The sequence below is a fragment of the Erpetoichthys calabaricus genome, chromosome 3 (assembly GCF_900747795.2).
Source record: "Erpetoichthys calabaricus chromosome 3, fErpCal1.3, whole genome shotgun sequence".
Taxonomy (NCBI): Eukaryota; Metazoa; Chordata; class Cladistia; order Polypteriformes; family Polypteridae; genus Erpetoichthys; species Erpetoichthys calabaricus.
In genome coordinates this window covers 214,342,652-214,485,299 of record NC_041396.2, presented here as the reverse complement: position 1 = coordinate 214,485,299, position 142,648 = coordinate 214,342,652, and the positions used below count along the sequence as shown (strand labels likewise).

At 39.4% G+C, this 142,648-nt stretch overlaps 1 protein-coding gene across 1 annotated transcript; it reads left to right on the top strand.

Moving 5' to 3' along the window:
* Positions 1-40,021: 40,021 nt before the first annotated feature.
* Positions 40,022-124,922, top strand: LOC114647550 (E3 ubiquitin-protein ligase TRIM9). Its single transcript, XM_028796173.2, has 10 exons — positions 40,022-40,871; positions 67,189-67,284; positions 69,447-69,569; positions 84,865-84,975; positions 87,744-87,897; positions 92,666-92,817; positions 105,588-105,726; positions 115,306-115,609; positions 123,345-123,507; positions 124,370-124,922. The coding sequence occupies exons 1-10, from the start codon at positions 40,086-40,088 to the stop codon at positions 124,409-124,411; spliced, it is 2,070 nt and encodes a 689-aa protein (XP_028652006.1). The 5' UTR covers positions 40,022-40,085; the 3' UTR covers positions 124,412-124,922.
* The last annotated feature ends 17,726 nt before the right edge of the window (positions 124,923-142,648 follow it).

Below are 142,648 nucleotides of genomic sequence, written 5' to 3'. Positions count from 1 at the left end.
TACACCGGATGCCCTTCCTGACGTAACCCTCCACATTTATCTGGGCTATATATGCAGGAATATTTCATTGGATTCTCCTGGTAGGCCTTTTTTTTCTTCAAAGGCACCAGTCACAAAAGTTGTATTCACTTGCACAGCAAATTCAAAACCCGAAATCATATATATTAAAGATGGATGCAGCAACATGTAGAAGGAACAATTTGGCAATGGTAATCCCCATGCTGAAAAATAAAAAAAGATTAGAGGCACAACTATACATATATAACATCTCACCTTTAACCTGTTCTATTTTTTTCCATTTTTTAGTGCTGGAATAATTGTTACCCATTTTTCCATAATCAAGATAGTTTGGTGCTTACGTACTTTGCTGAAATTAAAAAAATAAAAACAGTGTAGCATCTGATGATGTTTATGAGTACAACTATATTAATGTTGCAAGTTAGGAGAGTGTAGTGATGTGGGGCCTATGTATAATTTCTGCATCCACAATCCTATAGTTGTAGTAATACCGCAAAGTACAGTGGAAGTGTTACATGTCGAACCAACATGCAAATAGGTCATCCCTCTCTGGCACCATGAAATAAAAAATGTATTCAAACACACGGATTAATTTTAGTTAATAAAACACAAATCATCTTACCTGTTGTACTCTCTACTGACATTTCCAATGTCAGATGCCTTAATGGAAAATGCATTTGTTGTCCTACGCACTGACTGATTATTTGTGAGTGTTATATTGATATGGGGAATTTGCATGTTCTCCCCATGTCTCCGTGGGTTTCCTCCCACAGTCCAAAGACATGCCGGTTAGGTGCATTGGCGATTCTAAATTGTCCCTAGTGTGTGTGCTTGGTGTGTGTGTGTGTGTGCGCGCGCGTCCTGCAGTGGGCTGGCGCCATGCCCGGGGTTTGTTTCCTGCCTTGTGCCCTGTGCTTGCTGGGATTTGCTCCAGCAGACCCCCGTGACCCTGTATTAGGATATAGCGGGTTGGATAATGGATTGATGAATATTGGTATGAATATCATACCACCACCCCCATAAAGTATCCCTGAACTTTTTACAACAAGCAAAGTTGCTTTATTCTCATTTTTATATTTTCAGTGTAATTCAAAAGAAAGAATTATATCGAAAAAACACTCAGTACTTCATCTTATAACGTGGACATCCTCTACATGTTTCGGTTTGTGCGCGCCGATGATTTCCGCACGTGTTCAGTCTCTCCCTGTGCAGCAAGCGAGAGAGAGCTAGAGAGACAGACACACACGCGGGCGCGAGAGACACACACACACACATATGAGAGAAAGAGAGATGCACATACGCGCGACAGAGAGGGCTGGCCGTATAATGCTGAGAAGGCAGTTAAAGAATGCACCAGGCTTGTTTTTAAAGAAACCGATTCGAGCATTGTTTTAACCTCATTGTATTTAATGAAGACTTTTTTCTATTGGATTTTAACCTCCACTTCTGTTTACAGTGATCGGTTCATAGTGTGCATTGTTACAATGTTACTTTTCTTGGTTGTTTATTAAATTACGGATTTTTCAAATGTTCACTTTTTCCCTGTGCTTAAAACTCATTAAAAAAGTGTTTTTAGCGAGCAGTTCGTAGCGCTATAGCGCAGACTCTTGCAATGTTTTTTTTCTCTGTTGTTCAAGGTTTTCTCCGTGTTATTCAATGTTTTCACATTTAGTTTACTATTACGCTGTGCATTCTATGGTATAATTATATTTGTGCTTAAAAATCTTTAAAAAAAAATATATTTACATACAGTTCGTACAGTCTGGAACGGATTAATTGTATTTACATACTGTCCTATGGGGGACATTACTTCGGGTCACAACCAAATTGGGTTACGACCAGTGTTTTGGAATGAATTATGGTCGTGACCCGAGGTTCCACTGTATGTTACTATAATTCTATTTGTATTATTTTCCCATTGTACTTCCACATAGTTGCAGGAAACTTAAAGTCTCAAGAAGAAAACCTTCTAAAGTTGTCATTTCTTCCTCAACCAGAACTCAGTTAAGGATTCAAGCAATGTAAAGCAGCAAAGGTGTCTGCTGTTTCGCCATCATTTAACTGAGGTAATTTATACCAATACAGTGATCCCTCGCTATATTGCGCTTCGCCTTTCGCGGCTTCACTCCATCGCGGATTTTATATGTAAGCATATTTAAATATATATCGCGGATTTTTCGCTGCTTCGCGGGTTTCTGCGGACAATGGGTCTTTTAATTTCTGGTACATGCTTCCTCAGTTGGTTTGCCCAGTTGATTTCATACAAGGGAAGCTATTGGCAGATGGCTGAGAAGCTACCCAACTTACTTTCTCTCTCTCTCTCTTGCGCTGACGTAGGGGGGTGTGAGCAGGGGGGCTGTGTGCAGCTGCTTCCTGAAGGACATGCTGCACGGTGCTTCGCATACTTAAAAGCTCAAAGGGCACGTATTGATTTTTGACTTTGTTTTTCTGTGGCTCTCTCTCTCTCTCTCTTCCTGCTCCTGATAGAGGGGGTGTGAGCTGCCGCCTTCAACAGCTTTGTACCGGCGGTGCTTCGCATACTTAAAAGCCAAAAAGCCCTATTGATTTTTTTTTTGACTGCTTGCTTTGCACTCCTTTGAAAAGGAAGATATGTTTGCATTCTTTTAATTGTGAGACAGAACTGTCATCTCTGTCTTGTCATGGAGCACAGTTTAAACTTTTGAAAAAGAGACAAATGTTTGTTTGCAGTGTTTGAATAACGTTCCTGTCTCTCTACAACCTCCTGTGTTTCTGCGCAAATCTGTGACCCAAGCATGACATTCTAAAAATAACCATATAAACATATGGTTTCTACTTCGCGGATTTTCCTATTTCGCGGGTGGCTCTGGAACACAACCCCCGCGATGGAGGAGGGATTACTGTAACTCAATAGGGAAGAGGTCTAAAACTGCTGTACAGTCCTCTTCTGATGTATTTAAAGTACCACATGTTCAAAATGACTACTCCAACATTTTAGAAATAATTTACAAATACTGTAGTTTTAGGAAGCAAATTGTGAAAATTGTTTGTAAAAACTGGATATAGTCAATAGACTCTGATTTATAGTTAATATTGTTGCAACTCATCCATATACAGTATTTCCAAGTTTAAGGTTAACACTTTGAAGTGTCTTGTTTGCTGTTTGAATTCTACACATATTATGGTGTAGGTAGGGTGACCATATTTTGATTTCCAAAAAAGAGGACGATCGGCACGGCCTCCAGACGAATTCAGACAAGCTTCTTGGTGGTTGATGAACATTATTTATTATACTTCAATGGTGCAGAATTAACCTCTGTAATAAAATAAAATGAAATCTGTAAAAACTTATAACAAAATAATAGCTCTCTTAGACTCTTCAAATAAATAATTAAATATTGTTCTAAATATGAACTATTCTGTTCCAGCTTCAACAATATATCTCATAAATGTAATAAAATAAATAACAGAAGAGTCTCACAAAGACAAAAAAACTTAAACAAAAAGAATCTAGACTTTTCATCTTTAGTTTTCTTCTTCATCCTGCTTCTCTTCTTCATCCTCCTTGTCAGCCCATCCATATTTTGCTGTAGAGCTGATCTTTCCTAGCAGTTTTCGATAGCTTAACAAATAAGCATGAAAGTCTTTGCAAGACATGTCTTTGAAGTTGTACTGAACTAGTAGAATCCCCTTTAGTGACTCTACGGAGAGCTGGTTCCTCTCCTTGGTCCACTGGCTTTGCATTAGTGAAAAAACCCTCTCAACATTTGCATTGTGAGAGGGAAGTGCAAAGACAAACTGTGCAATTGTCAGTAGCTCTGAGTAACATGCAATGCTTTTAGCCTTTTCAAAATATTTGGTCCACTTCTGGTGTACCTGCAGGCCACTGAACTCCTCATCATGGTTGCACGTTTCTGTGAATTTCCTCAGATTGGTGACCTGGTCAAAACACTTAACATCATCAACTGCCACCCCCTTCTCTCCAAGGTAATTGATGTATGCCTCCACATCATTCCAGTTTGGTGGCTCACTCAGATCCATCCACATGAAGGTTGAGAACTCTTCCATGGGAGTCATCCACTTCTCCAGATACTCCAGACATGCACTGTACATGCCATGCACATCTGCACAGAACTGGTCACAGCCTTTGTCAAGTCCATCTTTGCGCTTCTGTGCCAGTAGTCCCTTAACTTTAAGGGACATGAAGTTGTTGCTCTTGCGTTGAAGAAGAATGGTATGTATATTGTTTAATATCTTCTTCACTTCCATAATGGACATGTTCTCCTGTTCCATTTCTTGAATGTGGGTGTGGAACACAGACATGAGTGTGTGCATGTGCCAAAGGTAGATTTCAGCAAAATCATTTTCAGAAAAACTCTTGAGTGCTATGGGTGGCTTTTGCTGAGACAGAAAATATGCCTTTAAAGCTGGAAACATCTGTAACATCCTCTCAATGCTTGGGAACAATGACAGCCACCTTGTCTTGCTGTGAGAGAGAATCCTTCTGTAATCAATCTCAACAAAATCACAATACTCCTTCAGGCTCTCAGTGCGCACAGTGTAAATGTGAAAGTACTGGTAGATTTTGAATATGATATTCTCAATGTCAATTTCTATTGTGCCTGCCCCATGGTGTGCACAATTATTCAATATGTGTGCTGGGCAACCCACACCGATCAGAGTCTTGTTTTGCAGCAAACTCTTCAAATTTGCAAACACATTCTTTCCAGCTTCATCACGTCGGATTCCTCCAAAATTTGTGTTGCAATTGTCTCCAGTAAATGCAATGCATTTTTCCTACAGATTGTTTTTTGCCAGGGTTTCTGTGAGATATTTTGCAATGGTTTCTGCTGTCTCATTGGGTGTGTCTTTAACTTCGATCAATTTTGTTTGCACGCCACCCTTCTTCCAGTCAAAATACTGGATTATGACTGGGAATATTTTCACTGCTCCGTGGTTACTCCCGTCTGTGGAAACACCACAGTACTGGATTTCTTTGAGTGCTTCATGAGTGATTTCAACAGAGTGGGGGGCTATAGCACCATTGACGATGGCTTCGGTCTTGGTGCGAGCACTACTAAACTTTTTTGCAATGTCAGAGTCAGGAAATGCCTTTTTAAGCAAAGTACTGGTGCAATCCATGGACCTGTAACGGTTGTGATGTTTCACTGTATGAAAAGCCATTGCACCTTCTGCTGCATTTACATCATCCTCTGTTTTTCCTGGTCTGACAAAAAACTCTGTCAACTTTGCAGATGAACTAGTCTCACCTCACACAGCTTTTTTATGTTTCTCGGTGTCCATGAGGGCTTTCAGATCCCCAGCACCTTTATTGGATACCGAGACATATGTACCGGCTTTGCACACGGTGCACTCCGCCTCCCACTTGTCCCGACCGGGACGGTATGTGGGAAATTTTCTTTGCAGTTCATCGGTGAAGCTGCACTTACGCTTCGGCATTTTCCCTGCTATACTGCTCCGCTCTCTGCTCTGCTCCCTGTCTGTGTCTGTGTGTTTGCGCGCGCGGCGCAGACCTGCCCATAAGGCAGCCTCCCGGTAATTACGTCACGCAAAAAAGTAGTACCCTAGTATTGTGTACAAAACGCCAGTCAATTTACGTACACGCGTAATGGTCCTATGAAAAACCGGACATTTTCGTGAATTTATAAAACCCGCCAGGACGCCCCGGACAGGACGTAAAAAGTGGACATGTCCGGGCAAAAGAGGACGCTTGGTCACCCTAGGTAGGTCTTTCTTTACATTGTGATTTTTAATAGTTACCCTTGGAAGGGAAAACATAAAAAAAGGCCAACTAGATCACTTGAAAGACATGAATGCCCCCAGCTGTTTGCCTTCAAGTTATTCCCAACTCCAGAGATAACTATCATAGAGGCTGTTCGAGTTTTTTAAATAAAAAAGATGATAATGAACAAGAAGTTTTTAACCAGTTCTACATTTCAGACTAATCAAGAATTACAAAAAAAAATCACATAAGCAATTGTGATATTTACATTGTCAAAACGCAAGACATTGATTTGTATCAATCACTAACAGCATTCATTCAATTATTTCCATGTTTCCAATTAATACTTTTGAGTCTTTGTCTGCTGTTTGAATTGTACATATTATGGTGTAGATTGTAAAAGAACTGATAGAAATATAGAATGTTTTAACAATTCTGTGCTTTATGCCATAAAATATTAGACCAACATAATTAGAAGAAAAACAGAATGTTTTAACACTTATTTGCTTTATGACATAAAATATTAGACTATATAAGTAGACCAGCTGCAAAAATGAACAATTGTTTAATCTTAAATTTTGTTACAAAGGCTTGATTTAATAAATAGTCATAAAACTAAAAAATATATAAGGAAATATATATGTGAAATATATAAGGATAATGTTTAAGGTATTTTTATTATAGGAGTGTAGCATGGAAGTTAGCACTGCTGAATCACAGCTACAGGCACCAGGCTCAGTTTGTCTGCATTGATGGTGCACATTCTTGTAGCCTATTTCAGGCCCAAAAACACACCTCAGAACAGGGGGCAAAGGATGAAATACGTGGATATTAGAGGAAAAACAGCACTTAGGTTAATTTTAAATGCTGATGTAATTTCTGTACACAAATTGTTCTAGGAGTGGTAAAGCAAGACGCCCTTTAAATGTAAGCCGAGACAGACTGCTCAACAAACCAGAGCTGAAGGCCAAACAGCAATTAGGTTGACTTCAAAAGCTGATTTCATTTATTGAAACAAGCAGCTGCTAAGGCACAGGAATGCAGCATATCATCAGAACAAGAGTCTCTTTGACAATAGGGACATGGGAAAAATTCTTTGTGTGACTGAGTCATGGCTGGTCAGCTGGCTGTCCTGGTTGTTCTGTTCAGATGAAATGGTTCAAAGGCTGGATAGCTCAACTGGTCCCAGCAGAACAACACTTAGATGTTAACTTTTGTGAAGATGGCACTAAACGCTGTGTCACAATGCTGCCCTTATTCAAGTATGTTTACAATAATAGTCCAATAAACAAAGTTATTCCAGGCCCTCCGTCTTCCGTCACTCTGTCTCTTCTGGCAATTTCTTAGTTTCATGAAAGATTTTATGTTTGACCTTCAGCTCTGCTCTATTCGGTAGTTTGTGTGTGGTTTTACATTTGAAAAGGCAATTATCGCATGGCGCATGTAGTGACTGATTTTCCAAGTACAAGCTAAAACATTTTTATATGTCTGTATACATGCAAACTAAATTTATGTATAAATACAGTAAAGCAAGGGAATCACATACGGTAAATCTGTATAACCATTTAAATCATAATTCACAATCACTTTTTCTTACTAATTATATTTGCCACATGCTTTGCTCCTCATGCGTTGGTTTGCTCCAAGTACCCAAAGGCATTCTTTGGTAAATGTAAGTTAACAAAGAGAGTGTAAGTTTTGCTGTATACATCAGATGGTCCCAGGATTAATAGGCTCAGGCTCTGTAAGATTAAGGTTTACATCACTACCAAGGTCTTAAAATAAATGCACAGCCAATGAGACCCCTTTTATTTTCTCAATAAATGGTAAATGTTTTTATCAACCTGTAAAAAGGTTTGTTTCTCATTAAAAATCTTAATAGTGGCACATTATTATGTATTAGAGCAATCTCTGTTCTTCACATTGTTTTTTTACAATTTCTGATACTCAGGAAATGGTATGTTTGTCAATCAGTTAGCTTTCACATTTTATATTGTGGAATTCAACACTGCTGTAATGTTTTCTTCTTATTTTAATGAATCAAACTTTTCTCTGCTATTTCTGTTATAAATTCAGGTCAGCTCAGGTTGGGGAGCATATACTGGTACAGCATGTTGCCGCAACCACCATACAATGAAACAGCTCAGGAACCCCCATGGCAACCCCCCATGCAGACACACGGTCCAGTCCCACCCTCCAAAACCATCTATCTACTACAGCCATGTGTTGCATGGGCAGCCCCTTAGCCTAATCCAGCCAGGTAATATGCCTCATTCCGTACTCCATGAGCAACCGCTTGTTCGACACAAAGTCAAACCAGCACTAATCAAGAAACACAGTACCGTAGGAGTCCACTCTTCATGTCTGGTCAATGGATAGCATTCATGTCTCACAACCATATAGCCAAACAGGAAGTACCAGGACTCTAAAGACTTGGACCTTCGATCCTTTTGAAAAGATATGGAGAACACCACACACCCCTATCCAGCGACCTCATGACCCCCCATGCTCTCCCAAGCCATCTACTGACTTCATAGAGTCACCAGAGATATGAATGTCGCTGCTGAGGTAAGTAAACCTCTCGACGAGGTCAACATTCCCTGTGCAAACAAACACTACTGATGGCTGTGCCTAAGAGGTCAGTAAAGGCCTTGATCATAGTTTTTGTTCAGGACACTCGCAAACCCAGAAGACTCCTCGCTCAGTCTCTCAAGAGCCCCAAATCAGAGCCTCCATTGACTCCATGAAAATCACAGCATCATCAGCAAAGTCAAGATCAGTGAATCTTTCTTCACCAACAGATGCCCCACAGCCAGTCCATGCAAGCATTGAACAGAATAGGAGCAAGAACACACCCCTGACAAACCCCAGAATCAACTGGAAAAAACGCAGAGGTTCTGCTTCCACTTTGCACAGCGCTCCGTGAATCAGTGTATAGGCTGGCCATGACATCCAGCAGCTTCAGGGGAATCCCATGAAGACTCAGGATGTTCCACAGGGCAGCTTGATCAGCTGAGTCGAATGCTTTATGAAAATGAACAAAGGCTGCAAAGAAACTCTGCCGATATTCATGTTTGTGCTTGATGAGAACCCTAAGTGCCAGAATACGGTCGATGGTAGACTTCTTAGGCATGAAACCTGACTGTTCCAGTTGCTGATAAGTAAGCAAGTGACCATGGATCTGTGACGGTGCTCACAAGGGTCGAAGGTGAGCAACGAGTGAGGTGTGTGAGGCTGAACAGGTTGCCCTGCATACGCCAAAGGAAGGGCGGCAGGGTATGGAGCTCCGATATAAAGGTTGACTGCACCTGTCGGCGGACGTCTCCTCCTTCTACAAGGTCCAAACAGGATAAGGGGAGGAGACACCAAGTTTAAAGGGAAGCATTCGGGCTCACTGTTTTATGCACTGTCTCAGGTTTTTAACCTCATTGTTTTTAATGGATTTCAATTTGTTGTGTGTTTGCCCTCATCTGCTGGCTCATCCGGTCATGACTATCGACGGTGTCGAGTTCAAGAGACTCCCAGAATGGAGTGGGAGCAAGGAGCCGACCCACACCGTCACAGGATCCTATTGATGATGACCCTAGCAAGGACCTTAACAGGCACTGATAGCAGTGTTATTCCCCTGTAGTTGCTGCAATCCAGGCGAACAACCATCCCTTTCCAAATAGGGACAACAAGTCCCATTTTCCAGTTAGTTGGAATGATGCCTGTCTCCCAAATTGAAGCAAAGATTGCTTACAATGACAGGAGGACAGCCTTATCACAGCCTGGAGAAGTTCAACCTGGGATACCACAGATCCCTGCCACCTTCCCTACCCTTAGCTGGTTCACCACCTATGCAATCTTAGATTGGATATTTAACAGCTATTTGGAGGATCAGACTCAGGAACCGTGGACCCAGAGATTTCCTAACATTTTAGATGGAGGATCAGCTTTAAACAGCTACTCAGAGTAGCCAGCCCAGCAGGTCACAACTGCAGCATCATCCTTAAGGACCATGACTCTCCGAGCAACAGATTCAGATGTGCGTAATGTTTCGAGTCCTCTGTAAGCTGGATCACTAGACCGTAAATAGTTTATCACCAGTTCACAGATTCCTCTAGCAAATGCCTCCTTATCTGACCCAATCCCCCCGCCCCCCCCCTTGCAGAAGTGCACTCACAGACATCTTTCTCAGTTCCCAGTACAGACCGGAGTTGCCATCAAGCCATGTGTTGCGATTCCTCTCGATAATAATCAGGTTGCATTGTGGGATGAAATACCTCTTTCTGGGAACACCAGCAACACCAACATAGCCCACAGCACATCACAAAAAAATTGAAAAAAAATTACATATATATATACATTGAAGAAGATGGCGCCGACTGGAGTGGCTAATCTATGTTTTATCTTCGTTTTTTTGTATTAGTTTATCCCAACGACCACTGTCCTATGATCGTGATTCTTTACTTAACATATTTTCTTGCTTGCTTTCCTCTCAGTTTTCATCTCCTGTTGGGATATTATGTGATCCTCCACCTTTGTTTTATTCATCTGCTGACTTCTTCACCTGGATGCCGGTGTTTACCCCTATCAGTGAGCTGAATGCCTCTCGGAGACGCAAACGCACCCGCCGCCGACGTGGAAGAACAGCCGATATTGCTGTTAAACAATGCCAATTCAAGTCCCAGAGCTTGGTTTCCTGATGCCTGCGAGTTGCCTGTGACCCATCTTCTCCTGCACAGGAATCCATCCCTGGTTCATGGGCGCTGGACACCGGATTTAATTTCTCCATTTCAAGGCAGCATCACTTTTCCTCGGTGTGCTCTTGGGGAGTAAACACTGCTAATCTTCGCACACTCACCCGTGCTCATCCCACAGCGAGCTTTTCTACTTCTATCAAGGCTGCTCTCTTGAACATGAGATCAGTGTCTAATAAAACATTTATTCTGCAAGACTTTATTATCTCAGATAAACTGGATTTCTTTTTCATCACTGAGACCTGGATTGTAAATGGTGACTCTTCATGTTTTACTGACTAGGTACCATCAGGTTATTCATTTTAAGACTTTCCTCAGCTGACTCATCGTGATGGGGGCATTGCCGCTGTTTTTAAAAGTATGTTCTTGTGTCGGAGCCTTACAAAGGGTCCGTTTAGTAGCTTCGAACTGCAACTTTTTGAAATGTGCAGCTCCCCTTCTTTGTTGTTTGCTGTGGTTTATAGACCTCCTGTAATTAATGATATCTTCATTTCTGAATTCTCTGATCTCCTGGCTGATATCACCCTCTCCCATGACAAAGTACTTATTGTTGGTGATTTTAACATTCACCTTTGTTGTCAATTGAAACCTTTGGTTAATGACTTTTTATCACTGTTTGATTTTATTCAGCATATTAATATGCCAACTCACTCTCTTGGTCACACCCTTGATCTCATTCTTACACATGATATTTCAGTTAATAATATTGAGATACTGTATACGATGTGTCTTTTACTGATCACTTTTCTATAATGATGGATTTGAATATTACTGTAGATGTCCCTACTACTAATTGTGCTTCACGCTGCTCTCGCTTTTTAAATTCTTCTATTATATCCGATTTTAAAACCATATTCTCTAATCTTGATGTGCATGTCCAATATGATGGTATCGATGGTTCTGTCTTAGAATTTAGTTCTTCTTGTAAAACGGCATTAGACTCAATTGCTCCGCTCAAGACACGCTGTAATAAGGGAAGACCTGCTCCCTGGCTAAATGAAACTACAAGATTGCTGCGCCGCACCTGTCGAACTGCAGAACGGCGTTGGAAAAAAGATGGTCTGCTTGTTTCTAAACAGATTTTTAGGACTTCATCCATCCATCCATCCTCTTCCGCTTATCCGAGGTCGGGTCGCGGGGGCAGCAGCTTGAGCAGAGATGCCCAGACTTTCCTCTCCCCGGCCACTTCTTCTAGGTCTTCCAGGACAATCCCAAGGCGTTCCCAGGCCAGCCGAGAGACATAGTCCCTCCAGCGTGTCCTGGGTCTTCCACGGGGCCTCCTCCCGGTTAGACGTGCCTGGAACACCTCACCAGGGAGGCGTCCAGGAGGCATCCTGATCAGATGCCCGAGCCACCTCATCTGATTCCTCTCGATGCGGAGGAGCAGCGGCTCTACTCTGAGCCCTTCCTGGATGACTGAGCTTCTCACCATATCTTTAAGGGAAAGCCCAAACACCCTGTGGAGGAAACTCATTTCGGCCGCTTGTATTCGCGATCTCGTTCTTTCGGTCACTACCCATAGCTCATGACCATAGGTGAGGGTAGGAACATAGATCGACTGGTAAATTTTTCACCACGACAGACCGATGCAGAGCCCGCATTACTGCGGATGCCGCACCGATCTGCCTGTCGATCTCACGCTCCATTCTTCCCTCACTCATGAACAAGACCCCGAGATACTTGAACTCCTCCACTTGGGGCAGGATCTCGCTACCAACCCTGAGAGGGCACTCCACCCTTTTCCGGCTGAGGACCATGGTCTCGGATTTGGAGGTGCCGATTCCCATCCCAGACGCTTCACACTCGGCTGCGAACCGATCCAGAGAGAGCTGAAGATCACGGCCTGATGAAGCAAACAGGACAACATCATCTGCAAAAAGCAGTGACCCAATCCTGAGTCCACCAAACCGGACCCCCTGAACGCCCTGGCTGCGACTAGAAATTCTGTCCATAACAGTTATGAACAGAATCGATGACAAAGGGCAGCCCTGGCAGAGTCCAACTCTCACTGGAAATGGGTTCGACTTACTGCCGGCAATGCGGACCAAGCTCTGGCAACGATCGTACAGGGACCGAACAGCCCTTATCAGGGGGTCTGGTACCCCATACTCTCGGAGTACCCCCCACAGGATTCCCTGAGGGACACGGTCGAATGCCTTTTCCAAGTCCACAAAACACATGTAGACTGGTTGGGCAAACTCCCATGCACCCTCCAGGACCCTGCTAAGGGTGTAGAGCTGGTCCACTGTTCCGCAACCTTTTTTAGGACTTCTCTATTCAAATTCCAGGTTGCAGTTAAGAAATCTAAACATGATTTCTTCGCTGATTCAGTATCCCGTCATTCTAAGAATCCTAGGGTCTTATTTAATTCAATTAATGTGGCCATTCACCCTCATTCTGTGATGGAATTAAATAATACTGTTCTTTCATGTGAGCAGTTTCTTTCATTCTTTGTCAGTAAAATTGATAAAATTTGCTGTGGTATTGTTCCAACTGATTATGAACTTCCTACTGTTAATCATGGTATTGTATTTGAATCTTTTGATCCTGTCTCACTTTCATAGCTAAAAAAACAATTGACACCCTTAAACCAGCCCCTAGTCCTCTGGATATTGTACCACCATGCCTCTTAATGGAAGCCTTTGATGTTTTGGGCCCATCTTTACTAGCCATTATCAATTATTGTTTTAGTGTGGGGGTTGTGCCCTTATTTTTTAAACATGCTGCGGTGCGTCTCTGTCTAAAAAAGGCAGAATTAGATCCTGGAGTTTTAGCCAATTTTCGCCCGATTTCCCAATTGCCATTTCTGGCTAAAATATTAGAAATAATTATTTATAATCAATTGGTTGATCACCTTAACTCCAATAATTTATTTGAGATCTACCAATCTGGCTTTAGGCGTTATCATGGTGTTGAGACGGTCCTCCTTAAAGTATTCAATGACATCTCTGTTATTACTGACTCAGGTGGAGCTGCGGTCATTGTCCTCCTGGACCTGACTGCTGCCTTTGACACTATTGACCACGAGATATTGCTGTTGCGGCTTGAACATCTTGTTGGGTTTAAAGGGGCTGCTCTTAACTGGTTCAGGTCATATCTAACTGGTAGACACTTTTCAGTGACTTTAAATTCCTCTTTTTCGTCTACTGTTCCTCTTATATGTGGTGTTCCTCAGGGATTCATTTTTGGTCCTGTCTTATTCTCTATATACCTTCACCCTATTGGAGCTATTTTTAGGAAATTTAACATTTCTTTTCACTGCTATGCTGATAATACTCAGGTTTATATTCCCATCTGCAACTCTGCAATGAATCAACTTCAACTCTTTTTGAACTAAGATCCTAGATGGCTAATAATTTTCTTGATCTGAATCAAAATAAAACGGAGGTGCTTATAGTGGGTCCATCAGCTAAAGCCCAAATTGGTCTTGGACTTCTCAGCTCTTTCTCTATCTTTTGCAAACCTCAAGTCCGCAATCTTGGTGTTATCTTTGACAGTAACCTCTCTTTTGAGAAACAAGTTAATTCTGTAGTCAAGAGTTGCTTTTTCCAGCTTTGTCTATTAGGTAAAATCAAGCCTTTTTTATCTTCTAGGGACCTTGAGATAGCTACTCATGCGTTTATTTTTCTCGCCTCGATTACTGCAACTCGCTGTATTCTGGGATTAATAAATCCCTGATACACAGGTTACAGTTGGTCCAGAATGCTGCCGCTTGCTTTCTGGTTGGGGCAAGAAAGTATGACTCTGTTTCTCCAATGTTAGCTTCTTTACACTGACTGCCTGTCAGTTTTCAAATTGATTTTAAAATCTTGTTGCTAGTTTTTAAATCTTTACATGGGCTTGCTCCTGCCTATTTATCCGAATTATGTGTTTTACACCAGCCATCCAGAGTACTTAGATCTTCTGGTCAGTTGTCTCTTGTTGTCCCTCGTACCAAGTGTAAAACTAAGGGGGACAGGGCTTTTACAGCTGCTGCTCCTCGCCTGTGGAACTCTTTACCTCATTACATAAAGGAGTCGTCTACAATTGAACTGTTCAAAGCAAGATTAAAGACCCATTTCTATTCACTTGCATTCCGTGACCTTCAGTAATACTGATGGTTTTCTCATTGTGATTATGTAACATTACTTCTATTTATTATTTATTTTATTTATGTTCATTTATTTTATTTCTATGTTATTCTTGTTAATTGTATGTTTTTCTTTAATTCTATTATTGTAAAGCACTTTGGCCACAGCATTCCGAAGTGGTTTTAAATGTGCTATATAAATAAAGTTGACATTGACATATATACTGTATATATATATTGTAAAAGGCGCTATATAGCGCCCGACCCAGCACAGACTCAGGCAGAGGCACGTACTTAAATAAAAGACTTTTTTATTTCTCTTCAGCCGTGGGGCACGCCTTCCCTGTGTCCCACAGGCCCAACACAGTCCCAAAAGCACTCCAATATATAGTACAACAAACCACACTTCTTCTCTCCCACCACTCCACCACAAGCTTCGTCCTCCTTCCTCCCAACTCTGGCTCTCTCGAGTGGTGGTGGCTGGCCTTTGTTATACCCCACCCGGAGGCGTACCAGGTGCTTGATTACCTGGTCCTAATTGACCCTCCGGGTGGGGCTGACGAGTCGACCAGCTGGGCTGGAAAGTCCATGCAGCTCCCCCTGGCGGCCATCCAAGCCCCCAACCAGGCTGTGGAGGACTCCATCTCCCATGGAGCCTTGCGCCAGGTTGGGGAATCATCGTCCACCAGGGAGGCTGCCACCAAGCGTCCCGGGGGAGGTACTGAGCTGTCCATGGTGGCTCCCCCGGAATAGATGCAGCAGAGGCGTCCCTGCCGGGCATGGGACCCGGCTGTCCTTCACTATATATATATATATATATATATATATATATATATATATATATATATATATATACTGTATATATACATGTATATATATATATATATATATATATATATATATATATATATATATATATATATATATATATATATATATATATCCTGTTTGTATTGACCTTTATAATGTTTACTTTTTGTTTTTAGGACCATGCCAGCTTTGGTATTTTTAGGAAGTTTGCAGGGGCTTCCTCCTAGTATTTGCTTACTCCCACAATGATACTGCAGGTGCAACTTTTAGCCAAAATGTGAGGTGAGTAACAAACTAAACATTCTTGTTAAGTATATATTTTTTTAGAAACTCACTTCTTTTAAAGCAGGAAGATAACACTGTAGGGTGCTAAAAGTACTTTTGCACAGAACAAAAAGTCCTTCTTTTGTAGAGAATTAATGACTGGTATCTGAGTGCGTGGGAAGGTTAAAAATAAAGCTTGCATTTAGAAGAACAATTGAGCAGTTGTCTATTCAGTTTCTGAGACATGGTTAACCAGTTTCACTCTGGGCTGTTTGCAGTTAAAAGTCTACCAGTGGAAGTGTGTCACATAATTGGCACATATTTAAGTACATTTAAGGAAGAGAGCATGACATTGTCCCCTGCTGTGGAAGAAAATTATTTTTTTCATCATTATGCTGTAATTCCTATATTTTGTTTTATTTCCACTGAAGTATATTCACCATTAAATTGCTACAAACTCTGTTTAATGGGCTTTAAGAGTTTCTATTGTAATTCAAATAATTTTTACTGTACACTTTAAAATATGGAAAATATCAAAATGCTGTAAAGAAAATTTGGTAGAATATCTATAAGACAGAAGAAAGATGTTTGGATGTTCTGTAACCACATATTGACATAATTCAAAATTTATTGATGTACAGTATATATATAAACGAGGCCCATCAATTGATTCTATATCATATTTGTCTGACTTAAGTGTTGCATGTCTAACCTGGCAGTACTGGGTAAGACCATTCTTGGTTCAGCACCCAACCATTGCAGCACCTTCTTATGTACACACCCACCCATACAGGGCCAATTTACGATAGCCCGTTAAGATAACCTTAACATTTTAGATGTAGAAAGAAAACCCACAATAACACAGACCAGGCCTGGGATTTAGGAACATTATAAAGCATTGTGACTCCTTCTTGCCCAAAAATTGAGAATGGTTCATGAAGTTTGTTAAGCCTGTTTAGTCTCGAGCAGACGAGACTCCCTAGGGTCCTAATCCAGGTCTTCAAACTTCTGAAAGGATTTGATAAAGTAGATATAACACTATTCTTTCAACTTAAGGGTGAATCCCATACTTGATGACACGAGTGGAAATTAAGTGGAAGTGCATTTAGGCCTGAAACCAGGAAGCACTTCTGAATTTGGAAGAAACTATCAAGACATGTATTTGGAAGCTGAAATCTTGACAACCTTTAAGTAGTATCTGGAAAAGATATTGGGTAGCTATTAGTTAAACAAGCAAGCTTGTTGGACTGAATGGTCTCCTGTCATTTATCAAATTTCTTACGTTTTTATGTTCTAAAGAGTAAAATCTTTTTTTCATTAGGAAAAAAACAAGAGCTATGTAAAATGTATGCGGAACAGTAAGGGTGAGTTAAAATAGACAGACAGTGAAATCACCTCTGTGGGAAAACTTCATAAAGCAGAAACAACTTGCTGATGTATATATTTCCCTGTGTGCACCCATCTCAACTTGCTGATGGAGGGTTGCTGACCCAGATTTGTGCATGCAAGCAGCCAGTGACAGCGACATTCTACCCTTGAGAACAGTCTTCTGGTGTTTCATTAACTTGTATTGGGGATCTGTTTGCCATAAGTAGCGGCTATTAGAGGCGAAAAAGAGGAAAATATACAAAATATACAAGATGATGTAACCACTGTCAAAATAAAATTAAAACAGTAAACTAATTTATAATTGAACTCTCATGGAACATTCCTCTGTTTTAAGATCGACGATTTTGTAAATTTACCAATGATTTTTATTGGGAGATTTTGAAATTTTTAAATTGTGTACAATGGGATCTGTTCAAGATATCTCAACAGAAAGGAAACTGTTTCGACAAATTTCCTTGAAGAGTAAATGTGGCACACTTCAACAAAATTGGTCTGGGAGGGCCGAGTTCTTTCATGCATCCAGACGGGTAGGCAGGAAGCAATGGGTTATTTGCTTAGCAATAGGTGTGTCATGCATTATATTCAAACGCTCCTAAAAGGGTGACTTGGCTGATCCATGTAACTACAGTGAACCCTCGTTTATCACGGTTAATCCGTTCCAGACTCTACCACGATAAATGAATTTTCGTGAAGTAGGATTCTTTATTTATAAATCGAATATTTTCGTAGTTAGAGTATAGAAAACCTGTTTACAACCTTCTAAATACGTTTTTTAACATTATTAGAGCCCTCTAGGCATGAAATAACACCCTTTAGTCACCATTATACTCATATTACCCAATATATTAGACAAAATAATAGAAAATAAGACATATTAGACGTTACAAATATCATATTATTATTATTATTATTATTGTACTGCACATTTAATTACACACACACACAGTTCTTACACACAACCACTAACCTATGAAGGCACAAGCTCAGTAGGAGAGTCTTCAGGTTGTAAGCTGGAGCACTGTTCGCACCCTCAGCGGACACAGACGCCCCGGGGAAAACCCCTGAAACAGCTGACAGTCTACCTTCACATTGCTCCTTACCCTTCTTACTTGCGCTATAATGTGCGATAAACCTCTCACGCGGTACTCCACTTACTTAAAAGTATTGTGCAGCACCTCTCAGCTTTGGAATTGGTTGTTTTGTTTCTCTCTCTCTTTCAGACATTCTCTGATCCTGGCGGAACTGTCATCTCTGACTTGTCATGGAGCATGTTTAAACTTTTGAAAAGGGACAAATGTTTGTTTGCAGTGCTTTGAATAAAGTTCTTTTTTTTCTACAACCTCCTGTGTCTCTGTGCAAATCTGTGACCCAAGCATGACAAAGTGGTGCAATATCTTCAGCAGGTGCGTCGTTGTTTTCTTCCACTGAAGGAGTACTAGGAGTAGGCAGTGGGTGTCTGGGTGCGCGGCTGAAGAGCATCTTGATAGGCAGTTGCTGGCACTGTCTTTTCATATGCGTGAGGAGGCTTTTGTAGGGTATTGCCATCTTTGATCATATCCAAGAGTTTCACCTTCTCCTGGATGGTAAGCATCTTCCCCCGGCGCTTAGTTTCATTGTCAGAAGGCTTAGAAAAAGCAGTACGTTTAGGAGCCATAGTGGGGCTTAGATAAAAGTTCTCAGAAAGCACATGCATAGTGACGTAAGCGTGTATGAGAAAAAAATCGCGATAGAGTGAAGCCGCAATAGTCGAAGCGTGATATAGCGAGAGATCACTGTATAAGTGAGCAAACTTTATATGCACCATGGGTAGAATAATTAAAGAAATTATTAAGGAAAAGTTCACACAACATATGGAAAGAACATGTGTATTAGTGAGCAGTCATCATAGGTTCAGATGGGTGAGGTCATGTTTCATAATCTGCTGGAATGTCATGATCATGTAACAAAGGCATATAGTCTGAGAGGTGCATATGATACAAGTGTCAAAGGTTATTGTCATGTGTACAGAGTACAGTGAATTTTTTAAAAGTACATGCTAATTAGAAAACTTTCAAAAAGAAAAGTTCCAGGTATCAAACTAAATGAAGTGAGAATTCAAGACACAGTGTATAGGAGTGTACTAAATTAGCTTAAACACAAGTGAGAAACGGATTATGGTGCAAGAAAACTTATCAGAATTGGGTGATGTTTAAAGTGGTGTGCCTCAGGTATCAGTGCTTGGGACACTGCTTTTTTAATATATAAAAATGATTTAGGTAAGAATATAAATAACAAACTGGTTAAATTTGCATATACCACACAAGGTGGAATGGCAAATAACCTAATATCGGCAGAATCATTACAGAGGGACTTGAAAAGAATACAGGCTTGGGCACATTTGTGGCAGATTACATTTAATGTAAGTAAATGTATGGTATTATATGTAGGAAGTAATTTTTTTGTTTGAATACCTGAAATTTGAAAGTACACCTCATGAGAAGTACTATACCTAGGAGTTGTAGTGGACTCTTTCGTTTCTATGTGCAGTCTGTATACAGAAGCAATTAAGAAGGATAATAAGGATGTTCGGTTACATGACGTGTACAAGTCAAGGGAAGTTGTGCTTAGTGAAGCCTCATCTGGAGTACCGTCAGCAGTTTTGCTTTCCATACTTCAAAAAAGTCATAGCAGTGCCAGGGAAAGTCAAAGGAAAAGCAACTAGGCCAAGTTGAGAACTGTAGGGAAAAGAGTTATGATGAAAGCTTGCAAGAGTTGAACCTTTTCAAGTAAATAAACATTGAGAAGTGACACAACTGAAGCTTTTAAATTTATGAAATGAATTAGTATACAGTAATCCCTCACTTATCGCGGGAGATAGGTTCCAAGGCTGACAGCGATAACTGAATTTCCGCGAAGTAGGTACACCATATTTATTTAATTATTTAACGTGTATTTGGACGTTTTTAAACCCTCCCTGTATTGTTTACAACCCACCCTTTACTCTATTAATAACAGGGACAACTGCTAAGCAATATGAAATCGGTAGATAAGTTTACACTTACTGTATAGCGAAGTACACGTAGCTATATATGACGTGATGATGGTGATGAATATGCTGCACAGTAAAAATGATGACGATGAAGGTGATGATGACTTTTACTGCTCAGCCAATGACTGTATTTAACGTCTCTTCAGACGGCGGTGCCATTTCCTGGGGCACCTCCTCCACGGTTTCCGAAGGTGTATCCGTAGTAGTAGTAGTAGTAGTAGTAGTAGTAGTAGGAACTGGCTCTTTTTTGCGAGGCTGCAAAAACATTGTGATCGGCAGTTGCTGCCGCTGCTTCTTTTTCCGGTCGAAGAGCAGCTTGTAGGCGGTCATGACGTCGTCGACCTTGTTGCAAAGATTCCTAAAGCAGATTCCATCCAGACTACTGCCTTATCACGTCCACTTGCAACTCGTTTTGCGCCCTGGTTAAAGGACACTGCGGCCGTAGCTCTTATATGCTTTTCCTCCTTTTTAAATAAAAAGAATCGTGGACTCATTGATGCTGTAATGGTGTCCTGCAGCGGTGTAGCTGTTCCCTTCCTTCAACATATCCAAAACTTTTACCTTTTCTGCAATCATTTGCATCTTCTGTTGGCGCTTGGACACGGCCCCTGAAGCAGGAGCACGTTAATGCTGAATGAGTGAGATGAGACTTCTTGGTTAATGCAGCACTCCGTCGCTGAGCCAATCAGCAGCACACAGGAACTTAACTTTGGTCAGCGGCTGTTGTATGTAAAGTGCTTTATAAATAAAGTTGACTTGACTTGACTTGACTTAACTGCGTGCTCTGATTGGGTAGCTTCTCAGCCATCCGCCAATAGCATCTCTTGTATGAAATCAACTGGGCAAACCAACTGAGGAAGCATGTACCAGAAGTAAAAAGACCCATTGTTCGCAGAAACCCGCAAAGCAGCGAAAAATCCGCGTTATATATTTAGATATGCTTACATATAAAATCCGCAAAGTAGTGAATCCGCGAAAAGTGAACCGCGAAGTAGCGAGGGATTACTGTAATGGATCCTGGTTGTTCTTCAACAACAGTGAGACACAGGTGGAAACTGCCTAAATATACATTTCACACATATTTCAGAATTTTTTTTTCACACAGTGAAACATAAAATAAAACCATGAAATAAATTACCAGGTAGTGTGGTAGATAGCAGGATTTCAGGGATCTTCAAAACTCGACTTGAGGTTAATGTGGGCAATCTAGATGAATGGATGAGCTTATTGGGCCAAATGGCCTTTTCTTGACAAATTTATTCTAATGTTCTGTGTTACCAGTGCTTGAGAGGGTCTCATTAGGAATAAATAACTTGTATATACTGTAGATTGTTGAGTAGCAAATGATCACTCTTCTTTTACTCCTTAACTTTTTAATCTAAGTGATCTTTCTTTTTATTGTCAATCTTCCCACTAGGTTGGGTTTACATTTGCTGTTGTCATCAACTTATTACCAATCAGGACCACATTAATTTAATTCTAAACCTAAAAATAATTGAATAACTACAAACAAGGTTTTACACGTTATCATTTAAAGATGCGAGAATTTATTTTACATTTTGTAGTTAATTTGTTATTAAATTAAATTTCTTTCTTGTCATGATCAAATGAAGGAAAGATATGGAAAAAGATGATGTGCTGCATGTGCCAACCCCTAACGGGAGCAGCCGAAAAAAGTAGAAGAAGAGCATTGAGGTATCAGATCTCCTGAGCGTCATTCCACTGAATAGAATTGATTAGGTTTGAGTGTGTAGCAACAACTTGTGCTGTCACCGTTCTGAAGTATGTATGAGCCTGACAAAGTGACTCATATACCCAGTGATATGTCTCATCCATCCATCCATCAATTATCAAAGCAAAATATTCAAGTTTAGGGTTTTAAGGTTCAGGGCTTGCGTCATGCAGGATTAGGTGCACTGCGGGAAACTGCAGGAAGGTGTTTTGGCAGTCTGTCGTAGAGTGCTCAATTTACAGGCACCAATTTAGCATTACATGCACATCTTATGGAATGAGAGAGGAAAATGGGGTATTTTATAAAACCTAACCACATACTCAGCTAATATGCAAACGTCACACAGATAATGACAGAGTTGAGGTTCAAGCATAGGATGCTGAAGCTTTGAGGCAGAAGCACTAACAACTATGCCACCATGGCATCGACAATAAAATATTCTTCTTCTTCTTCTTTCAGCTGCTCCCATTAGAGGTTGCCACAGTGGATCATCTTTTTCCATATCTTTCTGTCTTCTGCATCTTGCTCTGTTACACCCATCACCTGCATGTTCCCTCTCACCACATCCATAAATCTTCTCTTAATCAAAAACAGCAAATATAAATGAAACAAAAAAATGAAGCAAATACCAGTTACAAAGCTTGTCTAATATTGTTAACCACAAACACCATAAACAGGAGATTTACAGATCCAACATTGATAGACCATAATATAAAACAATGTCATTACAAATGCAGTGAACAGGGTTGAACTGTTGAAATGTATAGACATCTATTAAAAGACGAGGAGGGTGGTCTTTAGCTTGGGTCTAATCTGTATATCATGAGTAGACCTACAAAGAAAGTTTTAGAGACTTGGAGCCACTAAGCTGAACAAGCCTTTGCCTAGATTAGCGTAATTGGATTTGGAGTAGTGAGATCAGCTTATTTAGTTTAAACAATGTGTGTGCATGTTTTAGACTGTTGTGGTAAACAGCTTCCTGTATCCATAGGAGGGCGTTTAAGACGATGCAAGGATAGACAAACAAACTGAGGGGGTGATGTGGTTAAGCACATACAGTGCTCTTGGCTTAGAGGGCATCACACCAGAAGAAAGAGTAGGAGATACCCAAAAAACTCTCTGCTGTCATTTCTAGAAAACTATGCTTAATTGTACAATACAGGTACTGGTTGTACATCACCAAGACACATTCACAACCCATTCATCCATCCATTTTCCAACCCGCTGAATCCGAACACAGGGTCGCGGGGGTCTGCTGGAGCCAAACCCAGCCAACACAGGGCACAAGGCAGGGAACCAATCCTGGGCAGGGTGCCAACCCACCGCAGGACACACACAAACACACCCACAAACCAAGCACACACTAGGGCCAATTTAGAATCACCAATCCACCTAACCACAACCCACATGCTAGTTTTCATTTTAAACGGCAACTGTTGACTTGAGTGTATGTCTTTATTTATTGTTTATCTTGCTGGGATTAAAGACTGGAGGTGAAAGGCGAGTTGGGGAATTAACTTTACTGCTAGTGAGGCAATATGACCAGAGTTTCTGACCGATAATAAAGAGTGTCTGCTCAGATATGAGTATTGATTTTATCATATTTGTACGTGACAAAAAAGGTCAGGCCTCCCTTTCTAGTATTGTAGCCAAAGTTTTCCCATGGTGGTAGAGCAATATGATTTCTCTGTAATTGGGGCAGATCTCTTTGGCCCTCTTTTAGTCTTGTGGTATTGTCTTCACTTTCCATGTCTTATTGAGGATGCATGTTATCCAAAACAGACTACAAGAAAGTCCACCCTCCTCAGGAGGAACAGGTACCATGCTGGATGCCAAAAGAGCTTAAATAAGGTGTTGAGTGCATAGATAGTAAAGAAGGGCTACATCTTTTGAATTTTAAAAAGGAAATACCAGCACAAGGATAGTGAAAGAAGCAGAGAGAGACATGCAAATCATAAAGAGGTTCCTGGTAATAGTTGAAGGTAAGGGGATGGCATTATTTAATACAGGATGATTCATTGAGAAAATCTGTGGTAACCACCAGTGGCTGTCAATGAGCCCCAAACCTCAGACACAATAATGCTCAACACGATACTGGAATAAAATAAAGGATAATTATTCACCCAAGACACCTTTTAACAATCACCCGTGCAAAAATCAATGAGCAAACCACAATACAAAACTAATTCTTCCTCTTTCGGTCCTGTAATTGAGTGTTGCTTGCTGCATCCCAAATCTGACTCCCCGATGTGAAGTGGTGGGCTACTTTTCAAGCTGGACCTGGAAATACTTCTGGTGCCACAATGTGTTTTCTTGGAAACACTTCCAGGTTACTCTATCTACTTGTGTATAAGTCAAGTCTTGAAACCCAAAAAATCAATCATAAAATCAGATCCCGACTTATACACCCATTCAAAAATGCAACACTTAATTTTATTTGTTTTTTACATCTTCTTGCCTCCTCCAATCTCACTCCAGTTTCTTAGACACATTGAAATTTGTTGCAGCAGCGCAGTTAGCAATTTCTTTCGCCACTTCAATGACTTTTAATTTAAAACCAGCTTCATATTTTCTTCTGATTGAACGCTTCATCGTAGATAAGGGATGCTCTTACGATAAAGGTGTATAAGGATGTGAGATACAAAAAACACAAAACAGTGCAAATGTTTCTTCGGAATTGGTTGGGTATTACCGTGTGGTCACATAAGCACAATACATAGAAAAAAAAAAGGCAGTGTGCTCCGTAGTTACTCTCTCAGGTGGGCGTTAGCATATCATAATCTCTTGGACCAATAGTGTGAGTTTTCTGCCTTCAACTTATATGACCGACATTATAAAATACTGGAAATTATATGGTAAAATCAAGCCCTGACTTATCCGCGGAAGAAATTAAACATGAGTATATACAGTACAGTGGAACCTCGGGTCACAAACGTCTCAAACAACGTACAAATCGGGTTACGACCAACAAGTTTGCCAAACTTCTGCATCTGTTCACGACCACACATTCAGGTGACGAACAAGCCAGTTTCCCCTCCGGTTCATACGCGCCGATGATTTCCACACGTGTTCAGTCTCTCCCTGTGCATTCCCTGTGCAGCGAGCGAGCGAGAGAGCGTGAGAACGCGAGCGAACGAGAGAGAGAGTGAGAGAGAGAGAGAGAGAGCACAAGTGAGAGAGCAGGGGTGTTTTGGCCGACACTCGGTGGGGGAGAAGGAAGCAGTCACTCCAGCTGAGCAATCAAGGAGCTGGAGTGACCAGAAGAAGTAAGTAAACATTTACTTTACTATTACACTGTGCATTCAATGGTATAATTAACTATTTTTGTGCTTAAAAATCTTTAAAAAAATATATATTTACATACAGCTTGTAGGGTCTGGAACGGATTAATTGTATTTACATAGAATCCTATGGGGGAAATTACTTCAGGTCACGACCAAATCGGGTTGCGACCAGAGTTTTGGAACGAATTACGGTCATGACCCGAGGTTCCACTGTATATGGAAAGTAGGGTGGTCCTTCCCTGACAGTGCCCTTTGCCAGCACCCAGGACCCCAAAAGGGAGTCCAATTCCCAAATGGGCTGCCACAAGAGGACCACTGCCACGTGCCGTATGGGAAATGGAACAGCTCCCAATTTTTGGCTTCCGTTGGTCCAACCATCATATTATTCCAGCTGGGCATAAAGTTGTTTCTTCATCCAGCGGTGTAACCCATCTGTCCTTCTGGTCTGGCTTCCTCTCTGGGTAAGAAACTATCTTGTTACCTGGCCGGGATGCCTATTCTCCTTCTTGAACATCCACACTGCAGATACACAATTAGAAGAAGAAGGGCTAGGGACATCAATATAATTTTATAATGATGGTTAGAAAAAGGAAATTAGGATTGGTGAGCTTTGTTGGACTGAATGGCTTGTTCTCATCAAAATTCGTCTAATGTTCTTAAAACCTGGGAACTGAAGAAGAAAAATAAAATGAAAATAAATGAGTGGAACATCAGCAAGTTATATTTGACCAACAGATAGCACCCATTATGTCTACCTTTGTTGAGCATAATTGTATGAAGAAAATGTGCTGAAAAAATAAAAAAGAATAAAAGCCAGAGACATCATTATGTTTAAAGCCAGGTTTCCTGCCATAATAACTTATTTTTTTAAATTTCTTTTTATGTCTTTTATGTTCATTCTATCAATTAATTATGATCTTTTCTGTTAATATTGTTATGTCTATTTGTTTCCTGTTTATTTAATTTGATCTATTATTTGGTTTCCAAGTGTGTAATTATGTTCAACCATGTCCCTTGCATTTTGTGGATGAATTCCCAAAAGACGGGGCCACCCAAACGTCACTGCCAAGTAACAGACTGGGAAAGTGAGGTTCAGTCAAATGTGCTTTGGCAAAATTGAGGGTAGTCTTTGTAAGTACTGTCCTTCTATTTCTTTTCTTTGTTTTTTTTTTAAAATTTTGCTCTGTCTTGGGACTATTAGTTTGTGTATTGGGACTCTGGATTGCCTTTTGATCTTTTTGTATATTTTCTAATTTTTTCCATCTTTGTTAATCGTCTTCCTCTTCATTCTTCCCCACTTCTATGTGGGGTTGATGTGCTTGACCAGCCTTCTCACCATAGCTCAGTCCTGCACCTCCTTCTCAGTCAGATCCTTTTCTTTTATTTTACCCATCCACCTCCACTTTGGCCTCCTTCGTTTTCTCTTCCCCTGTACTTCCATTCCTATCACTCTTTTACTCACATATTCAATGTCTCTCCTCATCACATGTCCATACCACTTCAACCTACTTTCCTGAACTTTCTTCGATTTCTCTCCCACTTTTGTTGTACCACTGATTGTTCAATTTTTTATTCTGTCCTTTATTGTAACCCCACACACCCTTTGGGCTTGAGACTGGCACCAAGTTGGGCTAATGGTTATACTGTATTATTCTTTGTTAATAAATTCCTCTTTTATACTCTTTTATAAAACTTCCTTTGGTGGCCCTTTTATTGCAAAAACCAGGGGATGATGGTTATCTCCTACCTTGTGGGTCTTTTTGATTATTTTTGGCACATTGCTTATATAATCTTGATCACGATCATTTGCCAAAAATGGAACTTGCTAAAGTCCCATTTTACCCAGTGAAGGCCAAAACCAATCTATAGAGTGGAAACTCAGGCTGCCTTGGAGTGTTCCTTGTTGGGGCAGATTGGTGGGATTCTCACCTGTTTTGTGGCTCAGTATTGAAGGCCTCACACCTTTGCCATTTTCTTTGTTCCTGAATCATGACAGAAAGGAGTAGATGTTAGAGAGCAAAATTAGGCTGAAGGTTAGTAACATGAAGTCAGAAAAAGATCTTTTTTTTTTTTTTTTAATTTTTATTGTAATCATTCCATACAAATAGATCAATTTATAACCAAACAAAATTGAAGACAAATCAAAAAAAGATCTTTTGTTACAACAAAAACAATGACTAGGAATCTGAGTAAAAAAAAAGCACAAAGATTTCCCTATCCAAAAGTTTAGGATCAGCAATAAGCAGGTAAAGTTTGTTTTAGTTTTATCCGAAAGATTGAATGCAGAAAGTGTTGTGCTGCCATCTTATAAATTGTGTAACCACAAGGGAACGCCAGAGAGCCCCAAGCCACATACACAGTAATACAGCACACACTACACAAATAAAACAAGGCATTTTTATTCTTTCTTAAGCACCTTCTCACAGACCTCGTCCAACAGTCAACCACAAAAATACAATTATAATCCTCCTCCTTCTATATCTTCCTCCTTCCATCCTCCCTTTGAGTTTTGCCCACTGCCTCCCGACTCTGACTCATCCATGTGTGGCAGCAGACTTCCTTTTATGGCAGACTCTGTAATGCTTCCAGGGCATGCCACGTCTTCTGGGAAGCACTTTTGGGTCATAGTGAAAGTATGGCGGTCCACCCCCGACAGCACCCTCTATTGGAACGGAGGGACCCCAACAAAGCTGCCCTTTCAGAATCCATATCTCAAGCACCCCTGCAGATGTCCCAACTGGGTTTCCATGTGAGGACCACTGTCACCTGATGTATGGGGGATTGAACTGCTCCCAACTCCCAGCTTCAGCTGGACCATCTATTATTTTGTACTGGATGGTCACAAAGTTATTTATTTGTTCCGCTGGCCAATTAGTCTGCATTGTCGTACTGGCCTCCCATCCGGGTAACATATTTCTCCTCATCTCCCCATCTCTCCTCCTACAATTGATTACACAATAATGTCATACATTGGGACAACAATCACATAATTAGCAACTAGAGTCATTATCTACAACAACAATCTGGACGCAGGCATGGGCGGCACGGTGACACAGTGGTAGTGCTGCTGCCTCGCAGTTAGGAGACCCGGGTTCGCTTCCCGGGTCCTCCCTGCGTGGAGTTTGCATGTTCTCCCCGTGTCTGCGTCGGTTTCCTCTGGGCGCTCCGGTTTCCTCCCACAATCCAAAGACATGCAGGTTAGGTGGATTCGGCGATTCTAAATTGGCCCTAGTGTGTGTTTGGTGTGTGGGTGTGTTTGTGTGTGTCCTGCAGTGGGTTGGCACCCTGCCCGGGATTGGTTCCTGCCTTGTGCCCTGTGTTGGCTGGGATTGGCTCCAGCAGACCCCCATGACCCTGTGTTCGGATTCAGCGGGTTGGAAAATGGATGGATGGATGCGGGCATTGAAAGCAATTGACAAATAGTGGCACTCATGATAAAAACACAATGCAGAATGGTAGTGAAATGATATCACAGTCATCATGATGAAAATTAATAAACAACTGAATTATTAGCCGGCAAAAAATGGGCAGAAACAGTAAATTAGGAATCACGACAACATGTTGGAAGATTTCTCCTTCAACAGTGTTAGAACATTAGAACACTCTAGACGAGAACAGACCATTCAGCCCAACAAAGCTCACCATTCCTATCCAAAAAAACATCAAGTTGAGTTTTGAAAGTCCCTAAAGTCTTACTGTCTATCACACTACTTGCCAGCTTATTCCAAGTGTGTGTCGTTCTTTGTGTAAAGAAAAATTTCGTAATGTTTGTGCGAAATTTACCCTTAACAAGTTTCCAGCTGTGTCCCCATGTTCTTGATGGACTTGTTTTAAAATAACAGTCTCGATCCACTGTACTAATTCCCTTCATAATTTTAAACACTTCAATCATGTCACCTCTTAATCTTCTTTTGCTTAAACTGTATAGGCTTAGTTCTTTAAATCTTTCCTCATAATTCAACCCCTGTAGCTCTGGAATCAGCCTAGTTGCTCTTCTCTGGATCTTTTCTAGCACTTCTGTGTCTGTTTTTTTGATAGGAGAACAAAACTGCACAGAGTACTCAAGATGAGGCCTCACCAGTGCATTATAAAGGTTTAGCATAACCTTCTTGGACTTGTACTCCACACATCGTGCTATATAACCTAACATTCTGTTTGCCTTCTTAATGGCTTCTGAACACTGTCGGGAAGTCGATATCTTAGAGTCCACTACGACTCCTAAATCCTTCTCATAAGGTGTACTCTCAATTTTCCGACCGCCCATTGTGTATTCAAACCTGACATTTTTCCTTCCTATGTGTAATACTTTACATACATACATACATACATACTTTACATGCTAAATATATACTCAGTGTAACATTCTAAGCTACTGTATACAGGTGGATGATAACTCCTGGAAGCAAACTGGTTATAGAAACGCTCATTGCCTCCCACAAAGACATCAGAGTATGGACCAACATCTTGTCACATTTCTTGATCAGCTTGGTAAGCATGAATTCTTCTTATTAGGTCTTGGCACCTCTTGGAATCAAATTGATAGCAGCCCGTGTTTAGAAAATCTCATCAATGCAGCAGCCAGTATGTCTTTATATCACCAAAGGTCCATTGCTTCATCCTGGCCCTTATACTCCTCATCTCATGCAGAAATATTCTATTATTATCTCCCATTAAGATTACTGCAACTCACCTTTTAACAGTCATCTTCCTCCTGGTATTAGCACTGAGATGGATAAAGTGTCTTCCCTATACTTGCTTCCTGGCCAATATTATATTACCTTCAAAACTCATCTTCTGAATCATAACATGATAGATTAACCTTAAACACTTAAGCCCTAAAGTAAACTACCATATTGTCATTGTTTGCTCTACAGCCTGCTTGGACATGCATAACAGATCCTCAGATAGCATGAATTTGACTAGACGTTATTAACTGTTACTGTATTCCCAAAAGGCAAATTTCTTTCTAAGTCTGATAAGGTCATTCATGTGGATATGAAATGCAACTGAGGATATTTCATTGTAAGTGGCTCATACTGTGTGGGAACAAATATCGATTTGGAAAGATGACATTTAAAGCATTAAAACATTTGCCTCTTTGCATTATGTGGTGAAATATAACAAAACCATTATTTCTAAAAAAAAAAAAAAGATGTCAAATATAACAAGAGACACTCGGCAGATAAATCCAAACCAGAGTCATAGTGGTTGGAAACTTAAAACTCATCTAATTCAGGAAGGCATTTAACTTAACCTTGGGAATTGAAATTTCTAAATAATGGAGGTGTAGCAGATAGCTTTGCTGCCTTGTGCCCCTATTTAAGTACTGCTACCAATACCACCAAATTGACTCCTGTATGAGTGTGAGTTTGAGGGTTAGTGGTTCTCTCAAGGGTTTCTGCCTTATGCCTCATTTGGCCCTGAAGTTAAGTGGGTTTGAATATGTTATTTATACAGCATTATATACAGTAGCATAGCTCCACCTACAGGTCACTCCAGGCCAGACAAAAGGAGGTCAGATCAGAATAATTGTCTCTCTATTACATAACAAAATCATTTGACATGACTAGACTTTTTGGAAGAGATTTTTTGAAGTTCTGCGAGACGAGAAAAAGCTCTCAAGTTACCAGTGTGGCTTCTTCTTAGATGTGTCCCCTCCCAGAACCTTCTTCCATCCTGTTTTATTTAAATGCTTCATTCTGCCTCCTTCACCCATTTTCCAGCCAGGAAATGTGTCATTTTTTTTTATAACAAAATATATACTCATGGGTAGGTGAGAAAGTAATGAAGAAATACATTATTACACTAATCATACCTTAATAATTCCTGTATAGTCTGAAAATGTTGTATTTTGTGTTCTAAAATATGTTAAAGTCTTAGAAAGCCCTTTAATGCTTTACAAATGGATACATGAAAAAGCTTTGTCATTGCATATTCAGCATATGCTTGAAAAGGTGGTGGGAAAGGAACAATCAATACAAATTTCCATATAAATCTAAAGGAAAGCAATGCTGATGTTAATAGATTAAAATATTTAATTTTTTTAGCGCTTTATTGATTTCCACCACATCCTCTCCCAGGACTGTAACCTTGGTGTGGCAGAAGGGCTTTTGTGCCTTAGCAATCCTGTAAAGCAATTCTAGTCGTGTGACATGCACCGGCTAGACCGAACCAGACATGCTAAGCCCTGGCAATGAGAACTTCTCTTGAGGACACAACATGTAAATTCTGTGGGGAAGAAGCCAGAGTTTATAGGGAAGTAATATAAACTGCAGATTATAATTAAAGGAACTTACCTATAGGTATTATTAAACTGCTCAAAATATTAAAGGAACGCTTTGAAAACACATCAGATCTCAATGGGAAAAAAATCCTGCTGGATATCTATACTGATATGGACTGGGTAATGTGTTAGGAATGAAAGGATGCCACATTGTTTGGTGGAAATGAAAATTATCAACCTACACAGGGCTGAATTCAAAGACACCCCAAAAATCAAAGTGAAAAAATTATGCAGCAGATTAATCCATTTTGCTGAAATTTAATTGCAGCAACTCAAAATCATACTCAGTAGTTTGTATGGCCCCCACGTGATTGTATGCATGCCTGACAATGAGATGATGGATGGTGTCCTGGGGGATCTCCTCCCAGATCTAGACCAGGGCATCACTGAGCTCCTGGACAGTCTGAGGTACAACCTGGCAGTGTCAGATGGACCGAAACATAATGTCCCAGAGGTGTTCTATTGGAGTTAGGTCAGACGAGCATGGTGGCCAGTCAGTGGTATCAATTCCTTCATCCTCCAGGAACTGCTTGCATACTGTAGCCACATGAGGCTGGGTATTGCTGTGCACCAGGAGGAACCCAGGACTCACTGCACCAGGGTCTGACAATGGGTCCAAGGATTTCATCCTGATACCTAATGGCAGTCAAGGTGCCATTGTCTAGCCTGTAGAGGTCTGTGCGTCCCTCCATGGATTTGCCTCCCCAGAGCGTCACTGACCCACCATCACACCGGTTATGCTTAACAACGTTATAAGCAGCATAACTCTCTCTATGGCTTCTCCAGACCCTTTCACATCTGTCACATGTGCTCAGGGTGAACCTGCTCTGATCTGTAAAAAGCATAGGGCACCAGTGGTGGCCCTGCCAATTCTGGTATTCTATGGCAAATGCTAATCTCTATCTATCTATCTAATCGAGCTCCATGGTGCCTGGCAGTGAGCACAGGGCCCATTAGAAGACGTCTGGCTCTCAGGCCACCCTCATGAAGTCTGTTTCTATTTGTTTGCTCAGAGACATGTATACCAGTGGCCTGCTGGAGGTCATTTTGTAGGGCTCTGGCAGTGTTCATCCTGTTCCTCCTTTCCCAAAGGAGCAGATACCGGTCCTGCTGATGGGTTAAGGACCTTCTATGGCCCTGTCCAGCTCTCCTAGAGTAACTGCCTGTCTCCTGGAATCTCCTCCATGCCCTTGAGACTGTGCTGGGAGACACAGCAAACCTTCTGGCAATGGCACGTATTGATGTGCCATCTTGGAGATGTTGGACTACCTGTGCGACCTCTGTAGGGTCCAGGTATTGCCTCATGCTACCAGTAATAACACTGACCATAGCCAAATGCAAAACTAGTGAAAAAACAATCAGAAAAGATGAGGATGGAAAAATGTCAGTGGCCTCCACCTGTTAAACCATTCCTGTTTTGGGGGTCATCTCATTGTTGACCCTCTACAATACAATACAGTACAATTTATTTTTTTACAGCCCAAAATCACACAAGAAGTGCCGCAATGGGCTTTAACAGGCCCTGCCTCTTGACAGCCCCCCAGCCTTGACTCTCTAAGAAGAAAAGGAAAAACTCCCAAAAAACCCTGTAGAGAAAAAATGGAAGAAACCTTGGGAAAGGCATTTCTAGAAAGTTGATTCAGTTCATCTGGACATAGTTCTTTTCCAGGGAGATACATTACATCACTCATCCAAGTAACTTCCTCAGTCTCAGGTGACTGCAGGTTTCTCCAACCTTATAAACAGTACCTTTGCATAGTGACCGAAACTAGCATCATTGACTAACAGTGGGCAGTGTGATCAATGATATGCAAATTGTCCATTGATCAATGGCCATGAGTACCATTCACAGAGAGTTGGGGAATAGCTGCAATCACAGTACTGTAAGATGGTGAAAGATGTACCCTTAGGCCCCCTCCTCAGTTCAGAGATGGTCGTTCCTTTTTCATGTAAATGGCCTCCTTGACTCCTTGCTCAAACCAGCGTTCCTCCCTGTCCAGGATGTGCACTTCTTCATCATTGAAAGAGTAACTACTGTCCTGTAGGTGTAAATAGGCTGCGGAGTCCTGGCCTGATGAGGTAGCTCTTCTGTGTTGTGCCATCCGCTTCACCAGTGGTTGTTTGGTTTCTCGGATGTATAATTCACTGCAATCCTCTTGGCACTTAACTGCGTAAACTATTTTACTCTTGTCTGTGCCGGGGCACCCGATCCTTGGGGTGGACCAATTTTTGCCATAGCGTGTTTTGGGGTTTGAAACTCACCGAGACCTGGGGCCTCATGTATAACGCCGTGCGTAGAACTCACACTATAACATGGCGTAAGCACAAAAGCGGGATTGTGCGTACGCACAGAAAAATCCAGATGCAGGAATCTGTGCGCACGCAAAATTTCACGTTCTTCCACTACATAAATCCCGATCGGCGTGAAAAGTAACGCACGTGCACGCGCCTTCTGTCCCGCCCCAACTCCTCCCAGAATTACGCCTCTTTGAATATGCAAATCAATATAAATAGCCTTCTGTGAAAAGACAATGGGAAAAGCACAGGGGAAAATATAAGAATTTCAGCGAATACCAAGTGGAGGCAAAGGAAAAATGTACTATTTGTTGGTTTAAACAGTGGTATAATCAACAAAAGAAAGTTGATCGAGTGACAGAGTGTCGGAAAAACTCGAAAGATCAAATTCACAAAGTCTGTGCCCGAAATAAAAAAGAAATCACATATCAAAGTCGCCGTGAAAAGGCAAGTCGTAGCCCACCGTCTGAGTGTCATATGAAAGCGTATTAGGGTACAAACAAAAAACATAGGCACACAGTGGGAAAAAAGCACGAAATGTCAACTTTAATCTCGAAATTTCCACTTTAATCATGTAGTTTATTTTGCCATTAAAGTAGAACATCATAAACTTCATCTTAAAATCGTTTATTTTACTAGTTTCTCAAGTAGCATGTTATGCTTTGTTCTGTGTTTGATCTTCTATGTGCTCTGTGTATGTGAATCACTACGTGCTTCCGTTCTTTCTCTTTCTCCAACAGGACACATAATCCATTACATTCGAGATATTACAGCTCTCTGAATAATTAAAATACTGAGATGTATACGTGATATCATTTTCATGATGATATGAATGAATACATGTTATTAAACATGGGAACACGGTGGCGCAGTGCTTGTTCATGTCTCACGCAAGAGGCTTGCTCCACCATGTGCGACCTTCGATGAAATAATTTATTACAGAAGTACTGTCTCTTTCAAACGTACTAACCTCCAATTCCTGTCCTTACTTTTCTTTCTCCAATCGCCACACAATCAGCTCTGTAATAGACGTTAAGCCATTTGTAAGCTTAGAACGCCGATTCTTCAAAACTTTTAAGGAACATTGAAATATCTTCGTAGTACATGTTTAATTATTCTATTCGTCTATCTTTCCAGTGTCGCGTCAGCACCAGCAAGAATACAGCACAAGGTAGGAGCTATCCTTGAACTAGCTATACGCTGCAGCACCGTGTCTTCACATGTTTAATTATTAACAATACAGATTATTTAAATGAAGTTAAAGTTTTATCTGTATACTATAAGCAACATATTTTGCTGCATTTCATCTTAAAAATGATATTGTCATCATACGCGCTTTATAAAGTAGCACAGGTTGTGCAATATTATAACTGTAGTGTAAGTTTACAGTGAGGTGATTGTACTTATAAGTTCAAACAGTTCTACAAGGAGCACTTGATGGACTGATTGAGTGTGTTTATAGTTCTTGGGATGAAACTGTTTCTGAAACGCGAGGTCCGTACAGGAAAGGCTTTGACGCTTTTTGCCGTGGTTGAGGTAGTGTGTACTTGAAACTGTATACCGATAATTCTCTTTCCGATCATCTGCTGCTGTGATTCACACTCAGATACAGTGATATAAATACTCCGAGTGGTGCAGTGAGAGTAATATGGAAAAAGATGATCCGCAGTGGCAACCCTTAACGGGAGCAGCAAAAAGAAGAACAAGATGCAGTGAGCGTAACAACGCTAAAGCAGTTATGGTATTTGGAATACTATGGCTATTCCCTGGCCCATTATATTGCTACAGGTTAATTACAATCAGGTGCATTACACTAATAAACAATATGCAGTTAATTTCAGTGTATTTATAAAGCCGCGTCAGGAATGTGGAGCTAAGAAAGAAAGAATGAGCACACAGGAACAGTAGTTTGACCATTCTGTGGACCATTATATTGTTACAGGTTAATTACAATCAGATGCATTAAATTTATGAACGATATGCGGTTAATTTCAGTGTATTTGTTAAAGCCGCCGTGGATGTGGATCTAACAAAGGGTAACCACACAGGAACAGTAGCACTGCTTTGACGCTGGGTGCCGCCAGTCTGCAAAACCGAGCGGAGAAATTGCGTACGCCAAGGTATGAGTTACCGTGGAAATGTGCGTGGCTTTACGCCAAGTTTAGGTTTTATACATCGCGATTTGAGCGTGGAAAGGTTTGTACGCAACATTTCTGTGCGTACGCACCGTTTATACATGAGGCCCCTGGTGTTTTGAAAAAATGCGTTTCAGCTGTTCTGATACTCCTGACACATAAGGGTTCACCAAAGGTTTTCGCTTAGGCAGAGGTTGTCCTTCCTCTCTCCTGGATTGCTACCTTGTCAGTCCAGGACTTCAGAGTCTATTTATACCTACAGGACAATGGTTACTCTTTCAGTGATGAAGAAGTGCACATCCTGGACAGGGAGGAACACTGGTTTGAGTGAGGAGTCAAGGAGGCCATTTACGTGAAAAAGGAATGACCATCCCTAAAGCGAGGAGGGGGCCTAAGGGTACATCTTTCACCATCTTACAATACTGTGATTGCAGCTATTCCCCAACTCTCTGTGAATGGTACTCATGGCCATTGATCAATGGGCAATTTGCATATCATTGATCACACGACCCATTGTTAGTCAATGATGCTAGTTTCGGTCACTATGCAAAGGTACTGTTTATAAGGTTGGAGAAACCTGCAGTCACCTGAGACTGAGGAAGTCACTTGGATGAGTGATGTAACATATCTCCCTGGAAAAGAACTATGTCCAGATAAACTGAATCAACTTTCTAGAATTTCCTTACCTGGATTATTGAGCATGCATTGAGACTTGGGAAAGGCAGTTCAAAAAGAAACCTCTATAATAATAATTCTTTGCATTTATATTGCGCTTTTCTCATTACTCAAAACGCTCAGCAATTGCAGGTTAAGAGCCTTGCTCAAGGGAGTGCACCTGTTGTTAATTTCATTAACACCAAAGCAGCTGAAACTGATTAACAACCCTCTCTGCTACTTAACTGACCAGATCAATATCCCAGAAGTTTCACTGACTTGATGCTATACTCTGATTAAAAAGTGTTTCTGTAATTATTTTGAGCAGTATATTATGTCTAGAGACAGATTTTTAAATTAAGGTTCATCTCTCTCTCTCTCTCTTCTACATTGGAGTTTCCTTTAAGGGAGAGTCCACAGGTGATACATGGGATATTTATAAACCTCTGGCTGGTGTTTTACTGATGTGTAGTAAGGGTGATGAAGATGTATAAGGACTGTCATGTTTCAGCCAGGATTCCTCCCCTGGCTGGGGTCTCGTTTTGTTTATTTTTGATTCTGTTATTTATATTGACTATATGAATCATTCTTTTGTATACAGGCTGCCTTTGCTGTAGTCCATGTGTTTTGTGGGTGGTCCCCCAAGAGTCACGGCCACAAACCATTCACTGCCAGGAACTGCCTTTTACCCTTTTTATCCAGAGGGTCTTCCACAGTTCCTGGTGCTATATTGTGAATGTGCTCAGGAGTGGTGAGTTCTTATGCTTTTGTAAATTCTTTATGCCTTGTGATTTTTTAGAATTTTTCTGCTCTTCTGCTTTTTGTTTTGACCTTGCTTTCAGGTTCTGTACTGGGACTCTATTCTTGCTATGATGCATCTCCAGGTTACTGGGTGCAGTGTCCTCACTGGGTCAAAGTTTAAAGGTTGGCTCGAAGTGGCAATATTTTAGAAGAGCATCATAGTGTCACACACATATATATAGGAGACAATTTAAAGGCCTGGGTGATAGTAATTCTTTGCCAAGACAGGAGATGGCACTATATATTAATGGTGCCTCTCTTTTCCTCCCTCTGCAGAAAGGAAGATTGACAGCTTCTGATGTCACTTCCGGGGTCCATCCACATGGACCCACCTTTTCCTCACAGAACGTCTGATGACTGGAAGAGCCGCTATCTTGGGCAGTCGACCTGATTTGATTGGAAGGCTCATTTTGTGTTTTACATGTATTTTCTTTAAGATCAAGTTTTGAATTATTCAGAGTTGGACGCAGGAGGCCCTGAAACTTTAATTTTGTCTGGCTTTCTCATTACAGTGAATAAATCTTGAATCAATGTTGATTTTTTTTCACAGTTTTTGACTTTGGATTTGTTCTCACTTACTTTAATTCCTGGGTTTACTTTTGGTTTCTGGTGAAAAATTTGTTTGACCTCCAATTAATAAACCTGTCATGAATCCTAACTCACATTCATCTCTTGGGCCCTCATGTATAAACGTCCGTATGCACAAAAATGTGGTGTATGCCCATTTCCACACACACTTTGAGATGTATAAAAACTAAACGTGGCGTAAAGCCATGCACATCTTCACAGCAGCCTCACACCGTGCATACGCATGTTTCTGCTTGGTTTTGCAAACTGGCGGCACCCAGCGTCAAAGCAGTGCTGCTGTTTCTGAATGAATTTGCTTTCTTTTACAGATTTGCATCAACGACACAGGATATATCAAATACACATAAATTAATTGCATATCATTTACAAATTTCATTCACTTGATTGTAATCATTCTTAACAATATAATGGTGCATGGAATGGCCAAACTATTCCAACTACAATAACTGATGATATTATCCTCTTGTCATCCAGATATATAAGATTTCTTTACACTGTGGCTGAATTGGCAAACAAGCAAGCACAATTCACAGCAATGTCTGCTTTTGTAAATGTAATTGGAGTGATTTGCTGCATGCACATTGCTATTGCAATGGCACTGGACAAGTTAAATCATCCATACCAACAAAAGTTAGAGCTGGCATTACATCATGTATAGCAGGAGAGCCTATAACAACAGCAACTCCGCATAGTTGCAGGTGCTTTTTCCATATAGTGTGGCAAAAGGCAAGTGGTCCTTTTAAACATACCAAGTCACCTCAAAGAGCCATGTTAAGAGCAGAGAATTGATCCGTTGTAGCACTCTGTGCTGTCGCAACACTATGAAGGTGCCTTCAGAGAATGAATTTGCTTAAATAAACAGAAAGCACTCTGTTAAAATGCTGCTCTATTGTCCACAGAAAGTCTGTCACATTGTGCAAGCAGGTAGTGTGCTGCATAATGTGCGACATTATCATGGTTTGCTGGTACCTGAAGAGATGTAGTATGACGAACCTGACCTTGACCTACCAAATGATCAGCCAAATTGGACAGCGTTATAACTTTGTTCTATTGTGTTACTCTAAAGAATCCCTCCGGCACCTTTATTTTTAAGAGTGTGGTTCCCCACTGTCTAAAGCACTTCGAGTGTCTAGAAAGTACTATATAAATGTAACTAACTATCCATACATTAATGATTTCAGTCTTGTTCACATATTAGGAACCTTTTCAACATCCAATGAACAAATTTCATATATAAAGATCACTTCCCAGAATTAAATGGATGTTTGTCAAACAATGGGGTCTTCAAGAAAGCACTCAACCATGAAAAGTGTCATTAATTAAACTTTATTTTTAAGAATGTAGGACTACAGAAATGATTTTAGCCATGGGTGCAGCTCTCAGCAGCACAATGAAGTGGTGGCTAGGCACAACCCATTTGTAGTCCATGCTCTTTTTCAAAGCTACATTGAAATGTGTTGAATATCATTTTTGCTACTGGAAAAAAAAGTTAAAAACATCATGTATGGAAATTTAAACTTTACATTTAGTTCATTCGCTGTTGAGATGTATTAAGGTTTGAGGGTAGAATAGTAAAAGACGAGATGGTGCACAGATGGGAGAGAGTAGAGAAGTGGGTTGAGAGCATAACCAGGTAAGAGGAAAAGGGTGGAAATAGAAAGCCAGAGTGTGAGAAAATGGCATGAAAAATGTGACCAAAAGGATTATTGTTTGTTAATTGTTGAGGCAGGATATTAGACAAGCGGAAACGTTTAGCTATTAACGTTTCCTTTTGATCGCTGTCTTTTAGTATCACACAAGGTGGATATGATCAAGAGAACTGAAACGTACAATGGAATATTTGAAGAATTACATTTTTTACTGACAGTTCTGATATCTTCCCTTAAATCTATATGTACGGAGTTTCCTGTGAAAAACATCAGGGCACGTAATACAGGGCATGCTATATGGGTTATTAGTGCCCCACTGTGATAGTAAAGTGCACACTGTGCCATCAACCCAGTCAAGTACTGTAGTTGTTTCTCTGTGAAGTTGTCAAGATTGGATCTACCGAGCCACATGACGCTTGGGAAATGTAGTTCTACGGTGTTTGTCTCTTGCTGGTGTACGGTTCATACACGCGCAGTGTGATAATTGATGTAGACTACAATCCCCAGACTTCCGCTCCAGGCGTTTACGCCTGCGCATAGGCAGCTGGAGCTGTTCATCTCAAATGGTGCTGGTGAGGAGCCTTTCTTAGGCAGCTTGTCTACGTGTGTGTGTGTTTGTTTTATGGCAGAGATGGACGAGGAATTAAAATGCCCCGTTTGTGGTTCTTTATTCAGGGATCCTATAATTCTGCCTTGCTCTCACAATGTATGTTTGGCTTGCGCTCGCAATATCATCGTGCAGACCCCAGAAGGCGAATCTCCGCCTCACTGCCGTGCTTCTGCCAGTTCGGACTACGATTACCTGGATATGGACAAGATGAGTATGTACAGCGAAACGGACAGCGGTTATGGATCTTACACCCCGTGCCTCAAATCGCCCAATGGAGTCCGCGTCTTCCCGCCAGCGTTGGTGCACCGCCACTGCTCCATCACCTGCCCGCAGTGTCATCGGAGTGTTTCGCTGGACGAGCGGGGGCTCAGGGGGTTTCCTCGCAACCGACTCCTCGAGTCGATCGTCACTCGATATCAGCAGACTCGCTCGGCGTCCATCAAGTGCCAGCTGTGTGACCGGAACCCGGCCGATGCAACTGTGATGTGCGAACAGTGCGACGTGTTTTACTGCCTGCCCTGCCAGCAGCGATGCCATCCATCCCGTGGACCCTTGGCCAAACACCGCTTGGTGCCCCCTAGCCAAGCGTCAAGTGCTGACCCGCAGCAGAAACAGCCGCAGCTGCAGCAGCAGCAACAAGCCGCCCGCAAGCCGGCCACCTGCACGGAGCACGATCTGGAGAACCATAGCATGTACTGCGTGAGCTGCAGGATGCCAGTGTGCTTCCAGTGCCTTGAGGAGGGCAAACACGGCAAGCACGAAGTGAAGGCGCTCGGAGCCATGTGGAAACAACACAAGGTAAGCCTCTTGCGCGCCCCCGATTTGGGTATAGAGCCGCGGGCATCCGCACCTGAGCATAACATAACGGTCAAACGGAGACGTGTGGTGGCCTACATCTCGCCAACTGTTTATCAGACTCGGATCTAGGATTTCCTTCTGAATAGGCAACGATAGTAAACGTGACATAACAAAGGGATCATCCTCTCTTGTGAAACGGGAGGGCGCCTTGTGCTTTCAAGGGCACCTGAGTTGAGATTTAGTAGGTGTGCGTTCGTGGTCGCGGGTTGTACAACACAGATTATAAAAATTTGAAAAATGAACGCAACAAGATCGGTAGAGAAGTAGTAAGTTTGTGCTGAGGTGCGTCTATTTTGACTTGTTAGACTGTAAAAAGTGTTACCGAGGACTCAGAAACGAGCTACATTTGTCCGTAAAGACATCGACGGCACCAGTCTGTTGCACACAGGAGACTCCTCCACCACATTAGTCATCTAAGATAATAGATCATCGGTTTCCTGGCTCTTTAGGGAATTGATGGCGTCTTTTGCCAGGTTATTACAGGGCCATTGCAAGTATCTGCTGCAGTGAGTAACGCCGGTCACCACCGGTGGGATTTGTTTCGCAGGATTCTTTAAAAATATGTTCCACTTTTGGCATTGTATCAGTCTTCACACTATGAATATGTGTGATTTGCAGAAGGAAATCACCCATCATTACATTATGAATTTAAGCAATTTGCAACTGGACATTTTAATTGATGAATACAACAGGCTTAAAGTGGTGCATAGTGATGTATTGTTGTATCACGTCGGCAGAGTTCTGGTTCAAATTATTTTCTGTCAGGAGTTTGCATGTTCTCCCAGGGTTTTCAACAAAGCCACTTGTTTCCTCCCACATCCCAAAGCCTGTGTTAAGTTAATTGCCTAATCTAATGGCGTGTGTGGGTGTGTGTGTGGGTGTTCTTGACTTAGAATGAACTGGTAGCCCATCAAGGGCTGAGTCCTACCTTGTGTTCTGTAACGGATTTAGTCAGTTTGGGAAAGAAGCAAATTAGTAATATAAATTGGCATTGGTGAAGAAAAAATGTGTTAAGGTGATGATCTGCTGTGCATTTAAAAAATGATTTTTAGTAATGGGGTGAGAAGAATATTCATAAATAAGAGAACCCTGAATACAAATTAGCGCCAGATGGTGGATTCTGTTGAAAAAGGTGCCTTTTTAATTCATTCTGTCATTTTGTGTAAATCTTTTGTCAGTGTTACTGGGTTTTCCCCTTGGAGAAGAAAACAGAAATCTCTCACATTGACCAGAGTTATTTAGCTTGCCAGATTAACCCAATTGTATGTCCTTGGAATACTGAAGGAGACCAACCTATACACAGAGAAAACAAGATGACATGACACATGAGAGATCTCAGCCTAGATCAGCAATTAGGACAAACTTGATGCGATGTACTTGTCTAAATTACTAAGCAGCAAGCAGGGCAGCCTACTGTTAAAAAAATTGGTGAATTAATTGTATTATGCAGGTTGATCTGAGACTGCTGGGACCTCATTGGTAAGGAGTAAAATGTAATCCTAGGGAACTTGCGATTTCTCTGAGTCTGTTAAGATGTCTGTAATCCATTTTTCACTTTCACCTATCAAAACATTTTCAATACTTGCTTTATCGTTGTTGGTCCACAGGGGAGCCTGGACCTGCCTTGTCGGCAATGGGTAACTCAAACCAATTGGGTAAGCCATAACTCAAACCAATTCATATTGACATATTTTAGAATGGCACAGTAAATAATAAAGCAAAAGATAATTTACGTGTATTACTGCTTTTAATAGCCACACTGATATACTGACAGCTTGTTTTTTTCTTTTTGGTCACAAAGACTGAATACTTTTGTGTTTTTTTGTGCAACCATTTGTGATTTGAAAGCATTATTTACAGAAGTTCTCTCTTTCTTTTAAAACATTGCTATCTATCTATCTATCTATCTATCTATCTATCTATCTATCTATCTATCTATCTATCTATCTATCTATCTATCTATCTATAATATAGTGCCTTTCATATCACCTACCTATTATATAGTGCTTTTCATATCTATCTATCTATCTATCTATCTATCTATCTATCTATCTATCTATCTATCTATCTATCTATCTATCTATCTATCTATCTATCTATCTATCTATCTATCTATCTATCTATCTATCTATCTATCTATCTATCTATCTATCTATCTATCTATTTGCATGTACAGACCAAGGTGCCTTTCTATAAGAAGCATTGCAGTTTCCATTTAAGTCATATTTTAAGGGGAAGACAGACATTTACAGGCAGCTTATCCTCTTTAATAAAATCCCTGTGTGCGTCCAGGTGTCCGTGTATGTGTGTCTTCTGGTGAAGTGCGCATGCATGGGGCATGGTGCGATGCACAATATTACTGTCAGAGAAAGTTAGAGGCATTTTACGGAAATACAAACCAGTATTACTGCGAGAGGAAATTAAAGGTACACAATACAGTGATGCATATTACAGCCACATGCAAGCCAGTATTACTGTCAGAGAAAATTAAAGGCATATTACCAATGCACACGCCTGTATTACCACCAGAGAAAATTAAATGTATATTATAAAGAATGAGGTCAAAGTCCCTTGCCATTTAATATAGACTGTTCCTACTAATGTTTATGCACTACTGTTCTAGCGCCCGTTATTGTAACGGGCTTAATGACTAGTAAATAATAAAACAACACAACAATAAACCATCATGTATTTAAAGCCAAAATATAATCATTTTATAATTTCTGGATGGCACAGGGCCACAGAGGTTAGCATAGCTGCTTCACAGTTCTAGAGTTCTACACATCCCAGTCACTATCTACATGGAATCTTCAACTTCTCCTAATGTCTGTGTGGGTTTATTTAACTTTCCTCCAACATCTCGAAGGTTTCTGTGTGTTTGGTTAATTTTCACCTCTCCGTAGTTCCCTTATTACCAAGTCTGTATTTTTGTTGGCTCCCAATTTATTGGTTCCTTCCTTGAGTGTTATGCTGTGAGGGTAGGCTCACTACTGTATCCCTGAAGTGGGTTAAATGGACTGGATAATCTATGAGTTTCAATGTAAGTGAGTGAATATCATAATTCATTTTTTTGAATTCAGTTTTTCTGAGTGTAGAGTCTCAGTAAGGAGGCCAGGAGGAGTTTGCATGTTCTCCCTGTGTCTGTGTGAGTTTCCTCTGGGTGCTCCAGTTTCCTCCCACAGTCCAAAGACATGCAAGTTAGGTGAATTGACAATGCTAAATTGGTCCCCAGCGTGTGTTTAGTGTGTGGGTGTGTGTGTTCGCCCTGGGTTGGACTGGCATCTTGCCCAGGGTTTGTTCCTGCCTTACATATAATGCTAGCTGGGATAGGCTCCAGCACCCCTCTGTGATCCTGGTCTGGATTAAGCAAGTTAGAAAATGAGAATTACCGGACTGTAGAGTCTCTAGGAGACAGATCTGAATTAGTATGGGGTGTCAGTGCAGTGCAGGACACCTCACACTCGCAGTCACTCTCATCAGGTCATTTTACAGTTGCCAGTTAACCCTGCACTCTCTCTTCCTCCTGGGAAACAATACCAGACCATTAGCGCTTGCAGCACTAGATTCAGGGACAGTTATTATCCACAGGTTGTGAGGTTACTCGACAGTAACCCAAACTGACTACCACATGAGTGTTTCTTGTTTATATCATGACATACTGACTATTTGTGTTTGGATTAAATTCTTTTGTTGGTTTTGTACCCTGTCACTACTATGTGAAACATATGCATAGAAGAATAATTATTTCAATGTGCAACATATGCATTACAATAAATTTTAACTTTGACTTTTGAAAATATTCCAGATGTGGAAAGAAAACCAGAGTCCCCAGAGAAATCCCCACACAAACATGCAGAGATTGTGCAAAATTAAAGCCACTCAGGATTCTTACAAATATGCTGTCATGAACATTACTTATCATTTCATAGAGTCACTTAAGGCCAAAATGTCTTTTATTTTTGAAGGTAAAAACAATTAATTGACATACAGTCCATCCTTCCATCCTTATTTCCACTCATTTTTAGTGTAAACCAGTTCTTTGCAATCATAAAGTTTCAGAGGATTGGAGGCTAGACCAGCTGTAGGAAAAAAACAGTCATTGATAGGGTGCATTATATACAAATTAATTGAGCTTATGGGATGTATTGTATAAAAATGATCATCAATTTATCATTTTTGCTTTGCGCCCTCCCTCACTATAACCTATCATCTATGGGGGAAAAGCAAAAGCTTTAGATTCATCAAAAATTGTGATCTCCGGTTTTTGACACATCTCGACATTTTAGGGTCCCCTGATACTGAAAACTTTGATAACTTGATGATGGGTGTGTGTCTGTCTCTGTCTGTGTGTGTATCTGTGTGTCACAGTTTCTTGAGGCTTAAACGGCTGGATGGAAAAATACCAAACTCGAAACTTAAGCCTGTTATGAAATGACAATGTGCTGATTAGTTTTTGTGCCAAATCATGAGAGAGAAAGAGGCGCTCTCAAATACCATAATATTGCAATTAATTATGAATTCTTCTTGTTATTTGCTATCATAATGACCTATTTTATGATCTGAAAGATCAGCATCAAAGCTCTAAGTACTGAAATGTTATAAAATAGTTCAAGTAACTTGGTTCTTGGGGCGCAAAGCCTACTGATGCTCACGTCTGAAGTTTTTATATGTTAACATCCAACCTCGCAAATTCAGGGTCCTATACCATCTCTGTCTATGTAAAGTTTGCATGTTCTCTCCAAGCCCGTGTGGCTTTTTCTACAGGCACTCTGGTTTTCCTCCCCCATCCCCAAAGATTAAGTTAACAGGCAAATCCAAACTGCCCTTTGCACAAGTGCGGGTGTGAGTGGGCCCTGTGTTGGACGGGCACCCTGTCCAGGGTTGTTTCCAGTACTGCTGGGATAGGCATTAGCCTCCACAACCCTGTGGTACTGTAGATTAAGGAGGGTCTGGGAATATTACATGTGTTTAACCGTTAAGAGACACAATTGATATAGTTTTTATAGTTAACATGTTCTTATTCAGCAAATTAAAACAGAGACAAAGTAATTTTTATGTAGATTATATAATTTATCAAAAGAAGGCTGCAACAATTGTGGTCATTCTGCCACCTTACTGCACGTGGATCCTGGTTTGATTCTTGCCTGGGTTGCCATCAGTGTGGAGTTTCTACTGTGTTCCTGTAACGTTCTAAAATCATAGATTTACAATTAGTACGCCTAACACAGCACTGTGTGAATGAGTGTAGGTTTAAGACTGATTCCTACCTTGCATCCAGTTCCCCCAAATTAGGTGTTGGTTTCCCATTGATTCTGAAATGAAAAAAAAATATTGGTTTCAGAAAATGGATGGATGAATGATGAATCCACTAGAATAGTCATTGACTTAAATGTTTCACAGTTGCATTCTTATTTTTCTTGTAAAGTTGTTATTATCATCTACCAGTTTTGGTGATCATTCTATTGCTTTTGTCCGTGATGTCACCAAAGAGCCTTTGTTACAACATGTCTATAACTGAATCACACTACAAAATATTTGTTAAGATTTGTTAACATTCTAGTGATGAATGTTTGACACTTGTTGATGGTGTGGCCTTGTGGCTAAGGAGATGACTACAACCCAAGAAGTTTAATTCAGCTCTGTGGGCTTGTGCATTTCACTTAATCCTCTTGTGCTCCAGCTATAAAAATAAAATCTGTAAACAGTTGTGTTACATCTTTAAATCTGTAAAATGCATTGGGATACTATTTTGTAGAAAGGCACTATAAAATAAGAATTGTTTTTTGTTAGTCATGCAATTTAAAATCAAGATATACTCACAAATCCTGATATTAGAGAGTGGCAATGTGTTGTATGTTGATGACAAGTAAGAATTTCTCCAGAAATGTACAAGTGACAATTTTGAATTTATAAGCCCTAAAAAAATCAGTCAGTGTTACTTTAAATAACATTATTTACTATAATTTACTGTTATTTGCAATAGTAAAATCAGTATGAAAACTAAAGATCAGGATTCTAAAGTACTATGTCTTCCCTGTTCTGGATCAAAGTGTTAGACCAGGGGCGTTGAACTCTGGGCCTGGAGGGCTGCAGTGGCTGCAGGTTTTCATTGTAACCCTTTTCCTAATCAGTGACCAGTTTTCACTGCTAATTAACTCCTTTTCCCTTCTTTTTAATAGCCCTTTTTTAAGGATTCAGTCTTCTGAATCTATTCTTTTCTTCATTGGAACGAGACAACAGATGACCATCTAAATTGGGGCTTCAAACTCCAACCTATTTTACTCCAACCAGTTTCTTAATGAGAAGCTGATTCTTGCTGTTAATTTAACGCGTTATTTAATTCCACAGCTTGTTGCTGCTCTCATTTTGCCACAGCAGACATTTCCAAATTGTTGATTTTCTGTTTTTTCTAATAACATCGTCAAAATGTTTTGGTAACCTGAGAGATCAACTTTACCGACACCTTCACCTTTCTTTATTTTCAGATATTGTGTGATGGGAACTGGTGATCTGGTCAAGTGTTGGATTGTTTTGTGTCTCATTATTATTAAGGAAAAAGAAACAACTAAGGTGCCCGAGTCAAGTTAATTAATTAAATTTGAATAAGTTTAAAGAAGTTAACTAGTAGAAAAAAACTGGTCAGTAATTAAGAAAGATGGTTAGAATGAAAACCTGCAGCCACTGTGGCCCTCCAGAACCAGAGTTCGACACCCCCCTGTGTTAGACAATTTCACCAACTATGGAAAACAGAATTGTGTTAGTGCTGTTGAGGTTTCTAAGGCGCATTATGAAAGTCAGCTGGACAAGCCACACTTACCAATGAGGAAGATCTGTTAAGATGTGGCTACAGAAAAAGGTTACTGATGACAATAGGCAGATAAAGTTTTTTCAGCCGAATAATGTGAAAAGAAAATATGGCAGTTACAGGAAAAGTATAAGAAAAAAGAGATCACAGAAGACTAATACTAACTTTCCATGTAGAGTATTTCTGATTAGATGAGAATGACCAGTTTCAAGATTATTTGTGCCTCACAGAACAGAGAGTTATGGAAGGTTGTGGTCATTAATGTCCTGTGTGAATATGGTACCTAGATAGATAGATAGATTGTGTAAGTGGGGCAAATTCAAATAATTGGGGTGCCAACCCGGCAAAACCCCATTTAATTCAAACAAAAATCAGAAACTTCAAACAAAGCACACACTCAGTGATGTTATGTTGCAAAGCCAGGTGCTTCTTTTAAATTGGTCAGTTTAGGAAGACTCTCTCACCCAGTGAGGTCAGGTCCAAAATGAGATGCCACCTTCTTGGAGTGTCTCCCTTTTTTAGTGGGATGAGACTTCCTTGGCTCTGTTGCCCTCAAGAGTGTGTTTTCTCAAGGCTGTGAAGGAGAAAGGAGACAAGATCATTAGCCACAGTGCCCCCTTTCGTCCTGGGGTGGTACCACATACCTTAGGTGAGCCCAAAAGGTAATTCTCTGGCACGCATGCGTCACACTAGATCGACAGATGGATAAATAGATAGATTGTGTAGACGAGTGGAAAGAACACTCTATGCTCTCACAAAGTGTTGGGGTGCCAACAGGTTCACCCTCTTTATTCACTGTGCAAATAACATACACAGGTGCTCGGTGGCACTAAAAAAATATATCAATAGCCTTAATGGCTAAAAGGATTGAAGAGTCTGGGGAGCTCCATCCTTTTCTAAGGTTTGGGACCAAATGAGATGCTGACATTCAGGAGCATCTCCCTTTCATACTGGTTCTGCAGAAAGGGGCGTGGTCAGTCACCCTTGATGATGAGAAAACAGATAAGCCTACAAGTGGCAGTTTCTCCTCTTGCTCCAGCAGGGTATTACATACCTGGGATGAGTTCTTCAGGTGTTCCTGAATAGATAGATAGATAGATAGATAGATAGATAGATAGATAGATAGATAGATAGATAGATAGATAGATAGATAGATAGATAGATAGATAGATAGATAGATCCAGCCGCAGGGACTTTTTGGTGGCAGACCTATCTCTTAAAATATTAACTGTTGTTGAGTTTTGGAATTTGCATCTTCTGTTTTTGGGGCTGGTGGAACTCTAATGGGAAAGAATGAGGTGTTGATGTTTCCCCCAGAGTATATGGCTAGAACACCTAATAAAGGTGGTTATGGTCAGCTTTGCTTAGTTTTGGAAGACAGCTTCTTTGTAGATCCATAGCACTAAACAGCAACTTGTAATTTCAAGACAGGTAGAGATGACGTGGAGGTAAAGGTCCTGCCTGTTAGATTATTTTGGAGCTGTGCATGTATCGCTGAAAGCAGGCTATGGGAGAGATAGGTAAACCTCCTTCTAATAAACAAATGAGCAGCAAGTGATTTACAACAGCAAATCCATAGCTGTCAGACCCTGTTTTGGTCATTCTAATATACTACTGCTGACAGTCCATAGGTCATGGTTCAGTGGTCCAAATGAAAGACCCTCGTAAGCACTTAACAGCAAGGGTATCTTAAGGAAAGGTCTGTTTTAAAAAATAAAAGGTGCAGCGGGAGAGCAGAGCTGTATCTGGCATGCTACAGAAAAATAAAAATCAGTACCATTTGGAACAATGAGGAGACTAAACAAATGACCCACCGCTAGTGTCTCAAAGGATCACTGTCACTGAAAACCTTTTTAAAATATGAAAGGACATGGATACAGTATGTGCACACACCATGCTTATTCACTATTAATGATAATATGTATGCATTGCTGATTTTGTATGATTTTTATTCAAACGACTTTTGACACAGACTGAAATATAATTTGCTCAATAACTGATGACAGTTTTGAATAATCCATACGGAAAAGACAATTTGTGCCGCTGTTGCTGTTTTAAAAGTAAAAATTTGTACACCTGAACTGTCACTACATTTTATCCATGGTTGATTTTTAAGGTTTACATTTGATAATCCCTACGTGCATTCATGTCATGTCATGGCTGCTCGGATTTCTTATAATAGAAGTCCCTGCCTGCTGGGGTCTACTCATTACTTGTATTTTATCTGGTCAAAATATTAAAGTGATGTGTTTGGACTCCGGATTTGCTGATGATCTGCTGATGATTCAGTTGCCGTCTTTGCTCCATTATACTTGGTCATGCCATAAATTGAAAAGGGGGAAAAGCTTCCATTCATTTATCCATTTCTGTGACCTGCATGTTCAGTTCAGGGCCACATCGAGACAGCGCCTTTTTCATTGATTTCCTCATCCACATTGACATGTTGTTGTTCTTGATTCTTCACACAGTATGTGCGAATGTAAGTGTGTGCATCAGGGTCATTCGGGGAGGACCGGCTAATTGGGAATGGGGGTATCTGGGCAGTCCTTTGTAGGGCACACAGACATACACATCCAGTCACTGCCCTGCTCCACCATAAATCCTCAAATGATGTTATGTTATTTATTATTAGTAGAAAGAGTTATGCACATGTAACTTTAAATGAGCAAGTTGGAGACCCAAAAGTTCAGATGTGTTTTTTTCTGTGGAAAATTATTTACACCTTGTAATATTTGTACCTTCATAATGAGGTATTCATGTTTTCAACAGGGGTTTAAACAGCCCCTTTACACCATTTTTTATATCTGGAATATAAGCAGGGTACCTTGGAAAGTGGGCCCAGCTGGCCTGCTATTTGGTATTTTGGATGTGCGCAGGAGCTATAATGAAATAGATGGATGGATTACATGAGGCACTCAATTTAGCACCTCATTTGTATCACAATAATCTCCATAACAGTGGAGCATTGCTGTCCATTGGTTGTCAAAGTTTACCTACTGAATCTGCTACATTTAATCCTGACCCCTCTCAACCAGAAATCTGCAACTTTCTTGTACTTGGTGGGTAAAATCAAATCTGGTACAGGAGGTCAGTAGCATCTTAAGGTTGTTATTCCAGCCATTGCTTTAATTTGATGCCCATTCTTGCTTTTCATTGATTTTCTGTTAGGCATTGACATGCTGCTGCTCCTGATTCTTCAAACTGTGTGTATCTTCAAAATTAATATGCTGTCTGTGCTTCTGACTTAAAACTGGCCCAGCATGTGGTGTGTGTGTATGTGTGTCTCACTTAATAGTCCACCTAGGCCTGTTTCTACCCAGTGTCAAGTTTTGCTATTATAGGCACTGGCGTCTCTCAACATTGAACTTGACAGATGTATTAGAATATAAATAGAAAGATGGTTGGAGTTTTCACTTGTATTTTTTTATATAATTAAACTTTAGGAAATCAAACTTTCAAATGGAACAATGAATCTTACTGTGGTGGGCTGGTGCCCTGCCCAGGTTTGTTTCCTGCCTTGCGCCCTGTGTTGGCTGGGATTGGCTCCAGCAGACCCCCGTGACCCTGTAGTTAGGATATAGTGGGTTAGATAATGGATGGATGGATGGACAATGTAGCTTACCTCCATTTGTTTCCACACACTGTTTTAAAGGAGAAGCTGATATCTAATCTGCAAGAATTCCCTGTATATGTCTACCATGCGAGTCTTTGCAGCAGCAACTCAAACACACTTGTATTGCTTGTTTGTCTTTAGAGGGTGAGTACCCTTTTGTGTGAAGAAGATTGGTGATGGGTTGCATATTGATTATACATGAAATGTGAATGTGGTGTTGATGAACATGAAACCAAACCAGAATATGCAGTAGAATAACATAAGCAGTGTTCTCCACTGCAGATTTTAAGAGGAAAGATATTATATACCTGTAGGAAAAATCACCAAAAAGTGCATTGATCATCAAAGAAGTCAATGGTGCTTCAGGCAAAGATGGAAAAAACAGTCTTGATTTACATTATTTAGGAAGAAAAATTTATTGAAGACACTAGTAACTTGTCGTCACCAAAATATGCAGAGATGACAATGAAAAATCTGTGCAGCCATTTGGACAACACATTCAGAGGGCCCATGCTGCTGCCCTCAGCTTCAGTGTTTGAATCCAAATATGCAGTATAATAGATAGATAGATAGATAGATAGATAGATAGATAGATAGATAGATAGATAGATAGATAGATAGATAGATAGATAGATAGATAGATAGAGTAGGCATTATATAATGGATAGATAGATAGATAGATAGATAGATAGATAGATAGATAGATAGATAGATAGATAGATAGATAGATAGATAGAGTATGTATTATATAATAAATAGATAGATAGAGTAAGCATTATATAATAAATAGATAGATCGATAGATAGATAGAGTAAGCATTATATAATAGATAGATAGATAGATAGATAGGCAGGCGGAGTGGTGGCTCTGAGGCTAGAGATCTGCACTGGCAATCGGAAGGTTGCCGGTTCGAATCCCGTAAATGCCAATAGGGACTCTGCTCTGTTGGGCCCTTAAGCAAGGCCCTTAACCTGCAATTGCTGAGCGCTTTGAGTAGTGAGAAAAGCGCTATATAAATGCAAAAAATTAAAAAAAAAAAAAATTATAGATAGCACCTTATGTGTCTCAAGGGGAAATTTAGCTTTTACAGAAACTCATGAAATAGTATAACTAACAACAACAACAATCCCCCTCAAACAGACACAAAGAAATAGAAAAAAAGAAGAAAACGTTTGAGTTGACTTGAGTCAGAGTCATGGAGTTGGGGTTAGAAACAGTTATTGGGTTACTGGAGTTCGAGTCTGAGTTGGTAAAAATGACTCCAACTCTAATTAAATAGAAATTATATTATAATGTGCTAAACATTTCAAACAACATTGCTGCAGCCTTTAATCCCGAACTTTAACAGGTTGGTGTGCTAAAATGTAGCCTGATGATTCACACGGGCAGTGATGAAGTGCCTTGTATCTTGTATGTGGTATTCTTTCAATCAACACAGTAAATATATTAATCTAATTACAAAAAGAGAAGTGAGATTCAAAGTTGGTGGTAACAGAAGCTGAGGAGTCGGAGTCGGTGGTACCATAAATTGTGGAGTTGGAGTCGAAGGTTTTGCGTACCAACTGCACAGCCCTGTAAAGTTATATACTGTTGTAGGTATGAAGGAGTTCCAGCAGCATTTCGTGACACATTTCTGTAACATAAATTATTGGCTAAAAGTATTTGATGATTGTGTGTCGTACTTACAGTATATTGTATTTTCTGTATATATAGTATGTTGCATTCTATGTATACTTTCTAAAACTGTATTATTGTCATTATTCTGAGAAGACATGTACTGTAAGTAAAAATGTAATTGTACTATGCAGTTTGATCTAAATTGGCACAATATGAGTGAGCGAGTTTGGGTGTGCTTAGGTATATTATGTGTATCAGATTGGTCTGAGATTGAGAGGCGCCCCTTCCAGGGCTGATTCCCACCTTGCTTCTAAAGTTGTAGGGATAGACTTTGAGACCCCAAATTTCAGTTAAACAGGCTAAATCAAAACAAATAAAGTGAGTTGTATTTGTAAAGGTGTGAAAAATGAGTGACTCAGGTACATATGTTTAATTGTCAATTAATTGACTTTAGTGTGTGTTTTTCTATTTAGTGAAAACAATATACTTCTGTAATATTTAAATTTGCCTGCACTAAGTTTACAAGTATTGGCAGTTTTGTACTTTGAACCAAATCAAAAATCAAAAGAAAGCATCATAAATGTCATCTTTCATATCCATTGTTAAAGGAATAGCTTATATCCGAGGTTTCTAAACTTGAAGTCAAAGCACCCTAAAATGTTGTACTATCTCATCAAGGCCCTCACTAATGTAAACCCAATGTGATGAAGTGGGGCATGATCTTAGATCTTGGTTACTGCTAACAGTAGTAACACTGCATACTGTTGTTACATCTCTTATGTTTTTCTTTTTCTCTAGAATTTTTTTTTTATTTCAAATGTAATGCTTTTATGTTTGGCAAGAGTTTAATTGCCTCAGCCCAAGAATATATAAAAGCACAAGGTCTGTCTGTCTATTTGTAATATTTCAGGTTAATATTTGTTTACAAACGCCTCTGAAGTGTAAATGGCTGGTAACTGCCTCACTTCACTTCACTGCATTTCACTCTGCATCTCCTAAAAAGTTCAAGATGGCAGCTCACCAAACTTGACTGCCCAGGCCAGCCTGTGCTTACAGAATTCTTTCAGCTTCTCCTGTGCCTTGGGCCTGCCCTTCCGTCTTCAGAGCTGCCCAGGGTTATGCCAACTATATAGCCAGATTACCTCAAATGGCTCCTTATGATGCACAGAAGGTTGTGACATATTGCTGAGTTCCTCACCATGTCACAGAGAGTGAGTCCAGCACAAAGTCTGCAGAACTGATGCATTTGCACTGATTCATCAGGCAATCTCACGAACATCTCCTCCCTTACCCATGAACAAGACACAGAGGATCTGAGATTGAGCTCCTCTACTTGGGACAGCTGCCCACCCTTACCTGCTGAGACAAGCAACTTGTTTCTAGGATGGACCTTAACCTCAGATTTGGAGGTGGAAATTCACAACCCAAGTGTATCTCACTCATCTGCAAACAACTCCAGTGTGGCTAGAAGATCAGAGTCTAATGAGTCTAAGAGGGCAACATCATCTGCAAACAGCAGAGATGAAAATTTTAGGTTTTCAAACTGGGCTCAGATGCCCCCTGATATTTATAAACACAAAAGAGACATGATACACAGTGTGTAGAGTCCCATGCCCACATTGAACAACGTCAAGTTAATGTAGTATGGAAACACAATAGCTTGCAGAACACAAGCACGAGAGATGGCAACTTGCGTAATAATCTTATGGAAAAGTGTATGGTAACAGTGCATGATAAGCGTACACAAACACAGACTTTTCTTCACTTTTGTTGGTGGAAATGAAGCATGTAAGCCACTCTTAGCCCTCACTCATGCAACTCAACAAACTCACCCACGTTGGGCAATGACAGCCATTAATCACCAAATTAGTAGCATGCCCAGTTGACTGGCTTAGACAGTGTGTTGGCAAGTGAATGAAGGTGTGCAGTTCACCTCCAAAAAGAGAAAAGTGGAAGTAGGAATCACAGGATTCCATTTCACAAAGCAGCTGCAGCAGGCTTTCCAGACAAATTTAGCTTGCCATCCTGAGCTGCAGTCAGGAGCGTGACAATTAGCTGACTCTCAGTCGAATGCTTGCTGATGCTAATAATGATTCCTGCCCCATGATACCAGAAGCAATAAGCAGTTTAAGAAATTCAATAAGATACTTAGAAGAATTTAATTAAAATTCCAATTTGAGCAAATATTAGGGGAGCTCATCCATCTGGCTTTGTTCACATCTGCAGTACTAGGTAAGTCAGAGTCGGATTCCTCAGTGTAGGCCTGATGTACTTGAGGAGTGATCTACTGTGGATTATACTGTAGATGAATACAAGTATGAGAGGACGGGACAGATCTCAGTGTTCATGCAGGTTCATCTCGGAATTGCCCCACTATTTATTTTTACATTAGTTACTGTCATATTTTTGTTTGCTTCAATGTAATATGCAAAATCCCCAAATCAAGAAGCCACATAAGCCAATTTTGGTTTTAATGTGAGAATTATGTCTTCTCTGAGGTAGAAAGCTCTTTTGTGTATTGGTTTTACAAATAGGAAGAGAATTAACTTGGTTAATTGAATTATTTGGTAAGACTCCGACTTTGTTTACTTTCCAGAGGTAACTTAAATACACTCGTTTTTAAGAAACAGAATAATACAATTTATTGATAAACAGCAGAATTATAGAATTATGATAACTGCATATATATATATATATATATATATATATATATAATATATATATAATATATAATATATATATAATATATAATATATATACAGGGTTGGCAAAAGTAGGTTTACAGTTGTGAGAATGCAAAACAGAGTTTATTCTTGTATTATTATTTATTTATTAATTATTTTATTATTTATCTTCTTCTTATTATTATTATTAAAGTGCGCTTGAGTGTAACAATCATAACCCGCATGTCTTTCTTGATACGAACAACTGTAAACCTACTTTTGCCCACCCCGTGTATATATATATATATATATATATATATATATATATATATATATATATATATATATATATATATATATATATATACTGTATATATATATATATATATATATATATATATATATATACATGCAGTTATCATAATTCTATAATTCTGTATTGATATACTGTATAAGATAGGATGCAGACAGGTTTGACAGACAAATGAATACAGACTCTTTACCGGTTATTTAGAGTTCCAATTTATCTTGGCACAGATAAATAGTTTTACGATACCAAGATCATGTCCAGTCTTGTGTGGAGTTGTTGCTTTTGTTACTGCTCCGGGTTCAAGTGGAGGATTCTTCTTGCATTGGAGTGCACTCTTTCTACTTGCTGCATGACCCTTTGTCTGTAGTGTGCAGTGCCTTCCTCAGTTAGGTTCTTTGCCTTGTCATATGCAACTTCATCGAGAAAGGCATTGCTCTTTCTGGCACAAGTAAAGCCAAAGTGGGTGGCACCCATAATAAAACAATATGGCATCGTGGGAATACATTAGACTATTATGACGACTTTAAAAAAACATCTGAATCAGATTCTGCCCAATTCAAAACCAAAACGTGATGAAAAGAAAATCCATAATGTCATGCAAAGAAGAATTTTAAATGAATCCAAATTAAACAGTGATAACAGCCGCTTGAAAAAGAGGGTACTCTTAAGCTTTAATTGTCCAAACTAATGGACATCACTGTAACTCAGGCTATCCAAATAGTTGTAGGATCTGCATAAACAAATTATGGCATCTGACTTACCTGACATTTGAAATACTTTTAAAATAAAAGCTGGGTTTCCTAAAAGGATTCCAAACCCCCCAAGCACAAACTGTCCTCTTTTCTATGGTGGGGCAGATGGTTCAGCAGCATTAAAGCCAAGAGCGTTGGGTTTAAAAGCAATTTTTAGCCTAGAGCAGAACATGATATCCACAAGTATCATTTTGGGACTGTCAAACTCACACATTTTAAACTACATCATAATTATATTTGTTTTGAGATGAACTGTCTATGTCATTCCTTTATGATATGCATATGTCATTTTATTAATTAACTTTCATTTGTTTAAATTTTCAGTGTGTAGTGTAAACAAAAACTGCAAAGTTCTGGTCCCATTTGGCACACCAGCTCCTCAACATCCGACAGTAACAGACACTAGGCACAATTAAGCACCTTGAGCATGGGAAAGGCACTATATAAATAACATTTATTATTATTATTATTATTATTATTATTATTATTATTATTGGGTTAAGCAGGTTTGTGAATGTAACATTAAATGTGCAGCACTTATATACTCTTGTTTGACGAAAGCCTGTTATAACCTGAAAATTAATATTAAGCTATATTTCTTCATGGCAAGTCAAGTGGTGCTGCTGTCTCACAATTACAACAACTTGCCCCCCGATTTTGGCCTATTCGCTGTCCACTTGGTGATGGACATCAGCCATGTCGATGTGGGTTTTCTCCAACATTGAAAAAGTGTTATTATTATTATTATTATTATTATTATTAAGTACAACAACACCAACATTTATTTATAAGGGGAAAATGCTTTTCCTTCATTCCCCATACAGTGCCAAGCACAGTACAATAAGCACAGCATTTTCTTTTCTTCTTTCCCTCTGTCGCTCCTTCCGTTTCCACTTCTCCTTCTGTCAAACTTCGTCGTCCTCCTCCTCCTCCCAATTTGGCTCCCAGAATGAAGGCAGGCGGCGCCCTTTATTCTGCACTTGTGAGTGCTCCGGGTGGCTCGTTACCGAAGTGTGGAATCACTCCCAGGTGTGGTGAAAGCCCAAAGTAGGGTCTCTGCAGCTCCCCCTGGCAGCATCCTCGGAGCCTGAGAGAGCTGTGCCAAACTCCAACTCCCATGGAGCCCTAAGGGGAGAAGAAGTACTAATTAAAATTTTTGCTGCTCGAGTCTTTAGTTTGGTTTGACCTCTTTCTCTAACCTTGACTTCGATTCTTGTCTCTTGTTTAGAGTTGATCTCAATTTTTTTTTTTCATTTTGTGTTGGTTTCCCTTTAATGTGCATCTCCTGATTTTCTCAGTGAAATTTTACCTGCTCCCTCCTTGACAGGACACACTCATTCACGATATAAACTAGCTAACCTCTCACAAACATTTCCAAGAAAGTAAGCGAAAGCTGGTACATCTGTGAGTAATTCATACGGACAATGGGAGAACACACCAACTCTACACATACAGTGACCAGGCACAGTATTTGGTATTTTAGAAATAAACAAAATAGCAATGCTGAGTAGGCACACACTGTACTTTCAGCAGGTTCCTCAGCTCTCCTTTTAAGAATGAAACAAAGAAGTGGCTCTGCTACTGAAGTCACACAACTCACTGAAACTCATAAGCTCCACACGTCTCAGTTTACAGTAGCCACTGTATTTTATTCAATTCCAACTTCTAGTTAATGTTTTAGCTCTCATTCTTTTTCCACCTCCATGTGGGGTTGATGTGCTTGACAAACCTTCTCCATATAGCTCTGTCCTGCATCACCTCCCCAATCAGACCCTTTTCCTTCAGATCTTCTTTTACTTTATCCATCCACCTCTACTTTAGTCTCCCTCACTCCCTCTTCCTTTATACTTCCATTCCTATCACTCTTATGTCTATATATTATTGTCTCTCCTCATCTCACATAAATACCACTTCAACCTACTTTTCTGTACTTTCTTAGACTTCTCTCCCATTTTTGTTGTACTTCTGATTATCTCATTTTTTATTCTGTCCTTTTTTTGTAACTCCACTCCACACATCCATCTCAACATTCTCACTTCTGCCTGATCCAGCATATTCTCCTTCTCTCCCTTTACTGCCCACATCACACTGCCGTACATCACTGCTGGTCTTACCACTGTCTTAAAAGCCTTACCTTTAACCTTCACCTACTTCGATCGCTCAATACTCCTGATACCTTCTTACAACTGTTCCATCCACATTGCACTATGCAGGTTATCTCTGCATCTAATTCTCCATCTTGAGCTAACACTGATCCTAGATATTTGATCTTATCCATTCTTCTCAACAACTCTCCTTGTTCTAACTTCTGAGTATCATGGCTAAAACAGATGCTTGTCTATTTATAGGTAAACAGGAACCTTATGAGAGGCTCTAATAATTGTTATCAAAGAACAGAAAGTAAGTGCAGGTTAACGGATGCCTGGTATTATCCCAAATGATTTGTAGGTTTGTCCTTTTTAATTTCACAGCAAGCTACATGAATCTTGGTTTACATTATTCACTATAATTTAGTTCTACATCAAGTAAGTCTGTACTCTGTTTTGCTCACAATTAACACAATGGAAACTATAAAATGTGAATTGATCGATTAGCTTCCTTCAATATTTTGAACTGCACACAGTGTAGTCTTAAACAGACGTTTGATTCATTCTAATGTATCATCTGTCTACATTCTTACTGTCATATTACCAACATTTTGCCAGCTTGCTTGACAATGAAAAAAGGTATTAAATGATGGGAGATGCCAGCTTTAATTGCTAAGATTGTCCTAATTGGGTTAAGCAGGTTTGTGAATGTAACATTAAATGTGCAGCACTTATACTCTTGATTGACGAAAGCCTGTTATAACTTGAAAATTAATATTAAGCTATATTTCTTCATGGCAAGTCAAGTGGTGCTGCTGTCTCACAATTACAACAACTTGTCCCCCGATTTTGGCCTAGTCGCTGTCCACTTGGTGATGGACATCAGCCATGTCGATGTGGGTTTTCTCCAACATTGAAAAAGTGTTTTTATTAGGTTAGCTGGTGACTGATGAGTGGAGTTAGGGAAGTCAAATGCTTTTGCCCTGTGTCTTAAAATAGAAAAATGATTTGCAAAAAATGGACACAGACTATGGATTTGTGTGTCTGTTTATTCCTTTTGCAAACTGTTGAAGGTTTGTTACAACAAACCATGTAACAGCATTCTTTCATAGAATATTTATTATCTGTAAATGCTGTTTGTAAAGATGTAAAGTATCATATGATGGGCCCAAGCTTTAGCAGGTGGGGAAAAAAACTTTATTTTTAAGTAGCTGAAGGTGAAGGTTAATCTGTATCTGGCTTTTATATTCATAATCTGCACAAGATGTTTATTTATAGATTAAATCTGCCTCTCTATCTAGTCCTCCCTCTCCCCCTCTCTCTGTAGTATTAATATTGTTTGATTCAAAGATGGACAAAGATGACATGTTCTAATTGCTTTTTTCTTTTAGTTACTTCTTTTTCGACATGCTGTTGGAGTAAACTTTGCTGTATCTTTAGAGTAATAGTATGATAAACCACTCTGCCCAATAAAGTCTTAAAGCAGGTTTTTCTGAGTACGATTACAGCCCATGTTACAGGACAAAGGAGATGCTGGTGGACATTTTGGCTGAAGGCCAGGCTAGTGATCAAATTGCCAGTTTTCTTAATTACATTATTAACCATTTGGCCATCTTGTTTTGAGCAGATGGAACTCAAGGGGAGAGGGGGTGAATGGAGAGCATATGATTTATCATGTACTTGAATTCTTTCTGCTTCAGAGAGTTCTAAGTGGACGGCAGTGGGCGTGCGTCAAATGTGTGATATACAGGTCATTAATTATCGAAATTTGTGTGCTGATGAAATTGCGGGATAACGCATTCAGCCAGCTGTTGCCTGTCAATCGGAATATTTTGTTTATATGGTAGGAGAAAGAAAATGTAGAGCTGCCTTGCACCTGCTGCTAACTTGCCATCGATTTTTGCACTTTTTTAACTTGAACATGGAAACAGTATGGTATTTTTTCACTTTATTATCATATATATTTATAAAATGTGGTTTTGACAACATTGGCATTTACATTTTTTAGATTAATTTTACCTGCCTTTGTTTCATATGTCTAGAAGAATGTGGAGGTAAAAGATCAATCCAGATTTGTACTGGTATCCCTTATAATTGAAACAGTGTTAGTAATGGAGGTACAATTCATTAATATTTCAAGCCTGTGTATCCAGTTGCAGGGCATGGTGGCCAAAGCCTACAATGGCATTATGGATCACAAGGCAGAAAGCTCATACACGCACTCACATTCACTCAATTTAGTGTTTTCTGTTAACCTAATATGCACATCTTTGAGAAACCCAGAGTATCCATCACAGACACAGAGACAACTACACTCAGGCAGTGTCCAGTTTCATGGAGTCATGAAGGATCGACACTAACTAATAAACTGAGTGCCACCCTGGAGGTATTATTTATAATCAATATTGGCAGATTTTCTGATAGGAAGAATGTTAGATGCCTTACAACCCGATATTTTCATTATTTTTTGTCATCTTCTAGTCTCCACTTTTATTTTATCTGTTAAAGCTATGCATTTCTTGTTCATAGTGTACGGAGTAGGATAATCCATCAGATTCTCCTTTCCACCCTTCCTGACTCTGGCATCACAGGAGTTTGAGTCCTGCCTCTTGCGTATTGAATCAGGCAAGCAAGGATTGGTGCTATCATCCATCCATCCATTCATCCATTTTCCAACCCGCTGAATCCGAACACAGGGTCACGGGGGTCTGCTGGAGCCAATCCCAGCCAACACAGGGCACAAGGCAGGAACCAATCCAGGGCAGGGTGCCAACCCACCGCAGGACACACACAAACACACCAAGCACACACTAGGGCCAATTTAGAATCGCCAATCCACCTAACCTGCATGTCTTTGGACTGTGGGAGGAAACCGGAGCGCCCGGAGGAAACCCACGCAGACACGGGGAGAGCATGCAAACTCCACGCAGGGAGGACCCGGGAAGCGAACCCAGGTCCCCAGGTCTCCCAACTGCGAGGCAGCAGCGCTACCCACTGCACCACCGTGCCGCCCTGCTATCATCCAGTTTCATGGATATTTTTGTTCCCTCCAGAGGACCATATGGTATCAGCTAGAAGCTCTGCATGTCTTACTGATATTGCAATTTACATAAAAGAATGCTATCTCAAGCTCAACATAGAAAAGATGGAACTCCTTATTATCTCAGCTCACCTATCTATTCAACACTCCATCTCTGTTCAGCTCAGCTCACTAACACTAATACTGTCCAAGTCAGTATGCAGCCCTCATGCAGTGATTGATGACCAGCTGTCCTTCACTAACCATATTTCAGCTACTTTTCAGTCTTGCATATTCACAGTATACAACATTTGGAAGAGAGTATGTAGCACAACTCCTGGTCCAGGCTTTGGTCTTATCACATCTGCACTACTGCAACTCTCTGTTGACACGACTACTACCATGTGTTCCAAAGCTGCCTCAGATGATTCAAAATGTTTAGCCAGATGTGGTGGGCACATGTCAACTCCTCTACTCAGATCACTACATTGGCTTCCTGTAGTGGCACGTATTAAGTTCAAATCATTGATGCTTTCCTACAGTGTAGTCAATGGGTCAGCACCTATGTACATGGAGACACTGGTAAGGTCCATTCAGGTCTGCTGATGATGAATGGCGTCTGGTGATGGTACCACCACATGGCATCAAATCTCAATCCAAACTGTTTTCTGTGCAGGTCTTAGTTGGTGTAACAAGCTGCCCACCTCCATTTCAACTGCTGAATCCCTCAATATGTTTAAGAAGCATTTGAAGACTCGATGAAACTCTGTCTAATCGATAATAGTTTTGATAGGCTCTTGTAACTAAAAAATTTCAGCTTGCTTGTATTTTGTTCGAAGCTCTTCACTTGTGATGATCGATTTTCTAAACTTGCCCTGTAACACCTGTTCCCAAACAGTCCACCAGACTGATGTTTATATTCGATTATGTTGACCTCTTTTCTAAGTCACTTTGCATAAAACCATCTGTAATGCTAATAAATGTTAATGGAAATTGTTTAATGAAATATTTTTGTTGGCTGCCTTACTTTGGCGAGCACAGCGGAGAGCGGCAGTGGTTAACTTTGCTGTCTCATAGGTCCAGGAGACACTTTTTGAATCCTGCTAGGATTTTGAATTTTTTCACAGTGTATGTCTGTGGATTTCTCTAGGTACTTCCATATATTAGCGGGTTCCTGACTCTAAATTGGAGCTTATTGAGACAGTGAACTCATTGATACCGATAATAAGCTCAGGTGACACTGGAACAGATGAACAGATATAGAAAATGAATGGGTGATTGCTATATACAGTATGTTAGACTGGTATTTCGTCCAGTATCTGATGAATCTTGCATCCTGGTCCTGCTTGTGTACTGAAAATTATGCAAGCTTTGCTCCTCTGTTGTGATGAACCAAGCTGAATGTATTCTTACAGCAGCCATCCAGCTTTTCAGAGCCTTCACTAGTGCAAACATCTGGATGGAGGAGATGTCACAAGATCAGAAAATGAAGTAGTGTGAGCAGTAAGGGGTGCCACCGAGCCTACAAACCCCAACCAGTTGCAAAAATACAATAAACACAGCCAAACAATCACAATCTTGTCTCCTTCTCTCCTCCTGTGAGTTTCACCCGCTGCCTTGTGACTCTGACTCCCTGAGGTATGGCAGCTGGATCCAGGAGTCCTTCTGGTGGCACATTGTGGCTTCTTGGAAGTACCTCCAGGTCATACAGAAACCAGGGAGGACCTCCCCCGACAGCGCACTCCATCGTCACCCAAGGACCCCTACAGAGCTGTGCTTCTGGACTCCAATTCCCATGCAGCCCTGCAGGTGTCCAAACTGGGACTCCTTGCGAGGGACACTGCCACCTATTGATTTGGGGGTTGAACTGCTCCCTGCTTCTAGCTCTCACGAGTCCAACTTTACTTCCAACATCCCAGCCAGGAGGCAATTATAAGAGCAAAAAAATCCTCCTCAATCCTGGCCGGGATGCCTATCCATCCTTCTGGGCACTTACTGCAACCTGTGGCTGATGATATCACATACTATAACATCACTGTCAGCCAAATGGCTGACAATGGTGCCCATTAGAAGAAATGCTAAACAATATGGCAGCAAAATAAAAATAAAAAATATAAAGGTAAAAATCAATAAATAAAAAATAATAACAACTAGTAACAATTAATAGTCATAAAAAATGGTGTCCACAACAATAGGTCAGCACCAATAATGCCAAAGCTCTCCAGTCCCACATCATACTTGGACCCAGAACATTTAAAGAAGGTGAAGAATAGATAGTTGTGATACAGTAAGTAGTCATGAGAGCAAACCGATGCCCCCTTTATGTTAAGGTTAGCACTAGAATACAACTAAATGTGATGGCATGACCAGAAGAAGAGTCATTTTAACAAGCAAGTGCTCCTAACCAGATGACGTCTTAAAAACCAGATGACTTGTGTTTTGCATCAGGAGTGTTTGCAGATATAATATTCCTAGATGACATTTATACCTGAAGTGTACCTCCAGTGTTAGCATCGCGTACAGACAGAGATCTGATTTCCCTTTCCCTTTTTTTTTGTAGATAAACATTTACTTGTGCTGCATGAGGCTGCTGTTTCCAACCACCTTCAAATGTGGTTTGAGTGATCCAATCACAAGTGCATGTTCATCTCATTTTTAATGTGGTCAATGGCTATCTGTTGTAATTGGATCACCAAAAATGCAAGCGAACAACAGGAGCTTAGTGGTCCTGAGAGACAGGGTTCTCTTTTAATGCAGAGCTTGTGCTACATACAGTATTAGTGATCTGCTGCGTTAACAGTTTCCCTTAATAAATTACACTATTGATATTTTTGTTTGTCTGCTTTCTTGTTTGTACATTTAAGTCCCATCAGACAAAAAACGACTTTCACTACTCATGTTCTTTAATTGCTGATTTGCTGTTTCGGCTAACTGCATGTTATGGATGTGGAGAAAGGCATTTGAGTCATGTTTACATTATATACTGTTGAGTCCATGCTCAGCAGTAAACATAACACAACTTTAACACTGAAATTAGAATGTGAAATATAATAAATACATTACATATTCAATTTGGTGAAGGTCTCTATTCACACTACTCCTAAGCACAGGATAATGCAAGATCAGAAAACTGAATGAAGATTGTTACCCTTAAATATAATGATGTAATATAAGAATAATAATGAAAATTAGAAATATATATCACATATTTGAAAGGAAGGTTAGGTATTGAATACTCAGACCACAATAAAGTACAGATCATTTAGTGAATTTCATTGTTTCCAACAAAGGCAAATACTTTAAGAATTATAAAAGCAATCCAAGATCGATATTGCAAAGGCGGGCCAAGATTACAAAAACCAGAAATGTAAGGAGTAATTAACAGAAGACTTTATTTTAGAGTTACACTGCACTAAACTGACAAACTCTAGCTGAAAAAGAAAAGGAAGCTGTGATAAGCAAAACTGGGGCAAGAACACAAGCTGAAGCTGATGCCACCACAAACTGCAGTGATCCTGCAAAATAGTCCATTCAGGTGACTGAGGTTCCAATTATTGCTGCATCCCAGAGCAGTTTACAACAATTGAGCCCATCCTAGAAAAAAATAAGATGCGAATAAAAGTAAGACATCTCTATACAGTATATATAAAATCCCACGTCTGTCTGTCTGTCTGTTCACTTTTCACGAGAGAACTACTTAACGGAGTTAGGGTTTTTTTCTATAATTTGCTTGAACATTCCAGTTGATTTTGCAACTTCTCTCATTGTGCTATGTATCATAGTTCGCTTGCAGTACTGATTTATTTGCGTGAATCCGAGAGACTTGCAGTGGGCTGAGGGCAGGGGAGTGGGGCGCTCCTCACTCACGCGCCAGCTTTGGGGCATGTTACTTACTTGTGCTTAGCTAGCGAACGAGAGAACTACTTAACGGATTTAGATCGTGTATTTTTTCTATAATATGCTTGAACATTCCAGTTGATTTTGTGACTTCTCTCATTGCACTAAGAATCGTAGTTGGCTTGCAGGAGCGATATATTCGCGCTAATCCGAGACAGAGTCTATGGGCCAAGGGAAGGGGGATGCGTGACGTCAGGAGTAGGGAGCTGGGCAGGACCTTCCTCACTGTCCTTTTTCACTAATACGTGGGCGAAACTGTCTTAACACTAGAATAGTTTGTGACATCCCATGACCCTGAATTGGATTATGAATGAATTTATACTTTTTAGGTTCAATATGAAAAGATTACAGAACAGAATAATGAATAGGAACAGGAAGCATATGAATAATGAATGGAAAGACTAAGGCACTTACAGCAATTCTTTGTTTTTCAGCAGTTTCTAATGCTTAGCTCAGAAGTTTCTTACAGTGTGAATTTGTTGTCTGGTTTATATGGGTTCATCTTTACTCTGTTTATTAAGATTGTGAAAGATAGAGGCCCTGTCGACCCCTTGAACCCTCAGATGAGACGTCAGACACCAGATAAAAGTCCAATATGACTTTATTTTATAATAATAATGTGCACCAAGCACTCTACACTCCACTATACTCATATAAATCAATACAATAATACAATCAATAATTAATCCTCCACTCCCAGACGCGTTGCCACCCTTCCACCCAGCTCAGCTCAATGCTCTGGTGTTTCACTGTCCTTTTTATAGTCCTTGACCATGGAAGCGTTTTCACCCTCTCTGTCCATGTGACCTAGAACACTTCCGGGTCAGATAAAAAATTCTTCTTTTCTTCACCCAGGAAGCACATTGTTCCCTTTGTCCATGTGAATCTGAAGTACTTCCTGGGCGTAAGGCAAATAGTCTCTGTGCCTCCCTGCAGCGTCCTCTAGTGGGCCCCAAGGTATCCAACAGGGCTGAGAATAAAAACTACATTGTCCAGTATTCCCTGCTGGCATTCGGGGCACCTTCATGCTGAAGGAAGGGCTCCACTTGGTGGCCTGGGGGTGTTGGCCGGGATGACATGCCGGCCATATCCCACAGATGTAACTTTTAACAAGTCTTCAAAAATTTTATTTTGTGTAACAGTGTGGGCATCTGAGTGAGTTTGCCCTGTAAATGCCTGCTGCGCCAATGTAGTGTTCAATCCTGCCTTATGTGTGACAACGCAGGAATAGGAATTGGGCATTCATATTGTGCAAAAGATCTTTCTGTTTATAATAATAATTATTCAATTTTATATATTGTGTCCACTGAAGGCTGGTTTTAACTATTTCATATATTAAAATAATATCACTGGCCTAATGTTCTTAAATAAGATGATTTATAGAGGAACACACCTGTTCTTTGAAACCAAAAATGCAGAAACCAGCCCTACAGCACAATATTCTGCTTAACTTAATTCACAATTTCTCCAATTTTCTTTCTTTTTTTTTTACAGACGCAACTTTCCCAGGCCTTGAATGGCATATCTGATAAAGCAAAGGATGCAAAGGAGTTCTTAGTGCAGTTAAAAAATTTACTGCAACAGATTCAGGTAAAGTAAATAATGGTCTGTAAAGTGAGCAGTTCATTTTTAATGTTTCTTTGTGTCTTCAACAGCTGGGTGATATTTGATTTTTCCTATAATGATAAAACCTTAAATTATTATCATGAGAGCCAGATTTATTTATTTTTTTTTATTTTAGACCATTGCTAATCCTAAATGTGACATTTCTATACTAGAAATACTTGAGATGCTGAAAACATAAAAATTCACACATCTGCTCAAGCATAACACAAATGGGGCTTAGCCTTAAGGTATTTTGGTTCTCTAAAGATACTTGGCTCTTGTCTCTGATGCTTGGTGGAGCATCCAGCTACAGACTGGCACCCTCAGACCTCACGTGTGATGTGTTCTCAGTCAGAGCTCACTGTCAGAAGGAATGCAAGTGGACTTTCTGAACACACTACACCAGCCTTTACAACCTATGAAAACTAATACTTTGAAAATGCTCTCCTGTCCTGAATACTACAGTATTTCAGTACGGATGGGTGAAAATTGAGATTTCTAAAAACGCAGACTCCTTTGTTGCAGAGTTGACAGGTCCCTGAAAAATTTAGAGCCCAAGGACATCTTAAAAATAGTGAATTTGTCCAAAAAAAGAGTCCACTGCCTGAAGTAGATACAATGACACACTAGAAAGTGGAGGGCAGCGTCAGAACAAGAGGGCTACTTACATATCATCAAAGTCCCATTCCTCTCAGAAATATTTCAGAGTGATAGAATGGGTATATACTATCATACAATGGGGGGGGGGGGGTGGCTATCCTCTTAAGAGATTTTACAACAGTAAAGAACATATACAAGTGTGACTAGCAAGGGAAGGGGTGCTGGATGGATGAAAAACATAAAAACATGGTGCGATGGTAAGGGGTTGAAAAATAGCCCAAAATACCATGTTGTTTTTCAAAAAGTAGCCCAAGTCACTGAAACTCTTAAAAACTCTTTTTTTCCCGGACAGCAGTCAAAATATCCCAATTGGGCAAGAAAAATGCCGACCTGGCAACATTATCTGGTTGGTTCATACCTATAATGAGGCTCTTCCCTGATTGGATCCTACTCATTACACTCTTTTACTCTCTGATTGGTCACCCTTCACGGAAGAGAAACATATTTCTGCATAGCAGGGATAGAAGTGTTGCTTTCCATGGCCCTTGCTGTGTTGCTTACCCATAGGCATCCAAATTACATTTTGTGAGATCTTTAGAAATAGTCACTGTGCATGACAGAGCTGCCAGTTGTACAGATGATTAAACTGTGCTTGTGATAAATTTCTAACATGACAGAAATTCTTCTGATTATGCGACAGCCCCGTTGTAAAATCCATTTAGGCACTGCAATCACTCTCATACTAGATGTGAAATGACTGATGAAGCTGAACTTCAGGCCGACTCAGAAAAAAAGTCAGTGTCTGGCTTAAAATGTGCTAAAATACCACAGCATATGTCTATTTTAAAGACGTCTATGCTGCACACATGCCCAGTGTAGGCAGACGATTACATAATATGAGTTTTTGGTCATTTTAATGTGAGCAGAGATCTTTTTGTTACAATTTGAATGAAAATGTAGTAGTGTGAATGTAGCCTAGGAAGGGCAGCCCTCACCATTTAGTATAGAAAGTCTTAGAAGTGCAAGTTCTAAATCTTAAAAGTAATAACTATAAAATTAACTATGCGTCTGTTTTCTATTTATGTGGTTCCATATTTAATGCTGTTTTAAAATTTGACTGTTTATGGCTAACCTGCTTTTTATTACCCTGTATGCTGTTTCTTTTTCTCCGTCTCACAGATAATCAATTCAAAATTTGTAACATAATCATAGTAATATAAATGTGATTAATCAGTGTTATTATTGCCTATTGGAAATAACTCTCCTGATTAATTCAAAAAGTTATAAGGACTAGGAATTTGTTATGTTAAGGTAATGTTTTGTTTTAAACTATGATGTTCATACAACTCAACTTTATTGATAAAAGACGCCATAGTACTGGAGGAGTAATGATTAATAATAAACTTTAGCCAAATTGAAGAAATAAAGTCAATGTTTTATTTCATTAAAGATGTACAGACTTGACTAATTGTTTTTGTATACTGTCCTCAAGGTATTCCACACATCCTTTAATAAATGAATCAGTTAGTTTCTATGTATTTTTACAGGAAAATGGAGTAGAGTTTGAAGCCTGTCTTGTAGCACAATGTGATGCACTTATTGACGCCCTAAACCGGCAAAAAGCCAAGCTGCTCACAAAAGTGACAAAGGAACGGGAATATAAACTAAAGGTTAGTAGATTGGTATTTAAGCAGTTACATATATTGTTGTAAAGGCCAGAATTAAGCAAATGAAGCCCTGTGTGGTTTCAATAATGAACAAAACATTTGTGCAGTTTAAAAGACTTCCAATGCAGAAAATGACAGTTTTCTTGGGCAATAACTAGCAACCGTCTTTTTTATACAGAACCAGGTCTATAAGATAGTCTACTTTATTTTGATTTTTAATAAAAGAAGAGTAGATATTATCAGCTTGAACTATTTGTAATTTGTAAAGAAACATTACTTAAAAGAAAGCTTGAACTTCAGTTAAGTGTAATGAAATACTTCAGCAGTTAGTGCTACTAGCTCACCTGTCCACCATTCTGGATTCAAATCCTGGTCCCAGTCACTGTCTGTGTTTATTGTGCATGTTCGTCCATGTCTTTGTGGATTATTTTGTTAATTTTACTCACACACCTCAAAGAAATGCATGTCCTATTAACTGATGATTCTTCATTAGTTCTATGTGAGTGTAGGTTTGTGCATGGATGGACCATCCAACACTTTTTCCTGTCTTGTATTCAATGATTATATTAGAGATTAGACAGGAGTACCAGTGGACTATGATGTTTGCTGATGAAATTGTGATCTGTAGCGATAGTAGGGAGCAGGTTGAGGAGACCCTGGAGAGGTGGAGATATGCTCTAGAGAGGAGAGGAATGAAGGTCAGTAGGAACAAGACAGAATACATGTGTGTAAATGAGAGGAAGGTCAGTGGAATGGTGAGGATGCAGGGAGTAGAGTTGGAGAAGGTGAATGAGTTTAAATACTTGGGATCAACAGTACAGAGTAATCGGGATTGTGGAAGAGAGGTGAAAAAGAGAGTGCAGGCAGGGTGTAATGGGTGGAGAAGAGTGTCAGGAGTGATTTGTGACAGACGGGTATCAGCAAGAGTGAAAGGGAAGGTCTACAGGATGGTGGTGAGACCAGCTATGTTATATGGGTTGGAGACGGTGGCACTGACCAGAAAGCAGGAGACAGAGCTGGAGGTAGCAGAGTTAAAGATACTAAGATTTGCTTTGGGTGTGATAAGGATGGACAGGATTAGAAATGAGTACATTAGAGGGTCAGCTCAAGTTGGACGGTTGGGAGACAAAGTCAGAGAGGCGAGATTGCATTGGTTTGGACATGTACAGAGGAGAGATGCTGGGTATATTGGGAGAAGGATGCTAAGGATAGAGCTGCCCGGCAAGAGGAAGAGAGGAAGGCCTAAGAGAAGGTTTATGGATGTGGTAAGAGAGGACATGCAGGTGCTAGGTGTAACAGAGCAAGATGTGTGGCAACCCCTAACGGGAGCAGCCGAAAGAAGAAGAAGAAGAAGAAGTATTCAATGCTGTCACATGAGACTCGAGAATGTTAGGTTATGTAAATCCTGACAGAAGTGAAGCTAAAATGCTGCTATTTTTCAGTTCTCCACTACACTTGGTGTTCCTTTTGGAATCTCTCTATTCATTGCTAATGTATATTTGAAATGTCAGCACCTATGGTAATGTCTGATGTCATCTGGCTGGAGCTAGTTTTATAATTTATTCATTAAAGGTCATGTCTCGGTCACAGACTTCATTTACATAATCTTAGTGAGTTGTGAGAAGTTGTGTAATCTGACATCTCCAGCGACTCATTCCAAGCTTTCGATGACTCTTCTCAACGTAATGAAATTGTGGTGGCATGCTTGTGTGTGTGTGTGTGAGTTGACAACCATTGAGTTCCTTCCTGAAGAGCAATGCATATGATGCAGCTACAAGGAATAAGGAAAACTGGTGTTTTGGATATCGCAAACAGAAGAGAGGCATCTCTGTCTGTTATCTCATGTTGTACAATCTGTACCATGACAATATGGAAAAAAAATGGCAGAGATGGTGGCTGAATTGGCTGTACTTTTAAGCACTAGTACATCTCTGGCTGTGACGGGCAGTCCATTATTGGCTGTCAGAGAAAAGGGGCAATTGTGAGACTGTGCATGGAAACTTGTCAGGAAGTCACGTAATTCTAAGTGTATGATCTGATACTCTCATATGACAAGATTAGCAACTCATTCGTCAAGTTTGATTTCCCCTCCTTGCTGGAAGTCATGACATCAACTTCAGTTATAGCCTGAAGTAAGGAAGATTATTTCACGTTTCACACTGGTCAGGTTCTATGTGTTCTTAGCAAGTCCACAGTGTGTCTGTTTGGAATTCTCTCTAGCTACACCAGTCTTCCACTCACATCTCCTAAGACTTGCAGGTTAGGTTAGTTGATGGCTCTAATTTCGCCCCAGTTTGAGTGTGTGTATGTGAGTGGCCCCTGTAGTGCACTTTTGTCCTGTCCAGGTTTATTTCCTGCCTTATATCCAGTGCTGCTGAGTGGGCTTCAGAATGATTGACTTAAAACTTGAAATAGGCAAAGATCTTTGGAAGGTGCATTAACAAAATGATGTTCGGATTAAGGTGTTTACAGTCGCAAGCACAACTGACTACTTCTATTAATAAATTGACCTGCTTTAAATTAACTAAATGATGTGTTTATTTATCCATCAAGTACTTCAGTTCACAATCACGGTGTTACGTGACTTGCAAGATAGTAGCCCTTTCTGGATGGGTCATCATTCTTCCCAGGGCAACTAAAATTCATCTGTTTGTCCATTTCAAGGTTGCATAGAACTGGAGCTTCTCAGAGAAGCACTGAACACCAATACTCACTGAGTTTGTTGCTCCATTAAGACTGTGTACAGTAGAAGCTCCAAGACAGACAGATAAACACACTTGTGTGTCACAATCTGATCTGTGTTTTAACTTAATACAGACTTTCTGTATGTTTTATGGCAGGTATTATCATGTTCAGAGGTGCCCCACCTTCAGATACAAAATGCTGGCTGAAGCAGGGTTATCATCAGTCTTGTCTTGTCTTTTTATTGTGTAGATGGTTTTGTTTTAGTTAAAGCTAGGTTACATCAAGGATCATCATTAAGCCCATATCTTTTTACTCTAGTTATGCATGTTATTATTAGGAACATAATAGTTCAGGCCTGCAGTGGGTTGGCACCCTGCCCGGGATTGGTTCCCGCCTTGTGCCCTGTGTTGGCTGGGATTGGCTCCAGCAGACCCCCGTGACCCTGTGTTCGGATTCAGCGGGTTGGAAAATGGATGGATAATAGGTCAGGCCCCATGGTGCATGCTATTTACAAATGACATTGTGCAATGTGGCACCACTAAGAATAGTGGAGAAGAGCCATGGAAGATAGAGGCCGTAAAACTAATAGGAAAATATTTAAAGAACAAGAATACGATAGAGAAGTTAACCCCGAGAGAACAAGCCTTAAAAGGGTGGAAATGTTCAAATATCTAGATCAGCAATAAATGAGGATAGAGAGCTAGATCTAGAATTGCAATCAGGTTGGAAAAATTGAAAAAAGGCATAGGAATTGTTATGTGACCGAACAATGCACAAGTGAAGGATAAAATGTATAAAACAGCATTGTTGTATTGGTCAGAATCCTAGCCTAGGATTATCTTAACATCATCATAGGCCCCTGGGCAAAGTAGTGCACTGGGGCTCCTGTTTTGATAATAACACAAACATACATAGGCATCAGAAACATCGTGGGCCTCTATGCTCCTGGGGCCTCCAGCCAGTGCCCATTATGCCCATACATTAAGCTAAAAAGGTGCATGATAAGAAACTGGATGCTAAAGAGATGAGGATGCTGAGATGGAAGTGTGGGGTAACAACGCTTGATAAGATCAGGAATGAGAGAATCAGAGATACAAGTTGGGGAAGTCTCACAGGAGAATACAGGAAATAAGTTTACTGTGGTATGGTCATATCATGAAAAAAAAGTTCAAACATGTGGGGAGAAGAATCATGGATTTGAAGTTGCTGGGATGGAGGAGAAGAGGATAACCCAAGAGAAAGTGGGTGGACTGTGTGATGGGGAATCTAAGGGAGAAAGGGGTGTCGGGCAAGGAAGCATACAATAGACAAGAACAAAGGAGGCTGGTTTCCAAACAAAATCCCGTAAAGTGTACTAGCGCAAAGGAACTAATTTACAGTATGATGCCCTGAGCTTAGGGTATAGATGTGTTATAGGGACATAATCAGAGGCTCTTTTTTTAAGTATTTGTGTTTCTATGAATGCAGCTGATTTAAAATATTTGATCAGATGTTGGAGTATTGAACACATGGCTGGAAGTATCAGTCTACCTCGGGAGATGCTATTGCAGATTGTCCAATTTAGTTATGCCAAAATGGTGAGAAAAATTCAACTTTGGCACAGCTGAAAATCAGAGGGAATGGAGGCGGTAACACTTCTTGCTTTAAATTAAACTATTCATTTTTATAGTTCATTAGATGTACCACCCGCCTATGCAGACCTCCGCGTTATTGTTTGCAGTGTACCATGCAATGTATATTACTCTGTTATATGCCGTTTGGCATGGAATTTGTAAAAGCAGTGATGTGCCATCTGTTGGAAAGACAGAGACATAGCAACCATTTTGACACACAGACACTTGTCCTTTTATTAAGTGCATTGCCCTTATTGTAGTAGTGCACTTGTAACTTTTTAACCCAGTGGTATGCAATTATTTTGTAAGGACATGACAGATCTAATATTAATTCAGTTCAATTTTATTGTCCCAATAAGGAAATTTGTGTTGTCAGCAGGTTTTACAGAGAGACCATGACATTCACATTTAAAAACACTTCAGAAAGAACACTGCCATCAAACATAAACTTAGAACAAATGAATATAATATAGCAGTGAGCATAATGCTATGGTAAAACAGTAGATACAGTAAAACATAGACATAAAAGTTGACCCAACATTTAGATGTGACTGATAACTGGTGCAAATGCTAACTGTTCATCCTATGATTCGAGCCTGTGGATGTTTTTAAAATTGAACTCATGTTGAATTGTAATAGAGGCCAGAATGAAACATTATTTGAACAGTTAGTTTTGTAATTGGAACATTGAACCAGCAACCTGATGGCATCAACTGACATTGAGAATGTAGTGGTTGAGTCCCATCTGACAAAATTCACTCTGCTTTCCGTAATTCTTGATTATGAAATAGGCCTGTGTGATTGGATTGTTGAGACCTTGTAATTTTACCGTTCCATTTTATAATTTGATTCATTCCATTTTTATTGCTGATATTAAGCTTGATAGATTCAACTGAATTTTGATAAGCACGTCTTAACCATAGGTGTATTTATGAATATCTCCGTGCATTTCTATCCATCTTTCATATTGGTGCCCAAAGGAGTGTACCTTACAATACACAATAGGCATCCTTGTAAATACCCTCACCCTTTCAGTAGCCATCATCTTTGAATTCTTGGCAGCTAACCAAGTTATTACTTTCTTTTAAGGGACCTGCTGACTTCTGGCATGTTATGTTGAATTCTAATTTTGTCCAAGAAATATCTTATCATTTTCATAACGTTACTACTGTAGGAGATTCTTTTGTAAACACTTCTAAATGCTTTGTGCTGTTGGGAAAATGTAAATGTTCTGTCAAAGTAATATAAAGAATCAATATACAGTAGTATGCTTTTAGAAGGTGTGCACTTATGATATCAAAATGGAACAGAAAAAAACATGTTACCATTTCCAATAGAAAATAACTGAATAACGGGCGGTATGCACTAAATGCACAAAATAAAGTGTTCATCCCTGTGGAATTATTGATGCCAGTTGTTAATGTGCATTACAGCAGTAGCAGGACACATTTTAATACACTCTCAGATCACTTCAGTTAAAAGTCTGCCATTACCTTGATAGCAACTCTGGGGGAGAGTAGTGTCTGCGCCAAAATAGATCTGATTGTGAAGAGAGCAATATTAGGTCAGAAAAATCAACAAAGTAACGTGTGTGCTTCATTTTTTAGAATGCTCCGAGCCTTTCATTAAAAGCTGGATGTTAAATATTTTTTATTAGTTGTATCGGTAATGTGTGTGTGACTGAGAGAGACCGGCTGTCTAAAGGCTAACTTGGGAAAGCAGCTCAGATTTCCAGACTGCATTGCACAAAACCACACGGACAGTTTTGTGGTGTGCAAGAGCAAAAAAAGTTGTTTTTCTTGAGCCAACTTCACCCTGGAAAGATTGTGTGGAGGACACCAACAAGGGCCTGTTATGAAGTCTTTGATGTCTAAAATATGTTAGAAAGGTTAGAGTGCAAACTGCATACCCACTTGAGGGGGCTACAAAGAATTTGCAGACGGGTCTGTATGTTAGGGGCTTAGCCTGTTCAGTATTAGTGGTAGAAGTAGTATTGTTACATGTACAGGGAAATTCTTATTTGGATGTCCAACGAATGTGCAACATGACGTCACTCTCTGATGCCATGATAAACAATACTGTGTTGAAAGATAGAAATTTGTTTTATTCAATTGATTTCAAAACACAAACCAGCTTAGCTGATGTCCTCCTTACCCCACCTGGAGGAAATTCCACACAGACATCCAAGGAACTTGTTGACACATTACCTTGTATCTGTAGTTCTCACAGATACGTATAAGACAAGGACCATCAAAGTTATCCTAGAGGTTACAGAGAAGACTTCAAGATATTTTGTAGGTCAAAATAAATGATCCATGCATATCACAGGCAGCGGTAAACAATGAATTTCCATTGGGACAAGTGTTCTTGCATGATGGTCTTCATTTTGAGTTCTCATTGTCAATGGGTATGTACAAGAGAAACACCAACAAAGATGAAGATAACTATGAATCTAGGGAAGTGTTTAGCAGTATGCTCATGTTACTGTCACACAATGTATTGGTGTTTCTTATAATTTGTTTAACTCTTGCGGGGCTGAATATTTTTTTCCAAAAAATGCAATTTTCTAAAAAGCACACAAAGCTACAGTTTCACATGTAAATCAACATAAAATGTCTGTTGCTGTGTGCTGTGGCCACCAGTTTTCAGTCTCTTGTGGCTCGAGCCACTCACAGTCGGCATGACAGCTGGCAGGGTGGCTGCCAAGTTCTCTTTGAGCGGCAGTCAAGGTCACAGTGCAATGCAATCTGGTTTGTACCTCTTGTCATTGTAAGTGATGGTCCTGAACATTGCCATAGATGATTAGCTACATGAACGTGTTCAGCACCACGATCAGCTGGGGACCGATCAGCTGATGCGGATACCTCACTTTCATTTTTTATCTCGATCTCCAGATCACTTGCATCAAAATCGGAGTCCCAACAAGTCAGAGTCCGATTCAGTGATAATATGTAAAATGGTGTCCATGGAGTATTTTCGCTTCGATCTCTCGACAAATGTCAATACCATTTTTGCTGTTGTTTGCTCTTCACTACTCACATGAGCACGGGAAATCTCGGTCAGACCAACCAAGCTAATTTTCCTTCTACCAAAGACAGTCAAACTAAAATGTCAGTGGGTTTTGTCACCGTTTACAGTTGATTACCGCCCTTAACCCCTCCTGCTGACAAAAGTTGACATCTGCCCTAAAAGAATTAATTATCTGGCCTACAAAGATTTCTGTAAAATTCATAAATAGCTGTCTTCTTAGCCATAGCTTTTAAGGATTATTTTTCTTTTTAATTTACCCTTTTCTGTAGTGGAAACCTTGCAGGATGGTGTCTGTTGTTGAAAGCCATAAAGCACCAATTGATCTCACAAATTGCATGTCTGATGGTGTACCTTATTGAAACCGAATATTGTCCAAGGCTGGTGAGGATTATTGGACTAGGGCTAAGCTGGGTGAGCTGATGAGTCAAGGATTGGAGCAATAAACATGTTGGCGATACTTTTAGCACTATAATAATCTGGCTCATTGCTGTGGAGCTTTGGCTGGCATGATAGTCTAGAAAAGTGGAGTCTTCTAAATGTTATTGCTATGCTCCAGGTCTGCAGAATTACAGACAGACAGAAAAGTTTGCCTTTAATACACATCCTTTGTTCAGCTGGTTATTATATATCTGGGGTTATGTCAGAATGAAAGCCATTTTTGAAAAAGCTGAGGTCACATTGTAGGTACGGTTTTCCAGAAATCACGTGGGGAGGTTTAAGGCCAAGTGAAAGAGGATTCCATGAATGGCCTGTTTTGGCATTAAAACTAAGCACTGCATGAGAAAATGAGTACACCTCCTAAAAAGTGTGTTGTCTTATTGTATATGAAGGTACTGAAAAGTTACTCTCCTTTCACGTCTATCATTAGATTAAGTGATTTAAGGTAATAAATAATAATGAAAGATTATACTGTGCAATATTTCCTCATCTGAAATCAACCGAATGCAATCTCCTTGGAAAGAAAAAAAAGTGCACCCTGGCCTGGATGCGCTTTGGAAGTTAAAACATTATTCAAGTGTTTATTGTAACTGCTCCTCCACAAAGAAGTACTTCTGGGGTGTGATGTTTACAAGCTTTCTTCCTAGAATGCCCTGCTTCAAGGACCCTGGCAGCTTTTGGATCCAAAGTTGTTCTAAATACCACAATTCTGATATGGATTTACTCAAGTGTTTTGGATCATTGTCTGCTTTTATTGTTCCATTTTGTCTCCTTGTTTTTGACAAGATGGCTTAACCTCTTGTCCGGATGTTGTTTGGTATGTTGAAGAATCATTGACTCAGCAACCTTCTCAAGCCCTGAGGCAATAAAGCAGCCCCAAAAACATAAATTACCCACCGTCATGCTTTGTAGTTGGTTATGAGGTTCTGAAATCGCCTTTGTTTGTACATGGCCTGAATTTGGCAGGACGCCCTTGTCTTTGCAGATAATCTTCTTGTAGATAATCCTTATCATATGGTGGAATGATTGATTTTTAAACTCTTTGGAATTATCTTCATAACTAATTCCAGACACGTGCTTTTTGTTTCACATGGCATCTTAACTTTTAGTAAAATGCTTATTCTTATGATGAGTTAATTGCTTTCATATATGATGTGAATTGTATTGAACTGTCCCCATGCTTGAATAGCAAACAAAGAGGGCAAAGTGTAAAATGCCTTTAAAGAGTCACTAATGTCATACATACAAGTACAAATATAAAAAGGGGTTTTTATCATAAAGATATGATAATATGACATGGAAAGCACAGAGCATAAAAACATTTAGGACAATGCCTTACCAGTGACCTAAACTTCCAAACACCTCACCTATACATGAGGACATCCTTCCCTTAAAGATCTCAGCAACACTCCTTATTCACACCCTGCCTCTCCTCCTTCTCCTCCTCCTAATCCCACCAATTGAACCCCTGCCAATTATTCAACTCCCAATTTCAAGTTAACCAGCCTGTTGGGAGAGGACTGGCTTTACACCACTGGCCCTGGAGCCACTTCTGGAGTCACGTGTGCTGCATAGGAGCCTAACTGCACAGAGTGGCCACTTACAGGCCCAGTCTAATGTTTAAGGAGATGGGCTTCTCCCAAGATGCCTATCCTTTCCAGTAGGGACCCATAAATAATCTAAAGAACCTAGATATTACTGTCATCCCACCATCATTGTTTTCCTTGGATAAATATCCCTGGGGTCATGAAATTGCTGGACAGGAGTATTCTTGATAAGATGATACATTAATCTATTGCCGGAGATTGCTGTTTTCTCACCATTATGACCTAGTAGTGCCCGTAGTGCCGCCCTAACTTTTACCACTCTGGTCCTTACTTTTGGTTTTATGAACATACAGTATTTATGCACGTATACATATGTGTGAAACAAGCTAAGATCGAGTATTTATTCATATACATATCTATCTATCTATCTATCTATCTATCTATCTATCTATCTATCTATCTATCTATCTATCTATCTATCTATCTATCTATCTATCTATCTATCTATCTATCTATCTATCTATCTATACAGGAAAACCTTGATTATCTGTCACTCAATTGACCATCAGTCTCTCTTAAATGTCTGCACCAAAGAAAAAAACACTGTGCACGCCAGCGCCTAACTATTACTGTCCTACTACTGCCGTGCTGTACGCTGTGAGTTCTGCGCATTGAAACAGCTCTCTGTTTTGCCAGTGCGAACTGTACTTCTCAGCACCAAGTCTCATGCCGCATTTTGAAATCACAGAGTCAGCTATGTACCTTCAGTTTATATAGCGTTTTGTCATTTTTCTATTTTGTTATAATTTATCTACTATACATTGTTCTGTCCGATAAACGTTAAGTGTGTGGTGCTGGAATTGTCAAAAAAAATTGAAATTTATAAACATTTACAAAACAGTGAAAATGCTTCAAGTATTGCTTCAATTAACAGAGTAGAAAGAACAACAGTGAACGAAATAAAGCGTGATTCCGACAAAATTGTAAAACGTGTTAAAAATGGAAACCACTGACGGTAGTGTTATCCTGTATTAAAGTTAATGTATTAATGTTAATGTTCTTCTGTACTGTAATTTTCTTTTTAAATTCTATTATGTTTTGTTGATACATTATGACGTGCAGGCAGCTGGTGATGCGCTGTGGGGAAGCACAAAGGGTGAAATCAATGGCGGCAAGTGATTGGACTGGGGTGAGGGAAGCTTTTGTTCTGTAAGGGGCAGACACACCTATTAGAAGATGAGTGATAGGAGAAATTAGGAGAAAAAGGAGGGTGCGGCAGAAGGAAGTTTTGAGTCAGGAGACAATAAGCAGGAATGTTAGAGTGTTGTACCGCGTTAGCCATTATAGATGTAATTTAATGGTAAGTCAAGCAAAATGATACATTGCCTGAAGAAGGGGCCTAAGTTGTTTCGAAAACTTGCATATTGTAATCTTTTTAGTTAGCCAATAAAAGGTGTCATTTTGCTTGACTTCTTATTACAAAAGTGTTAGAGAAAGATAGAATGTGAGTGGAAGGAGATAAACTGATTGATAGGGGAAGCTTTCTTTTATTGTTTTGGAGATGTGCTCTGTAACCCAGATAATGGAGTACTGTATAAGACAGGGCACTGTTTGTTACGGTAGGAAGACTTCAAGTAAAACCCATAAAACTCAAGTACCTCTGAGTTGTGTTTGCTTATATCCTGGTCGTTACAATATAATGTGAATTAATTAATTTTGTTAATCCTATATTATATTTTGTTAACATAGTTTTGTTTTGTAAATAAATACAACTATTCGCTAAACTAATGTGCTGTATATCATTTTTAAGGTAGCTGTTCTGTTATCTGTCTTTTCTCTTATCCATCATGGCCTCGGTCCTGACCCCTGATGGATAATTGAGGTTTTACTGTATTCTCAATTCACCCACAGTATTTCTCCACTCCAGTTTCTGCATTATCTTCCAATTGCTGCAAAGATCTACAGGTAGTTCAGATCTCTTGTCTTGACCCACACGTTCTACCATGGCTCTGTTCCTCAATTCTTTCTGTCTCTACTTTCACCATACATCCACACAAGGGGTCTCCATTCTACTGTAGTCTGTCTGCTCTCTGCCCTCCTACTGCGAGACAATCAAACACCAGACAGGACTTCTCAGCTCTCGCTTTCAAACTGTTGACCATCAGAACTGCTCCTAGTGTACTGATGCTCAGGTGCCTTGCATCTCTTTGCAAAGCATCTTGGGGTGGCTTGGAATTTCAGCTCCTCAGCTCTGCTGCTTTGTTTCGCCTGAGTTCCAGTTTTTCATCCAGCCCTGAAACAGACTGTAGAACTGCAGTTATTACACTCCATTTTAAGTTTTCTTCTTTACTGTTTGCTAACTTTGTACTTTGAAATCACTCCAATGTGTTCTGCATGCTGTATAATAATGTTTTTGAAAGTTATATTGGATGTCTTGGAGTTATATTGGAAATATGATATCTTAGAGTTATCTTACAATAATGAAAATAGCAATAATAATATGTCTGTAGAGCAATTTAAAGCCCAGACAACATCAATATGTTTATTATTGATTGCTTTCACCTCTTGCCCCAACCCCCATATCTAAAGACTCTTTTTCCTACAGTAGTCTGATTTATCCTTGGAATTTTGTAGATGATTTACTTCTTGATATAATTAAAAAATCAATTCAACATACAGTTAGGTCCATAAAAATTTGGACAGAGACAACTTTTTTCTAATTTTGGTTCTGTACATTACCACAATGAATTTTAAATGAAACAACTCAGATGCAGTTGAAGTGCAGACTTTCAGCTTTAATTGAGTGGGGTGAACAAAACAATTGCATAAAAATGTGAGGCAACTAAAGCATTTTTTAACACAATCCTTTCATTTCAAGGGCTCAAAAGTAATTGGACAAATTAAATAACTGGAAATAAAAAGTTCATTTCTAATACTTGGTTAAAAACCCTTTGCTGGCAATGACAGCCTGAAGTCTTGAACTCATGGACATCACCAGATGCTGGGTTTCCTCCTTTTTAATGCTCTGCCAGGCCTTTACTGCAGCGGCTTTCAGTTGCTGTTTGTTTGTGGGCCTTTCTGTCTGAAGTTTAGTCTTCAACAAGTGAAATTCATGCTCAATTGAGTTAAGATCAGGTGACTGACTTGGCCATTCAAGAATTTTCCACTTCTTTGCTTTAATGAACTCCTGGGTTGCTTTGGCTGTATGTTTTGGGTCATTGTCCATCTGTATCATGAAACGCCGCCCAATCAATTTGACTGCATTTAGCTGGATTTGAGCAGACAGTATGTCTCTGAACACCTCAGAATTCATTCGGCTGCTTTTGTCCTGTGTCACATCATCAATAAACACTAGTGTCCCAGTGCCACTGGCAGCCATGCACACCCAAGCAATCACACTGCCTCCACCGTGTTTTACAGATGATGTGGTATGCTTTGGATAATGAGCTGTTCCACGCCTTCTCCATACTTTTTTCTTGCATCATTCTGGTAGAGGTTGATCTTGGTTTCATCTGTCCAAAGAATGTTTTTACAGAACTGTGCTGGCTTTTTTAGATGTTCTTTAGCAAAATCCAATCTAGCCTTTCTGTTCTTGAGGCTTATGAGTGGCTTGCACCTTGCAGTGCACCCTCTGTATTTACTTTCATGCAGTCTTCTCTTTATGGTAGACTTGGACATCGATATGCCTACCCCCTGGAGAGTGTTGTTCACTTGGTTGGCTGTTGTGAAGGGGTTTCTCTTCACCACGGAAATGATTCTATGATCATCCACCACTGTTGTCTTCCGTGGATGTCCAGGTCTTTTTACATTGCTGAGTTCACCAGTGCTTGCTTTCTTTCTCAGGATGTACCAAACTGTAGATTTTGCCACTCGTAATATTGTAGCAATTTCTCCGATTGGTTTTTTCTGTTTTCGCAGCTTAAGGATGGCTTCTTTCACCTGCATGGAGAGCTCCTTTGACCGCATGTTGTCTGTTCACAGCAAAATCTTCCACATGCAAGCACCACACCTCAAATCAACTGCTTAATTGATAATGACATAACGACAGACTTGCCCACACCTGCCCATGAAATAGCCTTTGAGTCAATTGTCCAATTACTTTTGAGCCCCTGAAATGAAGGGATTGTGTTAAAAAAATGCTTTAGTTGCCTCACATTTTTATGCAATCGTTTTGTTCACCCCACTGAATTAAAGCTGAAAGTCTGCACTTCAACTGCATCTGAGTTGTTTCATTTAAAATTCATTGTGGTAAATTACAGCACCAAAATTAGAAAAAAGTTGTCTCTGTCCAAATATTTATGGACCTAACTGTAGCTATAGTGAGAAGGACTTGTTTTTCTTTTCTTTTTTGTTCTGGTAAATGTCTCCTCAGCTTTGACCCTTTGTGTCCACTCAATTTTTAGGTTTTGGGCATTCAAAATTTACAAAATTCTACATTAGAAGAGGCAGCATGGTGTTACAGTAGTTGGTGCTGCTGCCTTGCAAATTGCAAGCTCAGTGCATGTTTACGCCATTAGAGACTACTTGACAACTTGACGTTAGCCTAGTATGGGTGAGTTTTGGTGTGCCCATAACTATGCACTGTGTTGGACGGGTTCCTGCTTTGCACTTAATGCTACTAGGGTAAGTTTGAGCTGCCAAAGCCCTAAAATTAAGATTAAGCTGGTTCAGTAAATGGACCAATAGATGGATAGAAGAGAGAAGAATATTAGAACAAGCATAACACGTAAATGATTTTAAACTTACATTCTGTTTAAATCAGCTGCACAAAACTAACTAGAAATTGAACATGCTATGTAAAACGAAGGATTTTTGAAACATCCCAATTGTTTTATATTATTACATGCTTAAGTTTGCATGAGTGCTATACTGAACTTTTAACACAAAATAATTGTAGGGAAAATCTAACGTGAAAGTATATGGTGATTGAACTTATTTGTGAATGTAGGTCATGGTATTAGGAGCATAATAGCCTCTCATCATCTTTGTAGCATAAAGAAGGGAAAGACATCGGCAAATGTGAATTGGCAGTCATGCATTTCACAATTTGATGTTTGCTAAAAGAGCAGTGGCTCCCCTACGTACTGCGCACTTCAACACACACACGCTTACACACACACACATCGAATTAACATAAAATGACCACAGTGACCCAATTCTTTTTATCACCTACTTAAGATTTATATCTTTGCTGACAGCAGTGCAGACAGGAAAGCCGTGACCCTTGCTTGCAGTTTAGATACATAAAGCAACATGCAGTAAGTGTAAGTGGTGCACAGTGTAATGGCCAAGCTTGACAAACTGGATGCCCTCAAAGTGCTCAGCTAGGGCTTGAGAAAGTTTTTTGATTGCCTGTAGTTGCGTTTTGTTAAATTACTAAAGCAATTTATCCATCCATCCATTATCCAACCCGCTATATTCTAACTACAGGGTCACGGGGGTCTGCTGGAGCCAATTCCAGCCAACACAGGGCAGGAAACAAACTCCGGGCAGGGTGCCAGCCCACCACAGGGCACACACACACACCAAGCACAATTTAGGATCACCAGTGCACCTAACCTGTATGTCTTTGGACTGTGGGAGGAAACCGTAGTACCCGGAGGAAACCCACACAGACACGGGGAGAACATGCAAACTCCACGCAGGGAGGACCCGAGAAGCGAACCCAGGTCTCCTTACTGTGAGGCAGTGGCGCTACCACTGCGCCACCGTGCCGCCCCCTAAAGCAATTTATCCTTATCATTATTATAATAATTTTTTTCAGAAGCTATAGCTGATGAAGAAAGAAATAACTTATTCTGTATTTGATCTCCATTAGTGTTTGTGATAGAATATTAGCTTAGAAATCAGGAATTTTAATAAAATGTGTATCACGTAAGTAACCAAATTTTATACATTAGATAGAAACAAAGATTTATTTTTTTTGTTGTTCTCTAGTCCCTGCGCTGTTTTTACATTTTTATGATTTGTGTTTTTTCTTATTAGGTTGTGAGAGACCAAATAACCCACTGTACTTTAAAACTACGGCAGACGACAGGGCTGATGGAATACTGTTTAGAAGTCATCAAGGAGAATGATCCAAGTGGCTTTCTGCAGGTACATTCAAAACGTTTCTCTTTGTACTGATCAACAAGATAGCTCTGTGCTTTTAAATTAAAGCCAATAAAGTTTAAGTTTGAGTTTTTATGGTTATATTCAATACGTTGTTAGCAGCTGGCGTGTTTGAAGTTTCACTAACATCAATACATTTAGATAATTTAGTTATGGAAAGATAGGAAAGAAATAATGAGTACAGTAATGCAATCCTGCCTCATGGATCCAGCTCCCTGCTCTTCCTGTGTCTTTGTTAGTTTTTCTCTTAGTGCTTGGGTTAGCCTCCCAAAGATTGGGATTTTAAGTTTATTAGCAGGTTTAAACTGATCCTGTGTTAGTGGGCCTTGAGAAAGGCTGCCACCCCGACCAAGAATGGCTTCTGCTTTTCACCCTCAGAGAATCTGATTTTGTTATTATTTTCTTTTTTTATTGTCTGTGGAACAGTGTTCATTCTTATATGTTACATTTTGAACTACTGTGCTACCATTCCGAGGCACCATTTCCTTGATGGAGGGCATGGTTCATGGAAGTCATGTTGTCGTACACACAAGGCGTTGCATGCTCTGTTTCATCCAAGATTATGGAGACATGCTTAAAAGCTTACTCAGGTTTCTGACTTTCAGCAAAACTCTTGTGACTTGGTGTATTCCTTTCACAATTGATCTTTTTTTGCTACCTGACTTTAACCCTTGCTAGTTATTTTGGTTCACACTCATCTTCTGTTACATAATAATAATAATTATTATAATAATAATAACAATAATAGTACATTTTATTTATATAGCATTTTTCCCATGCTCAAGGCACTTAACACACTTTTCCTGGTTGCCTACCTCCTTTGTGCTGCAGGATTGACAGGGCAGTAAGAATTCTAATCCTTAAAGGACAAAATGGGGCCTTGAAATACTGGGTGTCGACTACTGCTGGCTGGACAAAAACTCTCTACACAATAGAAACTGAGATTTGCTTTTTTTGACCACTGTTAAGCTGTCCTAGAAGCTGCTGTGCTGTGAGGCGCCTATCACGAAGGCTGGTGACCCTCACAAACTTGTCTTCTGGTTGGGTGGTGACTTTGGATCTGCCAGATCTCTTCCTATCAGAGTTTCTTCCAGTTTCCATTTGCCTTTAGATTGTGTAGGACATCATACTTCCTGACACTTTTTTTTTTTTTGCAATTTCTCTAAATGAAAATCTTACACTTCTAAGGGTAATAATGCTCTGTCTCATTTCACTTGTTAATTGACGTTTTCTTGCCATTATCACTGGAATATTTTCCAAGTAGTACTTCAGAGGGTGTAGTAACACAGTCTGTTCCAAGTCTGGTTTAAGACAGACACTGGGATTTGAAGTAGTCAACAGAATTTCGACACCCGTGCAAATTGTTTGCTTCAACTTGCAAGGCTCAATTTACTATAATTGCCGCAGAACTTCTATAGGTTGTAATCTATTAGTTGTTCCCTGAAGAAGACCCATTTGTAATATTCTGATATTTCCTTTTTTCAGTTTTTGTTAATCTAAACTTTAAATTTAAACATCTGGCAGTTTACTGCTCACTTTTTCACTATTTTAGGTCATTCAATGCATTTTAGCTGATTACATTTGAAGAAAAACTGGAAAAACTGAGGTGTTCTAAAACTTTTGACTGGTAGTGTAGATAGTCCTGCCCCTAGAGATAAGTCTGACTATATTTGGTTGGTGATCTTCAGCTTGTCACAAGAGCTCCAATTCCCTCCCTGCCAGACAAATTATGCTCCACTTTCCTAACTCTGCTTTATGTTTGCCTCTGTTCCCACCCATGCCATTTATCTGAATGGCATCACAACTAACTCCAAACGTTCACCTTGCAGGTGGCGAGCATATTTAGTGTCTTCACATGGATTCTTTGGGCTGAGTCTAGCCAAGCTACATTGTGATCTAGCGCCACCCCCAGTCATAGTCCAATACTGGAAGTTGGAACTGAAGTGTGTAGTGCAGAGAATGCACAAAAGCACCAGAGCAGTACACTCAGCTCTTTACTGATTTGGGAAGCCATGCCACTCTCATCCTCTGTCTGCTGATTTCCTTTCTGGCTCTAAATCTCTCTCTAAGAATCAGCTTTATCTGTAAAGTGCTTACTGAAATTCTCATCCACCATTATTTCAGAAGTTATCTTGCTTTGCAGTTTGAAAAGATTTAAACGTTCATCTTAATATTTGAGTATTGCATGTGTGCTCAGTTGATAGTCTAAATAATTCTGTAAAGTAATGCACAGATAAAAGGTAGTTGTTCTTCCTGTAAAAGAAATTCAGTTTAGCTATTGGATTTTATGAAAGTTTAAATGAAAAATAGTTTTGGTCACTGCATCTTGCACTGTATTTTTTTTTTTTTACAAAACTGCTGTATTCCAACAGCAGCACCATGGGTAGAGTGGAAGTCTATGAGTTATGCCCGTTTAGCATCACCAACATACTTAATACATATCTTTGGGATTTGAGAGGAAGATTGGAGCACTCAGAGACGCATACAGAGGAATAAACTCCACACAGACAATAGCCATGCTAGAATTCAAACTCTGAAGCTACGAGGTAGCAACACCAAATATGACTCTCTAAGTCAGTATTGTGTTCAGCACATTTTGTAGAGATCACCATTACATATGAAAGAGCACAGGCAATGTTTTGCTAGCCTTATTATCTTTATTACAACTAAAAAATCTGAAAAACAGGAAATCTAATATCCTATAAGTGTCTGTGTATTAGAAATTGGGAGCCTTATTCTGTATCTATTTCTAGATTTCTGATGCTTTGATCAAGCGGGTGCAGATGTCTCAAGAACAATGGGTTAAAGGAGCCCTTGAACCCAAAGTGGGCCCAGAATTCGATTTGTCTCTCAACAGTGAGCCACTCCTTCAATCTATCCAGCAGCTGGACTTCGTTCAGGGAAAATGTAAGTGTTTGCTACTTTTTAAAACATTTGTATATAAAAGTGCATTGTTCAGATTGGGGTGAATATGACCAGCTTGGTATCTGACAAAGGAAAAATCTCTGGGAGCCCACTGTTGTATCTTCTTTGGTTTTAGGGCATACACTCAGACATTAACTGTAAGTGAATTCTGTTAAGAGAGGACAAAAACATTAACAAAGTAAAACTGAATTCGTACTTGCCCTTACTTCACAGGAGCTGTCCTTTTCAGCCAGATGAGGTGGATAATATGCAATTGTTGCCCATTTAGAATAATCTCACAAACTGTTGCTTAACATGTCCAAGATTTATTTGAACTCCTCAGCTACATCAGCTCTCAACTCACTAGTATACCCTGTAAACCCCATTGACATTGTTTAACAAATCACATGATAAGCAAGATGGATTCCACATGACACCTTTAAGTCGTATGTGTTGAAGCTACCACACAGTATTGCTTGCTGGCATCTCAAGCCAGTACTGCACTTTCATCTATAATGTCAATTTAAACTAGGACAACTGTTTTGCCATTTGGTCTGTCCTGTGACTTGCGGGACAGCGCTGGCAGTACGTGCTGCACTATTGCAGATGAAAGGATGTCCACAGGCCTTATTTTTTAATTTAAGGTGACGTCCTTATCTGGGATTCCACCTTTAATGACTAAAGCTGTTTAAACCTACCTGCAGAACACTGTTCACATTACACCAGACAGAGGCTTTCTTTCACTAGTATGAAACTGTGGCCATATGGTTTCTTGTCTTTTACCACATTGAACAAGTCTAAGTTAGCAATAAGACCATCATTAAATCTCTACAACACACTAGAGAAATATCCATCCATCCATTAACCAACCCGCTATATCCTAACTACAGAGTCGCGGGGGTCTGCTGGAGCCAATCCCAGCCAACACAGGGCACAAGGCAGGAAACAAACCCCAGGCAGGTGCCAGCCCACGGCAGCACTAGAGAATTATGACAGACAAAAACGTGTTCATCCTGTTTATAAATGTAAATATTTTGCTTATATAATTCAATATGAATATTTGTACATGTATTTTTAATAGTTGTGCCTCTAGGAGCTGTGATTAACTGTAAAGTCAAAACTCTCTTAGCTGCCTTTTTAGTTCAGTTCTAGTGTTTGCCATTTTTTTCTTCTTTAAATAGATTCTCTATTTATATCCCTTATATCACATTTCCTGCCACCCACAACTGTTCCAGTAACACCAAGATGTCGTGCTTCTTTGCTGATCACACTCTTAGTCAGCAGGCAGACTTTTCTCACTGCTGACATAGGCTACTAAGCAGCTGAGCCATGAAAGACAGGGCTTAACCTGTCTCTGTCACTGTGTGGCCGTGTTGAGAGCTTGTGCAACAGCCTGGGGAGTCTCAAGCACTTCCTGGAAGTTTCTAGGAATTCTGGATCTTGTAAACACGGAGTGCATCACACCAAGATAAATAATGAAATTCATACTGTAGATAAACAGTGGTAATCTACAGATAGATAGATAGATAGATAGATAGATAGATAGATAGATAGATAGATAGATATTGTATTGTTTGAAAGTTGATTCTATATCCCACACATCTTTATTGCAGAGACTGTGCACAGTACAGTGCGAGACCACATATGACTGACTCATTCTATCGCTACGTGAAGTCTGCCCAAATTAATTAATTTGATTTCATACTTTTCGAGCTTTTGTATTGAGATTGCAAATGAATAATACTTCCAGTGAAAACTGTAGACTTTTCAATATTTTATTGTTGTTTAGGTCCTCATCATCTCGGTATTTCACAACACTGTTTCAGTTTTTTATGTTGAAGACATCAAGTAGGCCTTTAAGCTACATCTTTATATATATAAAATCCAACGGCTGTCTGTCTTTCTGTCCGCTTTTCACGAGAGAACTACTTAACAGATTTAGATCAGGTTTTCTTCTAGAATTTGCTTGAACATTCTGGTTGATTTTGTGACTTCTCTCATCACACTAAGTATTATAATTCAGTTGCAAATCCAACTGAGAAACTGCGGGCCGAGGGGAGGGGGCAGGGCCCTGGTGATTGGCAGAGATATCATGCCCACATGCTTTTCTCCCCACGCGGAGGACGCTCTCCTGTCAGATACAGTGGCAACATTTGATGTTGCAGCGTACCTACCTTCCGCTTGCCCAGAATTACATTACATCTTTAAAGTTTGTCCTGTTTCACTACTACGTGGGCAGAGCCACGGGGGACAGCTAATAGATTTATATATATATATTTTTTGTTCTTTATTTCACCTTATACAATTACGTGTATTAGGAATTTGTTCATTTTCACATACCCCTTGGGGTCAGAGCGCAAGGGTCAGCCATTGTACAGCGCCTCTGGAGCAATTACAGTTAAGGTATTTCCAAGGTACTCTTAGTGCACATCCTGGATTTATGGTCATGGAGTACTGAGTGTCGGATATTTAAGTGTTGAGCATGAGGTCATTCTAGTGAATCAATAAGCCCATTGGTTTTATAACCTGCCAATAATATTCCCTTTTTTTAATTGTCTTTTAATTTTTACTATAATTTCAATGACACCAATTTTAGTGACCACCATCTTTGCAGTTTTGCAAAGATTAAAAGTACTTGTATGCATAAGTGCTAACATTTTGTATTTCTGGCTTTCTTGGATGTTGATGTAATGCTACTTTGTTGATAGGCATGTGATGCACATCACCTTCATGTTCTAAAGGATGGTTACATACATTAAATGGCATGGGAACTTTGTTGTAAAATGAAGGATAGACTTGGAAAAAAACATTAGATTCTTTTGGTTTAAAGTGTTCTGATTATGACTCTGGTTTAGATAGTAACTTTGAAGCTAGCAAACTTACTTCAAAGTTGACTTTTTGTGGTGTTTTCATTGACATCCCTTCTGTAATTCCCCAAAATCCCTACTTATTTTTTCTGTCTGGACTTCAATAGAAAGCTTCTGGAGGTCTTGACAACTGTCAATGGATCAACTACAGACCCTTGAGGTAAACAGAGAGAAGGGTAGAGTCTGGGACATATAGATCTATAGTCACACAAACTGAGCCACATAATCAATAACCCAAGACCCTAGGAAGGTGCCCATTGGTGGTAACTTATTTCCCAGCAGTAACAGATGTATTGTGTCCAAAAACATAATCATCACTTACTGTAGTTGTTTGCCCTGTCCAGAGTAATCTCTGTGTAGCAGCCAGATGATGGTGTCATCCACCTCAATGTGGAGAAGAGCGACTAGGCTGATTCCAGGGCTACAGGGGTTGAATTATGAGGAAAAATTAAAAGAGCTGAGCCTTTACAGTTTAAGCAAAAGAAGATTAAGAGGTGACATGATTGAAGTGTTTAAAATTATGAAGTGAATTAGTACAGTGGATCGAGACTGTTATTTTAAAATGAGTTCATCAAGAATGCGGGGACACAGTTGGAAACTTGTTAAGGGTAAATTTTGCACAAACATTAGGAAGTTTTTCTTTACACAAAGAACGATAGACAATAGGAATACACTACCAAGTAGTATGGTAGACAGTAAGTCTTTAGAGACTTTCAAAACTCGACTTGATGTTTTTTTGGAAGAAATATGTGGATGGGACTGGCGAGCTTTGTTGGGCTGAATGGCCTGTTTTCGTCTAGAGTGTTCTAATGTGTCCCTGAAAGGCAAAACAGCAGGAGGTCTGAGGGTCAGAGGTTTTTGAACAGAAGGCTTTTCAGGATTTCCATGACCTGACAATATAGTTATTATCTCAAACTCAGTCAAAGTGACAAACCTAAATATTTGTGTTGAATACACTCTGGTTATCTATACAGGTATATCAACATCTATATATATAATTCACTAAGTCCATGGCAAGCAAGACGCACGCAAGACCGAACCCCGCCCACCAACAATTCACTAAGCAGCCGACCATAGCGCATGCACTACAGAACCAACAATTCGCGCGAGAGCGAAAGCATTTGCCAAGAATGTTTTCATTAATCAAGAACGAAAGTCGGAGGTTCGAAGAAGATCACATACCGTCGTAGTTCCGATCATAAACGATGCCGACTGGCGATCCGGCAGCGTTATTCCCATGACCCGCCGAGCAGCCATTACTCCCACTGGCATGCCTCCGCATAAAGTCAAACTTAAAATTGGTTCAGTTGTCATGCTTCTCAGAAAACTCATGCCAGCAAGAAGTCTCTGTAAAGGCACTAGACTGACTGTTACCAGCATTCACCGCAATGTACTGGAGTGTAAAACAATCACAGCTGCTACCTCACAAACTGTCCTTATTCCCCAGATTTCCCTGACCCCATCAGATTCAAATTTGCCTTTTACTTTTACACGCAATTTCCTGTTAGATTTGCCTTTGCAATGACAATTAATAAGGCACAGGGACAAACTTTCAAAAAGATATGCCTGTATCTGCCAAACCCAGTTTTCAGTCACGGACAATTGTATGTTGCTCTCTCCAGAGTTCCATCTTTTCATTCACTCACAGTCGTATCCTCAATCCCACCCCATTTGGACAACTGTGTCTTTCAGGAAGTCTTCACCCATCAATAAATAACTATGCAATGTATGCTACGCCGCTGGTTGGCTAGTGTTATATAATGCACTCTTGTTTAGTAACATAATGCATACAGAATACAGATAGATGCTTTAAAACCATTTTTTGGATTTTACCATAGGCAATCAAAGTCAGATGAGACAACTTTTTAAAATGCATAACTATAAAATATAAACTTTGTGTTCAGACCCCTTTACAGTTCCTCCTGCACCTGTGCTACAGCTTGAAGAGTGTTGTACCCGCAACAACAGTGCCACACTTGCTTGGAAGATTCCTGCCTTTTCGCAGTCTGATGGCTTCATTTTGGAACTCGATGATGGGAATGGTGGACAATACAGGGTGATTACTTTTTTTTTCTTGAAATGCAATTGCTTTGTTTTAAAAAAAAAGAGATTTGTCAGCATGTCACAAGCTCTGTCGTGGTATGTTCTGTTATCAGATTTTCACTGCTACAAGAAGGAAATCAGTCAGTGCAGACGTGATCCATAAGCAGGAGCCATATGTTATGGGATATTTGAAAAGTGCCCGCAAAAAGGTTCACTATATTAAGTGAAAATATGTTGGGACCTAAAAGAAACCTGGAATTAGATAATCAGATCACTTCTGAGACACTTGTCTGCCTTCTCAGTGACAGGAAATCAGGTGGAAATTTATAGCATTAAACCTTTTCAGGTATTTTATTTTAAAAGTAGAAATTTGGGTGGCAGCAGATACAGTAAATGCTTATAAAATGTCCATCCATCCATCCATTTTCCAACCCGCTGAATCCGAAGACAGGGTCACAGGGGTCTGCTGGAGCCAATCTCAGGCTTATAAAATGTAATATGTGTAAATGTGTATAGTGTCTTTTGGATGACAGCACTATTTAAACGCCACCTGAATGACATTTTGTAACAGGGGAAACTTGAAAACTGTTCAAATCATGATGAACATAAATGAAAGGTAGAAGAGGTATACCATTGCTGCAGATGTACTGTTCAGTAAAGAAAAGAGATAAAACACAAACGTGTGTAAATTAGAGAAGGAAAATCCATTTATTTAGTAGAAGCAAGGAAAAATTTGTTTTTGAAATATACATGGCTGGACCTTTCAGCCATTTTAAAAGGGATCACTAGTTACTTCTGATATCTAGAGTTTTTCTAAGTTTAATATTAATATTTAATTTTCATATTAAAGAGTGTTTAATATAATTAAGGAATAATGTTTAAACATCCCAGGTCCTCCCTGCATGGAGTTTGCATGTTCTCCCTGTGTCTGCGTGGGTTTTCTCCAGGTACTCCGGTTTCCTCCCACAGTCCAAAGACATGCAGGTTAGGTGGATTGGCGATTGTAAATTGTCCCTAGTGTGTGCTTGGTGTGTGGGTGTGTGTGTGTGTGTGTCCTGTGGTGGGCTGGCGCCCTGCACAGGGTTTGTTTCCTGCCTCGCGCCCTGTGTTGGCTGGGATTGGCTCCAGCAGACCCCCTCGACCCTGTGTTCGGATTCAGCGGGTTGGAAAACGGACGGATGGGTTTTTAAACAAATTAATTACCAAAGTTATTTTAGTTCTATTTTATAAAATGCATTTTTAATTCATTAGTAGTTTCAGCTGTCAACTCATTTTCAGTTTATGAAGTTTTGACCATTTCTGTTTTTACAGTTTTTATTACTGGTGAGTTAACTCAATTAGTTTTTATTCTGAAAGAATAATTTCAGCCTCAATAAGGGCCTTTCACTGACTATTAAGTAATGCACTCTGCGACTCCATAATTGTACATGTAGAAAGACACAGATATGCACATAAAGTTTTGCAGTGGGTCTGTAATGAATTCATTCAGTTTTCATTTTTTTCATGCCAAAGAATCTTTAGGCAAAATTTTTGATGTCTATTAGAAAAGTTTAAAATGGATATTGGCATTATTTTTATTTATCACAATGCCATTTTGAAATTAAATTATTACAGTTTGTGTTAGGGTTGCTACAAGCAACATTGTAATACTAGGTGTGTGCCAAACATTAATTGCATTTGATTACATCATTGGCACAATAATATAAAGAGCTTACATTTACTTATTTGGCTGACACCTTTATCCAAGGCAACTTGCAAAATTTATGATACATTTTGTTATATTTCTTTCAATTTTCCAATTGAAGCACAAGTGACTTGTTCATGGTCATACAGTATCAATAGCCAGATTTAAACCCACAACCTCAACATTTGAAGTTCAAAACCTTAACCACTATTGCACACTGCCTACACAATCACAGCTGACTGGACTTATTTACTGTCCAATTTTGTGGATATTTTAAGAATATGAAGGTGTGTCTCTCATTGTCATTTATTTTTGGCTATGACCTTTCTATTTTGTTTTCAGACTACAAATTTGCTTTGTTTAGAGTAGACTAAAATGTGGTTTCTTTAACTTTTTTTTCACAATCCAATCTTTCCCCTTGGAGAATCAATTCTGACAGTCATAGTGGAGCAATGTTGATTGCTGAAACATCCCATTGCAAGACACTTCGAAAACTGTATGTGACCCATTCCCATTACATACAGTGGCGAGTAATGACATTGTGACAGCCTGTGACCTATTTCGGGTTGTGACCCATAGCTTTAGAAACTGTGGACTAAAAAATCCTAATAGATTTTTCAGTTTCAATTCCTGGTCTTTCTGCATTTTAGTCTGCTTACCTTTTTGCTTCAGCCATCTATTGAGTTATTTTTCAAACATGTTGTAAAATGTGTCTCACTTGTATTGTAGTAATGTCCATCTATTCAAGAAGAAGGCTGTTTACTTTTAAAGTCAAGCAATTCATACAACCTTCTAGATACCGTATATACTCACATATACTGTAAGTCGGGTCTTGAAACCCGAAAAATCGATCATAAAATCAGACCCCAACTTATACGCCCATTCAAAAATGCGACACTTAATTTTTTTTTTTACATCTTCTTGCCTCCTCCAATCTCGCATATCAAATTTTGTTGCAGCAGCGTAGTTACCAATTTCTTTCGCTACTTCAATGAGTTTTAATTTAAAACCAACTTCATATTTTCTTCTGATCGAATGCTCCATCGTACATAAGGGATGCTCTTACGATAAATGTGTATGAGGGTGTGAGATATTTAAAACGCAAAACAGTGCAAACGTTGCTTCGGAATAGTTCAGGTATTACCGCGTGGTCACGTAGGCACAATACATAGTAAAAAAAAGACAGTGTGCTCCGTGGTTGCTCTCTCAGGTGGGTGTTAGCATATCATAATTTCTTGGACCAATAGCGTGAGTTTTCCACATTCAACTTATACCAACATTATAAAATACCAGAAATTATATGGTAAAATCAAGTCCCGACTTATCTGCGAGTATATACAGTATTCCTGATTCAATAAAGGGAGGTGAACATGTAGCCCGTTATTTTAACTTCTTTAAAAAGTTTATGTTTTTTCAGCATGTCACAGACCTCTTTATAGGTGTGTGACAGATAGGGGGTGCTGTCGTCCCCTTGAACCCTCAGACCAGACGCGGGACACCAGATAAAAGTCCAAAATGAATTTATTATAATAATAAATGTGCACAAAGCACCCTCCACTCCACAATACTCCAATAATAAACAATACACAATCAATACTAACCAATCCTCCACTCCCAGAAGCTCAGTCACCCTTCCTCCCAACTCGGCTCGATCTGCTGGGGTTTTCCACAGTCCTTTATAGTCCTTGACCCGGAAGTGTTTTCTCTCTCTCTGTCCATGTGACTTTGCAACACTTCCGGGTCAGATGAAAACTCCTTTTCTTCAACCCGGAAGTATGTCATTGCCTCTGTCCCCTCGAATGGGAAGTACTTCCGGGTTATAAGTCAAATAGAAGTCCCTGGGCCTCCCTGCAGCGTCCCCTTGCGGCCCCCATGGTATTCAGCAGGGCTGTGCATTAAAATTCCAATGTCCATGAGGCCCTGCTGGAATTCGGGGCACCTCTATTTTGCAGGGAGGGCTCCCTCTGGCGGTCTGGGGTTATTGGCCGGGATAAACTGCCGGCCATATATCACAAGGTGACTTTGTGAAAGCAGGTTAAGTGTATTTTTAAATTCTTTAGATCTTTTCTCTTTAATTGAGCTCCACCAACCCAGTTACCATCACTGATTACACACTTCCTCTAAGTGCCATATACTAAGTACTCCTAAACAACACTTCACCAGGAAAAATCAATTGTTTGCAGCCTGTCCACATATAAAAACATGTTTTTTCTAGGCTGTTGACAACTGTTACACTCATTAGACAACATAGCCATGTAGTATGTAGCCAGTCTGTGGAAAAAGATTACTGGGTTGGCATGGGCAAAAATATTTACCCTGTAAGCAGTACTTACTATAGTAGAATATAATTGTCCATTGTTAGATTTTTTGCATTATGAAACACATTTGAAAATATATTTATTAAAGTACCATGTTTATTTAAATATTCAAGCACAAACAATATACTGTGTGTATTTATTAATGTATTCATTCATTCACGAATTTAGATAGATACGAGTATACTGTATGTTGCCCAGGGGTGAAGATTAATATACACAAGCAGCTTAACCTTTCTTTAAAGGAACATTGATGCAGAAAAATAAAAATCATTCAAAGATTATTTCAAATTGCTACAAATCACAAGTCTGTGTTGGCATTAATGTATAAGACTTTCTTACCTCATCACATTTCGGAAATGATTACTGGCCAGAAGCATATTCCATTTTTCAACAAATAATGTTTTCCATCCATCTATTCATTTATAATTGAATCAGCCTAATCCAACAGAGTCCAACCTGATAGCATCAGGTGCATGGGAGAAATCAAACCCAGACACAAAACATATGTTCTCAAAAATATACAAAAATAATAAAAGAGATTGAGAAGAATAAATAAAATTCCTCACAACCAATCAAAAGCATTTAGCCATCTTTAAAAAAGCAAACAACAGAGTGCAAAGATAAGAAAATGTTGAAACGTACTGTAAAAGTAGTCTGATGAGTGGAGCTGAGATGATCTCTATGTCACAATCCATTGAGCCCCACGGTCCACTTTAATTAGCACGCCAGTGTGTGTAGCATTTGTGTTTGTACATTGTATTTTTATGATTGGTTTTTAAATTTTTCTTGTTTCTTACAAATTTTTATGTAAAGTCTGATAATTATTATGATGTGTTTGAAACATAAAGAATTTGTATTTACTTTGTTTTTGAATATCAGTTTTGTTTAAGCTTTGTTAATTTTAATTATTTATTTTTTCATTATCACAGCACCATTTTGTTTTACAAGCATGTGCCACCATTTTTGGTGTCATTGTTGTAATGCGGTAACTCGTTGCCAGTGGGTGTGCTCCCAATGGTCCCCCACAGCATACAGACCACCGTCGCAGGACCTCTCATTGTCCAGGATTGTGGATACTTCAAAATGTATTTAAGGGTTTGTGTTAGGAAGACTTTTGCTTAATTTTGAGTTTGGATTAGTGTTAAGGCTTGGAGTGCACAGTCATGTAGCAGAACATTTAAAGAGAGCAGCATTTTCTCCTAAGTTTTACTCAATCTAGGTGTGAACAAAACTGTGATTTATTTTCAGAATCTTGTTATTGTTACAGATGAATGTGGACTTCATTTGTCCAAATCTGGCAGCTCTATGGCACCTGTCTGATGTACATCTTGATTTCAGATTAAATATCAGGGTTTTCTTTTTCAAATCAGAGTTATTTGTTCAAATACTTAGTCACTGAGCTTTGGTCCACCATGCTTCACAAACCAAAAATACTTCAAAGCAAATATATTTTCTCCCTTTGTGGATTTCTATCTACAAATGTGCAAACCATATCACAATCCTTCAGACAACAAGCCCATCAGTGTATTAAAGGATGGGAATCTTCGGCTATTTGAGAAGCTCACAGCTATGAAAAACAGTTCTTCATTAATAATAAAAAAAGTCTTTATGACCAACATCCTCTGAACCCTACCTTATTAATCCAACTTCCCTTGCACCCCCCATTTGCTATATATTGCCTTTGATACCTTTATGTCTGATCATTTTCCCTCTTTTGAGAAAAACCTGGCAGGTTGTCAAAAGCTTAGGAATAAAAAACTATTTTAAGATACGTGACTCATTTTCTCCCTTTGTGGATTTCTAGCTACAAATATGCAAACCGCATCACAGACCTTCACTTCTCTCTCTCTCTCATATATATATATCTGTATATAAATATATATGTATATATAATGTATAAATTGTTTAATTACACTGGTCTACAAAAAATGTTTTTTGTTTGCTACTGGGAACTTCAGACCAGCTCTCTATTGAGTTTTTTACACTCATTTCATATATGAAATCGGAATTAAGCTAGAACATCAGATTTTTGAGATACACATCATTGCCGTTTTGACATTTTTGAATATCAATATAATATATCAACATGATATCTAGAGTTTGGATTCTGTCCCACAAAAATTGCTTTGAATATGTTTATTCTGGAAACAAACCAGAAGACGATACCAGAGACACTTTAAAGCATATTTATGTCAATGTACCTCAATATAAAAGTGAGTTTAGCGTGCTCCAAAATGTCTGAGGCACTCGCTTTTGCGCTTTCACTGCACATCCGTCTCTCTTTGCAAGAGCCAACAGTAGTCACCCATCATGCTTGGAGTGAATTTATCCTGATATCAGTTTTCCATCACCTTTATATCTTAATGAAATCTTTCCCCATGCTCATTTCTGACATACAGAAGTGTATTAGGGCCATGGTGAAAAAAAAAATACGGACACAGTGAAGAAGAAAAAAACCTAAATGTCGAGATTAAAGTCGACATGTTGACTTTATTCCCGACATTTCCACTTTATTCTCGACATCTATGTTGACATTTCCAATTTATTCTCGTAGTTTATTTTGTCAGTAGAATGTCGTAATCTAAACTTCATCTTAAAATGAATGTTTAATTTACTAGATTTTCTCAAACCCCGTCACAAGTTAATGTAGCACATTAAATGCTTTGTGTTAAGTGTTCCCAGATCCAGTTGTTAATCGCTACATGCTTCTTAAACTGACTTCCTCTACACTAAGAGAAGGAGCAGGCAGCGATCACCGCACATTGCCTTCATGATATTCCTTCTCTATGAACTTTCAGAATGCTAAAATAAATACTTGATATCTTTTTCATGATGAAATGCATTAAAGCATGTATTAAACATGAGTGGCGGGGGGCACAGTGGCGTGACTGTAGTGCTGCTCCCTCCCAGTAAGGGGTCCCCAGGTGTACGTTCAGTGTAGAGAACTTTATGGCAAGTGTTATGAGGCTCTAGAAAACTGGATGTATGAATGGGTATCGCACAGGTTTAACTTAAATATTGTGTAAATGTTGGGTTCGTGATCTGGTGGTCAGAGACACGAACACAGAATTCAATGGATGTTCTTCTGAGTGGGCTTTCTTTATTGTATGTATGCTATCTCTGTCTGACGTACTAAACCCCCAGTTCTTATCCTTCCTTTTTCTTTCTCCACATAAAGAATCACCACACGATAAACGTCTTTGTGAAATTAAAACTAGTTATAAACTTAGACCTCAGAGTTTTCAGAACTTTAAATAAAATCTTCATTATACATGTTTAATTATGCCATCCATTCAGGGTTGCACCCATCCCAGCAAGCATCGTGTGCGAGGCAGGAGCAAATCCTGAATGGGGCGCCAGCATATCACAGGGTGATGAACAACACATACAGTAGCAGGGTCCATAATACATAACAAACCCCACATCCTACATGACTTTGAAAAGGAAACTGAAGCACGCCAAGTAAACCCACCAGAAAAACATGCAAACACAAGGCAGGGAACACCCGGGACCCCTTTGCTGTGAGGCAGCAGTGCAACCACCACGCCCCCCACATGATTAATACATTTCATCATGAAAATGATATCAAGTATTTATCTTAGCATTCTAAATTTTCAGAGAGCAGGAATATCATGAAGTGAATGTATTCTGTGCGGCGATCGCTGCCTGCGCCTCCTCTCAGTGCAGAGGAAATCAGTTTAAGCAGCATGTAGCGATTAACAACTGGGTCGGGGAACACTTAACACAAGGTATTTAATGTGCTACATAATTTATGATGGGTTTTGAGAAAATCTGGTAAATTAAATATTAATTTTAAGATGAAGTTTAGTTGGGTGGCACGGTGGCGCAGTGGTAGCGCTGCTGCCTCGCAGTTAGGAGACCCGGGTTCACTTCCTGGGTCCTCCCTGCGTGGAGTTTGCATGTTCTCCCCATGTCTGCGTGGGTTTCCTCCGGGCGCTCTGGTTTCCTCCCACAGTCCAAAGACATGCAGGTTAGGTGGATTGGCGATTCTAAATTGGCCCTACTGTGTGCTTGGTGTGTTTGTGTGTGTCCTGCGGTGGGTTGGCACCCTGCCCGGGATTGGTTCCTGCCTTGTGCCCTGTGTTGGCTGGGATTGGCTCCAGCAGACCCCCGTGACCCTGTGTTCGAATTCAGTGGGTTAGAAAATGGATGGATGAATGGATGAAGTTTAGTTTGAGACATTCTACTGACAAAATAAACTACAAGAATAAAGTGGAAATTTTGACTTTAATCTCGACGTAAATGGCAAGAATAAAGTGGAAATGTCGAGAATACTTTAATCTTGACATTTAGTTTTTTTTTTCTTCACTGTGTCCATATTTTTTTTTTCACCGTAGCCCTAATACGCTTTCGTACTGACATCGCTTAGATTTGGTGGAAAAAAGTCGAGATGCGAATAAAATAAAATGCATCTTCAGTGACATTCTGGCTCCCGTAAGCTAATATACTTTCAGCAGGTTCTCCACAAGCTCAGCATAATTCTCCACTCTGTGACTGTCAAGAAAATTCTGGACAACCTACACGAATGAGGGTGCTGATTCATTTGGCTTCAGTTTCCTTTTGAACTCATTGTCAAGCATCAGTTCATGGATTTCAGGGCCAACAAAAACACCTTCCTTAATTTTGGCTTCACTTTCTCGAGACCAGACTTATTTCTTAAATGCTGAAATTTACTGTCCAGTCACCCTAGTTGTCCAAGACCTGGAACATCATAACTAAAAAGTGGGACATGCTGGACGAAAACAGTTTTCAGATTTGGAGTAAGCAAGTGAAATTTGTTAAAGTACAGATGAAAGAATCCCAGCAGCAAAATGCTTGTTGACCAGTGTTATTAGTGTCTGGGTGTAATGTCAGCCAGTGCCCACAAGAGGGCTGCAATGAAAAAAGGCAACATAAATAGAGAAAGTGATTGATGGTTTATAGTGAGAGCATTATCCATCCATCCATTTTCCAACCCGCTGAATCCGAACACAGGGTCACGGGGGTCTGCTGGAGCCAATCCCAGCCAACACAGGGCACAAGGCAGGGAACCAATCCCGGGCAGGGTGCCAACCCACCGCAGGACACACACAAACACACTAGGGCCAATTTAGGATTGCCAATCCACCTAACCTGCATGTCTTTGGACTGTGGGAGGAAACCGGAGCTCCCGGAGGAAACCCACGCAGACACGGGGAGAACATGCAAACTCCACGCAGGGTGGACCCGGGAAGCGAACCCGGGTCTCCTAACTGCGAGGCAGCAGCGCTACCACTGCGCCACCATGCCGCCCAGTGAGAACATTATGCTGTTTTTAATTAACATGTTCCCATGTAGGGGCGGCATGGTGGCACAGTGGGTAGCGCTGCTGCCTCGCAGTTGGGAGATCTGGGGACCTGGGTTCGCTTCCCGGGTTCTCCCTGCGTGGAGTTTGCATGTTCTCCCCGTGTCTGCGTGGGTTTCCTCCGGGCGCTCCGGTTTCCTCCCACAGTCCAAAGACATGCAGGTTAGGTGGATTGGTGATTCTAAGTTGGCCCTAGTGTGTGCTTGGTGTGTGGGTGTGTTTGTGTGTGTCCTGTGGTGGGTTGGCACCCTGCCCGGGATTGGTTCCCTACCTTGTGCCCTGTGTTGGCTGGGATTGGCTCCAGCAGACCCCCGTGACCCTGTGTTCGGATTCAGCGGGTTGGAAAATGGATGGATGGATGGATGTTCCCATGTAATGAAATTAATGAAATGACATTTTGCAATTGCTAATTTTTGCAGAAATTGTATTTATTGAAGAAGAATACAAGAATAAAGACAAAATATAAAATCAAGAGGAGTGCCTTGTACCTTATTCTACAAGTCTACTCTTTTCAATGTGAAGAAATACATTTTCACATTTTTGCAAAATTGATCCTTTACCAGCTTCTGTGTGGACCCCAGCGTCCTTCAAGATGTACTGTAATTTTAAAGTAACAGCTGAAATCTACCAGACTAGTTCTTGACTTAATTTTAAATACTTCTTTCATGTCGCATCTTAATTGTAGATCACCTAACATCAAAGGATTGAACTCTTCATATACTTCCTTGTAGCTCATATCCCACAGTTGACAATTATTTTGTAATAAAAAATGTACTCAGTTTTGTTTCTTTCACTGCCTCATAGACTTATTCCAATGAGTTATTAACAATAGTATATAGTGCAAAGTACCTGTCTTGACAACATTGAGTGCAAGGCGAGAACCCACCGTGGATGTGGTGCCAGTCCATCACATGTGAGCCTTGTCTATACACATATTCTCTTATACTAAGTCGATTTAAAGTCGTCAGTTGTCCTAAAGGACACATCTTTGATATGGAAAGAAAACTGGAGCACCGCAGGAATATGCAGTCAAAATAAAAACAAGATTGCTGGTATATAATGGTCTGTGATTTGCTACAAACTGGAAAAAGAACCGTATTATGCTCTTATGAAAGGCAACCAAAAATAAACACAATTCAACTGCTTTTGGTTTATATGACCTTAAGACGTCTTAAATGGTGAAGAAATATCTGAATACAACTGTTGCACAGCATGGTTCTAGGACTTCATCAGATGTTTCATGAGAATAAGGGCAGTTTAAATTTTAGGTGAGTGGAATGTGCTTTTGGTAGCCTTATAAAGAATTTAAACAACGACACCTTGGATCCAACCTCACCACTGCCATTCATACTGAGTCGGAGGCACTGAGACTCCAGAATGGTGAAGAAGCCAGTGGAATTACTCGTGCTTAACTAGCCATTGAAATGAAATCGTGCCCAGAATCCTCTGTGTTTGCTTTTCTCTGTGCACCAGTCAATTCTAATTGCCGTCCATCTTTGAATAACCACATGACCCACCAGTCACTTAAGTTCTGGTACCACTGTATCTATTAATACAGGGGCACTTTTACCAACTCTGCCCATTATATAATAGAAATATATTCCAACCTTCTTTAACTTATTCAGTATTCCGCTTATAAAAATCACTAGGTACCCAGTTCTTTAGAGATCTTTATATTGACAAAAAGAATGCATCTTTTGAACTGCTATGTCATTAATGCATTTTCCTAGTGGCATATTCTTTTTTTTCAATATAATAGAAATTTTGTGAAAAATCTTATTGTTCCTCTTCGCCTTTTCCCACTTCTGTGTGGGGTTGACATGCCTGATCAACCTTCCCCATACACTCCTGCTCCTCATCACCAGTCAAGCCCTTTTCCTTTAGATCTTCTTTTTCTTTATCCATCCACCTTCACTTTGGCCTCCTTTGACTTCTCTTCCCCTATACTCCCATTTCCATTAATCTTTTCCTCATAATATGCCTAATTGTTCTCACCTTTCACCAATCTGTATTTGTAAAGCAACTCTGGTTTTGATGAAAATATAGATAGCTTTTCTAAGATTTATCAATAAGTTTTAAAGAATTGGCTTCCCGGGTCCTCCCTGTGTGGAGTTTGTATGTTCTCCCTGTGTCTGCGTGGGTTTCCTCCCACAGTCCAAAAACATGCAGGTTAGGTGCATTGGCGATTCTAAATAATCCCTAGTGTGCGCTTGGTGTGTGTGTGTTTGCCCTGCAGTGGGCTGGCGCCCTGCCCGGGATTTGTTCCTGCCTTGCACCCTGTGCTGGCTGGGATTGGCTCCAGCAGACCCCTGTGACCCTGTGTTACGATATAGCGGGTTGGAAAATGGATGGATGGATTTTAAAGAATTCATCCATAGAGAATTACAGGGGATGATGGGAAAAAAATCTTCTTGTGAGAATTTCAGAGGGAATGATAGGAAAGAGATCCTTCTGTGAAAATTTCAGATAAAGAAGAAACCTGTCTATTCAGAAAATACATTCTTCCTCAGTTTATGCAAAGCAAGTTATAATTCAGCTAGAAAGTGTACAATGGGCTCATGTAGCTCATTTAAGCTGCCTTTGATTCTATCTGGGGTGAGATCTGAATTGTGAGCCTCGTCAACAAGTGCCTTCCTTATTAGGTTATATAGTTTGGGAGTGAACTGCACTCAGACCAATTTGGATTGCCTCACATCTAAAATCACTCCCAACCTCTTAACAGCGATATATGGAGAAACACACGAGGTGACAGTATTATCAAACAGAAACTCTCTTGTGGTTTTTGTACTAAATTGATTGCATGAAGATTTATCCACCTCTCATAACTTAATGGGAAAGCGATGTTTTATACTGTATTACTCTACATCTTGCCTGAAGAAGGGGCCTGAGTTGCCTCGAAAGCTTGTATATTGTAATCTTTTTAGTTAGCCAATAAAAGGTGTCATTTTGCTTGACTTCTCACTACATTCATAATTGCTAACACAGTGCAACACCCTAGTACGACTGTATTACCTTAAAACTGAAAACTTAAATTCTCTCAACCAAGGAATATAGCAAAAAATTCATTAATGTTGTCAAATAATAGTTTTCTTGGTCTGTGCTTGATCTTTTCTGTTGCTTTAATACATCACATCAGATGTTTTTTTGCCTTGTAACTTTCTAATGTGGGTCACGGAAAGAAGTTACACGCTTCTTTTTAGCTTGATGCATTACAGCTTATCTTGTGTGTCCGTTTCAGTTTTTTGGAACACAATGGTTGTAACACTGTACTGTTCATGTGAATGTTTGACAGAATTATGACATACCACATGTGTTATGTTCACTTAATTAAATTAAAATTCAAAAAAGAATTTAAATAATAATTTAAGAAACTGTCATGAGCTGCACTCAATACTAAACGGATTATGTGTGAGATAACTTTTTTTCTTTTCATTTAGGAAGTATATGTTGGCAAGGAGACGCTTTGTACAGTTGATGGGCTCCACTTCAACAGCTCATACAATGCACGAGTCAAAGCTTACAATACTGCAGGTGTGGGTGCTTACAGTAAGACAGTGATCTTGAAGACATCTGATGGTAAGTGCTCCATCTGGTAAGCTCCTAGCCGACCTTGAAGAAGACAGAATATGTAGTGTATATGCATACAATGTGTGTACATTGTAAGGAAGTTTGATGGATGGAAGGATGACGGGAGTCCCAAAGAAAAGTTTACCTGGGCCACCCAGAATAGAAACAGAAAGTGGCGCAACAGAAAACAAGCTTTTCAGATGCCTTCTTAGCCAACTAGACTCTGCTTTGCATAGGGTTCATCTGAGCAGGTCAGTCACAGGGAGTTCTGACCTATGGAGGCCATCTCTGTACTTAGACACCTTCTTCTGGGAAGATCTCTGATTTATAGCGTCCAAGTGTGAAGGGGCAGGGCTCCTGAAACACTGTGGGTGGAATTTAAGTGCCCTCATGGGATTTTCTCTGTGCTATAGAAACAAAAACAGAAGAGACAGCAACTGTGTGAATTGAGTCTAGAAGTTGACCCTCAGACACTCGGGAGCTATGGATTTTGCAGGGATGAGAAAGTTGAGGCTGTTGCCAGAAAAGAAAACTAAAGTGAGCATTTTATTGAACTAAACCTCTACTGCAAAGAATAAACATTTAACATTCTAAATTTTTCAACCCATTGCTTCAAAATGACAAGGTTGTTTTCAACGTTCCCTCTAAGGACTTGGGTGTTGTGAGCCAAATTTTTTTTTTGTGAGCCAAAATTTTATCAATTTCAAAACTTGTGAGCCACTTTCTCCTTACCGGCTTCGATTTGTTATTTTACCAACATCGGTTGATTGCGCTTTTTATCAACGCTTCTGTAGGCCTTCGTTTTAGTGGCGATGAAGTATGTCATTTACAAAGTATGTTATTTAGAATTACAAAGTAAAATTACTTGAAAATTCAAAAGTTAAGCATTATAAATATTAATACCAATTTATTAAATTACCAATAGATAGTCATAATCCCAAATCAGTAAGTTTCAAGTGAAACAGTGTGGTAACTTAAAATCAAACTTGAAGTCTTGTACATGTATCATGAATGTCTATTTCTGTACATGTCTTACAGTCTTTCTCTTCTTCCCTTTTCTTTTTTCCAAAACTTATAAACACTGTTGATATTTACATCATATCCAGCTGCTGTGTACAGTTTAATTCGCATAAGATTTTCCAGGTGATCACTGTCCAAGCGATTCCTGGTCTTAACTTTAATGGCGTTCATCAAGCTGAACCCCCTTTCACAATCAGCACTGGAAGCTTGAAAAGTTCCACAAACATCAAGCAAAAGATTTAGTCCTTTGAATTGCTCCTGCTCCTGCTGGGTGAATGCTAGTATGTCCTGAAATGTATTCATTAATCCAGCTTTCATTTTCTCTGAAACGATGCATTTGAAATCCGAAAATTCTTTACAAACATCCTTGGCAAAAATCTTCTCATCTTTCTTGAACAAGACAGAGTAACGCTTAGCCAGCTGTGCAAGATTTTCATGACCAAAAGCAAAATCATCCAGATTTCTTTGATTACAGAAATGGTCTTTATCAAATATGCACCAGTCTTTTAATTCATCAGCAGGAAATCTTCTGTCCAAATGATCACAAATTTGCTTAATAAATTTAAGAATGTTATCTGTTTTTACTGGAGATGGGGAAGAAGCAACTAAATCTTTTACAGTGTCACTGAAATGCACGTGTTCCCTCAGATACTGAGACCTCAGTTTCCTGATTTTAGCTTTGGCAAATTGATATGCCTCTACAGTGGTTAAAGCACTTCTCTGGAAAATTTTGCACAGTTCTGCCAGTTCACCAAGTACATCACATAGGATATGTAATGCCACACGATATTCAGGTTTGCTTAATTTATCAATACAATATTTGTGAACTGGATCATTGTCCTCTTCTACTTGTTCTTTGCAATATTCTAACAAAATGTCATAACTCCTATTCAAGGCAAGTACAGCAAAGTGTCTTGAGAGCCATCTAACTTCATTTATAGGTCTAAATGAAACAGCATCACAGTCTGCAGCACTGGCCATTTCCTGAAATTTATTTTTTTTTACACTTGATCTACTGAACAGTGTATATACTGTTCTTATGAGAGTTTCAATTTCCCTCATTAATGGTAACTGTTTCCAAGCATCATCAATTCCTAGGTCTTCTCGGTGAGCTACACAGTGCTGCTCTAGCAAGTGAGGAATTGATTGTCTTAATATAGCAGCAACACCATTATGCTTTCCAAGCATCACAGATGCACCATCAGATGTAAACATGACCATGCGATTTATGTCCAAGTTATTCTCATTATAAAATCTCCTTATTGCCTCAACTATTGCTGTACTGTTACAAGCAGTCAATTTGGTAATTCCAGCAAAAACAGTTTTATGAATTTTATCAGTAGTTTTTCTAAATTTGATGTACATAATCAGCATTTTTGAAACAGAAATATCTGTACTTTCATCCACCATAAGTGTGTGGAAATCAGATTCTCTAATTTCATTTAAAACTTCTGTTTTTACAACATTGTTAATGCATTCAATGAATTCAAAAGCATAATTTTTGCTTCTCCAACATTCAGGAATTTCTGTGTATTTTGCCACATGGTCATGAATTTCTTGCACAGACAGCATGGATGCATTCAACTTAACTGCAAGTAAAACATTGTCAATCAACACCTTTACCGCTTCGGGATTCGATCTGTCACGTTCATTCAATTCTTGTCTAACAATCCTATCTTCAGGCGTTTCTTTTAAAAAATTTTGTATGAATCCACGATTCTGATTTCGAAGTTTCGTGACAGCATCCAGATGAATTTTGTGACTTACGTGACGCTTCAAGTAATCAATTTTCCATTCACCCCATTTCTTTCCTGAACTCCATTCTCCGTCAACTCCTGCTTTAAGACAAAACGTACAAACAACGTCTTCCGTTTCACGATATTTAAAAATTTCTCCGAGTTTCACATTCTTATGTCCGGACCCATTTGGCAGGATGGTTTCAACCGAATAATCTGTTAACCATTCCTTCTTGAAGTTATTGCGGCTTCTCTTTGTCGCATTACATAGCAGTTCATCTTGAGCTTTGCGCTTCGACATTTTCATAAATAATGAAAAGAAATTGTAAAGTTCAAATTTTTATTTTTTACTGCGAATTTGCGAAAACAGTAATTTAACGAACGTTATGAATGCGAACTGGACCGGACCGGAACTTCCGACCTTTCAGTAGACAACATCATGGACTTTAATTGAAATATAGACCAGCTGAATGGTGGGAAAGTGCACCAATCACGCGGTCACCGGTCACATGCCATATTACACCAGCCAAGGCCAAAGTTTACTTCGTTATTATGCCGATTGAATCATGTAGCCCGAGACTCCCGAGTCACGCAGGCAACAGGATTCCCGCCAGGCCGCAGTCCGCCGGCACGTGATTTTACGAAAATTAACAAATCGGCCGCCACGTGCGCTAGGATTAAAAGTTGTGCGCCAAGGTTAAACAGTTGGTGCGCCAGCGCACGCTAGCGCAGCTTAGAGGGAACGTTGGTTGTTTTATATTTTTTTAACATTTAAGGAGTAAGGAAACAACAATCGCAATAGTTGCCTCACATGCAGTGATCCATTATAATTAATTATTACATCACTGGACAAATAAGCAGCAAGTAAAAATCTCAAAGCCTTAGGCTTCCTCTGAGGTGGTGCACATCTCCCATAACCTGAGGTAGAACCTAACAAGACGGAAACTTACTCAAAATAGAGACAGTGAGTCACTAACGTTCCACCACTCAAAAAATAATGATGGAGTATGCATCAAGAATTTACAGTGCATCCGGAAAGTATTCACAGCGCATCACTTTTTCCACATTTTGTTATGTTACAGCCTTATTCCAAAATGGATTAAATTCATTTTTTTCCTCTACTTTATTCTACACACAACACCCCATATTGTCAACATAAAAAAAATTTACTTGAGATTTTTGCAAATTTATTGAAAATAAAAATACTGAGAAAGCACATGTACATAAGTATTCAAAGCCTTTGCCATGAAGCTCGAAATTGAGCTCAGGTGCCTCCTGTTTCCCCTGATCATCCTTGAGATGTTTCTGCAGCTTCATTGGAGTCCACCTGTGGTAAATTCAGTTGGTTGGACATGATTTGGAAAGGCACACACCTGTCTATATAAGGTCCCACAGTTGACAGTTCATGTCAGAGCACAAACCAAGCATGAAGTCAAAGGAATTGTCTGTAGACCTCTGAGACAGGATTGTCTCGAGGAACAAATCTGGGAAAGGTTACAGAAAAATTTCTGCTGCTTTGAAGGTCCCAATGAGCACAGTGGCCTCCATCATCTGTAAGTGGAAGAAGTTCGAAACTACCACGACTCTTCCTAGAGCTGGCCGGGCATCTAAACTGAGCGATCAGGGGAGAAGGGCCTTAGTCAGGGAGGTGACCAAGAACCCGATGGCCACTCTGTCAGAGCTCCAGAGGTCCTCTGTGGAGAGAGGAGAACCTTCCAGAAGGACAACCATCTCTGCAGCAATCCACCAATCAGGCCTGTATGGTAGAGTGGCCAGACGGAAGCCACACCTTAGTAAAAGGCACATGGCAGCCCGCCTGGAGTTTGCAAAAGGCACCTGAAGGACTCTCAGACCATGAGAAAGAAAATTCTCTGGTCTAATGAGACAAAGATTGAACTCTTTGGTGTGAATGCCAGGCATCATGTTTGGAGGAAACCAGGCACTGCTCATCACCAGGCCAATACCATCCCTACAGTGAAGCATGGTGGTGGCAGCATCATGCTGTGGGGATGTTTTTCAGCGGCAGGAACTGGGAGACTAGTCAGAATAAAGGGAAAGATGACTGCAGCAATGTACAGAGACATCCTGATGAAAACCTGCTCCAGAGCTTTCTTGACCTCAGACTGGGGTGACGGTTCATCTCTCAGCAGGACAACAACCCTAAGTACAATGCCAAGATATCAAAGGGATGGCTTCAGGACAACTCTGTGAATGTCCTTGAGTGGCCCAGCCACAGCCCAGACTTGAATCCGATTGAACATCTCTGGAGAGATCTTAAAATGGCTGTGCACCGACGCTTCCCATCCAACCTGATGGAGCTTGAGAGGTGCTGCAAAGAGGAATGGGCAAAACTGGCCAAGGATAGGTGTGCCAAGCTTGTGGCATCATATTCAACAAGACTTGAGGCTGTAATTGCTGCCAAAGGTGCATTGACAAAGTATTGAGCAAAGGCTGTGAATACTTATGTACATGTGATTTCTCAGTTTTTTTATTTTTAATAAATTTGCAAAAACCTCAAGTAGACTTTTTTCACGTTGTCATTATGGGGTGTTGTGTGTAGAATTCTGAGGAAAAAAATGAATTTAATCCATTTTGGAATAAGGCTGTAACATAACAAAACGTGGAAAAAGTGATGCGCTGTGAATACTTTCCGGATGCACTGTATATGCAAAGTCCACATTTCTTCTTGAGTGGAAGCCATTCCTGGCAAAGATCTTATATTTTCTATGTTTTTGATACGCACTGCTCATTAGTGCAGTTAACAAGAATAAGGATGGAGAAAAATGCAGGGAAGCGGTACTATTGGAGTGGTGTATGCAGAGCTCTAGACAGTACAATACATAATATATCCCCTTCACTCATTTACCACTTACAATCTAGTTATTGGGTCACGGTGGACAAGGTAGGTGCCAGCAATCAAGTTCAAGTTAAATTTATTGTCATGTGTACAGAGTACATTGAAATTCTTACTTGCTTACTTGAAACTCTATGACGTCTCTCCAGCACCTATGACAGGACACAGTTTTGTGTCCATTCACACTGACACAGAGCCAATTTAAAGTGTCTGTTAACTTCATAAGCATGTCTTTGAGATGTGGAGGTATGTGGGAGAAAACCCTGCATAGAGAAAGTGTGCAGACTCCAAACAAACATCGACCATTGTTAGATTTATAATCATCTATAGTTTGAAGCCAGCGGTGCTGCAGGACATTTGCTTTACTGTTCTTTAATTTCAGCTTTGAATTCCTATGGAGGTTGAACTCTTTTATTTCCAATGATACATTTTGACTGAGGACACTGATTCGTTCCTGTGTTTAGAAGAGGTACATTTGGATTATCTTCTGAATTCTGAGAGAGTTAACTGCCTCAGTTTTATTAACCTCTTGGCTTGTGGTCATTGTTGCACTGTGAGCCAAGATGAAGTGTGAATATAAAACAGATTCATTTATATATTAAAGAGGTTGTACTGTATATTTCTAAAAATAACATTAGCCTAGTAACTAATACAGTATATGTATTTGCCAGATACTTTTTGTAGTAGGATTTAATATTATATTGGCTTTTTTTTAATGGGACACATCATTTAGTGTTTATTGAATTGTCAGAGTTTAAAAGTTATCTATCTATGTCATTTTCCCTAAAGGGTTTTTTAGATACATGACTTATAAAATTTGATACCCACAGTGTGATTCTGTTCCATATAATTCAATCAATTTCAATAGTACTGTTACAAAATAAAGGTTATTAAATATTACTGCATAAAATGTCAAATAAGTAAAAAAAAATGTCAAAGACTTATAATTATACTTGACTCTAGCCTAGGCTGGAGTATTCCAGTCATGAAAGGATGTGGAAATTTTATTTCACGTTTCTTGAGATTTTTGGAACCTCCTCATAATTCTGCAAAAAGAAAATATTTTGACTGTCTGGATATCTGTATCCTCAATAACTCTCAATCCAGGCAGGCTTGCTCAAATCTAGCTTAGTCAGGCTGATTGTGTATGGTTTTCAATTTTTTCACATAAAACGCGTGACATACATGCCGCACATAATGATATACATTCATCTGGTAATTTAAAGAGGCAAAAAGTATCACCTGTAAAATGAAGCAAAGAAAGAAAGAAAGGTTGGGGTCCCACAGAATTCCCCGTTTAATTGTCATGTAAAAAGAAAGAAAAGAAAGTCTAATTGTGCTAAACAAACAATCGGCTTAATTCTGTCTTTGAAAAAAGTCTTCAGAGGCTTGGAACTGACTTTTGATAGATAGATAGATAGATAGATAGATAGATAGATAGATAGATAGAACTTTGTTTTTTCCCTGCCTTTGGCTTTTTAAAGAAGCTCTTTGAATAAATAAATACATACACACACACACACTTTATTCTATAAAGCAAGAAAAATTAAAAAGAAAGAAAAGTTCTGACTTGGCTGTCACAGTTCCAGTGAGGAATTATGTAGTCGTATTGTTGTTGCTGTAAAGGAGCCCCAGTAGCGTCTCTTCACACACTCTTGTTATATACTGTATTGGCGTGACTGGAAGGGGTGTGGCTTCAGATGCAAAGGAACAGACCTGATTGGTCCTCAAGGCTTTTCTCCTTCTCTGTTCTAAGGAGACAGACAGAACAACAGTTATTGGTAATGTCACACTTAGTTCCTTACCCGTATTTGCCCAGCACAAACCCATGAAATGCTCTGTACACCTACGTGTCTGACACATCGTTACGCAAAAAGAAAATATTTAATTATTTTGCCTTTAGAGTGGCATGGTGGTGCAGTGGAAGCACTGCTGCTTTGCAGTAAGGAGACCATGTTTTGTGTCCCAGATCCTCCCAGTGTGGAGTCTGCATGTTCTCCTTGTGTCTGTGTGGGTATCCTCCGGGTTTTGTGGTTTCCTCCCACTGTACAAAGACATGCAGGTTAGGTGGATTGACCCTAGTGTGTGTGTAGGTGTGTGGGAATGCCAGTAGGAGACGTAGTGTCACAGGTGTGGAATGTGAAGCAACCAGTGTTAGGATCACAGCTGTCCCTCAACACCGTTTATGTTATCTTTTATAATTTAGTTTTCCCTTCTTATTGTTGTCTTGTGTACATTTTGTAAATGTATAATCCCAATTCCAAAAAATTTGGGACACTATGTAAAATATAAACAAAAACAGAATGCATAAACTCATATTTTATTCACAATAGAACATAGAAAACATATCTATTCTTTAAACTGAGAAAATGTACCATTTTAAGAAAAAAATAAGGTAATTTTGAATTTGATGGCAGCAACACGTCTCAAAAAAGTTGGGACAGGATAATGTTTACCACTGTGTAGCATCCCCTCTTCTTTTAACTGCAGTCAATAAACATCTGGGAAGTGGGGAGACCAGTTGCTGGACTTTGGGAGAGGAATGTTTTCCCATTCTTCCCTTATATATGATTCTAGCTGCTCATCAGTCCCGGGTCATCTTTGTCATATTTTTATTTCATGATGCCCCAAATGTTTTCAACTGGTGAAAAGTTTTGGACTGTAGGCAGGTCAATTCAGCATCTGGAAACTCTTCTACTGTGAAGCCGTGCTGTTGTAATAGAGGCAGTATGTGGTTTAGCATTGTCTTGCTGAAATATGCAAGGCCTGCCCTGAAAAAGATGTCATCTGTCATATGTTGCTCTAAAACCTTTCAGCATTGATGGTGCCTTTCCAGATATGCAAGCTGCCAATTCTATAGGCAATAATGCACCCCATACCATCAGAGATGCAGGCTTTTGAACTAAACTCTGATAATAAGCTGTTAGTCCGGAGCATCCACGTTTTACAAAAAGAATTTTAAATTCCGATTTGTCTGACCACAGAACAGTTTTCCACTTTGCCTCAGTCCATTTTAAATGAACTTTGACCCAGAGAAGAAGGCAGTGTTTCTGGATCAGTTTCACATATGACTTTTTCTTTGCTTGATATGATCTATGTTGTAACCTATAATTTGTTGCAAGCGCAACACCTTCCACACTGCTTCTGTTTACAAAAGAGTCAGCAGCTATGAATATTAAGATGTAGGCATTTTAAATAAACCAGAGAGGCTGATGCAAAACACCATGTGGCTTCCAAGTAACCTTCAGTGGTCAAAATGAAATGACTTCAAATCATGTTAGTCTCAAAAAAGCACCGCCAAAAATGTCCATTACCGAAACAACTAGTAACAAAAGGCATACACTTAACTTTATAAAATTAAAAGGTTTATTTCCACAAAAACACTTTGAAACAAAAGCAAGCTTAGTAGAGCCCAAAAGATGAAATGGATTTGCCTAAAACAAAAGGTAAAAAACAAAAATCCAGGGCAAACAAGTTGAAAAGCCAGTAATTCACAAAAGCACAGATAAAGGCACAAGGAAACTCATCAGCACATTTGAAATGAACCGCTACGAACTGTGGAAGACCTTCTAGATTTTTGGAATGGAGGGCGGTGACTAGCAGATGGCCCCGTGTCTTTAGGGATCACCCACAAAACACATAGAACATAACACAGGCAGCTTATCAGCAAAGTCAAAAACAAAAAATACTGCATATAATCAACAAAAGCTATGTTAACATAAATAAATGGCCCACAAATTAACAAAAAAAAAACGTGAAATAAGACATTGAACCCCGGCCAAGGGGAGGAACCCTGGCTGAAAGTAGGCAGTAAGCATTTAGGTATGTAACAAATCAAGAAACTGATTTTGGTCTTCCTGGTCATATTGTAATATGTAAAATCATTACACGTTAAATTACATTTTATTCATTTATCACCAGATGTAGGAAAACTTATAAAGGGCTTTACACTTACAGCATATTGCTTCTGTATTTCAGTGGCATGGTTTACCTTTGATCCCAGTTCAGCTCATCGGGATATTGTTCTTTCTAATGAAAACCAAACCGTGACCTGCAACAGCTATGATGATCGAGTCATATTGGGTACTGCAGCTTTTTCCAAAGGAGTTCACTACTGGGAGCTGACTATTGATCGATATGACAACCACCCCGATCCAGCTTTTGGTGTGGCAAGAATAAATGTTACAAAGGACATGATGCTGGGAAAGGATGACAAAGCCTGGGCCATGTATGTTGACAACAATCGCAGCTGGTTCATGCATAACAATTCTCACACAAATAGGTAAGTCATAAGCTTTTAAAGGTTTACTTGTGCTCATTTTGTTTTTTCATTTAGCGTTTAGTCCCTCATGCATTACTCATCTTTAGTTATAATATATTCATAAACTTTAGTTGTTTTTATTTCAGTTTCTACATTTTAGTCATCTTCATTTTTCCCACAGAATGCCATAGTCATACTATACAAAATACAGAATCCATCTCACATATGAAATGAATAAATTGATATGAAGGCATCCCCTTACATGTAATATTCAAGAATCACTGTACATTTTGGTGGGACTAAGTCTATTAAGTGGTCACCTAATCATCCAGCCACCCATTTTAATACTCACTCGTTCCAGTTTAGGGTTATGTCGGCTTGTGCCTGTCCTGGCTGGACATAATCAATCCACACAACAACACTTACTCATGTACAACTAATCTGGAGTCGCTGGTTATCCCACACCTCTGGAGCAGTGTCTTCATTTATTTTTACTGAACACATACAAATGAACAACAAGAGAAACATTAATAAGCAATGCAGAGAAAAACAAGAATGAGTTCAGCATATTGTGTGGAAGACAGAATTGACAGAAATCTGATGATGTAATACATAAAAATAATAATCACTTCAATTAAATTTGATAGATTTTGTTGCATAATCAATTTACAATTATCCAAATATTATAATCTAGAAGACCCAGTCGAGGCTCCTCAGTTATTCATATTTTATATTTCTTCCTGTTTAGCCTGTTAAAAGTAAGATATGTCTTATATATAAATTCAGTTTTGCAAATGTTAACCTTACAATGCAGCTTCTTATGATGGGAAACTGATTTGCTGCTTAATGACCACTACAGCACTGAAGAAATTTTAAAATGTTTTTTGTATTTTGATTTTCAAATTGTTATCTATAAAAATTCTATCAGGACTCATTAAGTACCACATTATGTTTAATGAAGGCAACAAACTCCCCTTAAGTGTCAGTTTACTCCATTCATTAGTAAACTGTCAATTTTTACAGAACCCCTTTAGTTTTCTCACTGTTTTCAGACTATTTATTATATTATTACTTTTAGCATTTTGATTCCTCATTCTCTTTGTTTTAATTACCATTTTTGTTCACATTAATTTGCTTTTGCATCACAAATATCCTTCCTCCTTCATTTCTTTTGTTTTTCTTTTCATCAGCTGTCATTTTGGAGTTTAAGATCTTCATTCATTTCACTTCTAAAATGTACAACGTATTTTATGTTACAAGAAAAAGGTAATCAACCATATGCCATTCACAGATAATATTGGTGCTGACACAGTGCTCAGTTTATGTAGATTTATTAACTTCAAGAATTTAATAAATTCTGTCATATGCTGTACAGGAATGTCATAGAGTGATCTAGGTAAGCATATTTTTCCATGGTATGTATGCTTTAAAACAAAAAAAAAAGTCTTGGTTATGAAAAAACACTTTTTTTGACTTATCAAAAAATGTCATGTCTTATATGTGTTGTGCATGGTGTGGTTTGGTTTTTTTTCAACTTATGTGCATGAGTGCCCCCTGGCTCCTCTTTTGTCCTGTTAGGGTCCTAGGGTGACCCTATTCTCACTTTTTATTCTCTTTATATTGAAGACCGTAACAAAATGTCCTAAATCCCATACACTTACCATAGTGTCAAGTACTGTATTTCAGCACTTACCCCTTCTCTTTTATATCCATAATCCCAAGCAATTAAATAGAGTAAAAGAATAGGCAGGAGTTAAATTACACATTGATTTATGTGTTATAGATAGAGGTTGGGAGCATGCGCTGATAGAACATTGCTGCACCCACCACACCACCTGGATTGGGACCCGAGTGCAGCGGATGATACCTGAGCACCACACTTTTTACAGTGGCTGGACTGTCTGTAACTTGGAGGACCTACTTGCAGGTTAATGTCATATCCAGGACAAAGCAATTGCAGGTTAAGGGCCTTGCTCAAGGGCCCATCGGAGTAGAGTCACTTCTGTCATTTACAGGATTCAAACGTGCAGATCCCTAGCCACCACTCCACCCTATTATAAATAGTATGCCCAAAAATAATAAGCAGAGTTCAAATGATTGTTGGCAAAGTAATAGTAACTTGACTTGAGTAATAATCGGTTCATCTTGCTTAGACTCCCAGGTGGCTCACTGTTTAGTTAGTCTTTGATCTGGCCTGGGCCTGAATGCTCCTTGGTTTAGCATGGCTTTTGCCTGGAGTCAGCAATGGCTTGGTGTCCTCCAAGGAAGGGAAGTATTGGTGAAAGAGAGAGAGAGAGAGAGATAGAGGCCGCCAAGGACAATGGAGCATCATGGTATAGAGTCGCCCTCCTGTTTCAACAATAAATCCCAATCAGCCACACCTCAGTCCTCCAGTCCATCCTTCATATCAGTTCTTGTTTTACACAAGACTCCTGGTTGAATACCAGACCATTCCATCCAGGTAGATTTCTCTGTCATCTCAGGTTAGCTGGCCAGTTTATGGCCTACCTTGGGGTTATCTAATTGAATGTTGTAACAAAGCAACCTTGCAAAACCAGTTTCAAGCAGATCGATGAATGCACCCAACCCCCCCACCACAAATTAATGCAGCTTTTTGTCAAGGGGCATGTCAGATTTGCTGAATGTAGTTGCTGATCTTGTCGCCTCACCATGTCAAATTACGTAACTAGAAATCGCAGCCCATGTCACATTTACTGACTGATCATTGATCTTCCCATGCAGTCCTGATTGCCCTTTTGTGACAGTCAATAGCGTGTTCTCAGGCAGTTTACAAAGGGTTAACAGCTGTAGTGAGTTCAACAGCAATCTCGGTCTTTTAATTCTTTTTTCCATTTTGTTATGGTACGTAAAATATGAGACATCAGAGAGATGAGTGTCTCTTCTGTTTGTGAGGCTCAAAGCAAGCATGTTCCCTACTTTGTTGCCTCATTCTATGCATTGCACTTCCGGATTAATATTCATTGGTTCATTTGGTTGTCAGCTCTTATGCATACACAGCCCAGCCCTCCAACTAATGTGAAAATCAAACCTGTTTGATTTTATCTTAGCCAGACTAATTGGTTTTGGTTGTTAGACATGTCACATTAGACGATTGGTTTCACAGGAGCATGTCGCAAACTGTCTCTGACTGGCTAAGATTATGTAAATGAAGGCTATGACTGAAAATGGCTAGAAGACTCGTCTAATGTAAGATGGGCTTCATGCTCCCAAAGCAGCACTTAACAAGAGGGTTCTTACCAGTAATAGCTGTAAAGGGACAAAAGACCAGAGGAGTCCTCGGAAAATGTTAGGGGACCAACCAGGCCACCTTGTTTAATTTTAAAGTCCAATAAAAGGAAATAAAATAAGTGCTTGTTAGTGTAAGAACAAAATATAGTTGTAAATATTGCCTAAATAGCAGATTTGGCTTCTCTAATGGTGAGGCTCTGTTGAGCGGGGACATCCAGCTTTGCAGGATCTCCACCTCTAGTCTGACGCCATTCATTATGAGGATGTTAAGACTTACAGTGTGGGAGTATAAGGGGCGAAGTTTCTGGATGGGGCTCAATTGCCTACACTGGGTGGTTTCTGTGCAGAGGAAGAAAGAGATAACATAGTTAGCATGGGTGCCCCCTCTCATCCAGGAGTGGTATTGCAGGCATCAACAGAGTTTGGTGGTGGATCCTCATGTGCCCATATGTGACATAGCATTGTTAAAACTTTGGGGAATTCACAATGACTTGAAGAAAGCTGTTTCTTTCTTTAAATAAATAGATAATTCTTGAATGACAATTTGCAAACAATTCTCAAAATGTTAAAAATTCATCTATATAGCAGCACCCAAGCTGTGTCCGTTTGTTGTCTTGTACCTAATGCTGCTGTAAAATATCCTCTGTCATGAATTGGATTGAGAAGGGTTGAAAATGGATGGATGAATTCATAGCATAAGTTAAAACTATTTCAGTGGTGTGACGGGGGCAAAAAGGCAGACTAAAAGTGTTCCTCCGTGATTTTGTATAAGGTAAAATTTGAAGTGTAACATTGCAACTATGTTTAGAACATTATATAAAAGGTAAATTTGAAATTGTTTTATAATCCTTATAAAGCTACATTTTTTATTAAAAGTTCAACAGTTACTTCTTTCAAGGAATTAAACAATGCTGTTCATTAAAGATGCATTCATTTTGTTCTCTATTGAATTTAAAGATAAGGAGGCTGGGCTGGCTTCATTTTAGCAATTAAATGTAAAAAGAGTCCTATATTGTCCAACCCCGCTATATCCTAACACCGGGTCACGGGCGTCTGCTGGAGCCAATCTCAGTCAACACAGGGCACAAAGCAGGAACAATTCCCCGGGCAGGGCGCCAGCTCACCACAGTGCACAGGCACACACACACCCACACACCATGGACAATTTAGTATCGCCAATACACCTAACCCGCATGTCTTTGGACTGTGAGAGGAAACTGGAGCACCCGGAGGAAACCCACGCAGACACGGGGAGAACATGCAGACTCCACACAGGGAGGACCTAGGAAGCAAACCCAGGTCTCCTTACTGCAAGGCAGCAGTGCAACAACTGCGCCACCCCTGTAAAAAGGGTGGCTTTCTCAATTAAACCCCAAAAATGTTTGTTTTATTTACATTTGTTTTATACTTTCATTTTTGACAGGGATTCTGCTTTTGAAAAATATTAAACATCCCGTTGACGTGTCAGTGTTAAAATTACCCCCCCCCCAACCCATTTATTTTTAACATGATGTTGGATTATTAATTCTGCATCGGTAGATTTTTATTCTGTTGTGCAAATATACTTGCAGCCAACAAGGGTTTTAATACTAAACACTCAAAGAGCCAAGCTCTACTAGCATTTCCTGTGGTACAACGTGATTGTATGGGGCACATCTTGCATCCCTGACCGCAGACACAACAGACTAGATAGATAGATAGATAGATAGATAGATAGATAGATAGATAGATAGATAGATAGATAGATAGATAGATAGATAGATAGATAGATAGATAGATAGATAGATAGATAGATACTTTATTAATCCCAAGGGGAAATTCACAAGGCAAGACCAATGTTCAGGTTCAAAACATCACTTTTTTATTCATGTTGCACAAAACAGGCACTTGTTGACAGATTGGGACCACTAACTCCAGCTCATCTAGTCCAGGTGTGTCCTTATCTCTACTACTGCACAAAATCCAATCTCCCTGAGCCAAAGAAGGAAGACTTCTTTTAAAGCTGGAGAACAGAGCATTTTGGGAACATCAGAGGTGTACCCCAGAAGCACTTTAGGCAGGGAGCCACCAAGAGCTCCTTCCAATGACTGTAGAGGTCTCCTACAGAACAACACACTGCAACTACAATGCTAATACAGCCCTGCAAAAGTCCAAACCAGAGAGAAGCTAGAGATGTTCTGCCACCCAGAATACTAGGAGAACATATTGCCCTTCACTACCCACCCATTATTCTAGCTTCCTGTCCAGAAAAATACCAGCAACCCCTGCGTCAGGTTTTAAGACCATCTGCAACAGGATTGGCACTCCAGCCACTGTAAAAAAACTCACACTGTTCAGTGTGGTGGTGAGGTGTCACCCGTTGCACCACTGCCCTTGGGTCTCAGTCCAGGTGGTTTGCCATGTGGTAGGTGTAGCAACGCGCTGTAAATCAGCACCTGCTCCCAACCTCCTGGAACATCCTTCACAACAGATGGTAATTAGTTAATTGTTTGACATATGGCTGTTACCAGCAAAGAAGCAAGATGGATATCGTGAGCTAAAATAAACCATTAATAATTATAGCATCACTTCTGATTTAAAAACTTCACTGTGTTAGAATACCACTAATGCAGCATGTTCTGAACTATGCAACTCATATCTTCATGATAAGGTCCAAGACCCATTCAATATTGGAAAGGATTAACATGTTATCCAATCATGGAAATGATTTCTGATCACTGTAGTAAGCTATGACAACATTTTGCAAAGAAATACTAGATTTCTTATTCATATAACATCCTCATAATTTCCATTTTTTGCATTTGCTAACTTCAAAAGTGTTGTGTATTATGTGCAGTATATGGAAGGGACATTTAAAGGCACCTTATAATACTTGTAACTTGACCACTGACAGATGCCCAGATATGTTATATTTCTGAAGTTTGCTAAACAACAAATCAATCTATCGAGTTTGCTAAACAACAATCACATGAGCACTTCTTTATCAAATAAGTTATGTAAGTTACTTTTAGGACATTAGAACATTCCTGAAAATCGAGAGTACGCCTTATGAGAAGGATTTAGGAGTCATAGGGGACTCTGCGCTATCAAATTGTGGACAGTGTTCAGAAGCCATTAAGAAGGCTAACAGAATGTTAGATTATATAGCACGATGTGTGGAGTGCAAGTCCAAGGAAGTTATGCTCAACCTTTATAATGCACTGGTGAGGCCTCATCTGGAGTACTGGGGGCAGTTATGGTCTCCAGGCTACAAAAAGGACATAACAGCACTAGAAAAGGTCCAGAGAAGAGCGACCAAGCTGATTCCAGAGCTACAGGGGTTGAATTATGAAGAAAGATTTTAAGAGCCTGCGGTGGGTTGGCACCCTGCCCAGGATTGTTTCCTGCCTTGTGCCCTGTGTTGGCTGGGATTGGCTCCAGCAGAACCCCGTGACCCTGTGTTCGGATTCAGCGGGTTGGAAAATGGATGGATAGATGGATTATAAGAGCTGAGCCTATACAGTTTAAGGAAAAGAAGATTAAGAGGTGACATGACTGAAGTGTTTAAAATTATGAAGGGAATTAGTAGAGTGGATCAAGACTGTTATTTTAAAATGAGTTCATCAAGAACATGGGGACACAGTTGGAAACTTGTTAAGGGTAAATTTCACACAAAAAGTTTTTCTTCACACAGAGAACCACAGATGCATGGAATAAGTGACCAAGTAGTGTGGTAGACATTAGGAATTTAGTAACTTTCAAAACTCGACTTGATGTTATTTTAGAAGAATTCAGTGGATAGGACTGGCGAGCTGAGTGGCCTGTTCTCATCTACATTGTTCTAAAAGAAGTTCCTTATAAGATTCCACAGGTAGAAGGAGGAGGAGGAGTATGGGAGCATACACTGATACAGCGTATTGCCGTGCCCACCACAGCTAATAGATTGCCGAAATGAACTAAACATACTAATGTCTGGGATGAGCCAGTATTGTGTTTTGGTGAAATCCTGTAGTTACCACTGCAAATCCAATGAAAGCAGAAAATCCTGTAAGCCTTATAACAATAGTCATAGTTTAATCATTGCTTTAAGTCCTTACGTTTCTATCAGAGGTCATTGACGGTAGTCATTTTAATTAGTGGTATTAAATTTAGATGATGCCTATCCTTTTCTGATGAATTTTGAAGATGAAGGTCATCACTTACCACAGAGCTAAGAGTTCACGTTTTCAAGTTCAAAGTTTACTGTTACGTGCACAGTAAGGAAACATGTTTCTCTGTACAATGACATTCTTTCTTTGCTGTCCACACCAAATGACAAAACCAACGTATAAAGACAAACATAAATAATAAGTAGCAGATAAGAGAGTAACTGTCTAGAAATAAAACAAAAAGGAAATGACTCCAAAATACATGAAATTTGCAGAATGTTCTTTTAGTATAATAAATTAGCATTGTCATAAAGACTACCTACAATATTTCATGAAGTATGTCAAAAGGACTGAATAGGCGTATATGAATTCTTTTCCAGGGCAGAGGGTGGCATCTCTAAGGGGGCAACAGTAGGAATTCTCCTGGACTTCAATAAGCACACACTGACATTCTTCATCAACAAACAGCAGCATGGGCCAGTAGCATTTGAAAATCTTGAAGGAGTGTTTATACCAGCATTAAGCCTTAACCGGAATGTTCAGGTAAGCAGGAAGACTGTGTGAACAATGACATTACTGCTGTTTGAGTTGTAAATAAATTATCAAACATTCCCAAATTTGTAACATTTGTTAAACATACTACATAGGTGGTCCTTCAAAAATGAGAAATCCAAAATGAAATAGAATAAGAAAAATGACAGTCTACTAAAATGCTTTATTTAATGTCTGTCCTCCTAAATTAGTGCCGTTTTTATTGTGGGTAATCCTTTGCCTCACAACACCAAAGCCAACATGAAGATGGAACTGTAATCCCTGACTCTGTCTACGTTTTGGCTGAAATGAAGAATTATTAGTGATTTTATTAACAGAAATTGTTGCTAAATGCTAAATTCACTTGAACTTACTAAAAAAGAGTTTTGTTTTGGTTTCTAAAGGTTTTTTGAGTGTGGAAAGCAATAACTATTGCTCCCTAAGGTTTTGGCAACACCTTGCACTCTATTTATACCCATAAATTCCTCAGAAAAACAAATAAAGCGTGAGCTGAGTGTCTTTTGGAAATGCGACATGGCTAACTACGTTTTGGAGTCGCCATACCATTGAGCTTTGCCACTGCAACCTCACTAATCCAATTATGCATGCATCAGAAAAATTTTGCACATGGAGATAAAGGTTGCAGATGAGGTGAGCATGTAGTGAGGAAACAAGATATTATATATAAAACTAAATACCTTTCTTCCTGTGCCAATGCCATGAATTTCGACAGTTACGAAACACAATAGTTTTGTGAAATCTTTTGCCTGAATCACTGGCTCAGATTACAGATTATGTTTCAGCTTCCATCCTGATGATTTAATCACAACTGTTTTCATGGAAAATGACTTTTCTTCTCTTTTTTTCACAACAGGTGACTCTTCACACAGGCCTGGAGGTACCAAAGAATATTTGATACACTTTATTGGGCTGTCAGAGCTCAACTGTTTACTTCAACTCTGCAGACCTCTCCTCTCATCACCATAGACATGGGCTTCGGGATTTAAACATGACATTTGTCTTGAAAACAATGTGTAAGATATACTGTAAATGGGCAACTTTATTTTCCTGATGCAATTTTTTTTTTTTCAAAAACTGGTTTCTGAAAACATTTAATGTGAAAAAAAAGCATTTCATCTGTTTGATGAAAACGGGTGTCAGGATTTTTAAGGCCAGCCCAAATTTTAAGTAAATAATCAATATCTAAATGCTGTGAGTCTTTCATAAAATCACATCATTTAATCATGGGAGAAGGCTGTATCACCAAAAAATGAATGGAGAAATTCTAGTTTAACAGCACTGCTGTCCTCGGCTGTACGCAAACGCAAGCGCTAATATGCATGTAGCACAGGCGTATGTTTTGGTGTTGGCTATAGTGAACTGAAACTGTGCATGGATGGTTCTTATTTGATGAAAGAAAATGGTTATATGGCATATATATATATATATATATATATATATATATATATATATATATATATATATATGCAATGATTAGATCCCCAAAAAATTTTCTTTAGTTAAAATTGAAGACAAGTTGTTAAGTCTTTACACATTTTTACTCTGCCACTATTGAGAATACCTGGAAATGACCACATTAAGCAGGCCAAAATTGATATTTGTAAATTGTGTTGAATTTTGAAAGCCTGAAATTAGGGTGTGAGTTAGGTCAACTTGGTCTAATTTCTGAAATTTAAAAAAAATTATATATAACGGAGATATCACTTATATCGGTTATCTGTGTCAACTTGTACACCAAGAGAAAATCTGTTGATTTTTTTTATTAGCACCTTGCATGTGGGGAAGGCTGTGCAAAAAAAAAGGAATTGTTTATGAGAGACAACAGAAAACCAAGTGAAGGTTACATTGAGCTCTTAGAAAGTACAAGAGATATTCACCTCCGGAAAGTTAGTTTCCAGTTTTAACTTCCAGTTTCAAACTAGTGTAGCTGGGATGCAATGCAATCGGTAGCAGTTTTCCTCCATTGTTGATATGCAACTCAAGCATTTTCACAGAATGGATTCTGATGTTATATATAACATATGCAGTTTGGATAAATGAATACACAATATAGTAAATGTAATGGTTTCTATTATTATGTTAAATTTTTTTAAAAAGTATTAGCATGTAAGGAAATAAAAGTAAAAAACACAGAACTTCTAAAATCCTTTTGACATACCTCTCTCTGCACAGCCATCGACTAGAAACTATTATGATTAGTGTGGTTTTAAGATCCTTGAAAATGTATTTTCCTTTATTGCATTTTATCTATTGCAAGTCTTTAATGCTGTATGTTTTTAGATCTTCAACCAAAATATAATGTTAGATAAAAAGTGAACAAATAATACACTTTTTAAAAACGTGTTTCATTAATCTAATAAGCAAATATTTACGACACCTACTGGCACTGCGTGAAAAAGTAACTGCTCCCAGTTAAAAAAGGAGGACCAATTCAGGGACTTAGCTGAGACTTTTGAAGGTTCGAGCATTTTTAAATACTATTTATTTACTTCTTCAGAGAAGCATATATCACATTTTCCTTTATTAAATATTTTTGTAACAATAAGGCTTACCGAAATATAACAGTAATGGCTGATTGGTATTAAGTGTATTAGTAGAGTACATAAAATACATGTTTTCAATAGTGTTTTGCAGTATCATGCAGGTAAAAAATACCAGTCCATTTTGGTGCTTCACCAGTAAATTACAGCATCAGTGAAATATTGAAACATAATTAGAAGATCATGTTACCATAAGGTTGTTTTAAGTGTAGAAAAAATATTGAGTACATGTATACATAATGGCTCATAGATCCATGCTAAGGGGGTTTCCTTTCTCGCCCATTCTTTTCTAAATACAGTAATCTAAGTGATTTTTGTTTTCTTTGCCTAAAATAAAGTAGTAAAATATAGAAATAGGTAATTTAAATGGTTTGGGTCCATGATGGATATCTTGTGTAATTCTTTCACAGTGAAACAGAGCTCCAAAAATCATCCAAAGCTAGGTTTCTGCATCCTTGCTTAAGAGTTTCAAGGCAGGAGGATCAGTTCTGTTCAGGAAATGGTTCTGAAATGAATCCCTGGCTTCTGGTGTTGACGTGCTGCTTTACAGAAGGGGCGGGGCTTCCAGGGTCAGGTTGGAAATGACATCAGTGCTTCTCCAGAGTGTTCTCATCCATTTTAGATGTCAACTCTCTATCCTTTCCACCGTTTCTTATCTGAACAGAGCTTGCAAAATGGTTCTTAGGCTTGTTTGTTTGACAATGGTTATAAATATAATTCCACTTACCTGCTACAACTTCAAGCAGCAGGAGAAGCTGGGTGGTGTTGCAAAGGATCACACAAGTTGCTGACTTGACTGTGAGCTCCTGGTCATGTGCATGATTCTGCTGCTGTTTCAAAAGCGTGTATTGAGAGTCTGTTTTATCATCAGGAGTGGGCACCGGTCATGTAAAAGAGGTGTAAATCTGCATTTTTATGTGTACCAGTTCTGTATTTAGTAATTAGTATAATCTATATCTGTATTTTGACTGAGAATAGTTCACAGTGCTCTGTGCCTGCACTCAGTGAAGAGCACTATATAAAAAATATGTTGTATTGTCTGTCTATTATAAAAAAAAATCTTGGAAGGTTGGAAGGAGACGAGACATCATTTTCTCAGAGAGACACTTTCAGGTCTAGCGAGACGAGTCTTTGTGCCAAAAGATTTAAACATGCCCGGGGCCGGAAATAAAACAAAGAATAGATGACAAAGTAGAACGTCGTAAAGAATTCAAAAATGTTGGTGTGGTACACATGCAGAGCATGTTAGAGATAATGGAAGTACAAAAATTTGAATGTCTCAAAAAAAGGATAGTAAAGATCGCATTAGCACAAACAAACGGAAATTATTACTCAGTGAAATAATGGAACAGCGAAAAGAGATTGAATATATTGTTCAGATTTAAACTTTAAGTCAGAGACTTGTAGATCGTATAATTTGTGTTGCCATCAGGGAAAAAAAAAGTAGTGTTTCTTCCCAATGAAGAGGTGTATCCACGAGAATTAAAAGATTTGTTGTCTGGTGAAAGTGAAATCCCGTGAGAGAAATCATTTCTCATTTGTGTGAATGCTATTGTCAGACACATTTCTTGTAGAGAGAAAGAAACGATATTCACTCACGGGCAGTTACACATTGCGTTGTCACAATGTAATTCCAAACACGGAATCAAAATTCAATGCGTTATTCATGAAAAGGTAAAATCGAAAAGAGATTGAATATATGGACTATAGGTGACATGACAGAAGTGCGCCGCACGAGATGCAGATCACTCGGTATGGCAGTAGCATCAGCAAGCCAGCAGCTGATCGAGCAAAGAGGAGGTAAAAAAAAAAGTATATGTTTCCCATTGTATCACCGTCTAAGAGGGGGTTTCGGAGGAGTGACCAGATCTCCTTGGGGTGCGTTCAGCCCCCCTCTTCACAACTCGAGCGGCAGAGACGGGGGTTTGGTGAGTGAAGCAAGCAAGGGGCGAAGTTGAAATAACCTCTCTCAAGGTAAATTTGAAACAGTATATTAATTGGTCTGCCAAATGATTAAAAATATGGCAGAGCCACAAGAACAGTAGGATAATGAGTGAAGAGATAAAAACATTATTGAAAATGCAATCTAAAATTCAATACCGGGAGATTGAAAAATCAAAGCACCAAACTGAATTGTCAAAAGGATGAATCAATAGATGTTTAGGACTACTACAAATGTACATGGAAAGATTTCTGCTATACTCTCCACATGGAAGTTTGCACCTCTGGTCATTCTAACATAATGATTCTGTGAAAACTGAATACAAAATATCGACAAAAGGGAGGCACCCACGAAAAATAAAATGGCATCATAGAAAAGCAGAACAAGACATGAAATAATATTTTGTTATTTCAAATGAAATGCAAAGTAAAAAATGATAATAGAATAAGGTTTTGTACACAGAAAAACCTTTACATTGAAAATAAAGAAAGTACCAAGAAAGATGTGAAAATAATTAAAAATAATCACATGAGAACATTAATCAGTAACTGAGGTCACACCGAATGTTTCTCTGTTTTAAGATGGATGATGTTAAAATTTCTTTAACACCTTTTAAATGGGATTTTTCTTTTTCACATTTCAAAATTGTATACTGCAATCTCAATTCTGGACATCTCTATATAAAGTGAGCTTTCCTGACAAACGTCCTTAAAGAGTAAGTGTATACAATTAAAAAAAGAAAATCAGTCCACTGTGAGCTGAGTTGTTTCATGCAGACAGACAGACAAATAAGATGATGATAGTAGATACTTTTTTAATTTTATGTGAATGAATCTAACAAGCATAAAATGCTATACAGTAATCAAAGGAAATTCCAGAAGAGATCAGAAATTAGTATTTGATATCTTTCAGTCTCTAAAGGTCTATAAAGCTATTTCAAAGGCTCAGGGACATCACTAAACCACAGTGAGAGCCACACTCTCTGACTGGAAAAGTGTAGCGTAGTGAGTCTTCCCAGGGTTGACCAGCTTACCTAAATTTACTTGAAGAGTTACAATGTAAAATCATTGAGGAAGTCACAATGGGTCCTTAAAAACACCCAAAGAACTGCAGGCTTCTCTTGTCTCTGTAAATGTCAGCGTTCATCTCTCCACAATAATAAATACACTGGATAAAAAATGGGCTTTGTTTGAAAGTAGTAAAGTGGAAACAGTTGCTAACCAAGAAGAACATAAATGTTTATATCCAATTTTCCAGGAAGTATCAGGATGATCTGCAGCCATTTTTAATTAGTATTCTATGGACAAATGAGACAAAAGTGGAACTATTTGGACTGGTCCCATTATCTGTATTGTAAAGCAAACTCAGCATTCTGATGTGATAACATCACAGCTACAAAAACCATGTGGTGGAAACATAATGGTGTGGGGAGACTCTGCTGCCTTTGAACCTTTGCTGTAATAAAAAAAACACAAAATCTGCTCTGTATCAGAAACTTTTTAAGGAGAATGCCTAAAACTTGAAGTGTAGTTAAGTAGTAAGACAATGATCCAGAACTTACTGTAGAAATAACTCCACTGTGCCTGAAAAAAAGCAATAATTTACGTCTTAAACCGTCCAACCCTAAACCAAGTATAGAGATGTTGGCAGGAAATGAAATGAGAAATTAGTGCTCAAAAACATACTAAAGGCTCTGAATTAAAGCAGGTCTGCATTGAAAATTGGGCTCAAGTTTCCTCAAAGTCACGTGAGACTGAAAATGTAATTGTAGGAAGTGTTTGGTCATGGTCATTGCAGCGTTAGGTGGAACAATAAGTTATTAACTCTAAGGAGGTCGTTACTTTTTCACTCAATGCCAGTTGTTATTGGATTCCTGTATTCAAATCAACACATGATTTCAGTGAAAGAAAACTGTTATTTATTCACACAGGGGTGCTTCGTCTACTATTAGATTTCGGTTGAAGACCAAGAAACATTTAATTAGCAATAACAGATGAAATTAAAAAGGGGCAAATACTTTTTCACGGCACTGTATATTTTTTCCAACAGATTATTTTTAGTTAAATGTACATTGCCTTTAGATTCTTCATGTTTGGCTCTTTAAAAATATAACTAATTTGCTTGTTTCAGTGACATCTTACACTTTTAATACGAAGTTTTAGTTACAGAGCTTTCGAAAGTGCTATAACTAATAATTACATTACTACCACTCTTTCATTCAGACATTTTATTTTCAGAAATGACATTCTCCATTAGGGTGGCATGGTGGCACAGTAGTAGTGCTGCTGCCTCGCAGTAAGGAGACCAAGATTCGTGTCCTGTGTCCTCCCTGGATGGAGTTTGCAAGTTCTTCCTGCGTCTGTGTTGGTTTCCTCCCACTGTCCAAAGACATGCAGATTAGGTAAACTGGTGACACTAAATTGGCCTGAACGTGAGTGTGGTATATGTGTGTTTGTCCTACGATTGACTGGCACCATGTCAAGGGTTGTTTCTGCCATGTGCCCTATGCTAGCTGAGATAGGTTCCAACACTGCTTGTGACCCTGGTCTGTATTAAGTGAGGTAGAAAATGACATCACATTCTCCATTACAGCCTCTCCCAACAGCACTTGTGCAAAGCATGAACTAACCGTAGATGGGATGTCAGTCCATCACAGGACTATCTACACTCTTTGTCACATCAAAACACAAAGAACAAAATTAGTGAAGTGGAGTCCACTTGTCTGAATAAGTAAGCGACTACTGCTGGGCAATGAGAGTTTGAAGTAATCGCCAAAACGTACAAAACGTCATCAGATCATGGGAGTGTACAAGATGGGAGAAAGCTATACAAAAATGACCCTTGAGAAGTTGTCCTTCATTATCTAGTTTGTGACTGCAGAAAGTACAGGTGCAATCAGAAGCTATTTTTTAATTATATACTGGACTGCACTGGACAAGTTCTTGCTCTTGTATTTGTCTACTCAGTGCATGGTTTTCGAATTAACAATGTCTTACAAAGGAAGTGCAATCAGTTTTGCGAAGGGTTGTTTCCAGCAGTTTATCAAACATTTTCATTCAAATTTTTCTAAACTGCTGGCAATTTGCATTACTCAAGTGTGAACAATAATGAAAATCTGGGCACATCTACAAGATCTGAAACTGGAGGTCACCACCTTGTTTTCAAATTGTTTAGATACAGGGCATATCATGCATTTCAAAGAGGCAGAATACATTACTCTATCTGTCCATTTTCTCATCCTCCTAACCCACTGCAGACTTACCTACAGCACCAGGCACAAGGTAAGAACCAGCTCTAGATGGGGTGCCAGGCCATCACAGGGCAAACTCACACATGTACCCCACTCGACAATTACAGTCACTAGTTAGTTTAACACACACTTCTTTGGGATGTCTTGTAAACTTGGGAGCCCACAAGGAGATATACAAACTACCCACAGATAGTGAGTGAGTGGGCTGGAATTTCAGCACAGTCTTCTGGGGATGGGAAGTAGCCCAGAATGAAGTGAAATTCTTGTGTAGAGCTAATGGGTACAGAATGTTGTATAAAACTGAAACCCATAATGCAATCAGATTGAAAATCCATAGCCGGAACTCAGAAACTTGAGAAACATGAAGTCTAAATAAGCAGACCTAAATGGGTGAGAAGGACCATAGGACCTCACAAGGATCTCCACATATATCAGTTCCTGAACCACAGACTACTCTGTAGTCAGATATCAAGGATTTTAGCTATATCTTTATACTGTATATGAGGGGGTACACTGCAGAACAACTGATCTTTCACCGCATTGCACAAATGAATAACTTTTGTCAGATAATTCAGTAAACACTTGCTATACCTAAGCATCTTCTTCAGTTCAAGTCAAGTGATGGGTCTGTGCAAGAACCTTACAGTATGTGTCAAACTGGAATGCATGTTAGAATTGTCTTTGACACCTTCTGATGTTCCAGTTAGATACTTCATCTGTTAGAAAATACAGGACATATTAGAACTAATTGGTTCTTGTCTTCATTAGTAATCTTATGTGGCCATCTTGAAGTTTTTGACGGTGGAATGAAAAGGAACTTATAATGATTACAGTATCAGGGAGTGTGCTGCAGTGAATGTGAAACTAAACCATTTTTCCTATGTGCATTGAATTGCATTTTAAATATATGCGCTCTGAAATGATGCAATACATTTTAATGGAACCTGTTCATTTAAAAATATCTTTTTTATTTATTAAGTATGATGCTATGCATATTTTGTAAGAAGATAACTTGAAACCTACTCACCAGTATAAGTTCAGCAGAATCACATACTGTATGTGCTGCTACTTCTGCTGATCATAAAGCATGTATGCATAAAACAGCATCTCATTTTCTGGCGTTTACATTTTAAAGTGTTGTATTTCAGTTAGGTATTTTAATTGATAGAAACATTAGATTAGCAATACTGACGATTGGCTTTGTTGACAATTTGCCACATTTTTTAGTTGTAGGATATGCTATAAGGGAATTTATCTTCCTGTCTTGTGGAGGAGGGCACCCAAACTTTGGTGCTGCACCATGATTCCCTGAATTGATCACACACGGCACAACACATCATGGAGGATATCATGAGTTAAGTGCATTAGACATATGTATCATAAATCAGCTTGTCAGTAATATAGCCTGGTGACTGAAGTCAGACATGGAAACCTTCAGCACATTCTCTTATAGGAAAGAGTGATAAAGGAAGAAAATCTATATTATCAGTCAACACAAAAATCCCAACAATCCATCTTCTCTTCTTTTCTGTTCTATTAGCATTTCATGCATCCTTCCTCCTTTAAAGGCCCAAAACCAGATTAGCAGCCTCACTCATCCAAACAGACTGTCAAATTTTGCTAAGAAGTCTTTTCCACCCATTCAGTTTCTGATCCTGTTTCATCTGTTACAGGACTGCACCGCTTTGGATCCTGTGCTGGGGTAGGGCAGGAGGCATACTTAGCTGAAACAATAGTCCACTGCAGGGCACAATCACACACCCACAATCCTTCACCTTGGGCCAGTTTACAGTCGCAAGTCAACCTGGTAATGCACACCTTTGGGATATTGTACAAAACACACTTACAGTAGGTTAAGGGAGACCACTGAAACTTCACGCCAACAGACAATCACAAGGCCAGGTTCCTAGACCTTTTAGGCAAAGGCACAATCTACAGCACCATCCGCACCGTACTGAGTTTATTTCCATTTGAGTTGTTCAGACCTCTTAAAGATTAAATTATGGAAAATGCTAATTCATTAAAATTATAAATGTATCTTAGTGTAGCCATTTATATAAGAAATAAGATATTAAGTACCTCTGGCTTACAAAGTACAATGTTTCTTGCCAGCTGTTTTTACCATTTCAGATGTTAAATATCAGCCTGTCCCGACAGGGGACAACATAAGGTGCCTCTCAGCTGAATTCTGCACTGTGATCTGTATTTGCCGTCATGTCTCCGAGAACACGTAGAGTACCAAAGGTACAAAAATATGTTCATTTCTTTTTTATATTATTATATATGCTAAACCTTTAGAAATAATACATCTGTGTTTTACAAATCAAGCGTTCTATTAAAAAAAAGAAAAAGCTTTGTGGTTTTCTGCATATACATTATTTACTTTAGTAAAGCATTAAAAATTATAAGCTAAAGAGATATAATTTACTTGTTTTTTTTGTTTTAATAAGAACTTTGCAGTGAAATGCGTATGTTGTATGAAGAACACATGTAGGCTAATTTGTATATATGGTAGCTTGTATTAAAATAGCATCAACGACCTGAGAATTATAGGAAATATATGAGGAATAATGTGAGATATAGGCTTGAAAAGGCAACATAGAATGTTCCACTTGTATACTGTAGATGTAACATAAAGGAAATGGCATTCATGCAATGTAAATGTGAAGTCCATTGTATCCTCTTTCTTAAATGTAACGTTACATACTGTATATTGTATAAGCATGGACTCATTAGTCACGTAACCCACCCGCACCCCCCAATTCTGAATGTGAACTGATGGTGCTAGAACAGCACAGGCTGTTTACAAATCAGGGCACAGTCTCCAGAGCTGACTGCCATTTGATGCTGGTCTACTGCATAGCTAGTTTATTTTTTTACTTTATTAATATATTGCTTGATGTTTTATATTAACTCAATTGATATTGGGTCTCCAAACGATTATAGCACACCACTGGCAAATAATTAACTCTCGACTAAGTTTACATAACATGAAAAGACCAGGGCATTTAGAGTTTACAAAGTCTATGGCAGTGTGTAAAATAGTCCTTTAGGACAATGTAGCATGAACATTGTCAGATCTTCATTTTTTGCGTGTCTTGATAAAAGTACTTTTTATTATCAATACGTGTATCTCTTTCCTAATATGTAACCTTGTTTTGTATTTAATGTCTTTTTAGTGATTTGTATAAAAAATGACACTGTACTGCTGTTTGATTTCATAACAATTGGTGTTAAAAAATAACATCCTTTTTCCTTTTTCAACTATTAAACTGTGATGGTATAAATATTAAGATTAAACCATGGCTCTTTTTTTAGATTGTGGTCCAAGCACTGCTGTTAAGTGACTCGGACATTGCGCTGTAAATATGGACACCTGCTGAGGTGCATGTTGGGGACACTTGCTCTTCCTGGAAAACCAAGTTATGGATTTCTTTTCAATATTCCTGTCTATGTCAATGGAATTGGGTTGGAATTATCATGGCTATTAAATGTAAAATTATTAACTATATTGCTTCTCAACTTTCCCGCTGTTTTGTGAACCTCTGTGCATTCATGTATCAGTGGCATTGCTGGCTTTTACTTAGCCCTGTTAGGCCAGTGCCACACTGCATGACTTTGAGTCAGTGAGCATGTGCGTTGATGAATTTCATTGACTGTGAAGGTGTCAACCAGATTATAACACTAGGAATCACTGGGGGATGACTGATCGCATGACTCCCTATAGACCTTTTTGAGGATCTTTTCAGATAGACCTTTATCACAATGGAGGCACAGCGTATCATGTCTTCAACAATGGCTTTAACTATCATCAAGGATAGATAGATAGATAGATAGATAGATAGATACTTTATTAATCCCAATGGGAAATTCACATTGTTACCATAAATGAAAACTAAGTCAAAAATAAAAACTATTAATAAAAAAAACTAGGGCTGGGAATCAATTAAAAAAAAGTAATTGCATACATGCATGTAATTAATCTTGATTAATCGAATCTAATATTAAAACATGTAATCATAAAATTAATACCTAAATCATGAAGTAAAGACACACTGAATCACAAAATTAATGTACAATCAACAATTGAAGGAATTAAAAAAATGAATGGCATAGTTTAAACTTAAACAATGACCTTAAACCTGAACTTGTCCCAAAATACTACTTGAGAAACTACAACCTGAATTTGAAAGCCTTTCTAAAAGGCAAGTTGAAAGAAGGTAATAAGAAAACGAGCCAATGTATTAATTGTCAAATTGACTTAGCATATGAAGCACAGACGTGTCAAAGTAAAAAAACATCAAATGACTATTGACTTTGAATGCACTGCTAAAGACTCATTTAATTGAAATAATATGAATCTCTTAAATGGACATTCAACAACAACAACATTTATTTCTATAGCACATTTTCATACAAATGATGTAGCTCAAAGTGCTTTACATGATGAAGAAAGACAAAACAAACAAGAAAATAGAAGTAGGGAACACTAATTAACATAGAATAAAAGTAAGGTCTGATGGCCAGGAAGGACAGAAAAAACAAAAAAAAAAACTTCAGATGGCTGGAGAAAAAAAACAAAATCTGCAGGGGTTCCAGGCCATGAGACCACCCAGCCCCCTCTAGGCATTCTACCTAACATAAATGACCTCAATCAGTCCTCATTGTATTCAGGGATCACATGGAAGAACTTGATGATGACGGTCATGTGGACTTCTGGCCTTTAATCCATCAATGTAGGGACATCACGGTGCTTTGATCAGGTGGTGGTGGCGCAGATCGCCACCACAAAAAACCGGAAAAAAGAACAGAAGAGAAAGTAGGGGTTAGTACAGATTACGGATTACATTAAAACCTGTGTTAAAACTCCGCAAATACTATCCTCAGTTGTTCATTACCATCAACGAATGAAAATTATACTCTACACAAGTGTTGTATCTGCGAATGTCAATCCCTGAGCTATTTTTTTTGCCGCTCCCTGTCCTGCCCCTCGTACAGTTTAACGCGTGTATAGATTTAATTCTTTTGTGGATGGTAAAATTGTGGTATACCTAGGGATTTTTGGGGTTACAAAAACCACATAAAAATGGTTAGTAAACACTGCTCTACTAACACCTTTGCTCCTGGCATGCTAAAAAATGTCTCTGTAGCTGCTATCTCACTTAAAAACTGACATTGTGCATTACTAGGATGGTTATGTTGTGTTCTTTGCATAAACTAGCAAAGATACTGCAAACTGGAATAATGGGTAGGGATAATGATTACACTTGAAGAAGGGGCCTCAGTTGCCTCAAAAGCTTGCATATTGTAATTAGTTGAGTTAGCCAATAAAAGCTTTCATTTTGCTTGACTTCTCATTGCATCCATAATGGCTAACATGGTACAACACCCTACTACTACTTCTATTTTGTAGAATTTTGTCATTATATTAGGGCAGTCAGCACTGTCAGCTACCTGGCACACCAGCAAGTTAAATACAGAAGTACTAGAGACTTATTTTGGTGTCATTACCACTCAAAGATGGCTTATTTACCACAGTTTATGAGACATGAATGCTATCCAGTGATCTGAGATGAAGACAGGACTCCTTTGGTACTGTGTCTCTTCGGAGAATCTTTGGGTACCACTGGTCAGACTTTGTGTCGAACGAGCGGCTGCTCATGGAGTCTAAAATGAGGCACATTATCTGCATTGTGAGGGAGCATCAGCTACGGTACTACAGCCATGTCGTGTGATCTGGATGACAGGATCCTCATTGTTGAGGACCAGGCCAAGGGGATGCCCCTGTAACACCTGGCTGCGGCAGATGTTGCAGATGGTCATGTCTGCCTTGGGGATTGCCAACCAGGATCTTGAGCTGTTTCGTCATGTTGTGGGTGCGGCAATGCGCTGTACCAGTACATGCTCCCCAACCTGACCTGAGCTGGATATGGTATTTATTTGATCTTCTTACAGGAACATGAAATGAAAAGGAAAAAAGAGCATAATTTCTACCTTCACAACTTTTCTCTAGCATTGCACTAGGACTGCCATAAACCCCACTCCCTCCCACCTATGTCAGTACATATAAATCAAGGAAATGAACATGAGTGCTATGTGTGGACATGTGGGGTATCATTGGGAACCGCGTAATACGAAATGTTAAATCTTAATTTGGAAATTTTTAAAGGTAGTATATAAATACAGTACTGGATGTGTATTCAATTCGATAGGTACACACTTAACTTTTTTGTATTACTGTTTCAGAATGTTTAAAAAAAAAAAATCAATGAAAATGCCATCTTGACCAAAGCACTACCTGACGCGATTGCCGTGTAAATGCGACAATATTTTTTAACGCATTAAACAGGCCACATTAAACACAAAAATGAATGCATTAACTTTCTCAGGCCTAAAAAAAATAAACAGAAATAAAATAGTTGACAAAACCAAGACGATAAGCTAAAACAAAATTATTTCAGAAGGAATGACTTTGGGGCATTGCAACAGTGGCAGAAGCTGTAGTTTTCCTTTTGGTTGCTAATGGACAATACAGTGGAGTCAGATCCCTTCACTTTCTACACACTTTATTGTGTTGTAGATTTAACATTTAAATTGATACATTTACCATTTCTGTCCAAACATCTACATTCAATAACCCATAATTTAAAAGTGAAAATATGTTTTCAGAAAAGTTTGCAAATTTATTAAAAATAATGTCATGGCATTTTCTAACCTGCATGATCCAGACCAGAGTTGGGTTAGGTGGGGAGGTGGGGTGCCTGTGCTGGAGCCTCTAATGGCTAGCATAGGGCAGAAGACTAGAACAAACCTTGGACAGGGCACCAGTCCATAGTAGTGCAAATACACATACAGTATATCACATACACACACTCTCTGGACATGCAAACGCCACGCTTGAAGGATCAGGGATGCAAATCCTGGTCTTCTTATGATGAGGCAGCAGTGCTACCACTGGACCACAACATTAAAAAATCAAAAACTGAAATCCCTCATTTAGGTATTCAAACCCTTTGCTGTGGCACTCCAAACTATGGTCAGGTGCATCCTGTTTCCTTTAATTATCGTCGAGATTTGTCTGTAACTTGACTGGAGTCTGCATGTGGCAAATTGAACTGACTAGACATCGTTTAGAAAAGCATACACTTGTGTATGTAAGGTCTCACAATTCACACTGCAAGTCAAGACAAAAACCAAGCCATGGAATTCAAGGAACTCTCTGTAGAGCTCCACAATGATATTGTGGTGAGGCAAAGATCAAGACAAGGATATCAAACCATTTCTAAAACTTTCAGCATTCCCAGGAGCAAAATGGCCTCTATAATTATGAACTGGGAGAAGTTTGGAAATACCAAGACTCTTCCTATTACCCAGTAAGTACCCAGTCCCACCAAACTGAGTAACTGGGCAAGAAGGGACTTAGTAAGGTGGTGACCAAGAACCCAATGATCACTCTAACAGAGGTTTAGCTCCTCTGCTGAAATGACATAACCTGTTGGAAAGACAACTATTTCAGCAGCATTTCATTGATCAGGTGTTTACGGCAGTGTGGCCAACTCCGACTTGGAATTGGCCAAACACCACTTAAAGGACTGTGAGAGCAGGAGGAAAATGACTCCCTGGTCTGATGAACAAAAATTGAACTCTTTGAGCCGAACTCCAAGCACCATATCTGACAAAGACCAGCCACTGCTCATCACCTGCCTAATACCATCTCCGTGGTGAAGCATGGTGATGGCAGCATCATGGTATGTGGTGCTTCTCAGTGGCAGGCAGACTCGTCTGAATTGAGTAAAGAATGAATGTAGCCAAATACCTAGAGATTCTTGAAGAAAACCTGCTCCAGGGTAATGCATGTGACCCCAGACTGTGGAGATTCAACACAACAATGATCTGAAGCTTGCAGTCCAGACAACGCTGGAGTGGCTTTGGGACAAGTCTCTGATGGTCCTTAAGTGTCTCAGTCAAAGCCTAGAGTTAAACTGCATAGAACATCTGTGGAGAGACCTGAAGATGACAGTTTACAGACACTTCCCATCCAGTCTAACACAGCTTGAGAAGATCTGCAAGGAAGAATGGGACAAACTGCCTAAATCCATGAGTGCAAAGCTTTTAAAGCCTTACCCAAGAAGAACTGAAGCTGTTGCCAAAGGGGCTTCTACAAAGGACTGAATTAAGGGTCTGAAAACTTATTTGAATGGAAGATTTCTGATTTTGATTTTTAATAAATTTGCAAACCTTTTTGTTTTCACTTTGTCATTATGGATTATCGAGTCTAGACGGATGGGCAAAAAGGATAAATTCATCCATTTAAAACTAAATCTACAACACAATAAAGTGTGCAGGAAGTTAAGGGTTCTGAATATTTTCTGAATCGACTTTAATCGTGAATTGCCCGAGCCCATCCTCAGTTAACAAGAAACACTTTGCATTCATGGAACCAACCATGTATCGACTGGTAAACAAGGCTTATTCATGTAAGTCTTAATCAACTAAATCTCAATTTCATACATGTGCTCTGTGATACTCCTCAGGTCTGAAGCGCAACAAAGATCTGAAGGCTACAGTCGGTGGACCCTTTTGGACAGACCTAGGGCAAAATTTACACCAAAAGAGTAAGAAATGCTATCACCATGCTCTTGATATCCATCTTTTATATCTGTAATGATGGAAGGTAGTTCCTTTACAAGTTCAGAGGTTTCATTGCATTAAAATTACATTAGTCATAAGTCATAGTATTACAAAATTCATGCTGGATTTTTTGCAAGGCTGGTGGTATTGGAGAATGGGTCACCAGGTAAGAAACATGGTTAGAAAGTGGTCCTGTGATCAGAAAAAGACCATTTAATAAGAGAGTAATGGAAACTGAAACAAGTGGCGGTTACCAGTCAGTGAATCAACAACAGTACTGGAAAAGCCATTTCAGAACACACAACCCACTGTAAAAGATGAAGATGAAGGCTGGAGGCTGGCTGTCAACTCAAGTGACTTGTCAGCAAGAACCAGCGAGATGCAGTATGGTTACAGTGACCTAAGAACACCAATTCAATGAAAGATTGGCAAGGGTTTGACCTGCTGGTTCACAGTGGTTGCAGGACCAGATTATTTTACACCCCCAGTGAGTCCACCGATTCATTGTGCACCTTGCAGACTGTTCATGGTCATGTAATAGTTTGGAGGGCATTTATGTTACACATGGCTCCTTCAACAAAAGGAGAGCACTGCTTGAATGCCACCAGATATTTGAACATTGCTGAATTTAATAATGTACCCATCTACTAACATGCTGTAATAGAAGACTAGGGATGGCCTGAATCACTTTTAGTCCCATCTGTGGTACATGTGGAAGAACCCATTCAGATTGGAGAACCAACACCAGTTGATTTAGAGGCAACACTAAAACATCAAGAGTTGCCACTCGACATGATACCTGTGCCACACTATCTTACTGAGTCCATGTTCAGAAATGCTGAGGCTTTTCTGAGGGTTTCAACTCAACACTGGACGGTTGCACAACACCATTTTTCTTTTAGTAAAACAAGCCATTGAGATTTGGAGAAACAAGAAAGAAATAATTACCAAAAATGTGTTTTTTTCGCTGGTAAAATGCAGTTGGGCATAGTATTATCGAAGGACCATTTCTTAACACTTTGCATTGATGGTAAAATGGTAAGGCATGTCATCTCCATATGTTGAGGAGCGAATTTCAGGGGCTACAAGGACTTTCATAAAGTGAATGGCACTAAATGTCATTCTACAGGAAGCCATTTGAACCCAGTAGCAAAAAAAAAGGTTAGGACTGTAAACTTCAACATTCAGTACCCACAACTCACCAGTGCTCAATGTGTAGTACCCATTCAATGAGCCCACTTAAACTAATTTCAGTGTCACTGAGAGCCTGAGTGTTTCCCAGGAGCACCCTGTTCAAGGTAAGAGCCAACTCTAGATAAGCCGCCAGTCGATTGCAGAGCACTCACACAAACAACCACACTTTCTTTGGAAATGTGTGAATTAAATTTGTTGAGAGGTGCTTGCAAATTACATTTACAGACAGGGAATTAAGGCTGGAAGAAGTTATGAAATCAATAAACTGTATGCAGTGGAAGGGATGATGGCAATCCTGTCTTAGCAATATAGGAAGAAGACAACATGGCATTAGTTAAGTCGCTTCGGACAAGTTTAAGGTAAGTAAATAAATATATCAATTTATATCTAAAAACAATACCTTGCAAAACTGGCTGTTTCATAAACTAGCTGCAAACAAACGCTTGAGAGTCAGTTGAACTGCAACTAAACAAGACCAAGAAAAGTCCTGTGTGATTCCTTGTCTCTCCTTTTTATTGTAGTTGTGCTTTTTTTTTTGGGCAAAATATCCAGTACCGTAGCCAATTTATACTAAAATGTCCCTGTTACAATTCAGTTGTAATCCTATGGCTACTATAGGATACATAGCTACATATTTATATTATTACAATTTGAGAAGCAACAACTATTTTTTTCTTTTTCAGAGCTATAATATAAATAACAGGTAAGACATGCTGCAATAATTTCTAGGACAAGAAAGAGTGTGAGCTGCAAAATATGAGCTTTGAGAGCACAGCTGCATGACACTTCTAAACTGCTGCACTAGATGGGGAGTGAGCGGCGTGATAACAGCTGCACGGCACCCTGAATAAACGCCAGAGAGACTCGAATATCGATCTGTGCTACACCATACCAGCTGTTAAAGTATGCGTACTGGTGACTAACACCAGAGTCACAAAGCCTCAATTGCACTTTGTAACCGACATCCGAACATTCAGCTAATCCCAAACAGAGCTGTAAGTCAGTATTTGACTGTACTACTAAAGGTATATAAAGCTTTAAATAACTTTGTCCTTCCTATATTTTGGAATGCCTTTCCCCTTACATTCCGAGCCATAACCTTAAATCTTTTAATAGCAGTCTACTATTATTCCAAGAGCTAAACATTAAAGAAGTGGTGAGACGGCCTCTTGCTGTTATTATACACGCATAGACTGATCATATTCTTAATGGATTTGCAATCGTTATTAAACTCTACTTTTCTCATTTTTTTCTGGTGACATTTTGCACCACCATCACTTGATCAAAGTACTGTTCAGTCTCCTGTGATGCTGAAATAATAGCAGATGCTCCAACTGTTCAGGAGACCCGCTGTGTTGAATCCTGTAAGACAAAGCCTAAAAAAACAACAACAAAAAAAATATTTACATTAGATGGAATACCCAATTTGGGTAGTGCTGAGCAGTCTTTTGGCCTTGGAACCCCTTAAGATTGTAATTATTTCTCCAACATCTCACCTCTGGAGTTTTTATTTTTTCTCTCCTCCCTGGCCTTCTGACCGTAGCATCAGACTTATCTTCAGAGACTTAAAAAGTG

What these genes read in the sequence shown, in the direction of transcription:
- LOC114647550 (XM_028796173.2), top strand. Translation starts at nt 40,086, where the DNA reads ATGGCAGAGATGGACGAGGAATTAAAATGCCCCGTTTGTGGTTCTTTA. An exon ending in GGAATGGTGGACAATACAGG is followed by an intron (nt 92,818 to 105,587) that starts GTGATTACTTTT and finishes CTTTTCATTTAG; the next exon opens with GAAGTATATGTTGGCAAGGA. An exon ending in AACAATTCTCACACAAATAG is followed by an intron (nt 115,610 to 123,344) that starts GTAAGTCATAAG and finishes ATTCTTTTCCAG; the next exon opens with GGCAGAGGGTGGCATCTCTA.